This window comes from Haemorhous mexicanus, chromosome Z, assembly GCF_027477595.1.
Source record: "Haemorhous mexicanus isolate bHaeMex1 chromosome Z, bHaeMex1.pri, whole genome shotgun sequence".
In the NCBI taxonomy this organism is placed as follows: Eukaryota; Metazoa; Chordata; class Aves; order Passeriformes; family Fringillidae; genus Haemorhous; species Haemorhous mexicanus.
This window is the reverse complement of record NC_082381.1, coordinates 37,649,604-37,793,782: the sequence shown is the minus strand read 5'-3', so window position 1 is coordinate 37,793,782 and position 144,179 is coordinate 37,649,604. Positions and strand designations below refer to the sequence as shown.

Genomic DNA, 144,179 nt, shown 5'->3' with positions numbered 1-144,179 from the left:
TGTTGAAATAAAATAAAATTAAAATAATAATTGCAATAAAAAGGTCTGCTCTGGTGAGGAAGAGGTTAACTTTCAAGAAGGAAACATGGCTGCAGATACAGGGCTAACAAAATACTTTCAGTTAGCTTTTTGTATCATTAATTTCTCAACTTTTTTTTCTGCTGCAACCCTTTAGTGGGTGCAGCTGGTACCACTCACACACCATCCCGCTGATTCCTGTGATTTTGAAGCTCAGTGGATTGTAGCATTTAGATGTGCAGCAGGCCGATTTGTGGGTGTGGAGCTGGCAGCAAGCTGTGAAGTGCTACCATTTGGCAGTCATCTTGTGGAAACCCCATTACTAACAAGCATGAGTGCACATCTATTACGTTAGGAACATTCCTTAGAGCCTTTTGCTAATTTCACACCTTGATTCTTTGTAATGACCAAGGTGCCTTTCACATTTTGTAAAGTGTACACTCTGGTGGTGCCACTGCTCATTTCAGTCCTGGTAGATAGATTTGGAACAGGGCTGATACTTTCTGTTTTGACAAAATTAATTGCCACCATTAACATTGATTGACCACATCTGCTGATTTTATTTCTCAGTTTCATTCTAGATTTCCATTATCTGGTTTTCAAGACTTTATGTTTGACTGTCAATTATTATTTTTTGTTTATATTGTATTTTATTCTTCCACACAATTACTGAACTCCCACAGTTTGACAGAAGATAGAGAGAAAAGTTTCTTTTGCTGACTAGAAGAGAATGCAATAAAAATGAATTTTGCCAAAATTTCATTATTTTTCTTGTTGTCTATGATTTTTAAATTTCTTTGTACAAACAATGGGACTTTGAGGTGTCTTAGGGCTGCTTTATAACCATGCAACTGGTTTGGACCTCAGGTTCCCATAGTGATAGGAAAAGACTACACTGAAAATTGTCTTTGAGCAATTCTAATTGCATTTAGTGCTCTGGCATCGAAAACCTGCAAAACCAAATGTCTTAAAATTGACCTCAGTCTCAAAGCCCAGTGAGACTGAGGTTTTTGCCTGCTGTTTCTAGAGAAGTTCCCATTGTTACAATATCCATAAAGATATTTATTTTAATGTTTTTATTCTACATTAGGTCATGGGGAAAATATTTTAAAAGACTGGGCTATGAAGACTGCACATTACTGGTTTTTGGTTTGGGGTTTTTTAATGGAATCTGCATTTCCGCTGAAGTCAATCTGTCTAACAGATATCTGAGACAGGTATTTTTACTGCATCATCTAATAAGAATACCATGTATCGTCCAGTATGTAGTCCTAAAATTTGTACTCCTAGTGCCATTTTCTGTACTTCTGCTGCACAGCTTTTCACTGGGGGTTCAGAAAAGCCAGCAGTTCCATGTTTGCTGCGAGCACAAGGGGGTTGGTGGCTCCCCAGCCCACCCGAGCTGCGTGCAGGTGAGTGAGCAGGGGAGGCTCTGCTACCAAGGGGCTCACCAGGAGACTTGCACCAGGCTGAGTGTGGAGCTGTGATTGCAGCATGAGTCTGGACTGGAACAGAGAGCCTGCACATCTCCCCTTGTCCCTCCTCACTGCCTGCCCCACCAGGTGTGCTGAGGGGTCTGATGGTGACACGGACCAGCCCGGTCCAGCAGCCCGGGTCAGAGCGCCCTGCAAATGCAAACCTGCTGCACACGCCATGCACACACCTGCACTGAGCTGCTGGGCTACCACAGGCTGCAGCAGAAACAGACCTCAGAGAAAAGAACAAAATTGCACGTTGTCCAGAGGGTAATGGAGAAGGCTGGAGAACAGAGGGAGAAAGCAGAACAGGAAAGCAGCTGGCTGCCTTTTTTTATTTTACTTTTTTTCAAATGGTTCTATGCTTCCTCCAGCAATGTAAAAGGTGCTGAAAGGGAAGAGGGAGGCATAAATAGAAAGGTGAAAGGGATGCTTGATAAAGGAAATTCAGACCAAGGAGAGAAAACCTGGAACTGTTTCAAAGCAAACCTTCCCTAAACTATGGGGAGCAGGCCTGTGAGTCTAAGCAGGCTATGTAATTTGCTGTAGCTCATACCCTCTAATTTAGCCACTAGGTGTATTTGTACAGAAATACAGAACTGAAAGCAATTCAGAGCATGTCAGGAAGTGGAGTATGTGTTTCTTGGGACTTTGTCTGGTTGAAGTACACTTAAATACCCGTTTGGGAATATAGGTTTGGCAAACAGCGTGGCCAGAAAAAGGAAAAAAAAAATATTTTTACTTCAGAACTCCTCAGTCATTAGTGAGCTGTGCTCACTAATGCTCTGAAATGAATTACCATTTCAGAAGTTTGTTCAGAAGCTGTCACCAAAATGTAGCAGCAGTACTGTTTGAAAACCAGGAAAAAAGCCACTTTTCAACTTAAGAATAGTCAGAAGAGTATTGAAAAATACCTGGAGGGGCAAAATCTTTGTTTGTTGCAGGATTTTAATTCATTTGTCAGGCTTTTTTTTTTCTTCTATCAAGTAGTAATTCATAGATATCCTCATCAATGCTATAATTTACAGTGGGACAGCACACAGAGACGAGGGATGCTAACAGTATGATTATCCTGCACTTCCTTCTGCAATCAGGAAAGAAACCACTGCAGTGTGCATTGCAGTGAGAGCCTGACAGTGATTTTGTGGGGCTTGGCAGCGTTTTGCAGCAGCATGTTGCTGCTGCAGGTAGGGATTATTTGTATGAAGCCAGTGTCCTCAAGTGTGCCAGATCCACACAGTGACCTATGATGAATGAAGTACACAGTAAAAATCAGGTTTAAGAGACAAAAATGGAAGTAAGAAATAAGAAACCACAAATGGGAACCAACAGGAAAAGACTGCAAGATCACATCAATCAGGATAAAATGCTGTGCTTTTGGCACCAATGACCTCACTCTCTCTTGGTCCTTCAGTATTACCTCTCTCAGTGCCATTTCCTGAAAAGGTCAAACTTCTTTACCTCAGTCACTTTATTCTCACCATATTTCACCCACAGATGTTGCTGGTGCTCTCCCCATGGAAATGAGCACCTTGAGCCTTAAAATAAGGTCACCCACACTCTCCGTAACAAGTGTGAAACATCAAGCACTGTCAAAGTGCTAAATGCATTTGATTGGAGCTCACATCTGGTTTAAGGAGATTATACCTGGATCAGCTACAAGCTTTGAATTGGCTTATTACTGGGGGTACAGATTGTGCAGGAGCGCTGGAGAGGGTTTTCATGTATCTATACACACAGGCATGGGATTTTAAATTTATAATAGATGCAGGGTGTTGGTTTGTTGTGGTTGGAGCTATTCTGTATTATTTTTTAATTTTTCTGGTGCATGCTGGAGGACAATGTTAAATGCTGTAGTTTGTGAGAGTTTTTATAGAATTTAAACATAAAACACATTATCAGCATAACCATATGCCGGTTATCTGTCCAGCATATCTGATTAGACAGAAATGGATATATAATAGATAATTTTTAATATCATTCATATATTTGGTCCAAAGTTAACTGTTATCAATTTTTCTATGGTTCATAGGCTGTAGTTATTACGTAGGATAGGTAATACACTTGTCTGTAGTTAATAAATAACTGACATAGTTACAGTATCTGTTATTGACACAGGAATATTTGCAAATATTAAAGCAACTTATATAATGCCTGTAAAAGCTTTCATTTCCCTGATGCCTGGACTAAATGTAATCATGAGTCACCTAATGGCCTGGAATGGTGTCCTTTGTACACCCAAACACACAAGCTTATGAAGAGGATAGGTGAAGGAAAAAGTGGTGCGGTTTACTGAGGAATCCATTTCTGGCTGTTATGTTTACTTGTAAAAAATTCCCAACATGCTGAAAGGCAATTATCTGCCATTGGGTATGTCCTGAAAATCTGTGGCATGGCAACAAAGACCATAATTCATATTTAAGAGGATGGGGTCACGGTTGTGGTCACTTCCCTGGGCTTTTGATCAGGGTTGTGGATGGAGTGGAAATTGCTGCAATGTGATGGATGATCTTGGGCTCCCACAGCAGGGACAAACCTGGCAAACATTACTGTCAGGGGGGTTGGGGTCTGAGCATGGTCATTAAAACGTAACATTTTAAGTCCTTTCATGCCATCAGCAAGAGCCTAATAGCAAAAAAATTTTACTTTAGTGAGACAGTTAGCTTTGCTTCTGCCTCTGTGGATGTGGAGACATTAATGGCTTATGCCTTACTGAAGGCATAATCAACCAGAATGCATTCAAGCAAACAGAAGCAGCAAAATTACTCCTTTGGTTTTCATCTCCATTCTTATCTACAAGACACCAGAAGAGCTGTTTGCTGAAGATGTTCTAATGACAGGATGATACTGTCATGACAACAAGAACATATCCCAGCTTAAACATGTGTACTTGGGAAAAGAGCACTGCTGTGTTTCCCACACATGGAATACAGTGCAGGAGAAACAAATGGTCATCCCTCAGGTTGACTGCACATCAGAGGGTCTGGGTAGGTATGGCCTCCCTGCAAGGCTCTCTGGTTGTCATGTTGGTCTGAGACAGTCTCTCAAGGACTGCTGATCCCACAGTCTTATTTGCTTTCCTGACATTAAGGGATTTCATGTTCTGTTATGAATCAAGCTCCCTAAAACACCATGAGTTTTCTAAATCTAGAAAACCCAGGCCTTCTGATGGCACTGAGGTTCCATTCTTGGTACTGAGAGTGTTCAGATTTCTCTCCATGTTGGATGAATTTCTCCTTCATGTCACATTTCAGGATGACATGAAATATTCATGGAGAAGTTAGTCCAGGCCAACATGTAGCTAAGGTGTTTAACCAATCTTTCAGTATGCTTAATGTTCATCTACTCCTCTACCCAAAATTTGGAGCTCTGTTCCCATGCACTGGCTTCCCTGAAATTTGTGTCACTCAGCTGGAACCTTTTCCTTCCATGTTTCACATCTCACAGGACAGTTCATAGTCAGGATGCAGAACAGCTGCTTATTGCAATTGTTCAAGGCAAACAAGTTCCTTGTCCATGCACAATTCTTCAGTGAAACACCTGCAGCCTGAATAAGAGCATCCTGGTACTTACTTCAGCCCTCACAGTGCTCTGTTTGTTGAAGGCCATTTAAAATCATGAAGCTACAGCTAAGGCTTCCCTGAGGGTAGTTGCAAAGGCCTGCTCTCTACACATCCTGGTCTAGACTCTGCTCTTTCCAACAAGCCCACAAAGAACTTCTCACTGTTGGCACCTTCCCCATGTTTCCTGGGGTTGAAAGAGGACTTGATTTACATTGAGTTTCAAACTAAGCAGATTGACATCAAAGCAACGGAAATCAGGCCCCAGTAAGTGGTTTATAAATGCAGCCTAAGTGTTTTGAATCAAAACAGTTCTTTCAGTGAATTTGGAGGGGTACGTCTGTTGTCCTTATCATTGTTAGTTTCTGTCTTGAAAACACTGAAAGGTCACTCACATGAAATCCACTCGGGGGATCATTAGGAAAAAAGTTTCCATTCCTGAATAAAACCCTTACCGGTGGGTTTTTCCTGTTCTTTTTTTGCATGGAATTACTTGGAGAGTATAGTAATCTAAACAAGAAACGTGTGTATGGATTGTCTCAGAGAAGCCTCCTGTGGGTTGTATTGTACAAAATTAAGGAACAGAACCTCGGTTTGTGCATGCTTTTCTCATCCCAGATGGAGAAGACAAGGCTTTGCTCTGCAGTCTTTGCAAACAGCCTTGAGACTGCTTCACACCCCTGAAAAAAGAGCTTATGCAGAGGCACCCAGTGAGGACCAGATGTCTGGCTCATAAAGTACTTGACTGAAATGACAGCAATATATAAGTTAGCTGGATGTTTGTTTTAGGAAATGTGCTCTCTTTAGGTGTATATCTCTAAGCTGTCAATGACAACATTTCCTTCCAAAGCTGAAGGAACGGTGTCTTTCTGTAGTACTGGTGCATCTATTGGCTGCACCAAATAGCATAAAACAAGTACAATGTTACAAGGAAGGAGGAAGGAAAATCCAACAGCTTTTGACATAAACATTTTGTGTAATTGGTCATCTTCATGGAGTACATGTGTATAAACACAGCACAGAAGAAGATAAAAAAGGCTTCAATAAATATTTTGTATTAAAATTTGTCCAAACAATAGAATTATTTAAAATCCAGTCTTTTTCCAGATTTGACTTTTACAAATGGATCTGGGATGTCTGATCAGCTGAACTAGAAACAGCAGGGTTTTCACTCAGGAGCTGGTGCACTGAGGTGCTCAAAAGAAGCACTGTGCCTCAGAGCAATCTTGCCTTCTGTCTTCATCTGCCTGAAATGGCTGAGTAGGCACAGTGATGTCACCCTGCTGATGTGACCAGTAGGAGAAGGAAAAAAATTCCCAAAGGAAGAGCTTTGACTTTGATAAACTAAGGTAAAGAATGAAGCCCAAAAACACAGAGGTGCTTCTGTCTCTTTCTGCCATTGGAACCCTTCAGAGATGGACACTCTATCAAACAAGCCTATGTAGAAGCTCAGAACAGGAAATCATTCTGGTACAGAACGAAGTTTCCTTTGTATCTGTTCTCAAAACATTACAGATTTGGTAAATTATTCTTTCAGTTTCAGCTCATCTTTTCAAAATGTAAACTTCAAACCATCCTTTTCCCCTGAACTTGATTTAGAAGACAACCTCCAAAGAATAATAAAAAAAATCAGTCATGATTGAAACTCTTCTTTGAGCAAGGTTGCTGTTAAAATGTTACGTTTTAAGCAGCCATGAGGCAACGTCATACCCTTTTTACTGTGGCTGAGAACAGTCAGGGCGCTGTAGCTCACCGATCAAGTAGGTGAAACTGTATAAATATTCGATACATTACTCTTCACAATGAGCAGTCTGTCTAAGCAAAAGCTTGTGTTATAGTCCAGACAATACTGAGAACTTTCTAGCACTGACCTTAGAGAAGACATACTGCATAGCCCAAATCCAAACATGACCAAGCTAAGTGCAAGCAAACCAGGGGTGCTTCCCTTTCACTAGAATTTCTCCCTGACCTCTGGATGACAAGGGCATAGGAAAAGGAAGCAATTTTTCTTCTGTCCTTGGGGAAAGAACATTTGAAAGAGATTTCCTGTGACTGGTCTACATCATCTCTCTGGTGCCTGATGTGAAACCCTGGATGACCACCTTTTTTAACATCCATCATAAGCATTTATTCTTTTTTTTTTTCTCCATGAAGGGCCCTGTGTAAAATTCACAAAAGCTTTTAGTGGGTACTGCAGGTAGCTGGCTGGGATCAATCGAAATGTTTTAGCACTTTAAAGAAAAGAAATGTCTTACTGGAACAATTGTTCCAAAGTCAGTCCTTCTGATCTCCTTAAATTTTTTAACCATTTCCCATCTTTTTCTCGCCAAAGGCTCTAAAAGTCTATTAATAAAGTTCAATGTGATATCCTTCTTTAAGTGCTTTGTTGAAAGTTTGAGAAGGCCTTTTTTAAAATCTTATTATAAGTTTAAAAATATATTTAGAACCTCAGTTTTTGTCATTTTAAGTTACCACATGCATTACAGAAATAACACTTCTTATGTACTCCCAATCCTTTTGAGTTGTGGCGTGTTTAACCATGGAAAGGCCATATGCCAAAATCTTTGTTCTCAGAGCCACAGGTCCCCAGGGAGCCCTTGGCTATGACCAGCAAGCCAAAAATCAGGGCTGGACTTCTCCAGATTTTCCTCTCTGGTGATATCCACCTAAGGGCAATTTATGACTCTGCATTTCCTACAAGAAGGCCTTCCTCATGTGCAGCTTACTGCACATTAGAGCTTTCTTTTTGTTCTGCCTGGATGAACAGGCTGCCTCAGCATTCTCTATCCTCTTTTCTGTTGTGCGAGTTCCTGTACTGTAAGGAAGCAACCACCAAGAGTATCATGGTTTACCAAAGTGTTCTACATGGTAACATAAGCAAGGTTATCCTACACGGAGTGCCAGCTGCATGAAAAGAGAGGTACTGAGTGAGAGAAATGAAGGTACAAGGGTGGGAAAACAATTGATTCCTACACTAAACAATTCACCAAAAATACACTGCTGAGGTCTTTTAAATATGGGCCTCTCAGATGTCACAGTGTTACGAGATTAACCTAGTAGTCTCATAGAATTTCTCAGAGAAGCAGACGTGTCTTACATTTAGGGTGACACCAGGCTACAGCTGTTATCAGGGTAGACATTAGGATCAGCATTAGGGTTCCAAGGAGGCAAAGAAACTATGGGTAATGTTCACAGGCATCCTACATTTTTCTTTCCTTTGTGCAAACTGGGAATGGTAAGATCATAGTTTCAGAGGCTTCAGAGATGCAGCACTAATAATAAAACTAGTTGTAACTGTGGTGAGCAATCAGGATGGAAAATATGGCTGGGCTACAGGGGAAGGAAGGACCTGAAAGCAGACTGGAATATATTAACACTTTGTGCTTCACAGAGCAACGAGTTTCTGGTGCTACTTTAAGGGGTCAGGGAGATGAGGAAAAAATAGAGGTATAGTGAAATTGGGGAATTCAGGAAGGATCACAGCTGTGCTGTGCTGAGACCTGCCATCAGCCTGGGTTCGTATTTTCTGGTTCAAAAAGTTGGTGGTGTTACAGTACAATGGCCAATGTGATTTAGGCAGCTAGAACCGAGTGGTCGCCTCTGATGAAGACGTTCAGGACAAATTTCCAAAGAGACCTACAAAGAAATACTCATCAGTTACAGGGATCCTTCCACTTGTAGTGGTCTGTAAGCTATGTCTGGGGGATTATAATTAGAATTTAGACTTCATAAAACTGATTAACTGGGAAGACAGATGTGTTTAGAACAATCGCCCAGTTAGGTTTTATTTCTTTCATGTTTATAATGGAATTAGTGTCAAGAAAGGGACACTTGAAGCAAAGAAGGCATTATAAATTGCCAGATAATCTTGTTTAGAACTACTGGTAGTTACTTGGCCCCAAAATTACTTTTAATTCTGGATTTTACGTGACTTGAGACATTAGGCATCACTGATCCTGGTTTAGGTAGATAATTGGAAGAAATTTAAAATATGTCCGTAGGTATGTGGGAAGTTAGTATCACCATTATGCCCAAGATATTTTGTTCATACACAGGTTCATACACAGCTATGACATAAGGCTCATATTTAGAGTATTCCTCGTGTTGGAATTAGCAGCATTGTGGCATTTGAAGGAAGAAAGCATTGAGGAAGTGTTGAGTTCTGCTTTAATGTCACTGAACTAGAGTTTCACTTGGTAAAAATCCTCAACACAGGATGATATTGAGGTTTGGGTTTCAGAGAGATCACCAGACCAAACATAAAACTGTTGCTAAAACAAGGGCTGTGATTAAGGTTGAAGTTCAGGGTGGGAGAAAAAACATAGAAGGAAAAGTCTAAGAATAGGACAGCAGCCTAAGTTAGGGCCTTGTGTGGCTTGCTGCATATTTTTATCTCTTGGGTTTGTGGTGTGGTTGAGGCTTTGTCCTAGATTATTGGTGATAATCTGTTAGGAAAAGCAAGACAGTGAAAGACTGCAAAAAAACTGAAATCAGAAAACACAAAAGGTCAAGGTCAAGAGGTTATGGACAGTGTTTGAACTTTGGCCAATGTTTCCTTGCTGCATTCTTCTACTCTGAAGCCCAGCCCTGGGCACCCACCACCCTCCCATTAGTCCCACGGCTCTTTCCAATTCTTTCCTGATGTTAGTGGCCCAGGCAGGAAAGATCCTGGGCTCTGTTGAGGAGTACACCTAAGGCAGATTGGAAGTGGAGTATATTTAATATTTTTAATATTCCTCAAATATTTTTGGATTAAAAATAGTGAGGGGACAAGCTTTTGCACTATTCCTCAATTCTGCAGAATTATGTATTCTGTGCTTCTGACTCCAGTTTAGCAGTTTGATTTCGGATCCTAGTTGTTAACTAACCCATCATTATTTGATATGTAAAAACACTGGAAGACAAGTGCTGAAGGAGCTTTTATGTTAATTAAATGGCCTTTAGGTATAATGACATTTGGGATTTTTGTTTATCACAGTCTTAAACCACAATACCCCTAGATTTTTGTTTATTAGTTTTAAACTTTCACAATACCCCTAGATACAGCTGTAGTCTCAAGACAGCTGAGAATCTCAAGCCTAAAATATGACAAAGATAATTGTGGATATCAGTACTCAAATTGTCATTGCAGACCACTTACCATCTTTTTGTAACTACAGCCTTTGAATAAGCTGTCCAACATTCTGAAAATCAGAGTTAAATTAACATAAACAAAAGATACCATATGTAAAAAGGATTTAAAACAAATGTTGGGGAAAATATCCCCACTGTGCACCCCATTTCTCGTTATCAGAAAGGTACTTGAAAGTGAATGCTGGTTAGACATGCTATCCAAGATTTGCCAATGAATGACAAGTTTAAAATTGAGACCCATGTTGTGATCAGTCACAGATTTCCTTCTTTAACATCTTCATGCTTTATGAAAAGACTGGCCCTTATCTGGGTCTCAAAGCAAAGGAGGACAGGAAGTTTAAACTATTGCATGCACTCTTGTTGGAAACAGCCCCCAGGATATTAATATATTTTTGCATTATAATGACTTCCGAAAAACAGAACGCCATTCTACGGTTTTTGTTATTTCTTCCACAGTCTAATAATACCTAGAAAATCTAAGTTTAAAAGTTAATACATGCACCTGTTGTGCAAACAATGTTTTCCTTAGAAGGCACATGGTATACCGTACAGGTAAAATATTTGGGCATTTCTAGAAGGAAGGACGTATTTCTCAGCCTACTCAGCCTTCTCCAAGGCATGAAACCTTGGAGCTTGAAAAACTAAACAGGTACCAAATTCTATGTGTGTGCAAGATCTCAAATTCATCTGCTTTATCCTTCATAAACCAGAACTCAAATTTGTCATAGCCTGAACCCTAACTCTGACATGAAGGTTAGGCTCCATAGCACCAAAACAACTCCTAAGCTTCAGGGTGGATACATGAGAACCGGGATGGGTGAAATGTAAAATTTGAAAAAACCTTCTAAATCCTCAAGGGGGGGGAAAGCGGTCAAAATCCTCCAGCAGAAAAAAAAAAAAAAAACAACTGAAAAAGCCAAACCCATAAGATTCATGACAAGAAGATGTGCAGGAGATGAGAGGGAAGTTGTGCTCCTTGTGTTCCTTGCTCCCATTTCTGTCCAACAAAACCAGTGAGTCCTCCATGGGCCCCATGTGACAAGAAGCTTTCGTCCTCCCTTGGCGGGGGAGTCCCTGGCTGTCGGCTGCCAGCATGGGTGATGCATGCTGTGAGCAGGCATTCTCTGCATCCCCCGTAACAAAGCGCATTCCCAGCTGGATTACTCATACTCCACTGGCTCCTGTTTTTCTTCATGTGCACTCATTTGCAAGCCATTGAACAAGAGACACAAAGCTGTCGCTAAAATGGGGTCACGTGTATGTTGCCCTGTCAAGCCACTGGGTTTGCCAAAACCAGGATTTTCCAGCCATCGCAAAGGATTTTTTAAAGCTCCATCCATGACAAAATTAAAAAAAAAAAAAAAAAACACAACAACAATAACAGCAACAACAAAACTGGGGGGAAAGGGAGGTAATGAAAAAAAAAATCCCCCATTCCAGAAAGCTGTGGTGCCAAGAAGTAAAGATGAATTTAGTATCCTCTGACACTTTTTTGATATACTGACGTTCTTCACCATGACAGTTTATTTCCAACACCAGCTGATGTTTCTTACCAGGTTTAATTCTTTTCTAGTTAAGATGCATGTGTAAAGACCATTCTAATTTTTTACAGAATATTGGTTTTGTGCAGCAAAAGCATCTTCTGGGCTGAATTTGAACCAAGCCCTGGGATCAGAGAGTAGATAAACATTTACCCAAATCATATGTCAAACTGGCCACCAGCGACATTCAGACTCCAGACATACAGCACCTCTTCCTTTCCATGAACTGCACATCTTTTCTGAGCTCAGGGATCTGTCTATTTTTTGGGAAAACTGTGTCAGGTTCAATGGCTAAGAAAGGTTCAGGAATGATGAATTCCCTGAGGCAGGAGAATCTAAAAGAGAAGCGAGGGAATGAAAGCTTACAAAAAGGATGTTGTTGGAATATTTTTGTTAAAAAGCAGAATTTTTGCCCCTGATAACAGGAGATTTACCCTGATAAGTGGCAAATCCAAGCAATCTAGCTATGAGCACTGCTGGCAAAGTAGGAAAGAGCCTTACACAGGACAAAAGGGAAGAATGAGACAAGTCAGAGGTTATTCTGAGCCACACCTGGGAGATTTTACTTTGGGGTGCAGGAACACCCTCAAAAAGGGAGAAGCATTGCCATCCCTGTGCACGGATTTAGATTTCACTAGAAGTTGTAGGGAAGTCATGAATTAACCCAATAGAAAAGTTTAAAAACTTTTGCTGTCCTTTTGTGGTTGCTGTCATCCTGCACCAAGAGACTGGGAGACTAGAAGTATGGTGGGAGCATTGGCTCTGGGCAGCAGGACCAGGGCTGTTTTTCTCACCCAAGGTAAGGTAAGAGCAGTCAGTAAAAGTCCCAGCCTGCTTTGCTCTGAATGGTTATGTGCTGCCTCTGTGCAGACTATGAACAACATTACATAATTACTTTTAAGAACAGCAGTCCAGAGCCTTAGCACTGTCAGATGTGTGCCTGTTGCATTGCACTGCAGCCTTTCCCCTCTTCTGCCCATCCGCTGTGTCTGCTGCAGCACAAATGGAACAGGAATACCAGACAGAAACCAGTGAGGTTACAGGTGATCTATCCTTCCTTTCTGTGGCGTTGCACTCTCATTGCTGGGACCAGTGAGGGGGCATGCTGACAAGGTCTCCATTGGGAGCATGCTATGGAGAGACAGAACTGGCTGTTTCATATGAACCTGGGCCAGTTCTCGACCAAAGACAGAATTCATCTGAAATTTTTGAAGATGTTTTGATAATTTTGATGACAGATTCAGCTGTAGGAAAAATTCAGCTGTAGGAAAAATTAAGGTCTTGCTTGGCTCCCCAATGCATGTGAAAACCTACGTTGGCATTATCCAATAAAGAGATAAAACAGAACCATCAATTTAGTTTTGCTCCTCCCAGAGAAACATGGTCAGTGCTCCTCCCAGTGAGGTGAAGCTGCTGCTGAGCAGGCATTTCAGCCTGAGCAGAGACAAAATAGTCTGCTGTGAGTGCCATCTTAATTAGCATTAATGTTTTTGGCCTTCACTCTACCAGCGAGATACATTTGCTCTTTTATAAGGTAAGGACGTGAACTCCAACTGAGAGATCTATGTAGCAGGACACATTGTACACATCATTAGCTCTGGGGTTTGAACATAATAAGCTAGTTTCAGCTACTGCAGCTCTGACTCTGTTGCTTGTGGTAAAGTTACACTGGGATAAACTTGAGTCAGTGTTCAAAGCAGTATCTCTAATATTCTTGTATTATTTGATGGGTAGGGCTGGAGGCATAATACAAGATATTTCATTTTCTCCCGGATTATTATTTCATAGCATTCCTTTGCTAGGCAGGAGTCTAGGTGGAAAAGCCACGCAGAGCTGAGCCTACCCCCACCTCTAGCTCTCCCTGGTCTGAGAGCAGCTCTGAAGAGAAGAGGTTGGGGGTGTTGCTGAATGAAAAATTCAACATGATTCAACAATGTACGCTCACAGCCCAGAAGGCCAGGCATGTCCTGGACTGCAGCCAAAGCAGCATGGGCAGCAGGGGAGGGAGGGGATTCTGCCCCTCTTCTCTGCTCTGCTCTGGTGAGAGGCCACCCGGAACCCTGCATCCAGCTCTGGGGTCCCAGCACAGGGAGGACATGGACCCTACAAGAGAGCTGGAGATTGACTTTTGACAAGGGCACATAGTGATAGGATATTGGTAATGGCTTTAAACTGAAAGAAGGTAGGTTATTATTTGATATCAAGAATAAATTCTTACTGTGAGGAGCTCAATGCACTGGCAGAGTTTGCTCAGAAATTTGTGGATCCCCTGGAGTGTTCAAGAACAGGCTGGATAGGGCTTTGAGCAACCTGATCCAGTGTAAGGTGTCCCTGTCCATGTGGAGGCGAGTTGGAACTAGATGATTTTTAACATCCCTTCTAACCCAAACTCTTCTATAATTCCATGATTTTGAAGGGATGAGCAAGCAGCTAGGCAACACCACAGCACAGCTGCAATGCCTGTGCTATAGTCCTGATTTGTCAGACTGCTCCTCTGGCTCTGCCACAGATACACAGGATCACACGCTCTTGCTGTTGCTATTTAATTCCTGTCTCCAACACTGAGCTTTGCATAGCCTTGGCATTCACCACTGAAAATGTTTAAAAACTCCTCTGGTTGGACCATTCCACCGCCACTCTTTCTTTCAAGAGAGCATTTCCATTATTTCCAGTATCTATGACAGAGGTCATCTTCCTGTGCCATCAAATAAAAGAAAATAACTTGCTTTCTGGCAGTGGAGGAGCCTGGAAAAAACCTTCATGTATTTCTTAGAAATCTGATAACAGGGTTATCTTCTAAGCATGAAAATACATATGACCTTAAATGTCATTGTGGAATATCTTGCAGATATTAAGCACAACTGCTGACTCCAGTGTGTAAGCATTCAAATGGTTCCATATGGGGCATAACCTTTCTTGGGAGTGATTGTGCAGATTGCCTTGTAGTTTCCTGGGTTGTGGTATTGAAAGTCTGGAAATGTAACTAAAATACAGCAATAGATTTTTGGTGAAAAAACCCTTATATGAGAATAAAACAGTCTCATGAATGTAGCTAAAATACCTTAACAAAGCAGAAGACCTGTGTCTATATGTCTTACTGTCATGTATGTCTTTTCTTTGCTGTTGCTCAGAACAAAAACCTGGCTACATGCGTGTACACACATACAAACACAGTAATGTTTAACGCTATTTCATTGTGAAATAAAAGGAAGCATGCTACTCTTGTCCATGGGAAGATGGTCAAACCTGCTACCAGGAAGAGGAAGTACTTTACACGTAGAAAGTGTAAGATATACTTAGGGGTAAATCTTGTATGTCCAGGTGTACCCGAAATATGCACATTTCCAGGCAGATTTTGCTGTCACTGTGAACAGTAGTAAAAGGTCTGCTAATAGGTACAGGAACAGGATCAGACAGACAGTAATGCCTTAGTATTTTGGGGTTTACAGTGTACAGGGTCTGAAGGAAAATAGTTCTTCATTACTGCTGTGATCATGCAGGTAACAAAGGCTGGAAACTACCTCTTGTGCCATCCTTTCGTGTTCAATCTCTGGTCAGAGGCAGTCACTCCAGACAAAATGCAGCCCTTTTAGGATAAGATTGGAGGAAATGGTTTTATCTAAAGTTTTTCCTCTGGTCGCCAGAGAATTATTCTGAAAATGGTTATGAGCTTTAGGGTCTCCCAAAACTGATGCAGAGAAAAGTTGATCGTCACTTGCTTGGGTCTGATAGCATTTGTTTGACACTGCATAAATTCCTGGGCAGCTGATAAAATGCCATGGCTCAAAATAGAAATCTGGCAGTCCAATGAGATGGTCTGTTCCCCTTAAGTTGTTTTACAAGGTAGCTCATGGTAACCACTGAGAAACCCACTGAAACCAACTCGTTGAGCTGTGTACCTCTCCTAGAAGCGGTGTACATTTATGACTCTGGGCCATATTTAGATCACAATTCTCTGAGTAGGACGGTTAAAAAAACCAGAAAAACTATCTTCTGAGAGATTCAGCATGACTTTCTAAGCCAGGCTTTCTGAAACTGCAGAAGGATGATGCATGAAATATGCCTGTCCATTTCTAAGCTCATGTGTGACCTTTGATGTCCTCAGAAGGGAGAGCTGGGTATGGGTGAGTTTGCAGAGCTCAAAGACCTAAGTACAACTGGTCCATGCTCTGGGAAGGCTGTCAGGAGCCTCCCAAGGCATCTGGATCTTCCAGAGGGAAAATATCAAAGTTTTATAAAGGATTTCTCAGCTGTCCTTTGGCTGATATACGATCTTTTAGCTTATTTACCATCTGCAAAGACAGAAATCCTTCTATTTTTCCTAATTTTCTTATCTTACAAATTCTCCTGCTATTTTTTCTCCTGTGGCACTTGGCAGTTTTATGCCTGCAGGTAATTAAAATTTGTACATGTACACATCTGTTCTGAAAATGAGAAATAATACAGGAAAAATGAACATGTAAATGTAAAATAGCCGTTACATTTTTTCCATTTTTCAAATGATCTCTCTTGGAATTTTTTAACTCATCCAGTATTGAATAAGTATTCCTTTTTCCTCTTCTTGTGGAATTGAAGAGCCTCCTTCTCCAAATTCAAACAAACCATTCATAATGTACATTACATCTGAAAGATCTTCATTTTCACATGTAAGACAAAAGAAAATTAACACTCTTCCTTCTGGTTGTTCAGTACATTCCCACATATATTAAACATGTGTGGCATGTCCCACCCACCAGCTGTCTTTCACATAACTGTGTGTGTGCTTGGAGCCACTGCTGCTAAGAATGTGTTACCTCAGTGTTACTTTACTGATGGTTGACAGGGCAAGGTTTACTGGGAGGGATGGCACGACTTATTAGGCAAACACATCCACTACTGACCAAAAAACAGACCAGGTAACAGGCACACAAGCTTTCTCTATATGTCTGAAACCAAAACAACAGACTAGAAGCTAAACATGTGTGGAAATCATTGTTCCATTTTTATAATTAAAGACATCTTGTGTCTGTGACACAGGGAAATGTCAGCAAGGTTATAGAACTCTTAATGCCGGGAAGGGGACACAGAAAGAGAAGGGATTCATTTTCACCTGTAGGCAGTCATTTCTGGAGGGGAGAAGATTGTAATTTTTTTATATTTTTAATGCAGACTGGGGAAGGCTATAGAGGTGTGGCATACATTCTCCCTGAGTCAGTCCAGTGGCTTCTGTGCTCTGGAACGCATTTTTTTCAGACGGGAAGCTGGAACAACGCGAGCCGATCAGATAGTGTCTCCAGATAGATCATGTACGAAGGAAATGGGTCATTAGTCACTATTATTCAATGGTTTTTGCAGGACACTCCTTTCCCTTCTTCACTAAGGCTGCAGGTTTCCTACAGCACATTCACTTCTGCACCCTCCCGGGGTCGGCATTCCTGCAGGGTAATTGGAACCAGCTGCTTACCTACAAAAAAAGCCAAAGGAAGAGGTCATGAAAGTTGAATTTTTCTAGCCAGAGACATCCCTTTGGAGATAAGGATGGCTTTGACAGTGATATTTACTGTCTATTTGTCATTACTGCATCGTTTTCTTTTCCTGGACACCTACAAGGTCTAGTGGCCCTATTTCTATGAAGAGTGAGTGCATTTAAGCTCATTTTGGCAAACAGCAATGGCTTTTTTCCTCTCCATAAAAGCAAACCTGCACTGTCAGTGCAGTGAAATGATTATATATGCAAGCATTTTCAGGAGAGGTTTAGAAGGTGTTAACAGTGAAAGAAGACACTTCAAACTAAACAGATTCAGCTGGGGGACAAATCCCTCAACTTACTTGAAGCTTAGGAGGACTTGGCAGGAATGTGCATTTGCTTCCTCACTTTCTGAAATACAGAGACAAACAAAAGCCACAAGAAAGTTTGAAAATATTACTTGGCCTCTCCTGCAGACAACTACAAGGGCTTAATTCAGAGAAGGTGCATTTGTACATAAACCTTCCAAGAGGTTAAAAATGATACAGCCACCCGTTATTTTGTGCCTGTGTTAAGGAGATGGGAAGAAATAATTTTCATTTTTATCCAAAAACTTGAGACATGAAGCCTGCCTAGGAGGTGGAACAGGGGACCTAGCAAAGCTGATGGAGTGGCTTTGAGAGGCAGTAGGAAGGAAATTGTGGTTTCATTGCTTTGTATGGAAGCAAGTTACAATGCCACTGCAGTGTTTTCCCCCAGTGACTCCTTGAAACTTGCAGGGGGTGTCACAAAGGGGCAGGATGTTTAGAGTGAGTGAAGGTGCAGATGGTTGGACTGAAACCCCACACCTCAAAAAGCTGTGGAGAGATGCAGGATCTGGGAAAGTGGGGAAGAAATACCTGAGAGTGGATGAAATCTGAGCTGCAGCAGCAAAGCAAGAGAGCAGAGAGCTGCAGCCAACACTGTCATGCCTGTACAGAGGAGAGCACAATGAGCCTCAAGCAGCTCTCAAACACTGGGTTGGATCACTGTTGGTCAGGACCAGACTAGGAACCTGTAGACTCTCTCAGAGCTGGGAGTGGCCCTTGTCTGCCTCTGAGGCAATGAAGTTTTGGTTTAGCATCATGAAATGCATGCAGATGTCCACAGCATATATCAGGAGGTTTTCCAGAGTTGGGGTGTTGCTGGGTTCCACCCTGTCAGCCACTCTGTGAAAGTGACTAGTCTCTTCAATCGCTCCTTTTCATTTCAGCATCTTACCTTGTGTCCCAACAAGGGGACAAAACATTCCATGTTTTAATGAAGAAGCACCACTAGTGTGCAGATTTCTTTAAAATTATGTGATATTATCAGAGTCCTTAATGTTATGACATTTGTTCAGAAATCTCAGGAAACTTCTAGATAGAACTCAGCCACGTGGAATTATGATGTAACTGAATACTGCTTCAAGAATCTCTGTCCTTGGCACTTTCAGCAAATTACAATCAGCAATTACTTCAGCCTTACGACCCTTACCTAGCCAGGATTTCTGAGATTCACTGCAAACTCTGCTTTAGACAAGAAAAGAGTTCCATGGGAAAGTTAAGGAACCACCAAGCTTACATAATTGTTTTCTCATCAGAGCAATGCAAGCAATGACTTATGCTTGAAAAGAGCATGAGCTATGACTCTAACAACAGGTCTGTGTTTGATGCACTTCAGATGCTGCTTCTGAACTTCAGCAAAAGTATTCATCCATTTTTAACTTTGTGGCAGCTCAAATACAGGGTATTCTTGTATCTTCTCTGCTTTTTTCCTTAAGCATTTCTTACTTAGCCAAACTTCACATATTGGTATCAGTCTGTGAATGAATTCTGCAATGTTTTAGAACCACTCTGTTGACTTGGTGTTTTGCACAGAGAGACAACAACTGCACATGCCTTGGACCAAATAGCTCATACATATGAAAAAGGCAGAAGATTTTTCCAGTACAGAAGGGCAGAGGCCTGCAAATATTATCTGCAATCCAAGCAAAAAGTGAATCAAACCAAATACAGCAGTTTACAGATAGCCCAAGCGCCTTTTCAGTATCACTGAGTTTTGCCCATAGCTGGCCTGCAACAGAGGATGAAACCACAGGCAATGACATGGAACTGGAGTAGAGGTGTTTGCAAAGCACTTACCTGCCAGGAGTGGGTTATTGGAAACAGTGGTCGATGTGCCAAGGGATGCTGACATGGAACTTACCTGTAATTACTGAGTTAATGATATTCTCCAGAAATGGAAGAGTAGACATGAGTAATGCCCACTGAAATCACTTAGAATACCTGCCAGGCTGACTGGTGCAGGCTGTATCAACATATTTTCCAGGGTGCCTGTAGCACGTCTCTTTCTTTGAAGAAAAATATGGGGATTGTCTGTCGACCTAAATGATCTGTGCCAGAAGCATTTTGATACTGTATGTGTGTGTCAATGAGAAGGAAAGTCTTCAGCCTGGTCTCAGCTCTATGACACATCCTACCGCAGCAGATCCCTTGGGCACTTGCTGGCACTGCAGGTGTACCCCAGCACAAGGGCAGAACAAGCTTGCCAACACACTCTCCTACCTTGAGAAATACCAAGACATTTTATTTAGAGCAACCTCTAACTTAAAAGCCTGCCTGATACCACTTGAGGAAGGAAACAATGAAATAAATTGTGTAAAATATTCAAAAGGGAAAGCACTAGACAGGAACTTCAGAAGTTGTTTAAAGCATGTTGCAATTACAATGGAAGTTTTAGAAGGAAGTGGATGAAAATAACTACTCTAGCATTCTTTAGATAGTCTGCATTATTTCAGAAAAAAATACATTGAAGCTATTTCTTTTAATTAAAAATAATAAGATTCCAGGGAAAGAGAAACCAAAACCAGTAGCATCAGCAAAGAAAAAAAAAAACCAAACCCAAAAAGAAACCAGGGAGCTGGATGTAAGCCTAGCTGAAGTTAAATAAACAGCATAACCTAGGCTTTGTTTGAAATCCTGGAAGACTGAACATATGATAATGCAATGTGTGTAATAACCGTTTAAGGGTTTCATAAAATAATGGGTTTGGAATAAAAAGATAGTATAAGGGTAGAAGTGTGATCAACCCATGGAGATCACTTAGCTCTACACTTGAACTGTTAAATGCAATTAAAAATTTGCCAAATTTCAGACTGCTCTGGATAACTCAAAATATTATTGTATTCCATATGTCTCTGTGCTAGGTCACACGCCAAAAATCGTCACTGCCTCTTTAAGGCCCGTGATCTGGAGAGGGAATTGCGGCGCTCGGGAAATGCCAGGACCTTTTTTAAGGTCAGGGTTGCTCAGGCAGGAGGTCTCTTGCCTTTATCTTTCATTCTTGTCGGGAAGCTGGGATGGTGCAAGGCACAAGCCTGTTTTTCCTCCTTCTGGGCTCCCGAACAGGTTGCTTCAGGCAGATCTCCAAGCAGCAGCCCAGGAGGCTGAACTTCACAATCCTGAACAGTTTCAGGCAGATTCCACAATCCCTGTCCACGGCCCAGAGCTGGGGCTGTTCGGGGCCAGGCCACCATCCCTTGGGACAATTCCCTTTCCCCTGCAGCACACCAGCAGCTCAGAACCACTGCCACCTGAGGGAGAGACCTCAGAGACGTTGAATCTACATGTTGGATGAGTTCTTCTGTTCCTGACTTCCAGATGCCAGCGCCTCTCTGTCGTTCATCAATGACAGAGAGATTGGCAGACAACAGTCACCACCAGAGAGATTGAGGGGGCATTTCCCTGGCTTTTGACTCCAGCTTCTTTTTTAGTTTGGTTCTTATTCCTTGTTGTTTGGGGGAAGTGGGAGTTTTTGTCATCTTACTGGTAAAAAGGGGAATGGTTAAAAATAAAAGGGATGGTAACTCATTTTGGAGTGTCTTCCCATTAAATTATATTAAACCCAGACAGGCATCCAATGTACCCTAAAAGCCCAGAAAAATTTAACATATTTTCCATATTATTACTCACTTGAATCCCTGCTATGCTTTGTGGTGTTGTGTATGCCAGATGTTTAGACCATTGCTGCTGCTTCCTTGTGACTGGCAGAGAGGTCACTTCCAGATCCACAGGTGACACAGCTCCCACTTGTCCTGCTCATCACCCTCTTGGAGGCAACATTTCATAAGTGGATAACGGGGTGGTGGTTGTCATCAGGGCTGGATCATGAGCCTTATAAAGCCAACAGATGCTGCACCACCTACCTGGGTATGAGAAATGTGATTTTGGGCTGTGTCTTGTAGGTAAAACATCTGACAGTGTTTTTTTACACAGATATTGGTTAATCCAGTGCAAAGGAGAGAGGCTTTCTGCACTACATCACACAGAAGTCTTTGGTGTTCCTGGGGTTGCTTTTACTTTTCTGGCGAGCAGTGATACCATTTGTGGGATCAGACTCCCCTGTGCTCAATTTCCTACTCAAGCAAAGACATTTTTGGCACTCTGACCAAAGGAAAGTCCCAGCCTGGGAGTACATACAACCAGAGGTGGAAATGGAACAAGACCTTGGCAAATTATGTTGCCCATCATGAAAAAACTAGGAATAGAAACAGCCAACAAAACCAAAACCCCCCAAGAATTCAAGAGTTGCAACAGTCTCCGTGAAGCTGTGACTCATTACTGCAGACCAATGCTGGATGCTGAGGCTGTCAATCACATCCTTTTTCCTTGCAAAAGTCACTGCCATCAAGGCATGTCACCTGTCATGGTGTCAGCATGTCAGTCCAACACCACCACCATGGCCCCAAGTGCTAATGGTTACCCCAATATTAACCCATTACTAATTAAATTGTGCAACAGGCCAGGAGCACATACCTCACATCCCGTAACAGAGGCTCATGAGGATGGGTGCCCCTCCAGCCATTTCTGCACTGGAAGGGAATCAGTGGCCTCATGCAAAGGACCCTCTTAATGGAGCAGCTACAGTCAGGGACACTGGAAGGCAAGTAAAGCAAATGGCAGTTGATCTGTTCCTTTGGTCTCCCCAGATTGTCCCACTGTCACTCTATCCAGCCTACTGCAGAAGACATTATTCCAAAACACCACAAAATCCTGAAAAAAAGCCTCAGAACAGATAGATTAGAAGAAAACACCCTCAACAACTTTTGGTACGATGTAGTGACTACTCTTCTCTTTATTTTTCAGTTGCTAACCCTGCAGCAATTGCTCTTTTCACATTTTTAAGCTTTTTTTAACCTCTGTGAACAGTGGAAACCTTGTAAAAACGCATTTCCTGGGGCTTCATTCATGTTCATTCATTCAGTGTAGCCTCAAGCAAACAGCTGCATGAGACAGAGGACAAACAAGAGAAATACAACTCAATTTGATAGGAAAAAAACACAGGAAAAAACCCCAACAATAATGTAAAATGGTTCTTTTTCTTTTCATTTTCAATTTGAACTATGAAGGCTACAACGGCAGCAGCAATGCATAGTCTGTGAAGTTCAAGAAACAACTTCATGAGTGTAGATGGGCTCAGGGCTGTGTAGAGTACTCAAGAAAAGGTGCAAAACTTACCATTTGTGATGATGGGCAGTCAGCTCAGGATCATAGCACCACAGAGTTACTCTGGTGAAATTACATCAATATAACCAATATATTTCTTACTGTGTCAAAACAGATATAACACCTTTGTCAGACATTTAATTTTCTAAATGGATTTGGATCTAAAACAAGCCCTAAAAGAGATGTAGTCTTTGTGGGTATTCTTTTTTATTATGTGGTTTAGGAATTGCTGAATTTTCTGAAACTATTCCTTCCAACTCTGTAGAGTTTTGACCAAAAAGCTGCAGGACTGAGATGAGATTGATGTCTCCTGATTTTTCGGTGCCCCTATTAGTTTGTATTCAGTGTGAGACAGTCAGGATGTGAATCAATGAAGTGGTGTAGTTGCACATGTGAAAATAAAGGACATTTTTTGAAATGTTTAATTTGGTGGTAAATTTCTCTAAAAGCTTAGGCTTACGCAAGGACTGTCATGATTGTTTTATTACTCAATGCCAGGTTTGCTATTCCCTTTGCCCATTTCATCATAATGAGACCCACATTGCAAAAACGTCATGCAGTCTGTAGGGAATACATACAACCTGCATGTTTATTTAAGACCAGTTAGGATGAGGAGAAAGAAGAAGGCTTGATTCCTGCATGTGCAAAAGTAAAGGCATATACAAGCTGTGCTATGAGATTAAGGGAATACTTGGAATTAATTAGTTTCTGCATTGCTTTGAGAATATTATATGCTGGTCTGAGGAGAGCTGCTGATGTCATCTGCCATGAAAGCACAGCTGGAGCGCAGCGTGAAGGCAGCAAATCCCTGAGACAGAATCACACTCTTGGTATTTCAGCCATGGCCACGTGTGGTTTTCTGGCAACTGGGCTGTCTTACAGAAAGGAAGTTTGTTTGGAAGCAGAGGCACAGATCTGCCCACACAGGTAGGAGGGACTCCTGGCCAGAGGCAGGGTGGCCCTCAGAGCCAGCATGGCACAGCCATGCACTGGCTCCCACACACTCAGTCGAGCCATGGCCTTTGGGGTCTGCCTGCACCTGCACACAAAAACAATGAACATTTCTCATGTCTGGGTGACAGAGATGTCTCTGTACCCAAGCAGGACAGAGGTACCAACAAAGCATGTAGAGCAATAGAGTGAGAGCAGCAAAGAGGTGAGGAATTAGGGTCCCAGTTTAACAACAGGAAGGAAAGGTTTGGGCTCAAATTATATCACTTCAAGTCCTGCATGTTGCCTTGAACCATAGGCTAGGAATCTGAGCTCTGAATGGTGGTAAATTCCCCACTTGGCATGTAAATCCTATGCCAAGAACCCTCTGTGCTAGGATGGATCCTAAGAAAGGAGTAGAGAGAAATACCTGGTTGAAATGCAGGCTAGCTGTACTCTGAATTTCCATGGTTTAAAACCCGGAAAAGGAAAGGCAGGCAGAGCTCAGTATAAATCAGAATGAATTAGGTTGTACATTTATTCAGGGCAAAATTACAACAGTAAGTGCACAGCAGTTTTCTACAGTGCTGCCTCACATCTTGTGGATGAGCAGCATACACCTTTCCACTAGCTCCCTTTTCTTATGACACTGCTGCATCCTGAGTCACTGTCTGAGTCCCATCTTCTTAAGACTGGACTTCCTCTAACCCCAGTGCAACAAAGAAGCTTTTGCCCAGGAGTCTATTAGTAATGTAGTGGTCTTTTCAGAAGTGGAAGCAATTTCCTCCTACTTCAGCCTTTTCATCTTCTAGATCTTGGGCTAAGCATTCTCTATACTGTAATGTGAAATGCTGTTAAATTCATGATATTGCAGATATTTTTATTCATTTTGATAGAGTTGTGCTTTCTCTTCCTCCATTCCTTCATAAAAGGAGAAAGAGAAAGCTCGCATGTCATCTCTACTGACAGCTCAGTAAAGGCAATGTCATCTTTCAGTTGAAATTTGGCTGCACTGTGAGTCATTCTGCTCTTTTTTTCCTCTTTCTTTTCCTGCACAGCTGGAAATTAATTCCTCTTCAGTCCTTTTTGGGAGGAGGTGAAGAGTAGAGAGAGAAAAAAAACCAAAACTGGCAAGGACAGTGCTTGTTCTAGATAAGTGAAATAAGCTGAAGTTTAACAAGGCAGTGTCTCCTCTTCAGGGTTAAGCTGCCAGTTGTGTCAATGCTGGACCCGTGGAGCAGCCGCTGAATTGTGGGATGCATAAACTAGAAATGTTCAGCAGTTTGGTGAGAAAGGGGCTGGCTGCTGACCAAAGGTTTGGGCACAGGGCTGTGAAATGCGCACACGCCCTCATTGGCCTTAAAATGGGGGACAGAGAGAAACACCCCGGTGTTTCACACAAACTGTGGCTGACCCCTCGTTCGCACTCACTAGAGGTGGTGAAGCCTGGGTGTAGTAATGCGGACACCTCCCTCCCTCCCTCCCTCCCTGGGAACAGGGTATAAATTACAGCTCGTAAAAGGCATTTGACACAACTGCAAACGATGAGAACACACACTTGAAGTGGGGCTGAGATGCACAAGGCTCCTCCTGAAGCACAGCTTGACGCTGCAAAGGAGCCCCGAGCGTGACTCAGAGCCGGCTCCTCCCCGTCACCAGCACTCGGGCTGCGGGGCGGCTCGACAGGCGGCGACCGGCTGAGTCACCAGCTCCCCTGCTTTCATGGAGCTCCGAGGGGAAGAAACTAAACCAGACCACGAATCCAGTGAGGTTTTATTGGGGTTTTGCTTTTGGAAAGTATGCTGTGGGTTTCTGTTGGGCCTGAAGTTTTTCCACAAGCCATCTCAGCAGCTTCCCTGGCTACTTCTTCAGCCTACTCATTCACATATACTAGCTTGAATGTGTATTCTGCTACCAGCTCAGAAAACATAAAGCTTCCAATTAAGATTTTACACGTACCAGCAGCAGAAGCAAAACCAGAAAAACAGAAGTACTGGCTTAATTACCCTGAAGCTGTTTAGAGTAACGTTAAGTGACACCAGTTGTGAAGATTCCCAAAGGTTAACCACACACCTCCTAATTGCTTTGAAATTCTCCACTGTTCTTGCAAGAGAATTCACATCTGCAAGGGCTGGTAGAAAGAAGTCTGAGGAGCCTCAAAGAATGAAAAGCAGGCTAACAAAATGGGGAAAACCTGTAGCATGTTCAAGGCAGGACATGGTTATTCATAGGAAATCCTTAAGGTTCCATAAATCCCAAAAAATACTCACTCGAATCTTCAAATGAAGACCTCTGCTATTTTCTTCTGTTTGGCAGCATACCACATGCTTATTAGGACCCATCCTCCTATACGTAAATACTCATAATGTTCATTAGAAGTTAATAGGAAAATGCGTTACAGCTCTTTGTTCTTTCAGCATCTCCTTACACTGGGAACATTTCCTTGCAGTGAGTACTTGCTCTTGAATGCCACGGTCTTGCTCTGTGTATGGTGCTTCCTTGGGCTGATGGGTAGAAATGGCACAAAAAGAAAAGAAAAATAGCAGAATATAAGCAAGACTCAAACACAGAGGCTTGGTTTTGCCCCATCTGCTCTATCTGGGCTATTCCACACAGTGAAAGGAGAACTAGAAAGTTTAGAAGTAATAGATTGTCCATTCTTCTTATTTACAAGGGTTCTATATTGATTTAATAGTTTTGATATAAATGCCCTCCAAGCAACACTGGCCCAGCATTCCACCTAGACGAAACATACAGAAAAGAGGGATAAAGAACCAGAAGTTACAGCTAATAGTCTTTAGATTCACTGCAATGCAAAACCCTTTAATGGTCAAAGAGAAGGGGTTGTCAGTGAAATCTTGAAAACGACTGAGATTCTCACTTGAGTTGACTATACTATGAGAACATATTGCACCATACAGTGCTTTCTCATCCTTTGACACAAGTTTTTTCTCTTTGTAATAGCTCCAATCATTCTGATTTAACTTTACAGTGTCATTCATAATTTCATCTATATTCTCATTGTTACTTTTTCCTGAACATGTGTACTTGCTTTTTTTCCCAGAGCTCTCCAACAAGCCACTGTCTTTCATTCTCAAGCAGAACAACATACCAACAAGCCAATGCAGCTATAAAACGAGTCATATCTTAGAAGAAATCTGGCTATCACTGGTAAGCCTGTGATAGCTGTCCCCTGAATGCCAGTCTATCAGGAAAGGATAGGTATTTGTGACCCATGTGACCCATGTGTGACTGCCACATCACTTATTTAGGGCCCAAAGAAGAAAATTGGCACTGCAGTACTGAATGTAAAAATTACACAATGTGATGTTTTGGGTTTTTTTATTCTTCACCCATGATCTTAAAATCCTCACTGTATTTGCAAAAGTGTTTTGGACCTATGATTCCACAGCTATTTTAGTTCCTGTATCATCAGTTTACAGGTGAAACTATTCAGCTGTCACAAAAGGATAAAATAAGTGGCATCATCCGTGTGTGTGTGCAAGGAGATATTTTTCTGTCACCAATGACATTTCCAGTTTTCTGTCACTGTGTGCCTCTGGATTCACTCCCAGTAGAGGGCAGAAATCAACATGAGGTTCACCTGGCACAAATTTGATATCCTCAGGTTTGGCCAGAGATACTCAACAGAGGTGCTCAGCCCAAGAGCTTGGTGTCACACATGGTGCTAAACTCAGTATTCGCTGCAGTAGCAGTGCTCTATGGAAAGTTCTTCATCCAAACATCACCAGCTTTTGAGCATATTGCAGTTTGAACTTGATTCCTGTCATCCAGGTCTCTCTCAACTCTGGAGTTCCTTGTTTCCAGAGAAGTGAAAAGCCTTTTTTTTTTTTTTTAAGCACTTTTTGCAGGTAATGTATTTTTTACTTCTTAGAGATAATGCCGTTATATGGTCTGCATAGCATACTGTTCAATGCCTCCTTTCAGGAGGATGGTACTTGTAGCATCTAGATCCTAACAAGTCAGAAAACAAAGAGGGAGTTGCATTTCAGAAAATAGTGTCTGTGCAAAGCAAGTGCTACAGGGCCCAAGCCTTTTTCATGCAAACTACAATTCCAGAAAGCAAAGTTAAAATACATAAGTGAGAAACTACAGTTTGGGAATGACCTGTGTTTCGAAGCCATTCTTTTTCCTCTCCTTTTCCCATGAGACCCATTCCCCATATGTCTTGCTTTCATCTCCTGCCTACTGGTGGTGACCCTGTCACCCTTGCACCAGAAAAATAAAAGAGCCCCACAGAAGGTGTTATTTCTACCTCTGAGGACTACTGATGATCTCAGAGAGGCCCAAGCTCCTCACAAGGCAGCAAATTCTTTCACCCTGTTCCCTGAAAAATATTTCTTCTATAATCTCATTTAAAAATAAGTACAAAAGGTAGGTAACACATAACTCGTATCCCCTCAAAAAAACCTCAGTCTGTAAGTAAATTATATTTCTAAAAATTATCATCATTTTCTAAATGTTTGGTTTTTATCCTTAATTTTGCATATAATCTGGAGTCACTCTGACTCTTGGTCTTACCTTCTCTGTGATCTCAGTCTTGCAGGCTTCATTTCACAAGAGCACTCTCTTGTTTAGGCTTGGCAAAATATGAGATGAAAGATGAACCTATGCATTTGCTTTGCAACACTAATTTGGTGAAATTCTTAACTGCATCTCTTTACCTGTGGTAATGGTGGCTGATAAAGAAAACCAATAGCTGAATACCTTCAGCAGCTGAGGTAAAAAAAGGTCTTCAAACAGGAAGGAAAAGAAAAAAAAAAAACCTAAAACATGTTTAAAATTAGAAGAGAAATGAACATTTTTTCTGTTCTAGAACATAAACTGGGTTCCTCAGTTAAAATGAGGAATAAAACACCCTTCAATAAAAATTCTTACTTCTTTATATTTTACAATAGTTTTTCTCATTTGCATGCAGCTAGTCACTGTGTATCAGATCAGCAGTCAAAATCCTCATCTGTAAAGAGAGAATTGTGGTTCCACAAGACATTTTGGAAGGAAAACTGGGAGAGAGGTTCTTCTTCAGTTCTGTTTCTACAGCTAAAATCTTATTTCTGACAAGCTTGATTGACAGTGGTGTTCAAGCTGAGAACTGCCTTTTCTGAAATACTTTGCAGATGTGTTTCTGGGGGCAGCTGTAGTTTGGAAGGAGAGGCAGGGAAGTCACTGCTTGCTCACACCATACACCCTCCACCCTTATCGGGCTTATAGATCTCGGTGACTGCATCCTCCAGTTTTACCATAAAAACCATAGTCAGAGGTGAGTGTGGAAGAACACTTTGCCCACATTGGCTCAGCTGGTTTAGCCTACCTGTCTGCACAGCTGAGAGCAAAGGTCCAAGGCTGCAGCTGAAATCCGCTGCCCTGATATTAAAGGCCACAGAAGCCTCACTGGCAGAGAAACTGACACGTAGTGTGAGCTGAGCTGTTGATGTCTCAGACACACAAGACTTCCTTTTGTGGTGCAAAACCTCATGCTGCAGTGCAGCCCTGTGTGTGGCAAGTGCAGTGTGGCCATGTAATAACCATAAACAATTGCTTGGTCATACATCATTTTGCAAATGAAAGCCATTTTTGTTCTCCAGTGGCAGCAAGCTAATGAGATGGCAGGTGATTTACCAGACGATGCTATCACATTTGGAAACTTGAAATGTCTTATAGAGTCTGAGAAAATTTACCAATTTCATGGAAGGGTGCTGAAGGACAGAGTTTTATGACATTGTGTGTCTCTATCTCTTCCTTCCTTCCTTCCTTCCGCCACTTCCTTCCTTCCGCCACTTCCGCCACTTCTGCCACTTCCTTCCGCCACTTCCTTCCTTCCTTCCACCACTTCCTTCCTTCCTTCCGCCACTTCCTTCCTTCGACTGTTAATATATGAAGTTTTACGTGCTTAATATTCCGCGCATAGTTAAACTGGTCTGTCCAAACCCACACGAGTTCTGCTGCCTGCCCCTCTTGCTTCTCTGTCCCTTCTGATGTATTTCACCCTTTAGGCTTTCTTCTGAATGCCGGACTGGATCCATGGCAGCCTCCACTTGAGCAGGACTGCCTGCCAGGCTCTGGGAGCCTTCCATCAGAGGTTATTTGCCAGGGAGCAGCCTTTGTTCCATGGTGTAGGAGCAAGAGAGCGCCTACCTCCTCAGGCAATTAGCATGGCAGTAATGACAGTTGTAAGGGTGAGCTTTTTACAGGGCTACAGTGATTTTTAGTAGGGACAGGCCTGATGACAGCAACCTCAAGATGTCTGAAATACCACAGGGATCCTCTAATGGGATACAGGAATGCCTTTATCCTCATTGACTGGCTACAACTGGAAAGACATATGATTTTAATTTTAGCTAGCTCTGCACCATTTCAGAGAGATATTTACAAGACTATAAACAGACAGAACAGCTCTGCAGAGCAGCTCATTGAAGTACCCCAGATCATCACCCCCTGCCCCCAATGCCACAGTGTAGGACCTACAGTAACACCTGATGGAATAGACAAAAACAACCACAGAAGGGTTTCATGCTTAATGCATGAGATTTCATGATTTAATTTTTTCCTGTCTGAGTAAATTTGTGCCTCTCCACTGGACAGCCAGTGGAAGATAAATGCTGAACTAGGCATCCACAAGGGCTTTTTTAAATAAAAACGTGTAGGCTGCCTTCCCCTCTAATAATTTTGTTGGATCCTATAATGGATATTTTGGTTGTCTTTTTGTTTGTTTATTTGTTTAATTATATATATCTTTTTAGCAGGTGTTCTTTTAGGCTGGTATGGAATTGGAACACCATGATTATACTGAAGAAGATAGCTGAGGTAATATTCATGTTTCATGTGACAAAGAAATCATAGGCTGTCTTGAGGAAGGTGGCCCTACTAGTGCAAACCTGAAGGTTTCTGAGTACAGTAATGACAGAAGAGAAGCAGAAAGTAAGTCAGTAGCATTAAGAGGATCCAATTTGGAACAAATTAGTCCTGTTGCATTAACAGAACAACTACAGAAGAGTGTCTTGGAGGTGTCTAGAAAACCTCCCAGGGATAGTTTGTCATTGGTGTACCTCCCAATGTCCAGAGCAGAAAGGATGCCTTATGCTTTGTGAATTAGTCCTGTTAGCCAGAATGAAGGCACTGAAGGGAAAGCATCTAAGTCCCATGCGACATTTTTCAGACTTTTTTTAATTTTATTTTTTTAACTGGCTGTGTTTTGTCTATGTAGCTGAAATCTACAAAACCAATAAATACCATTTTTAAATAACATGTTGAAAGCACTGATCAGCTCCCTCACTGTAGGACTTTCCAGTGTTTCAGTCATGGCTGATACATCTCACAGTGTAAATATGATACGGCTTTCTTGACAGGAACTAAACACTCTTAAAAAAAAAAACAACAACAACAACAACAAAACCCAGTTCTTTTTTTTTTTTTTTTTAAATCTGACACTGGTGAAACCCAGAGCTTCAGGGAGAAGACAAAGCTCAGTCTGAAAGCTCACACTGGAGCTGAACACTAGGGAACTTTGCCTCTGGCTGCTATCTTGCTGTTTGGAAAGACATTTAATTGTCCTTAAATTTTATTATGAAAAATATCTTGAAACTGTGAGGGCAGAAAAAGAACACAGCAGGAGGACATGTGGTTCATACATCCTCTCAGTAGTCAGGCGTTCTGCAAAAAAATGCAAGCAAACAAGGGACAAGAGGATTTTATTGGTCTTGAATTGCAAAGATGTCCTTTCATATCCCCCAAATCAGACTTGCCAGCGCACTGTTCTGTCTTTCCTTATCCTTCTTTTACTCCTTGTCCCTGGAAAGTAGAGTAAAAGAACTATTTATCAACCCTTTGATGCTTTTTCAGCAAAATGCCACCCCACCCCCAAGCTTGGCCACTGCAGTAAAACCTGACATGATGCTGTTGGTCACTGCTTTCTGTTGTGTGAGGAGGTCCTGAGTCTCCATGTGGTACCTAGAGAGGATGACACGAAGTTTGTTCAGGGGCAAGGCACTCACCTACTTTGCGGACTTGTCTGGCAGGGCTCTTTCCATCCAACATTCCCACTCTTGCCAGTGCAAGAGGGGGAGTTGTGCTGCTCCAGTGCATGCGGGGTTGTGAGTTGAGTGACATTAGAGGCATAAAAGCACCCAGGCCCTGCAGTGAGAGAGGTCACAGTGCTTCAGACAGGTCAGCTAAGTTTAAACTCCTAAGGGAAATCTTACCTTGTAGAGACTGAGAGGGATAAATAATTAATGACTGCAACTAACCTAGATACAGGCAGTGTCTTGTGTCATATCTGTCTGTCCAAGCAGGGAACAATCCTTGTATATGTTTATACTTGAACTTGATACAAAGCAGCAGCATTCTCTTTGGCATGTGATGTCATGTCATAACTCAGAGCTGTAACCCAGTGGGAGGATCCCTGTGGGAAGTTTGGTAATGCTTTTGTTTTGTTTGAACGTGGAGGTTGTGAATGTGCTGCCTTGTGCACACTGGTATGTGTGTGTGTGCACTCAGAAGCACACTTGTGTTCTCAGGAATGCTGTGACTTGTCCAGCAGAGCTGGGGAGTCCCAGACCACTCCCAGTAACCCCATTCAGCAGGCAACAAGTAAGTGCCCAAGTGATACCAGAGAATTTGCTTCCTGGAAGTACCGAGTTACTTTCACTTCACAATTAGTCAAATTTACCTTCCTGAAGTCCTGCTGGAAAAGTCAACAGAATGTCAGGGGTTTGTTAGCTTGTCTTCTTCCAAAGGATTATTTGGCAAAGCACAGCACCAAGCAGGTAGCTGTCTCCCTGAGCCCATCAGTATGGAATATCAAACAGGAAAAGATAACTGAGGTTGACTCAACACAGTGTTCTATTTGTCATGTTGGTAATGCTTCAGTGAAGACAATGTTCTTTCTCAGCTGTTAAATTGCTTTATTATCTGAACACCAACCACTGCTAAAAACCCAAAGACAAAGTCACTTTTGTCTTTCACCACTCAAAACTGTCAACTTTAGCCATAGCATTCCCATACAAAGGACACCCTGAAATGAAGGTACAATCATCAAGATATCCAGAGAATATCTTTGCAGTACTCAGGTGGTGGTTCCCCGGGTCCTGCAGGGTCCTGCAGTATTTAATGGTGGATTGCCAGAGGAAAACACTGGGTAAGGAACAAAATTATGAGGAAAAGTTGCTTTTGGATGACCCTTTCTCAGAGCCTAATCACAAAGCTACAGGGCCCTCAGAGTCCCTTCTGATGGCCATCCCTGATAGTCATTCAAAGGAATTTAATTGTCCAAGACAGGAAGGACACAGATCTAGAAGACAGAGAACAATTACTTGCACTGGCAAAAATCTCCATTGCAACTATTGAAAAGTAAGTCAGGAGTCAACACAGCAGTGCAGAGTCTCATAAGAGTGTAGGAAAATAAACTCACCAGCTAGTAAGGTGCTGAAGCAGTGGGAGCACGAAGAAGAGACCAGGAACAGCCATCACCCATGAGAACAATGCCACCAAAATATGGCAGGTCTGGGTCAAAGCAAGGAGCCAGCAGTAAATCCCAGTGTAGTTTTGGACATAGTAATTCCTGAAGACATTAAGAAGGAAAACCTGCCTTAGGTATGTATTATCTACACAAGAGCATTGTTTATGCATAAACAATATATTTACAGCTTAGTGAAGTAGAACCTCCACAGTGAGAATTGGACTTCAGTTAGATAAGAGACCTCAGATGTACTGAGCACTGTACCACGAGGTTTCTTAGGGAGAAAATGGGAATTATTTTTCCACAGGGTATATAGATAAGATAGCACCCAGTAGGCTTGGTGACAGACAAACAAGAAGAGCTGCCCAACTACTCAACTGACCACAGAACAAAACTGTATTGGTGAGGATTAGCACAAACCAAAAATTGGGATAAACACAGAAAGATTCTTCTTAGGGAAAAAAAAAAAGGAGGAACTGATTAAACACAGTCGCTTATGACAACACAAATCAATAATAATAATCATTAGACAATGAAAAACCTCCTCTCATCTGGAAAAAATGTTCTTCTGACCTTAGGTTCACTGCATGCAGAACTTCTCACCAGCAGGTACGCTGAGACCCCTGCTTCCCTTCAGAAAAAGAAAAAGATGCAATGGTAAATAGATAGTCATCCTTCTTCATATTTTGAAGTTTCTAGGAATTTAATTACTAAGTTTCAATTCCTTTTGTATATAAAATTATATTTCCAGGCTATTTTTTCATTAAATATTAGTATTCAATAACTGTAGTCATTCTGTTCTGTTCTCCAATTATCTTTTCCAGTAAAGATGTTTCAAAGTCAATTCTTTAGAAATTAATCATAGAGTATTTCTGGGACAACCAAAATTAGGTTTATCAGTGAAATAACAAAAGTGTCACTGCTTAAATTATGGCTGGAATTAAGATTAATTTGCAAGTTGTGAAGGTCAGGGCTGTAAAGCAGAATTAAGTGTGCCACTGCAAAGCAGATCCACATTAAGTTTACGAGAGCAGACATTAGATTTTGCAATGAAAAATTAAAGATTTTGTATCTCTGTCTCTAGAGCAAGCATAAATTTAGGAAGAGAGTTCAGGAAGAAGCGCTCAGCATGGCAGTCAATAGACTTCACAGAACAAGATCTTAGGTCTTACAATAACAAAATTAGGAACTAGAATAAGAACTCCATTTAAAGGTCTACCATTAAGTTTATAGAAGAAGAGAACATGCCAAATAAATGCAGTACAAAGCTGCATCACCTTAAGAGAGGAACTGCAGAAAATGAAGCAAAAACTAATATTTAAAACGAAAAGGAAAAGAAAAGGAAAAGAAAAGGAAAAGAAAAGGAAAAGAAAAGGAAAAGAAAAGGAAAAGAAAAGGAAAAGAAAAGGAAAAGAAAAGGAAAAGAAAAGGAAAAGAAAAGGAAAAGAAAAGGAAAAGAAAAGGAAAAGAAAAGGAAAAGAAAAGGAAAAGAAAAGGAAAAGAAAAGGAAAAGAAAAGGAAAAGAAAAGGAAAAGAAAAGGGAAGGCAAGGGCAGAAGAAAAGAAAAGAAAAGAAAAGAAAAGAAAAGAAAAGAAAAGAAAAGAAAAGAAAAGAAAAGAAAAGAAAAGAAAAGAAAAGAAAAGAAAAGAAAAGAAAAGAAAAGAAAAGAAAAGAAAAGAAAAGAAAAGAAAAGAAAAGAAAAGAAAAAGAGCTTACAAGCAGACAGAGAGCTTTTTAAAAATAGGGAGCTAGAAGCCAAAGTAAACTCTGTACCACTGCTCCAAAAGAAAACAAAGCAAAATAAACCCTTCATCGTTCACAGTCTGTAAGAGTTAAAAAGCTTTCAAAAGGAAAACATGGCATTTAAAAAATGGAAATGTTACTCAAATTAAAACAACAGAAAAGTTTTGAAAAGGAATTGGAGCAAACTGACAAATGACAAGTCTGTCAGTTGGCTCTGTAGTGCATAGGGACATGCTCTGGAACATTCCTGAAAAAAACAGATATGTTCCCAAGCCTATCCTCAAAAAATTTAGGACAGTAGATTTCTTCTCTAGAGTCTCTGAGAAACTTCTCAGTCTTCTGTTCATCAATCAGGCAAGACTTAAGACAAAGGTTATATTCAGTGAAGCTGAAGTAAGGGGATATTCATTCATGTATTCATTGTATTCAGCCCTGTCCTAACACTCTCTATCCTTGTAAAAGCCCCTCTCTCTGTATTTTACAGCCCCCTTTAAGTACTGGAAGATGCTATAAGGTCTTCCTGGAGCCTGCTCATCTCCAGGCTGGACATCACTGACCCTCTGAGCCTCTCCTCATAGAGGAGGTCCTCCATCTCCCTACTAACCTTGGTGACCTCCACTGAACTCACTCCAACAGGTCCATGTCCTTCCTGTGCTGGGACCCCAGAGCAGGATGCAGGGTTCCAGATGGGCTCTCACCAGAGCAGAGCAGAGCAGAGCAGAGCAGAGCAGAGCAGAGCAGAGCAGATCAGAGGGGCAGAACCCCCTCCCTCCCCTGCTGCCCACGCTGCTTTGGACACAGCCCAGGACACGTTTGGCTTTCTGGGCTGTGAGTGCTCATGGCTGGGTCATGTCCAGACTCTCATCCGCAAGAATCTTCAAATGCTTCTTCACAGGGCTGCTCTCAATGAATTCTTGTCCCAGTCCGCACTCATGTCTGCGATTACCCTGAAGACAATCCTTCAAGTAGAAGAGGTAGAAACTTCAATCTACAGGATACCACTTCAATTCATGTAATACTTAAGCCGTAGCTTAAGATGTATTTTTTAATTTACTGGAGTAAAGAACAATGGCAGCAATAAGGAGCAAGTACTAAATCCATGACACTAGATTTCTGCTTCCAAAAGACAGAAATACAAATTTCATTAGGTATCACTGTCTTATGTCTGAGTCTATGCCTACTATCTATATCTTCAGGTACATTAAAGAACAATGAGAATTACAATGGTAAAGAGAATTACAATGGTAAAGAGAATTACAATGGGAAGCCAGAACCGTAGGTTAAAAGTTTGGGCTAAGATATCTAAGTGATCTATAAAGAAAACTATGCCAAACGCCTTTTGTTGACTAGTCCTCAAAACAAATTCAGAGTAAATTATTTTTTAGTATCGTATGTTTAAATTTGCATTTCCATTTGAGTTGTATAAAACAGAGAAGTTCTAAGAAAGCCACAAAAGTTACACTGTGGCAGCTTCCAAGACAGTGAATTTATATCTGAGAATGAGCTGTTCACCATGAGAAATCCAGGAAAGTAAAAACTCACAAAGCGACAAAACTCTCTTTTTAAAACATATCTGGGACACATGGATTATTCCCATGGATTACTGTGGAGCACCAAATGCACACACTATGTACTCCCCATAAAGAACTCCCTACACCACCTCTCTAGATCTTAAAGCAGTCAGATGGATGGCAATGTCTGCCTCAATAAGGAGACAAAACTCACCCTCGGTGAAGTATATCCTCAGTAGCAGAAAAAGCTACACAGCTTCATAGTAAAAAAAATGGCAAAATTTCCCAAAGGGCTGGATCTAGTGTTTGCTTCATGTTTCCTGAAGCTGTCTTCCGACTCCAAAGCAAACATGATTAAGATGGCTATGATGTGTCTGCATGCAATTGCAGAGCAAACTGCTCTTAGTTTGTTCTCTGCCAATCTGTGACTTCAAAAGGTTACCTTACATTTACGTTTAGCTAAGACATGGAAGCTCTGTTGCACCAGGATTTACATACTCACAATAACGCTGCAAGCAATTATGTTCTTTGCCATGTGACACAGCAGGTTAAAAGCACAGGTTTTTCTTATTCCTGAAGGCCATTTTTTTCTCTCATAGCAAAAGAAAAAAATTTAACTCTTTATTAACTGAAGCTGATCCTTTTTATATAACTAATGCCTTTACTAAGCAAAATACAATTTTTTTGTTAGTGTTTTTCATTCCCCTCTTAACATGGGAAATGTAGATTGGATCTTCAGGGTAATTTTTTTTCTGATACTGAGGGAAAACTTCCACCTAGGGACTAGAATGGAAGGGCTGTATATCCACTTTTATGCAGAACCACCTTTACAGTTTGCCACTAGTATCCACTTGAGTCCTGACAACTCCAAAAGGGGTTTGTTGCTGTAGAAGCTATTTCTGTTGAAAAGGTTTGTGCCATACACAAAGGGAAGACAATTTGGATGGAACATGTTTTTATTTTCGAAAAACTACCATCCTTTTTTTTTTTCCTTTTTTTTTTTTTTTTTTTTTTTCACAAAAGCATCCCATGTGACTGGAACTCTGGCTGTGAGCTTTTAGGGCTAAATGGGAAGCATAGATGAAGTCTAGAATATATTAGTCATGAAGCTGCTCAATTGTGGATTGTGAGTATTGGTGAGGTTGTTATTTCCATACTATCAGTTTTCTCAGCACTCTTTCTCTAAAGCATTTCTCAGATATAGGCTGTAATTCTAAGGTACCTCAGACTGGGCAATACTAAATTAGTATTGGATGAAGAGGACACAGGGAGCTAGGGGGATATGAACTTCTAAAAGGAAGAAGAAACTGAATTTACTCAGAAACGTCCCATGCTGAAATTCTGGAATTATCCTACAGTTTTCTTTATCTTTTGAGTAACTTCAAGATGGGGATATGAAAATAGAGAAGGGAATTGTTTTCATTAGACAGGAGCAATTTGTGCTTCCAGAGGGGATATTAAGATAGAGAAGGGAATTGTTTCCATTAGACAAGAGCAATTTGTGCTCCCAGACAAATCAGTCTTATAGAAAAGCCCAATAAGGAAGGATTTGTTTTGTCCTAGCCCAATTGCACAGACTAAGAGATTCTGTTAGGCATCTGGATATTTAACTGCTTTTCCAAACACAACTCAAATGTATTGAGGCTGCAGATTACTCCAGACCATATACAAATCTCTGCTAAAGTCAGATGGAAACTTGCTGCATTCACATGTTTGTAATTGCTCCATGTCCTCATGGAATGATGAAGCAGCAGGACATTAAATGGCATGAAAAGTATTTGTGGAACTGTGATTTGTTACACTTGTTACCTCTGACCTGCTCATAATTCATGCTGAAGGCACAGAGCTCACTCCTACCCATGACCCTTTTCTTGTGGTGAGTCTTTGTCCTGTGTTGCATTTGGATGCATGACTTATTTTCCCAGTACATCAAAAATATTGTTGACCAGATGCAAAATATTGGAATATCACAGTTCCTGAACAGCATCACATCCTTTACTGAGGAATCTCTAATCTGGAGATTATCCCATCCTTTCCTTGCTTGGAATGTGACTTTGCTCTGGAACATGAAAGAGTGTCATCTCCATTCCTTCCTGCTGTGTTCCTGGTCTCAATTTAAACTCATGTCAGGATGTTTTAGTGTCAAAATCATTATTTTTCATTCTATTTCATTCTGTCCAGTGCTCGTGAGCCACCCAGGGTAACTGAGAAGGAGCTACCTTCAATTATTTTTTCTACTTTGTTGCACAATAGATGCTATGAGGAACATGCTGTTATTCTTAGGGGTGTTGCTGTGCAGAGCTAAAAGTTGGACCTGATGATCCTTGTGGGTCCCTTCCGACTCATACTGGAATATACTCCAACACATTCTGTGATGTTGTGATTTTGTTGCTTTGTTCATTAAATCAATCAAATTAATACCAAAGTGGCTGTATCATTGAGAGAAACAATACCCAGAGAAACAGACTTCTAACTTTGCACACAAAAGAGTTTGGGCTTCTTTTCATCCTATTGGTTCTGAGAATACTGAGAAAATTTTGGCTGATGCACATGCTCTTAAGATACTAACCATCTTAGCTGATGAAAGAAAAAAAAAAAAAAAGATGGTTTCTTTGCTGGAGGAAAATTACTTAAGTCACAAATGACATACTACATTTCACTGAGTGAAAAATTTCTTTGTGCTAACAACTGGCAGCCACTTCCTAACCTTCCCAGTTTTTGATCAACTAAAGAAAGTATTGCTAAGGCACATGAGCAGTTTTCATATTGTCCTAGTGTCTTGGAATCCTCTTTCAATTCATTGGTGGCACAAAGTTTCCTTGCAAATCTGTTGAGCAAAAGTTGCTGAGGTCATGCCAGTACATCAGAAACAGTTCTGCATGCATGCAATAGGCAGAGCTTGGCTCTTTGGGCTGAAGATCAGGGCAGAAAGGAAGGAATGGCTTGTTTCTTCATGGGATGAGTCAGAGACATAAAATTACTCTGTGTACACATTAAGCTCAGTGCAGGGTCATGAGTGGCAAAGAGGGGGCTCTTGTGGTGTTGTTTGAATGAAGAACAAGCAGAAGGCTTCTTTATATGACTCCTGTCTTCAAACCATAAGGAGATTTTCCTGTAAGAATCTGGGTTCTGGACGATACAAGCAGAGGCTGAAAACTTCAGACAATTTTCTGTTCTAAACAAGAGTTTCCTTCCGCTACTGACTGATTAAATACAATGACAAATACAGCAACCCAGCTGTTTGGAGTTCTAAGGATTGGAAGGATTTAATTAATTTTGGGATAGTCAGTTATACAAGTGCAACGTATAAGTGATAATTAGTTGGTGAAGCAGTGAAGCAAAGCAGGAGGAGTTGCCTTTCTTTCTCCCTCTGCTGACAAGCATCCATGAAATGAAAAGATTCAAGGCTGAGGAAACATCCATTACAGAATGTGCTCACCTTTCCTTACAGTACCGTGTTTGTGCCATTAAAGCCAATTGGTGGTTTGGCAGTGTTTAAGTGTTGGAAATACAAATGCTTGCAATGGCTGCTTCGCCTGCTGCTTCAGCACAAGCAGAGCTTTCAGTTCTAGGTGTGACCCCATTTTTCCCTCAGGGTCTGCTGTCTGTATTACAAACTGACAGAGGAAAAATATCCATCAAGCAGAACCACCTCCCACAGAAGTCCACATGTTCACCACATGTTTTCCTGCCTCACCCTTTGAAGACTCTGCTGGGAGCATCTTTAAATGTTTCCTGTCCATATCGAAGGAGGCAGTGAATTCTCACTTCCTTGAGTCAAACCCTGCAAACTCTGCAAGAATTCCAACCTGCGGACTGACTTAGACCTCCAGCGGAAAGGCTGAGATAAGGCTTTCTCCAAAACTGGGGACCTCCTTAAAAATACCAGTGTGTTAATAAGGAGTTAGCTGACCTGGTGCACTGAAGTGATCACAAAATAAATATGAGAAGCTGACCATCACATCCTATACACGTTCACCTGTTCTGTGAATTTACAAAAAAACTGCTCAGAAATGCCACATTGCAAAATGGATGTGATGGATGCAAAAGAGCTGCATCCATGGCAAGAGTGCCCTGTAGCCTAGCTGGCTGAAAGTCAGTGGAGGAGAGCCTTAAGAATTTATAGTAGCTCACCTGTCGGTGACTTGTGGCAAAGAAATCAGGAAGGGCGTTTATGACAGTGTCCTCCAGGAGAATAGGCACACTTCCATTGATTCTGGCAGAGGAATGCAGACAACACAGCCAACTGCAATTTAAGTCTTACTTGGATCTGATACTATTTTATAACCAGAAAATTAGTCTGTCATGTGAATGGGGAGGGGTTAAAGGACTCCCCACAGTGATAGCAACTTGATGTGTGCTGCTGCCACAAGATAAATATATTCAGCCTACTATCAGGTGCATAGATAAGAGGACCTTAAGAAGGAGCTTGCATGTGTTTATTCTGATGGTTGTCTGCCCTTTAGCTTCTCCCAGAGGCCTTTAAAGCATTCAGGATCTTAGCTCTGGACATGCATAACCCAGGCAACCTGAGGATGCATGAGGACCCCTTCAAGAAACTACTAGATGCTGAGCACATGAAAAAAGGCATGATCACAGGTCACAGCCATGGCATAACATCTGCCTTTCATCACTTGGCCAGAAACACTGGAAATTTTAGGGTGGTTAGTTTTGCATGTATCCTACCAAAGAAACATCTGTGTGGAGTGTATGCCCTCTAGGCAGCCATGCAAACACAGGCTGCTGAGACCAGCTGAATGAATGAGTTCAACAAGGCCAAGTGCCAAGTCCTGGTCTTGGGTCGCAACAACCCCCTACAGTGGTACAGGCTGGGGACAGAGAGGCTGGAAGGTGGCTCAGCAGGGAAGGACCGGGGGCTGCTGGTCAGCATCCAGCTGAACATGAGCCATGAGTGTGTGCCCAGGTGGCCAAGAAGGACAATGGCATCCTGGCCTGTACCAGCAATTGTGTGGCCAGCAGGACCACAGGGCAGTGACTGTCCCTCTGTAATTGACACTAATGAGATCACACCTGAAGTCCTGTCACCAGTTTTGGGCCCCTCACTGCTGGAAAAACACTGAGGTGCTGGAGTGTGTCCAGAGAAGAGCAATGGAGATGGGAAAGGGTCTGGAGCACAGGTCTGATGAGAAGCAGCTGAGGGAGCTGGGGCTGTTTAACTTGGAGAAAAAGATGCTTGAAGGAGACATTATCACCCTGTACAGCCACCTGCATAGAGCATGTCACCAGGTGAGGGTTGGTCTCTTCTCCCAGGTAACAAGTGACAGTGCAAGAGGAAATGGCTTCAAGTTGCACCACCTTTAGAATGCATGCTAGGAAAAATTTCTTCACTGAAAGAGTTACAGGGCATCAGAACAGGTTACGCAGGAAAATGGTGAAGTCACCATCCCTGGAAATGTTTAAAAAATTTGTGATGATGGTGCTTGAGGACATGGTTTAGTAGTGAACATGATGGTGGTTCTATCTTTACAGCTGGATGACTTTAGAGGTCTTTTCCCACCTTAATGATTCTATGATCTAGCCCTTCTTTTATGGCCACTCCTCAGAAGGTGGGCACTGTGATACAACGTGGCAATGAGATGCACCTAGGGACATCTGTGCTGTCAAAGGTGTAGAGGCAGTTTCCATACTTACACAGGATTAGTATTGTCACGGCACACTGACACTGTACATCCATGAAAAATCCTAATATCAATGAAAAGGAAAAGCAGCCACCTTTTTAAGGGGTGTTTATGCTAAATCACTGTTTACTCTTTCTCAGCAGCACTTGACTTTTCTCTTCCTTATTGTTAAGAATAACAGCAGGCAAGCTTCTCTAGGACCAACAGAGCCAATAACAAAGATTTCTTCAAGCTATTTTGGAAGCTTTGAAAGCCAGTGATTTGTTTTGGATGTATCTCAAGTGGGCTAAGCGGATGTATCTAGTCTGTACAGGGCTAAGCCTATATCCAAACTGTTCACAAAACTTCCCATCCATTGCTCCTTTTACTTCATGGAGTGCTGCTTTTGTAGAAAACTTTTCAGATTAGATACAGTTCACAACTTGTTTCCAGACATCATGGTTCTTGCAATCCCTGTTTGGAGCATTTTGACAATAATTTTTTGTTTTCACTATGCTGGAGGGATCTCTTTTTTTCCTCAGGTATCGTTGCTGAGCTCTGCCATAGTTTCTTTTAAGTTGTGGATGTCAAATATCCTTAGCATTAGTGCTATAACTTTTTTGACTGCTGCTCTGTTGTTTTTCATCTTCTCAATGCAGCTTGTATTGCTGACATTTCTATTAGAGTGATATTAATGATATCTTGGCTAAGTTCCCACATTTCACTGGAAATTGTATTAAGGTGGAACTAACTCTGTTTGGAAGTCCCATGTCTTTTATTTTATTTTTTTAATGTGTTGTTCTACCCAAACATCTGAGGATGTTTTAAACCTTTGCTTTCAATTCACCCATTTCTTCTTTTGCAGATTGTCACCTGGGAGAAGGCTCTGTGTTTACCCACTTCACTGTAGTTTCTGCTTCAATCATTAGTTCTTCACTTACTTCTTTTGCTTTGCATTTGCCTGCTCTGTATGCTTCTCAGGCACCTCAGTCCCCCACCTGGAGTTTTCCAGTGAGCTTTGCAAGAGTTTTCATTGCGTTTTTTTTCTTTCCTGAAATGTTCTCCACATCTCTCTGTTTCTCCAGTTCTTGCTCACTAGATCGACAATCAGTTGTTCCACATACAGCTTGATGTCTGCTGTGTCTGGATAATGTTAATTACTCTTCCAGTGTGCCTCTTCTCCTTTCTCTCAATCCATCCCTCAGTAAAGAAGGAGCTTCTTGCAGCACTGTCTTTCTTTTCCAGAATATGTTCTGCCTTATATTACTGCATCTACTCTGCATTTCCCATTATCTGATTTTTCTTTACAGAAGCTTAGCTGCAGTGTTAGCTCAGCTCTCTCTACTATGCAACACTCCTTAAAATAAAATAATGTATTTCTGAGAACTGACTGTTCCTCTTCCTGTGACTGTAGGAACAAAAGTGCAACATGATGATCTTCGTCATAGAAATTATAATGCCTTCTGGCTGAAGGACAGGAGTTCTGTTTCTGCTTTGTGGGTCCTCCTGCCAATGTTATTTGTGCTGAGTAGTGTCTTGCTCAGCTGATTCTGTTCTTGAAATCAAAAGAGGAACCTCAGAATGAGGAAGAGCAAAGGGATCGGTACTAGTGTTTTATATTTATTACTAAAGCTTTTGCTTGAAGTGCTGGACAATCTTCACAAACCTTAAAAAAAAAAAAAAGACCAAAAACACTACCCCAGAACCAGAGCATTAGGAAACTGTTCCATTAGGAACTCAGCAGGAAGGTGAAAAGTTTAAACAAGTGAAAAACAGGGTAATGGACAGCCGTTGGAGATTGTGGTGTAGATGCATTTGTACAAAAATATTAATGAAGTATGTTGTCAAAGACATAATACCTCTAATTCAGCCATATGTAAACAGGCACAGTTTCAGATGAGTAAACCAAACTTCACCCACTTAAACTCTGACTTCTTCTTCGTGTGTGTCTGTACACAGAATCTTCATTTAGGAAAGGAGAGGTTTTATTGGTGCATGTTTTGATACATATCAATCATAAAAATCTCTGAGTTTATTTTTAAAGCATATTTTTATTTTCTGTAATCAGAGCTGGGCAAATTTTGGACAAGTCTATTTCCTTATTTCTGGCACTTGGGAGCTCCCCAGGTTTTCATTGCTAGCTCTGACAGCAATGACATGGACATATTTGAGCAAATCACTACATCCCTCATTCCTTAATGAACAATGCAGCTCTTCTCTGTCTCCTGCTCTCTGCTTATTTAGAGTGAAACTTTAGAAAGTATGTATATCTGTTCATATCTGGCACAATGCAGTCCTGATCCCCTTGGGTGGAGCCTCAGAGGCAGGAGAGGTGCTGCTGCAGTAGAAAGAGTTTCCAGATGCACCAGCAAAGGACCAAGATGCAGCGAAGGGTAAGCAAGCAGGCGAGCAAGAAACACAAGTGCTTTAGTAGCCATGACTCACGGGAGCTTTCATGCAACCTCTTGCTCACTAACAGCACAAGGCAAGGGCCACACAGTCCAAGATTAATCAAAAGAGCAGAGATGTGTAATTCTTGGGAGGTTTGGGTTTGGGTTTTTGTTTTTTTCAACGTAGACTGAAGCCTTTTAACACTGCTATGCTTTGGTCTTGTTTATATGTTTATAGCTGTGGCTCTCCCAATCCTGATGAAAAATGATCCCTTCTACCGAGGTCAGTACTGGTTGCTTTTGTCAGAGCACGCCTCTCAAAGACACAAGAAGGTGGTATTGTCTGTAAACAACACTGGAGGACTTTTATTACTAGAGATATTCAGTATGACAGAGGTGTTTATTAGACCTAGCTTAGAAATCTCTGTCATAGTAAACTGACAGGCAATTTGAAGTAGACACAGATAAAGGAGGTCAGCATACTTTGAAGGGAAGAGACCCAAATGAGAAGGAAAAATGTGGGTCCTTTGGCATGTACATTTCTCCTTCAAGCAGTTAGCCTTTGAAAGGCAGCCTACCTTTTCTCACTGAAATGTTCAGATACACAAAACATGTATTGATCAAATCTTAACATGAAATCTAAAATCAGTCATGCCTAGAGGACAAAACAAATCTTTTACTGCTGGCAGGAGAGATTTATGGCATCACCAATGACTCCAGTTTTAACAAAAATGAAAGAGAAATATGCTTGCTTTTAAAACATTCATCTTAGGTGAGGTCTTCAGGTATGGTCTAAACTTTTTTTTTAAAAAAAAGCACAAGTCATTTGTTTTGCCCCCACATTCCTGTAGCATGTAGATGACTGGCGAGGACCACAATTCTTGGACTAAATGGAAATTTTGACTGTTCTCCAGATAATGTTTTTTGCAAAAGGAAGCAATGAAACCCATGGGATGATATTGAAGACAACAGGCATTTTGTAATTTTTTATTACCATTATTATTATTATGCCATATATTTGGTTTTGTCAACTTCTGTTTTCTTGCTTTTTAATAAATTTTTGCTTTAGAATCTCAGAACATTACACAGCCTTCCAACATTTCTGCTCTATACCCAGTCTTTTCACTCCATGTGATTCAACAAAAGGCATCTCCTTAACACAGTTTTCCTTAATGGCAGCAGCGCACTGGCAGTGGTGGAGTTAGAAGAGGGTTTGATAGCCAGGTTTGTATCTTTGGTGTTGTCCCCAGCACCAAGCTATCCATATGTCAAGTGCTTCATGGACCAGAGGAGGAGGAATGTTCAGAGTCAGCCTGCTTTCAGATTTGCTGGACAGTGGAAGTGGAACTTTATGGGTCACAGCTGTGCTTATTTGATGGCTTCCTGGTTTTTTTATAGTTCTGCCACCTGTGAGCCACCAAGTCTGCCATTGCACAGTGGTGGGTGGAGCATCTAGAGAGTGGCTCCAAGATGTGACATGATCATTTTAAAATCATACACAGGATTTGTTTTGCTCTTGGAGATTGGCTGTCTTTTTTCAAGGTAACTCCTATTTTTCTCCCATGTTCTGTGTTCCTGCACCACACGTCCTGTGTCGTGCATTGCTGAGAGTCAGGCCTGACATTTCCACTGCCAGCTGGCAGAGCAAGGCCAGTCTGGTGGCTGTCATGTCATCAAGGAGCTCCAGCTCATGTCCTAATAGTCATTATGGCAGTTTGCACAGAGCTGGAAGTGGGCAGCACAGACTGAGACCAGGACAATGTCTGTGTCAGTAAGAGAGCGTAGAAAGACGTGATAAGTAGTATAGATACTCCATGCCAATGTACCTTTTATGTTATTTAAAACTTCAAGCCATGAGTCACATGCTTCCAACAGCTAAAGGTGTATAGAGTGGCTGTGCACGAACTGCATTTTTGTTGTTTGCATTAAACTATAGTACTTGTGGGTTTCACTTAAACTGATGTTTCACTCTTCTGGAGACTGTCAAAGCCTGGTTTCTGCCTCAAGGAGTTCACAAATCCCCAGTGTTACTTTGACCAAGTTTTGCATTGATGCATTTAAATGGAACATTTGAAATGAGAATATATATTTTTGGACTGGCGTTACTAATTTCAGAGTTTTCGAGCTTTCCCCTCTTCATCCCATATTCTGAGGGATTCTCTTCGTGAAACCTCCGAGCCTGGCATGCTCCAGTAATCCTGGGGGCTGTTCAGGACTGCAGCACGTGCCCAGCTCACAGATGGGTCCTAGAGCTGCACATGCCACCCTTCTCCCCTCTTCTCCTCCCTCCAGTCTCACCTCCACGACTGCATGTGGATGAGAGTTTCCAAGGATGGTGACTTTTTAGGGAACAGATACTTTTTTTACAGGCAGCCATTCACTATCTGCCTGAAGATAATCCTCCTCCAGATAAAATCCATATGTGGGTAGAAGAGAAGCAGATTCACTGTTCTTGGTAGACTCTTGGAGGCAGAGTGGAAAGTAGAATGGGATGGTACAGACCCAGAGAGGTATGTTCTCATTGTGCCAAGGATGCTGAAAGGAGCTTTTCCTGCTCTGCACAGGCAGCATACCTACTATGAGACATAACTTATTTCTTGTACTCAGAGTATTTTGAACTTCCAGCAATGTAAAGCCAATAAATTTTGGCGTAACAAAGCCCAAGCTCCTGACTCAGTAGGGAGCAGAACAGGGAAGTCCTGCTGCCTTTTATTCTCAGGCTTCATCCCAGGGAGCACGGGTATTTGTTCTGCTGAAAGGGCAGCGTGAGGAGGTTTGCAATTTGAGGAGCAGCACTGCACAGTCCTCGCTTGAATGACTGACCAAAAGAGCATCTGGAAACCAGCAGTCCTGAGTCACAAGGAGCACATAGCTCCAGGCTTCCTGTGAATGTGCTAAAATACAAGGCTGTATTCCTATTTTGAATATGAGGGATATTGTTCTGTCACACTCCTTTCAGGTACTAGTGGGAGTCGCAGGCCAAGCTACCTAGGCATGCTGACAGTGGTGTGGACACTTTCATATAAAAGCCCCTTAAATTACATTGGCCCTTTACTGACACTGAGAACTTGATTTTGACCCCAAACATTAACTCATCATTGCCTGTATGACCTCTGTACTTCGTGGTAGTTACTGATTTCTGGAGTTCACACAAGTTATGCATGTGGCTATGTGAATGACTTCATGGTCTTCCTATTAGTTACTACCTCTCAAAAAAAAAGTAAACTTTCACTTACTGCAGTAGGTAAGAGCTTCACTGAATCATACTAGGCACAAAGAATGGGTACCAATTTTCAAAAAAGAAAAAGACAATAATAGGGTCCAGAACAGTTTTTCTGAAAATATATTCTTTAATGTGACAAATGTAATAGCTATCCTTGCAAAGTTCAGGAAGGTGTAATAAACCATGGTACTCAAAAGGCTTACTTAGCACATTGTACAGATTGTTATATAAAATTTAGAGAATGTACACAATGCCAGTCCTCATAAATATTTTTAAATCATTTTGCATCAGGATTTTTCCAGTCTCTCACACAATACGTAACTTCTCTTATTCAGTTCTTACAGGATCACATAAGCTCACCTTATCTGAGTTGCAGGAAGGTTTACTACCATGCAACAGTGTTCACCTTTGTCTGGGAAGAGCCCAGAGAAGTAGATTTCACTTGACTCATCCAGCTGCTCATAGTCCTCAAACACTTCTTAAAGAAAAAAAAGATAGATTCTTTGCAGTCACATATACGGAATCCTTCTTTTTTGTCATTGCAATTTTCAAAGACATGTATTTTTTACTATGTGTCAGAAAGTAAGATGCATTTCTGGGATGGTGGATCAGTGACTCAAAATGGTACCTGGGGGATTTTTTCTGAAAAGAAGAAATATTTCTGCTTTTTTCCTGCTTATTTCTTTTTCAGGCTATGAATCTTGTCCAATAGATCCAGGCATCTGGAAAGGGGCACAGTGATAGTGCTGTTTCCAGTGATTCAAGCCTTACTCCACCTGAGTCAGGAATAATTTCTTTGACCAAGAGATTGGGTCAAATCCATGGCTTAAGCAGTTCTTCCCAGCTAGAACAAGTTCAACAGACAACAGAGACAACAGTCTGAACAGGGCAGATTTGTGAAGTCTCGATGTTACATAGCTTAAGAAAGAGGCCACAAGTGTGTGCAGCTCACCAGTAAGGCTCCCAGTATAGAGAGACAAACAAGCTTGCACCCTGACCCATTTCTTCCCGTTCAACCTCAACATTTTGCAACTTTTTTTTTGAGAGTTTTTGCTGAGAAGGGAAAACTCCAAATTTCAATATATCTGTGTAACTGCTAAAGACCAAATTTCTGGTTGAGCAATTTAATAATGTGGGGTTTTAATCCACTTCCCTGTAGGGCAAATGCTTCTGCAGTTCCCATTAGCCCTCACAGGGCACGTGCACCTACCTAAAAGAAAGAAAATGTCTTTGTTTTCAGACCTCACGCTCAGCTTATGATCTGGAGACTGAATTTTGGCCCAGGATCTTCTGTAGACAGGTTCTAGTTTGAAGAGATCAGTCTCAGGTGGTATATTGAAGATTTTCTATTGCATTTGATTGTTGCATCCAATTAGCAATCATTCAAATGGTGCATGTTCTTCATTAATTATAAAATTTTTAAAAAATATTTTTTAAAATCATCTTCATAAAAATTACCATTATTCTGCTGATGTTAAGTTCAAATATTCAATTAGAAATTTGTCTCCTGACTACTATGGGAAAAAAAATTAATGTTCATTTTAATCCCCCTAACTTTCTTTCACTGTTAACTTTCTGGTTGTTAATTCAATCCCAAAACTAGTGAATACCTACTCTGTTGAATAGTAGCAGTGGGTAAAACCATACAGCATGGCCTGTTTCTAATTATCCTCTCATGTTTCCTCCTAATGAACAAAAAATCTCCATTTGGTACGTTGCCTGTTAACCTCTGTAGAGGTCAGTGCCTCATTCCTGTAATGCAGCACACCTTTTTCCCTTCCATTTTGACACAGTTATTACTTTCTGGAAGGCAGGATGTTTCTTGTTCAGACTGATGCACAATCAAGCTGGCCCTTTTCACTCAATATATTACCTACTTCTGTACTTGAAGGCTCAGGGAAAAGTAATTAAGTCTGACCACGAGTGTAATAGCTGCCACAGAGGTTGCCTTGGCTACTCAGCTTTTGTGTGCAAAATTGATGACTAATAAAACATGTTTTCCATAAAAATATAGACATGCTCTTGTCTTGAAGATCTTAAGCCATGGTAGAGCAAGGACTTGAATTCAAATATTGCTAATCTTGAACAACCTGATAGCCATCACTACCATCAACAAAACTATAGGTATCAGCAACTTATATTCTTCTGCCTACCAAAGAGCTTTTTTCTGTCACGGTGTAAAAACCCCAGTTCTGTGACAGGAAATTTGGACCAGTATTCTCTATTGCCATTTAACAAGCTGCTAGTTATCAACTGTGTACCGAGAAATAAAACAAATAAACAAACACATAGAGAAACATCTCAGCTTTGTGCCTGACGTCTCTCCTCCTCCCTTTTTACTCCCTTTGTTGCACTCAGTCCCTTCTGACATGTGGATGATGACACAGGGGACTTGGTGGTTGTCCCTTTACTTTTGCTTTTCTTGTTCCTGATTTCACTGTGCCAGTACAGGGTCCTGCATAGCCTGCATGCCCTCCTGAGCCTCCTAACTGCCCCTCTTGGGTGACTCTTTGTTCTGCGCTGCTTGAGAGGCTCCTGAAGGGAAAAATTAAAAAACAAAATCTGATGGGGCCCCTGGTTTGTTTTATGGCACAGAGCTGGAGCTAATTTTTGTTCTTCCCAGTGCTGAGGTCACCATCAGGGCAAGTATGTCTCCAAAGAGCTACTATAGAAATTACCATGCACTTTGAATACCGTTTTCCTACTGAAAGAAAAGAGAGCTGGGCACCTAGAAATCTTGGAAAATCATAGTCCAAGCCAGCCAAAATCTGTCAGCTGGTCAAAATAGATATGCCACCAAGAAAGGTATGCTCATCTTTTGAAAATATGGGGTTAGACTTCCGTCAGGTTTAAAGAGGTTTTAGTTGATGAGGTCAGGGACTCTGTCCCCCCACTTTGCTGGCATTAAATAAATGGCTTTCTACTTGTTTTCCATTGAAGCCCTTACTCTGCTTGCCCAGTGAAAGAAACACAAAGGAAATACAAGAACAATTGCAAACAAGCGCTGCAAATACTACGTGTGGGATTGTAAACACAAGCAGCGATTCAGCCCTAAATGGCAAAGGGAGTAGCAGGCAACCAGGCCTTCAATTATTAACTAACGAGGCTGGACTGACCCCAAGGTTTTTCTCTGTGCTGGTGAGGCAGAGCAGGGCATTTCACCGAGTGCACGGCACCAGCGTGATTGGGAAAGCAGTGCGGTGGCAGCCAGCCACCAGAGCAATCCTAAGGGTGCAGCAGCTGGATTACACAGGCTTTGCTCCTGGGGAGCTGAGAAAAACCTTCAGATATCTTGATCATCCTAGCTTACTCTCTCTAGGTGGGGAACTGAACTCAAACTTACACATCTCTTTCCATCTGGAGTGCCCCAGAGTGTCCTCTCCCCCTATTCCAGAAAGACACAGAGGGGTGTCCTGCAGCTTCCTTGTGTGCCCAACACCTACAGGATGGGTGTTGGATAATCCTTACAGTGTCTGTGGAACAAGTAATAAGGTGGTGTGAATACCATTTTTATAGCTGGAGGTCGTTTCCTGTCCTTTAGTGTCCCTGAGACATGATGCTGAAGTTCAGGAGAAGCAAACCTCAGAGAGCATCCCAGGAAAAACCTGGGACGTTGTTCTTAGAGAAATGGAGTGCCTTCACAAATGGGCTTCCAGCTCTGTTATCTGCTATCCATGTCTCCTGCCTTCACTCTAGGAAGGGTTGACATGAGAATTTCCCCCTGCCACCTGACCTCTGCTTCTTTCTTGGTGTGGCCCTGCCCCAAAAAGCAGTATCAGAGATAACTAATCTCTACCAACATCATCAGGGGTTTGGAGGAGCTAGGTGGAAAAGGAGGCAGAGAAGCCTCAGGGAAGAACTTGTCTTCAAGGGTCTTCATTGTTTTTTGGTTTTTATTTATTTTACTCTAATTTTAGTTTTCTTAATAAGTGCAACCTCAAATGGATTGAAATGGAAGTAAAATAAGAAGTAAGAGACCTGGGGTCACTTCTGACACTAGGGATTGTTGTCTTTCCAGCCTCCCAAAGACAGGTGTTTAGCAAAAGCCCTGCTCTGATAGAAATCCTTTACTCACTGCTATATTCTAATATTCTAGATTTTATTTTTTTTCTTTTCCCTTTTAGGTCTGTCAGACATGAGGATCAGTGATGAGCCACGAAGGATAGAAATAAGTTTGTCACCTAACTACACCAGGTATTTTTGTGATAAAAAGCATCTGCAGAGCCACAGTGAAGATGGAGCCAGTGTTGGAGTAGAGTATTGAAGCAGAGGAGCTGTGTAAACAAGAAAAATTAAACTGCCTGTGGTAACATACACATGAAGTGGGTCCTTAGACTGTTCATTAATTAAGCTTGGAGACCGGAAAGACTATTGCAATAGGAATTATGTTTAATAAAGGAGGCATCTGCTCAGGAGGAAAAGTGTATCTTCTAATGCCTGACATTGTTCCTGTATTTGCACATATCTGGAAGGAATTTCTCCCTACATACCTACAGCTATGATTTTCTTTTGTCCTACATATCCATCACAGGATAATCCCGTTGACTATAATGGAGTGTCACCTGGAATGCATTTTCCTGTGCCTCGGAAGAAAGAATATATTGTGCATGGATCCTGCATACATTATTTAAATTGAAGAACTAAGAAAACAGCATGAAATGTATTCATCAGCTTGACTGACAGAGGTGCTGCACACCTGCAGGTCAGTGGAAAGTGGGGACAGAGGCATCTCCTCTATTGCATTCTGAGGAATTCTGAGGTTATTGAAGGTTTTTAATGGTGGTGCGATCAAATCATTATAAGCAAAAAGCTACAAAATCAAATTCAGAACAATGAATGCATCAGCTCATTAATGGAACAGTTCCAGCCATCTGGTATTCATATGTTCTACACTGGGGCTGCTATTGTGCAGACATAAATGACCCAATCTTACCTTCCAGCAAGAGCTTTCATTAACTAAATATATCCAAATTCTTTATTGTTCAGCTAGTATTACAGGTCCTGTCCTGTGTTTTGGAAAGGCTGGGTTTTGGGAGATTTTATTCAGTTTTGGTCAGTTAAATCTTCAGTCCCACACTATTTCCCCTTTGGGTTTGTGTGTGTGTGTTACCCATCCCATTGTGGACATGGGACCTCTTGGAAAACTTTAAGTGACTTCTGCTGCTGAAGCTCTAGAAAAGAGAGGAGGGGGCAATTATTATTTCAGTAAAAATAAAAACATTAAGACACTAGTAAGAAATACTGTCTCTTGAAGGAAAAATTATAATGTAGCGCTGAATTTTTCACTTGGCATTATTTCCTTTTTCAAATGATAGCTCCAGCAGCTTTTTTATGCCCACAGAATCTCAGGATGGGTAAGATTGGGAAGGAATACAGCGGGTCATGTGGTGCAACCTCTCTGCTGAAGGAGGGTCATCCAAGAGCCCATAGCACGGGATTGTGTCCAGACACTTCTTGAATGTCTCCAGTGAGGGAAAGTCCAAAACCTTTCCAAGCAGCTTGCTCCAGTTCTCAGTCACCTTACACAGTAAAGAAATTCTTCTTCATGTTCAGGTGGAAATTCCTGAGCATCAGTTTCTCTACATTGCCTCTTGTCCTACTGCTTGGCACCACGGGCACCACCAAGATGAGCCTGGCTCCCTCCTCTTGGCACTGTCCCTTCACATATTTATAGATGTTGAAGAGATCCCCTCTCAGTTGTCAGTTCTTGAGGCTGAACAGGCCCAGCTCCCTCATCACTTCCTTCTAAGAGAGATGTTCCAGCCCCTTTGCTGTCCTCTGCTGGACTCATTCCCGGAGCTCCATGTAAGACCTGGCATTTAACCAGACCAAACTGATGTACAAAGTTATATACAGTACAAAGGCATGGCACTCAATTTATTGGTGTAAAAATATCATCCAGTTCAAAATGAAAGGGCACAGACAGGATAAATTATGGATTTTAGATGCTGTCTATTGATGAGGGATCGCTGTTGGAGCAGGATTTTACATTCATTGGACCTTGTAGCTATAGCCAAAGGGGCAGGTGCTGGAGCAGTGGACCCAACAGCTGCCGCTGCACTTGCTGGAGGTAAGTCTGCATTTTCCCCTCATTAGAAGGGGGATTTCAGTCATTTTGTGGCAGACCAGAGCCTTGTGCTTGATGAAAAGACAAATCAGAACATTCACTATCTAGTCATCCCTTAACACTCTACAAACAAAGGTTTTTTTCAACAGCCTGGGAAACAGAAGAGGCTGAATGAGCAGCAGTTTGGGCAGCATAAACGCAGAGCTGCCCTGAAACAGCAGTGGTGACCCAGCCCCAGGCTCCAACACAGGTGCTCCATAGGGCTGAAGGGCACGTGGGAGTGTTCAATGCTGCAGCCATCCCACAGGAGATGCCTGCCCAGCCTCCTGCCCAGCTTCCCTCCATGGAGCCTGCTGCCATCCCTGAGCCTGGCTTACCACAAAACTGTAGCTCTTCCTCACTGTCTCGCCTCCCTCAGCACAGTGAAACCACAACCAATAGCTTCCTGCCTTCCCATCCAGGAGGCTCCTGGCAACCTTCTGCCCCCATGCATGCCCCAGACAAACCCCACATGCTTCACAGAGCCATCAGCTCTCTTTGATGCATCTCGCGGCACGTGATCAGTAAGACTCTTAACAGGAACACAGAGGTTTATGGTTCTCTAGGAGTTGTTACTGGATCAGTCACTAACACACTCAACTCCGTTGCACCTCTGGCCGTAACTGCCTGAAGCATCTTGCAAACCCTAGTCCAGTCATCTCAAAGCAACATGGATGTTGCAAGTGCCAGGACAAACCCAAACCCTCTTTTATGAAGAGCCCTAAGCCCTGGTCACTCGGACAGACACTGCTCTTATCTCTGGTGCAGGCATCGTCTAAACAGCCTGATCTGACCTAGATTTTGCCATAGAGGCTATGACAATCAGCCACCTCCTCTGATTTTGTGGATAGATTCCTAATTCTCAACATGCTCAGGCACCTATGGGCAGCCATTCTTCCTTCAATCCTGGCCTTGCAATCCTCCTGTTAGGGGCTGGGCATGGGCAGAAAGCCATGAAGAGCCAAAGTTTGGCTTCCAGGAGCACTATGGTCACATTCACTTTTCAGCAATCTGCTACTCTTCATAAGGATTAGGATATCCTCAGGTCCAGACAGCAGGAGGCTGAATTGGGGAGAGACAGAGTTTCCATGGAAAAAGCTGCTCTTTTGCCTTGAGAACTTAGAGGTTTTAGAGGAGTTTGTGGCTCACAGTCATGCACTGCAGTTGCATCATAGCAGGAGCTCTGAGGAGACTGAACCAAGGCAGAAGCACTGCCACAGAAGAAAGATGACATAGCTTTATGGATAGGGGTGCTTTCTTTCTGCAAGATTTCTGATGTGTCTGAAGTTTCTCTGGAAAACAGCATGTTTTCTGACTGTAGGTAATGTCATTTGCTCAGTTTTCTAACTGTAGGTAATGTTATTTCCTTCGCATCCTGTCCTGAACAGAGATCCCCAGCATGTGAGCATTGGGCTTCAGAGAGTATGTTCATAACAAATGAGCAAAAAGTCAAACTCCAGAGAGTGCTTTATTCTCTGTGAATTGTTGGAACTGTTCTTTGTAATGTGCACATGTGCTTTAGCAATCTGGGACTCCCACAAATGGTAGGACTCTAAGAAACAAAAGCTGATCAATAAAAAGTGAACATTCTGTTCAAGGTCCCTAATTATTCCTATCTCAGATAAAGTTGAAGCATGCCATTTTTTTCCACAGGAATTAGTAGTGATCTCATCAAATGTTTCTTTCAAAGCACTGAAAATTACACTGAAAACTTCAGCACATTTCCAATCCAAAATGGAATTATCCACTGCTATCCACACCAGAGTATGCTGCATAGAGAAGTGACAGAGTGAAGAGACATCTCAAGTGTAAATTCCCAGAATTTTTTTTAAATTAAAAACACCAGAGGTACTTTCCAGGCCCAGACCGAAGAGGAATTAGATGTTTAACTTTTCTGGGTTTGTATGACTAATCTTGCAGCCACTCAATTGAAACTTTATGAATGCTGAGAATGAAATATAAGTATATCAATGTCTGCACATGTTAAGCATACTTATGATTTGAATCAATTTACTAAATTGAGCACATGGAACTTACATGGCTTGTTCTGGAAACAGAAGTTTTTCCAGACTGAAGGATGTGAAAACTACTTCCCTATCTAATGCAATTCAGTACATCTGTGTGTGATTACATAAACATGTCTCAGACCACAGAGCACCACAGCCAAGTCTCATAGCAGTTACACTCATTAAACATCAGACCACGTGATCTTCCCTGAGCCTTCAACATTTGCCTGTTTGTAAGATTTACTGAATATTCCCTATATTTTCTATTTAGAGCAAGAGTGGCTGACTGAGAATTAATGACATTATCCTTGAATAAATGACAAGTCAGTGTTTCAGGGCTGAGCAAGCATGCCTGAAGTCACTAACAGGAAACAAAAGAACTGGAAAAATATTGCTGCTTTAACTACGTCAGTTCACTGAAACTGACTCAAAAAGAGTTTTCTTTAAAATGTTTGTCATCATTTTGCCTTCATATAATTCCACCTCATGCTCAGTTTCCCATGAGCTCAGGATGCTGTTTTCTGCTATTTTCTTTCAGGGGTCAGTAGCTAGGGTTGCTGCAGAAGACATCCTAACCAGCACTTTTTGAATAATCATAGGGATGCTAAGCAGCGGTGATTTCCAATTTGCAGATGTAGCAGCTCTTAGCAGCAAGCACTGTGCTACTGAAAAAGACTCCTGCAGGCCTAAAGTTGTAGGTCTCACCCACAGAGATGTAAATCTTGTCAGATAACCCTTTGCTTGAAGCTTTGATAGCTTTCAAGTTAATCTTGGCTCTTATAGTGGTATCTGGGCAACTGGCTGAGGACAGGACAGATTTTGTAGACATGTGCAAGCAGTTTGTGTCCCAAAAAGATAGGCAAAATCTGGCTTATAATGAAGCTACAGCAGATATACTGCCACAAGACTGGAATAATCAATTCTATATTCCGAAGCCCTGCTCTCTAGTCAGTGACTCGTGTATGTCATCCCTTTTCTGCCATCAGGAGAGGACACATGCAGTTTAAGCACATTTTTTCAAGACTGCAATTTTCCAGCCCAGATGTGGCCTGTGCATAGGTGAGAAAACTACTAAGACCTGTCACCATAATTGGTGCATAGAGGCTAAACCATCTATTTGAGCTTGTAACAGAACATGCTTTTTGATCACCTCTTGCAAACAACTGGCAGCTTGCTTTGAACAGGTAGAAGATGAAATCTAGCGTTTTCCAAAGTTGATAGCCTGCTGAGTACTTAAGAAAACTTTTCAGCATGTTCAAATCTAGTCTCAGAGCAAAATTACAATGCTGAGTACAAAAACAAGGTCTGTGTGGTGACAACTTCCTAAAGAGAAAGCATCTCACCAGCCATGACAGCAAGAGTCTTGCTCTCACTGATGCCAAAACCCTTGTTAATAACCATACCTGTGGAACACCAGATATTGCCAGTAGCTATAACAGACAGTGCCATCACCGTGTTGATACCACGCAAGCAAACATCACTGTCAAGAATTATCTCTGCTGCTTTCTGGTTCCTTAAGAAATACGAATGCTTCACGTGGTCTCGGTGCTTCACGATAGGCTTTTGTACTGCTGGAGGCACTGAGAGCTTGCATAGATGTAGGTAACCTCCCTAGAAATCTCACTACAGGGGTTAGAAATGCTTAGCCAATCCAACTACTGAACTCTGAGTGTTGTGCTACATACGTCTTTCCACTTGATGCACGTACATGCAAAAGTGCCCTCTAGATGCTCCAGCAATCCAATGAAATCTGTTTCACACTAAAAACTTATGGAGGGCGGGGGGCGGGGAGGGGGGGAGGAGGAAGAAGAAGAAATTTGAACCTGGTTTTGCATAATAAAATTGTTCTTCTAATCTGGAAAACTCTTTGTTGTGCAACCCTGCTGTCCCTTTCCAAGGATGAGTGCTTGGTGAACCTGTAAATTGACTATTCCTGGAACTGGGACTCCCAAACACCTCTTGCCGACATCGGCAGGAGATTTCGAAAGTTTCACAGGACGAGCTATGGCTTTTTCAGAAACACCTGCATACCACCGCCGCGCAGCCCGAACCCCAGCTCCCGTGCCGGAGGCAGCTTCCGCGGCCGGCCAGGCTCTGTTACGGAGTGAGCGCCCAGGCTGGGCACGCCTGGGGTCCGCGGGCGGGGCGGGCACACCTGAGCACCGCCCGGCGGAGGCGCGCAGGCGGAGCGAGGGCGGAGGGAGCCTAGCTCGTCCCGTCCCCTTCCCTCCCCTCCCCTCCCCTCCCCGTCCCGTCCCGTTCCGTTCCGTGCCCTCCCCTCCCGTCCCCGTCCCATCCCCTCCCCTCCCCGTCCCGTCCCCTCCCCTCCCCGTCCCGTCCCGTCTCTCCCAGTCAGCTCTGTCCCGTCCCGTCCCTCGCCGCTCCACTCCGCTCTGCTCTGTCCCGTCCCTCCCCGTCCCTCTCCGCTCTGCTCTGTCCCATCCCTCCCCGTCCCACCCCTCATCCCTCCCTCCTTCCCTCCCTCCCTCCTTCTCTCCCCTCCTCCCTCCCTCCCTCTGTGCGCGCCGGCGGCGCCGCGCTCCCTCCAGCCGCGCCCGCGCAGCCCCCGCAGGTAAGCGCAGCGCAGCGCGGCGGGCCCGGGGGCGGAGCGGGGCGGGGGGTCCCACCATTCTCGCCCGAGAAAAGGTGCCCACTTCCCATTCCCTCATTCCCCGAGGGCTCCGTGCCCACGGCGCTCTTCGCCTCCTCTCTTTGGCTGTTTCTCTCGTGTTTCCGAACCTGGTCTATGTCCCGCGGCGCGCAGTGGTGTGCCGGGCGGCGCGGCTTGTCGGGGTCCTCTCCGGCGAAGGGCTCCTTCGGGATGGGCTCGACTGAGTTCGAGGCGTCGGGTCAGGCTGCTATTCCTGCTGGACTAACGTCTCTGGGGCTGGCCTGGAATAATTGATGGGCACTTGTTTGATTAAGGAACACTAACAGGACTTACTTAGGGTCTATCCTCATAATTTTCTTTCTTCGTTTTGGTTTTTTTTTTCCCTTTCGTCACCCCTTCCACCCCGAAATCTCTTTGGATTTATTTGTACCAAATTAAGGCAGTGGAAAAAGTCCTAGATAAAAAATGGTTGCCACCTCTCTCTCCTGACTTCTTCAGTCCTTCGGACGAAGAGGCTGCTCAAGTCCTATGGGAGCAGTGTCGGTGTATCCATGATGTTTATAAAGGTAAAGGACAGGGAGAAGATGAATGACAAGCACAAGAGTGTGATTTATTAGAGAAAGACCGGGAGCGGGCCGGGGGGGGGCGGGGGGAGCAGGAGGGAAGATAGAGGACAAAAGCCGTTAGCAAACTGAAGAACTGAAGTGAAAAGATAGAGGTGGAACCAGAGGGACCAAGTTTCTTCTTCTCACTTCTTTTCCTGTGTTCTTTTAAAATAGCTCCACAGCGGGAATGCTACCAAAAAACTGCTTCCAATGGAACTATGTGCAAAGTTTTCACTATCGCGAAAATGTTGGAATGTCTAGATTTCATTTTCTTGGGGATATCTCTGTGAAACAATCTCACACCTTCACAGATTTCAGTTGTCTGTGAATGTTAGAAGCTGCCTAAATCCCCCCTTTCTTCTTTTTTCCCCCCATCCTTATTTGCACCAGGTTTGGGTTGGTTTTCCATGTGTCTTTTTCTTAATTGTTGTTGTTTGCTTGTTTGGATGATTCTTTGTTTGGTTGGGGTTTTTTTGAAGTTTCAAGGCAAAATAACTTGGAGGAGACCCGGTAGGCTACTTGTGTTCTCAAAGTGTGGGGGAATTGGGGTAGCTGCAAACTTTTTTCTGCTAAGAACTGCTGCTGCTCTTATCTTTTCAAAGAAAGTTTTCGCATGCTAGTTCAGGTTTGCCGTGTTGTACCATTTGGTCTAAAATGAATCACTTTCAGGTCTGGGAGTCATGTTTCAATTTGGCGGCCAGGGGTGTGTGCCGTGCAGCCTGTTACTCTTGTGCGAGGATGGGCTATACTGCAGTACTAAAATAATATTTCTGGCAATTTCAGCAGTGGACTGAAGCAATACTCTGTGTGCACAGGCGTAAGTGAAGCTCTGCCCTGCAGCTTGCTATTACTGGCTATAGGCGTGCCGCGTGTTTTTCCTTAACTGATATGGGCTCGGACTTACAAAGCAACTTGATAGGCCTGTGTTTCACTGTTGTTTTTATTAAATATTAACCACACAAAATTAAATGCTGTTTTGCTCCAGAGTAGGTTGACACTGTCTCATCCTGTGCAGTTCTTCATGAATGGTGGTTGTTTTCCTTTTTCTATGGCAAATAACCAAGGAAAGCCTACTTAGGAATACTGGGAAGCACAGCTGCATGATCAGTGTGGTGCTGTCTCTATCACTCCCTCTTACAGATTGCAGTAGTTAGACCCTTGGCTGCTATAAACCTTGTTCTGAGAATTTAGCAGTAGCAGTGCTGGTTGAAGACAGGAAAACATTGGCTGGTGTCTGCTTTCTCTTCCTTTGCTCTTCAAAACAAATATTGAGGGTCAAAAGGTTAAACAGCTTTTGAGACGGAACACATGGAAAATGCAAAATTAAAGTAACCTACACTGCATACCCAGCTTTAATATGTGAACTCCACGTGTGAGTAACAGACAATCTTATCACTGTGGGCAAAAATACTTCATGGTCATGTGGTTTTCATCAGTAGCTCTGGAAGATTGTAACTAAAATATGATTCCTTCTCTGCTTAAAAATGAGGGGGAAAAAAAAGTTGTCTTTCACTTGGTCTTATAGTGTCACACAGTTAAACTGTTTGGGGAATCCAGGAGACTTTGTTGAAGAGAGTGTTCTGCTCTGCTTTGTACTTACGTGGGATTCACTTTGATATCACTGTGATGAGCCCTAAATAACACGTTAATGAATAGTTTGCTGTTTCTCAGTGGCCAATCCTTATTGAGCTTGCTCTGTCTTATGTTCAGAGGTTTAAATTAAAAGGCAAGTAATTCTTCTGAGCACTTTATTCCTTTGGGAGACCACCACCATCTTCCCTTTGAATACCCAGCAGTTTGAGCACTCTCAGAGGTGAGCTGCCTTCTCCAGATGTCAGAAGAGCTGGCTTTGAGCACCTCTAGGTGGTGACCTGCCAGCACTTACTGAGCACTGTTGCTGTGTATCTGACTTTTTTTATCATATGGATGCAGAAACAATTGAATGCAGCTCTTTTGCCATCAGGGCTGAGTGGGGAACTCTTCACAGGCTGTCACTTGTGGTCTTGGTAATGCTCAAGTATACATGGAAGAATTTGAGAGTGGTAACAGCTACTGTGTGGCAGTTGTCCTTTTCACTGTTGTTTCCCTCACAAAATTAGAATTTGCTAAGTATAATTTCCTCCCTTTCAGAAAAAAAAATGCATGTAATTTAAGGGACACTTAATTTCAGCTTAAATCTGTCTAAATGGGATATTTGAAGAGCTCCTGCTATACATAATGCCAGGGGAAAGATGCATACAACTGTTTAACTGAAAGAAGAATAGAGAAATCAATATCTGATCCCTCCAGCATCTTTAGTTACTGCGTTATATGTTGTGTTACTGGGTTTATATACTGTGTTATATGTTTAGTTACTGGGCTTATATGTTGTGCTTTGTCTTTCACAATGGGCTGTATTATTTTTTCTATCAGTTTAGTAGGTGAAAAGAAAACCAACTTTTGAGAAAATAAAGTGTGTCTTTTTCCATCTTCCCCTGTCCTTTTCTTTAAGATTGCTTTCAGTTTAGGTATGATCCTCATTTATTGCCTTAGGAGTTTTGATGATTTAAAGGGAGAATGCTGCTCTCCAGAAATGCTTGATCAAGAGGGACTTGAGGCAGTAATGGCTTCAGCTGGCAGGGATTATGTAGCATCTGATGTGTTTTTGACTTTTCCAGGTGTCACGGGGTGATACTGTAGAGATGTGGCATTCCTCACAAGTGCTGCATTAGGGCTGAACTTACACACTTCATGTTTTGCCCCATGTGTTTTTCTTCACAGCTAAAGCAGAAGCTTAAGGCTTCATCCATGGCCCATAAATGTCAATGGCAAAATCTGTACTGGCACTGAATTACTTTGGTTCAGGTGCAAGGCTCATGGCTTGCTTTGACAGAAATACAAAATTATTCCCAGGGCAGAAGAAAGTTCTGTCAATGAAATGAGAGCTGCTGTTTACTTACATGTCAGGGAACTTGAATTTTGGTTTTCTCCATTTATATTTCAAGCTTAGTTTCTTTAACATGTAGAAGCATTGCCTGTGCATTCTTGCACTTTCATTGATGTACTGATATATAGGCCAGTGAAGGTCTGAATGTCTGGGGTACCTTGGTTCAATTTTTGTTGAAAGTAGGGGAGAATTCTGAGAAGTGCCTGTCTTTGTGCACCCAGACCTCTCCTTCTCACCTCCACTGGTGCTTCTTGACTGCCTGACAGGCTTTCTATATCCCAAACTGATTAACAGCACACCTGGCTTACAAAATCTTGGCAATTGCTTGGGTGAAGGTTGCACTCTAGAGTCAATTTTCATTTTTAAATGGCTGGTGTCTCTAATTGTTGAAATACTGTTTCTGTTTGTGCAACACTGAGCACCAGAAAAGAGCCTATGTGGGGGTGCTGGTTTGGGTAGTTTATGTGTGTCCCCATCTCACGTGGCAATTCCATGGCCTTTCTCTTATAAGCGCTTAACAAACAACTTTGAGGTGGTTAAGGCGTTGTATTTCTCCACAGAGGAACAATAGCCTAGCTTGGAGTAGTGCAAAGTGTCCAGAATTTCCTGATAGGCACAGCCTGGAATAGTTTATGGACCATGTTTTTTTCAGTCCGTCCTGATTTCTTCCTGGATCTGGGTCCTTCTTGACCCAGGTACTGTAGGCAGTTAGGTTAGTGCACATAGAGAGCACTGGTGCCTTTACCCCAGAAGTAAAAAAGTATTTCTTCTTAAAAAGAAAGTGAATCTTCTCCCTTTGCTTCTGGCAGGCAAAAACAGCCACAGACTTGCGGGGCTGCTGTGGTTCAAGGAGTCTGGGTAGGGCATGCCTTCCCCTGCCAGCAGCACAGCCAGAGAGGGGGAACCACATCCCTCCTCCTCAAGCCACTCCCAGGATAAATAGCCTGGACAGGGTTCTGGCCTGGGGTGTGTGCAGAGTGTTTTGCTTTCCAAGTGCCTTGAAGATTTGTGCTGGTGGACTGTTTGATGGATAATGGCTTGGCTGCTGGGGAAACAGGAGCAAAGGGTTGTGCCTTACTGTTCCTACTCATGCATTGCAGTGTGGTTCTGCTGCTGAAATGATGGTAGGCAGTGTGTATCAGTGGCACAAGAAATGCCTTCACTTGCAAGGTGGAGAAGCTGGGTCTCTCTTATAAAGAAATGTATTTTGGGAGTACAGATACTGTATTGCAGAGAACTATATGTAGACTTTTGTGCCAACTGAATTACCTTTATTTTAGACTTATTTAACTTGAGAGGCATTGGAACGGCTTTTTTCTCTTTTTTCTTTTTTTTTGCTTCCATGTGATATACTCTAGATAAAATTCAGAGATCTTCCTATTTCCTCTTATTTTCTTTTTAAAAATACAAAGGTGATAAATATGAGAGACCAATATTATCTTTCTGGTTTTGCTTCTAACTGTGACTGAGAGGCAAACGCCTCCTGAAATGGATTTTTGAAACTCCTAAAAAAAAAATGTCTGAGTTTGATAGTCATGTATGATAATTCTCAGTTCAGTGTTGGCCTCATGTTGCCATATTACAGACCATTCTGGCTTTTCTGTAGGAATTTACATGCCACAGTGACCTTTGGAGTAGGATGGATTTCATAGGCACTTAATGCAGTATATCCATTTCTTTGCCAGCTAGAAAATGTATTGCATATTGCAGTGCTTGCAGGAGCAAGCCTGAAAGCATTGGATTGACATCAAAGGCAAGATCTTTCTGTACAGAATGCTGGAGATTGTGAGAGGGGTAAAAATCTGGCAAAGGAAATGCACACTGTTTTTCATTGCAAGCCCCTTTCCCTCCCTCCTCCCCATCTTTTTAGGGTGTGTATGGCAGATATGAAATGGTGCTGGTACATCACTTATGGGAGCAGAAGTTTTCCTTAGAAGTATTTTTGCCATTTGAGGATGATTGTTTTCACCCTTGTAAAATGTAGCTAAAGTACAATCCATTTTTTAGTATCCATTTTTTATTAAGAAGAAGTTAGCTACAGCAATAAATGTTGGATGAGTATTGAATGTTTACAGCATAGAGAAATTTGTATCTTCTTTGATTAAGTGTGTGATTATTTAATAGCAGTGAGCTGAACTTGAGCTCTAGCAAAGACGGGAATCCAGTCAGAGAAGAGAGATGCTGTACAGGTCATACATGTTTTTAAGGTGGTAATACTTCAGGTGGGTGTTTGCGGGGAAAGGAGAAATCTTGAGAGTTTATCAGTCTGTCATAGCTACATAGCTTTCGAGTGTGGCAAGTGTTATTTTGTCTGCTGTGAAGGGGTTTTGATAAAGGAACTGTATCTGCTGGATTTCATTAAATGTTTAGTCTTTGATAGTGCAGTCTGCTTTTGACCTGTTGTGATTGTCAGATCTGCCAAACAATGTCCTGGAGCCTTGAGCTGCTGCTGGTGACAGAGCGAGTGAGCTGGGATGGCATTGCACAGCTGCAGTGTGTGAAGGACAGCGTGCCTCGCCCAGCCAGGATGTGGGTGTCAGGGTGGCTGTCTCGCCTCACACGGCCGGGGTATTTGTGCACAAGAAAACTCGAGTTTGTTAGCTGCTCAATTCTGAATCAGCTTTGCTGGTGTCAAGTGAGGTGGAAGGGCTGAAGGAGGCATGGAAGGCTCTGGGGGGTGCCACCAGTGCAGCAGTGTCTGTCCCTTCAGCTCACAGCACAGAAGCCCAGTGGGTGGTGAGCACCCCTGCCTTCCTGCTGATCGAGGAGAAGCAAATTGTCGGTGGCACCAGCTGCTGCCAGCTGGATGGCTGGCGGCAGGAGACCTCGGGGGAGGACTGCAGGTTGGTACCTCGAGCCAATGGCAGTGTCAGGAAAAGGTCACCTTGCCCCTAGATGTTGCCTTGCACTGGGAGGGACTGTGGTGGTCCTTATTGTGGTCAGGTTTTTTTTGTTTGTTTGTTTGTATGCCTTTGTTAAGTGCTCACTGACTCTCTTGGTGGGATCTGTTTTCTTGTGGTTACTGTGTTTTTGTACAATCTCTTACTGCAACAGTGGTGTCACGTCTTGAGTCCTGGAGCTTTCAAGGTTTCATGGTTGTGTCATGAACCATTTTCACAGTTACTTGTAACCGAATATGAAGTAGCAAAGGGTGGCAGTGTGTATGTGTGCCTGATGTTCTATCCGGACTCTTCCAAGCTCTTTCCTTGATACTCCAGCTAATATAAGTCAATTCTGTGCTTTTGTGCATAATTGAGTGGTTGTTTCAATGCCTGTTGTGATAGGAGTGATTTCAGTGATTGTCTGTAGGGACTGGATCAGCATTCCACAAGGTAAGTACAGTCCTCTTATGAGTTGCAGTGGAAGGGGTTCCATGTGGTAGTGAAGCTGTAACGTGAGATGTAAGGGGGAAATTTGGCTACCTTGCCTAAGGCTGTGCTTATAGGAGTAAACTTCATAGCACGTTTCTGTAGTTGCATGCTAACTTTGAATATGTAAAACTAATTATTGAAGTAAAAAGCATTTGGGAAATTGGTAGGGGAATGTTAGACACAGAAACATAAATTCAGACTGATAATGATAAGCTTGTCAATCCCAAAGGAAAGTAAAGTGCAGCAAGGTCTGTAATACTGCTGTGTTGCATGTCAGTGGCTATTGCACTTGGAAGGTGCCTTTGCAAATGTGTACACAGCCCTGCTAAAGTGTTTTGTGTTGTACTGGCAAATTATTAGTACAGGAGAATTACCTGAACATTTCCTGCATCCGTCTGAGAATGTCTCCAGGAATTTCTGTCTTGTCAGGATGAACCAGCCAGCTAGTAAGAGCATGATGTCCTGTGTGCCACAGTGACACTGGAATGTACTAGGAGTGGTGTTTGAGCATATGTTAGCCATCCACATAAGCATTAGATTTGGTTGAGGAGCAAAGCCTGGGCTTTCAGTGAAGAATTCATTGGGATTTTCAGTGTCTCCCTGTTTGTTGTTACATTCCTGCAGACACGAGTCCAGTGCATCAATAGGTCATTGCCCCTTCATTCCTCTTGCCAAGGAAGTAGAATTCCCAAATTGTTTTCCTGAGATACTGCAGTGGGACAAACAACTTCAGGGAAATAGATGTGTGGATAGGTACCCAGCATTCAAGGAGTATCATCTTGAATGTGACTTGTACTTGAAATGTCTATGTTATAAATGTCTATTGAGTTTGTTGATCTTTCTGTCTTTCCTTTTCCTGTCTATCCCTCCCAAAAATGTGTCATATGTGGAGAGGAATTCTGTGGAAATGAGCCAGGTGTCTTTGAGCTGCCCTGGGCATGGTTTCTGCACAGGGTTTTGAGAGCTGCCCCAATGTAGCTAGCAATGTAGCTATCAGGATTGTTTTGCTCCTCCTAAATATTTTGATGGAACCACTAAAAACTTTATCTTAGAGCAATGTATTTCCCTGTACAGAAGCCTTGCAGACTAAAGAAGACTTTTCTGAATGAGTGTTTGCTCCCCTAGTCTTCTATCTTCTTGTTTACAGTGGTTACAGTGTCCTACTTCAAAAGCCCATGCTAGCAGGACTGGAAATTGACTGAGACTTCAGGGTATTACTATAATCAGAACAGTCCTGGTATTAATGAATGGACTAAAAATGGGTCTTCAGAATTATTCAATTTTGCAAACAGTTGATAGGAATAGCATAGGTTAACACCTGCTTCTCCAAGAAGTACAGTGTGTTTCTGCTTCCTGCCTTGGATTGCCTAAGTTTGACATGCAAAAGCATCCTAGGAGGTTCAGCCTAGAGGAAAAAAAATCAGCGGGAGATGTGCAAGCTGATGACAATCTGATGACAGGAGGGAATTACATGATTTTAGAAAACATAAATGCCTTAAAAATAATATGCCTGAGCAAAGGCTTGTGCCATGATCCTGCATTTTTCCATCCCCAACATCTCTTCCACAAAGTTTCTTGCCATCAGTTGCACAGATTTTTGTGACCAAGTTCTGTTTGAGAGGCTTGTTTACAGCTTTTTCAGTTCTTCTTTCTAAATTGTTCTTAATATGCTATGAATATTAGGAGGGAATCTATGTGGGGATCTTTGTTGCAATCTTTGTCTGAAAACAGTTACTTTTTCCCTCAGAAGAGTGGCAGAAAAGTGCAGGAACGGCTTAGGCAAAGAAGCCACACCTTCGCGTGAGAAATGGGGGGGTGGGGGGGAAATACTGACTTTTCTTGGAGCTCCCAAGGTGAGGTGACATTTCTCAGTTGGTAGGAAACCCAAATGTGTGCTCACCATGCATCTGCCTCCTGCAATTGCACCAGAAGTCATTCTGTGCTCTGTGTACTCCTCTGACTGTTCCACTTGCAGTTTGATTAACTTTCCTCCCAAGACCCTGCAAGTGTCATCTATCTCCTGCTTGTCTAAGCTGTGTCTCCACTAGAGGGGGGTGCCAGTATTGCTGTAGTGGGAAATTTTGAGGATTTGGTAAGTTATGGTGCTTTACTCTTCCTTCTTGCCTGGCAGTGTTGCCCCTTGGGTTAAGAGGAGTGTTCTTGGAAGAAGGCTGCTGCAAGGCTGAAGGCAGCAGCTGACCAAGTAGTCGGTTTTGGGTTACTCCAAAACACCGTCTGTTCTGCCAGCTCACCATAGTGCATCTCTGTGTAGAATTATAGAAGGAATTGGGTTGGAAGGGACCATAAGGATCAGCTAGGTCCCAAGCCCCTGCCACAGATAGGAGCACTTTCCACTAGACCAGGTTGCTCAAAGCACTGTGCAGCATAATCTTGAACAGTTCCAGGGATTGAGGTATCCACAGCTTCTCTGGGCAACCTGTTCCCATGTCTCATTACTCTCACACTAAATAATTTATTCATAATATTAATTGATATATACCCTCTTTCTGGATCGATTACCCCCTGTCCCATCACTACAGACCCTTGTCCCTTTCCAGCTTTTTTTATTTAAAAAAAAGTACCTCTTTAGGTACTGGAAGGTGCTATAAGGCACCTTCCTAGAACACTGACTTCTTCAGGCTGGACTCTCTCAGCATGTCATCATAAGAGAGCTGCTTCAGCCTTCTGATCATTTCTGTGGCACTCTGCACTCGCTCTTCTGTTCAGAGATCCAGAGCGGGATGCAGCACTCCAGGTGGGATCCCCTGAGAGGGGAGTATGAGGCTGGCTGACCTGAGAGAGGCCACTCAGCAGCGGGAGGCTGAAAATCAGACCCAGCATGCCTAAGTGGGCTGTGTCAGGGATGAGAGTAGCTGTGCATGGGCCTCAGGCTTTGGTGTCATGGACACAGCTGGTGTGTGCAATTGTGGGATGCCTGAAAAGTTTGGTTTGTGGGTGGATTTCAGTACATTCTCCTTTTGTGGCCTGGTTCCCTTGAACTTCTTAGTTTATTTGTGCGGTCACAAAAAAAGTCTTAGTGGTTCCCAAGTAATGCTTTATGGCTTATGCTTTTGTTACAAAACTGTCTGAAGGAGGCTTTGAAGTGTGTAGTGCCTAAAGTTTGTACCCATGCTAATGTGCACCAAGTTCCAACAGAAGAGCTGGAGGCAAACTGCTAGTTAGCTCTTATTTTCTTTTTTCTTCAAGAATAATCCATTGATATTCAGTTGTGCTTTTGTCAAATAGGGTTGGGTTTTTTTGCCTTTCTTACTCTTTAAAAGAGCTGGGAACGAAGTTTACGTAAAAAGTGGTGAGACAGTCTAGACAGTGCTTGGACACTAACCTTTCTGTCATCATGTGTGTTAGGAGACAGAGTTTTTTGGTTTTGTTCTGTTTTTACATCATTCTGCCTCCTGGCTTTCTGTTTTCACTTGAATTTGTGGCATCTCCCAAACATTCTGATTGAATATTTGTTGTTTCTGTTGGGCAGTGTATATATTGAGGACCTAGTCAGAAAAGCTGAATAATCACTGAAGTATGGTGTGAATTTACTACAGCCCACTTAACTCATGTGACTTCTTGCATGCACTAAGAGCCTGTCTGCTAAACACAACTCAGAGCTAATCCCAGTCAATTCTTAAAGTGAATTAGTCAAGCTGTGAGCTAATCCTCTGTATTTACCTGCTTGTTCAGATAGCCAGCAGCATAAGTCGCTTTAAACTTCACTTGATAATTGAAAAGGGAAGGGTCAGAGGGAAAGGTGATGAAGCCTTGGTGTTTTCTTCATATCTCTCCCTTCAGGGCATCTTTCAGTTGTGCTTTACCTATATAAATCTTGAATTGATAGAATGATCAGCATAAGCTACCCAAGGCCAAAACCCTGTGCTCTGCTGCAGTTCTCTACTAAGCATCCCTGACAGAGCCTGCTGCTGCTCCCAGGGTATTTTGCAAAGTGTGTTACTTCTTGATCATCCATAAAAACTGTTCCACAAAAAGTCCAACCAGTTGAGCTGGCACACTGCAGACAGCAGGGACCATGATGCAGGCTGTGAGGACTAGGAAGCCCTGTTGACCTCTGCCAAGAAACTAGTAACCAGCCCCAATTTTACTGAGGGATTCACAAATTCTGGGTGTATTGTTCTGAGCACACCAGATACCTGCATGATGGACAAGAAGTAATTCCCTTTCATTTGTCAACATCAGGATTTTTGTTGTCTTGAGCTACTGGGTTTGCACCCCCTCCATTTTGACAAGATCAAAGCTAAGATCTTATTTCTGGGTCATTGCTGTTCATCAAGATAAGTTTGTTTGTGGCCTTGGGAAAGAGCAGTGACATGAGAATAGGGAATTTAAATCCTGTCATTAAGATAATTCTTTCTTATTGTTAATTCTAAGTTCTTTCAAACTTCATTCAGGTTAACTTTGCAAAATACAGCACTGCAGAAAGTGTCTGGAGAACAGTCAGTTGAACCAATGCAGATGTTGCATAAATATTTCTGAAGGAGCATGACTGTTATTTCTGGTTTGAGGGGTTGATAAATAGTTCCTGTGTCTGCACTGGTGGTGGCCTGAACCGTGTTAAGCTATTGCCTTAAGTCTTTAATGTATTGTTGTGAGTGGGGGGAATAGTTGGCAAATTTCTATTTCAGATAAACTAAATTAAACTCCTGTTTGTGTATCATTGGTCATGGCATATGTAGATCTATATTGAGGTGGTGCCTTTGTCATTTGGGATTTGGCGTGCTTAATTGTGAACTTCCTTGGCTTCAGCATTTCCATATTATTGTGTTTTGTGGTGGTTTATTCTGCCTGAAGATTGAACATCTGTTTTGTGGATGTGGGGTAAAAAGGAAGTATTCTTTTTAAGGCTGGCCCCCCTCAAAGCTGCTTAGAGAATTGTGACATTTTGTTATCATCCAGATGGTTTTTTTATCTAGCAAAAGGATATTGCCTGAATGTTTAGATACAAACTTGTTTCAGAAGAGTGCCAGCCTACTGCTATTTAGTTTAAAACAAAAGGTAGAGTTTACAAATGGAGCCTCTGTTTCTGATCCGTGGAAGTGTTGAATTTGTTATTTCTTATTGGAAACAAATATTAAAATTCTTTTTGTAAGTTGCTTAGGAGATTAAGTTCTTGTGCTTCTTCTGCTGAGGAGTGATAATTTGGAAAAAAGCATCTTGGTTTCTGATATTGCTAGTATCATATAATGGCTTGGAAGGGACCCTAAAGATCATCTAGTTCCATGCCCCCTGCCATGGACAGGGGTACTTTCCCTAGACCAGATTGCTCAAAGCCCCATCCATCCTGACCTTAAATACTTCCAGGGATGGGGCATCCACAGCTTCTATGTGCAACCTGTGCCAGTGTCTTACCAACCTCACAGTAAAGAATTTCTTTCTAATATATAATCTAAATCTACTCTCTTTCAGTTTGAATCCATTCCCCCTTTTCCTGTCTCTACATGCTCTTGTAAAAAGTCCCTCTATCTTTCTTGGTGCCTCCCTTCAGGTCCTGGTAGGCTGCAATTAGGTCACCCTGCAGCCTTCTCTTTTTTCATCTGAACAATCCCAATTGCCTCAGCTTTTCTTCCTATAGGAGAGGTGCTCCATGCCTCTCAGCATCTCCTCTGGACACAATCTATCTGGTCCCTGTCCTTCCTGTGCTGGGACCCCAAAGCTGGATGCAGGGTTCCAGGTGGAGCAGAATCTCCTCCCCCCCTGCTGCCCACGCTGCTTTGGATGCAGCCCAGGACACGTTTGGCTGTCTGGGCTGTGAATGCTCATGGCTGGGTCATGTCCAGCCTCTCACCCACCTGCAGACCCCAGTCCTGCTCACAGGCTGCTCTTGATCCATTTATCCCCCAGCTTGTGTTGTTACTGGGAGTGTCCTGACCAACATGCAGCATCTTGAACATGGTCTTTTTAAACCTCATGAGATTCCCTTGGCCCCACTTCTCAAACTTTCCCAGGTCCCTCTGGATGGTATCTATCTGCAAATTTGCTGAAGGTGCACTCTATCCCTGTGGCTATGTCATTAATAAAGTTGATACAAAAGCCTTTGTCTACTGTTATCTTCTTTAATTATATTGATTAATAAACAAAATAATAATGAGCATGTATTTGGAGCTAAATTCTGTCCACTACCCTTACAATTCCAGTGTTCAGAATAATTTTAATGAGCAACTCCTTTCTTTGTCACTCTTTTTCTCTCTATCTTTTTATTTTTTTATTTTTTAATAACGAAACAGAAGAGGACAAAAGCAGACACCATTCTTTCTTTTAAACACACATGTGCTCACAGTGCTGGCAACAGTTAATAATGTATCTTAAATTACGAGTTATCAATGGTTACTCTGAACTTTTCTGCCTCTTCATTAACTAGTTCAAATTTCATGTCTGTCAGTAGCAATAAACAATTTCAAAAGAGTTTCAGAAACTGCTTTGAAATTACTTCTTTTAGTAGTATTTGGTACTATAGATGTCAGTATGATGAAAGTGTATATTTTAAAAATGCAGTCATGTGACAGCAGCTTCATTGTGGTAGTGCTATGAGAGACCATCCATATTGTAGTGACTTGTTTTGGTAAGCCTAAGCAGGCTGGCATTATTCTCTTGGGAGTTGGTGTCTAGCTGTATTTTCCCTCTTTATTTTCTTGTGATTCTGGAAGTTTAAAATAGTGAGATAATGATGAAATCATGATGACTGCATGAATTATTACTCTGGAATCTTCCTAGGTCTTTAAGTCACTTCTACTTGAAATGCAAAAATTAAAAATTCACTTTCAGGAATATCTTCCTGTTCCGGTATTTACCAATTAAAAAACATTGTGGAACTGCTGCTTCTTCATTTCTTGGAGATGGTGCTGTGGCTAGCAGAGATGTTTTAAAGCAATTTTTGTGTGTCTGTGTGTTTGGTGTGATTATTTTTACACTGACCTGTTCATTGTGCTGCAGAAGCTCCTAGTACTTCCCAAGCGATATGCTTCTACCAGCCAGCATCCCTTGCATTAAGGCAGATGCTCACTCTTTTCCCCCAGGGAGTGGGAAGAGGTTCTCCAGCCTTAATGAGTGGCAAAGGAACAATCATCTCCAAGCAATTCCTAACAAGCAAACACTTATGGAAGTCATTAGGAGAAGCTAGATGATGACTGAAATAATTCTAGAGGTGCTGGATACTAATGGGATGGCAGACTGATGTGTTGGCTTTAAAGGGCAAACTGCAGGAAAATGAGAAAACTGAGGAAGCAGTGCAGAACTTTTTTTGAGTTTTCAGACAAAGTTCCGCTTTTCAGAGAAGTATGAGGCTTCAAGAGAAGACGAGGTATCATTCTGGGTTTAAAAAACAGCAAAAAAATGCTCCCCAAGTGATGGGTGTGGAATGGATACAATATGGAAATAATCAGGAAAGGAGGTTTAGCAAGTGAGAGAATTGCAGAGGATGGTGCAAACTGACCTAGGTCAGGGAAGTACAGAAAGAATTCTGGAAAAGAACAACTGCATAAAATAAGTGAAAGTTTTGTCTGACTGCAAATGAGATTAAGTGCCTCAATCTGCAGCAGAGAAAAAGGTATCCTGTGTTTAGCAAGGAAAAGGAGTATGTTTCAGTTTTTGACAACACAGTCATGAGAGTTGCAGCAAAAAAAAAAAAGTTGAGATGTTAATAGAAAATAAGGAGTGTGTCTCTTTTCCTTTATTTTGATAAATTTCTCTTCATCAGTATACAGAAAAACTTGGTAGGTTAGCCTGCTGCTGATGTGAGTCCAGTTTGTATCGTGACTGGCATGACTGAGGGTGAATGTGTTCATGACTTCACATGTTACAATGCCAAATCCTATGGGTTTGTCCTTTCAAAGTATGCTTTCTGTCACTTAATAGAATGTGACATTTTCTTTTCCCTCCAAAAACCCCAAAATAACAAAATACACAACACTAAGACAAAAACAATTCCCGAAAGAATTAAAATCCTGTAATTTGGGGAATAATCTACTCACTTAAGATCATCTGGAGGTCCTTTCTGGAGCTGAACCTCAGAGCACATAAAGGAAAAAGGTAGACATGTGTAGTTTAATTACAGACTCTTGAGCTGACTGCCCTTTGGTGGAACCCCTGTCATGATTGTGGTCAGTCTGCTTCTGTTATCCTCAGAAGGGATATGAGGCAAATTAGAGTGGCATATGGAAAAGATTACCCTGCAAGGTAAAGGCTTAAGGATATTGTTCTATCTACTGGTTTGGTTATTTTCATTGAAAATCTGTGGAGAGAGGTTTCTGTCCTTTCATACATTCAGATTGCTCTTCTGCTTTTACTTGGGGGTGTGGGCAGGCTCTCTAACCTTGCCCTGGTGGGGTCACTGTGAAGGTATCTTTGCTGAACCATGTTCTCTGTGACAGCAGATGATTTTTCTGAGGGAGTGTGAGTGCATGATGATTCTCTTTTATTGTTGTAAATTAATTCAGTGCGTGATAAATTATTAAGGTGACGGATCATCTCCCTAATCTTACAGTGGGGAAAGAGGACAGTTTCCCACCACACTCCCTCTGCAGAGTTCATGAAACTATTTAGCTTGGTTAAGGAGGCTCCACCTGGGGCATCTTTGCTGAACTTGCAGGCTCTATTCTGTCATGGGAAGCCTTAGCAGCAACCTTGTAGTACTTGTATTATTGAGGCCAGAACAATGATCTTCCCCAGATTAGCCACAGAGCTTCTATTCAAAAAGGTTTGAGTGACGTAATTATTTTTTTCTTGTTTGAAGCACAGACTGCGCTGTGAATGCAAATGGATTAGATTAGAGATCCTCTGTGGAACCTTGTGTTATGGAAGAGTCCTACTGAATCTAAGGGCAGCTTTTAAAATTTGTATGGAAATACATTTCTAGCCTCTAATCACTACTGAATTCTTAATCTTTTTTCTTTATGTGAGAAAAGCTAAGAGCTGTATTTTGAAAGTAAAGACTGAGGTAATGGAAATCTCTTTTAGCCCCAGGAAGTTGCAAATATCCCTGCAGCAGCTTTTAAAAGTCTAAAAGTCTTTGAGGTGTACAGGTGTGATTTGGTGGAAGGCAGAAGGAAAGATAGGAAACATGAGTTTCTTTTTTCTTCTTTTTTTCTGGTTAGTAATGCACTTTGGGACTTCTGCATTTTAGTTTGATATTTAAGTGAGCTCTCGTGTTTGTTTTAGTTTGGTTTTTTTGTCGGATACTTTTCAGGCACCTGGGCGTCTTGAAGTTAAATTTTCCAAGGTGTTGTCTTGATTTGCTTAAATAAAAACTGAGTGCTCTGGCCAGCTGATGCTGTTTCAGTGAGCAATCTGAAAGATAGACAGCTAAACATGCTGCTGTCCTGCTTTTAATGCTGTTCATGGCTAAAGAGGTGGTTGCACTTTATATTAAGTGTAATGTATGCTTTGGCTGACAAATTGCAATCAAAGCAGGCATCATACCAACACAAAAGTAGATGTATTACTTACATGGAATAGTGAGTAATACATTAACAGTATTACAAAACAGTAATAAAATCCCTGACTCTTTGTTGTATCACAGAATCACTTCCAAGACAATTGTTTGGGACACTCGTTCTGAAGGGACAGCAGTGGTGTAGGCATTACCTGTTTTGACATGTTCAGTGATTAGATTTGATCTGTAATTGGGAGAGATTTTTGTCCTGTTTTTCTGATTGTCAAAGTCCTGAGTGCTCAGATTGCCGTAAACAAAGAAAAAGAATCCTACAAAACCACACACTCATACACCAAAAAAAAAACAAACAAACAAACAAACAAAAAAAAAAACCCCAGAAAAACATGAAAAAAACCAGAACAAACCAAACAAAATAAAACAATAAAACCCCACCCACCACTTTTTTTTTCTTTTCTTTTTTTTTTTTTTTTTAATGGCAGTGAAACATTTAAAACACTACATTATTCTTGTGGCAGGTCTCCTTCCCTCTCCTTCCCTCCCTTTTAAGCCTTGATGATATTTTGTTTAGCCAGTTTCTGTGTTGTATATTTATTGTGTCAGTTGGAAAATGATGATTTTTAATAATTGCTCTGGGTATGTTTGTGCTCAAAAAGTGTAATGCTTCATCAACAGCAGGAGTTCTGTGAGCAGAAGTGGCCTGGATAGAAATTGGTGCTGTTGGATTCATGTTCTCAGACTGTGAGAGAAAATTCTGACCTGTTAAACAATATCTGCAAGGAATTTACATTTAATGTCAAAGTGAATTAACTATTGACAACTGCAAAGAAATTACTAGGTCCCTAGGGGATTCCTCCACAGAGGCAGGGATTTAATGGGAAAATATTTCTAGATATAAATTGATTTTCAGTTGTAGTTTGGGTAAATATATGCACCATGATTTGGAGATGAGGTATTATTTATATAATCGTCTTTTATTCTGTCTAGTTATTGGCTGTCTTTGGTGCATATGTAAGATCTTTTGCCCCTATACAGTGTTCTAGTCCAACAGCAGCATGAAAAATTCACCTTGTTTCCTGTGAGTATCCCAGTTGCTTCTGCAGAAGTGAACGAATAAGCTCAGTTTTGTTGTAACTTCAGTAAATATCAATATCTTTGATATTTAGTCTTAAACTTAAAAATCTGGACAATTGCTTAGGGCTTATTGTAACTTTTGTTTGTTTTGTAATTTTATGTAACTAATACCAAAAGTATCTCACTTTTGATACTGGGAAATGTCAGATATGCTTTACTATGGGTTTTGGTTTTGCTTTTATTTCAGTGTTTGCAAGGTAGAGGTTTCCTATTTTTGTGTCTGAACCTTTCCATATGTTAGCAAATTCCAAATTTTTCTAGACAGCAAGTTAGACTCAAGAAATGTCTGGCTTTACTGGCAGGGACTGTTTCCAGGGGGATCTATGGCGCAGCCAGCACAGGAAACACGGTGAGCTTGTCCCTTGTTTTTGGCACTCCCCTTCCAGACTTCCACGACCCCTCTGCAATACTTCACAAATCCATTTTCACAGTGAATTTATTCATTCTTATGAAAAGCTTCCAAATGGGTGAGAAGCTATAGATCTGTAGTTTTTTCAGGCCAGTCTGGCCAGTGATTAGAAACAGCAGATAGAAAAGCTTTGGGGATGGACATATTTGTAGAACTGGTCTTCACTGGGACAATAGAGGTATTGAATGTGCTGTAAGAACAGGTATAACTTGTGCATTTTGTTGGTTGTTGTACCAGTTTGATAGAAAACCACTGAGAGATTCCAAGTCAGAACTACAATTTAATAAGAAAATTGAAATAAAATCAGAAAACACTGGCTTAAACTGATAGAGTCAGAGTAAAACCTGACACCCTGTTGGTCAGGGTGCTGATAGCAGTCCACATGGCGGATGTGGTTCTGTTGAAGTGGTGATGCTGTAGTAAAGTCTGGTCTTGCTTCATTGGTGGTTTTGGAGCTCTTGAACTCTGGGAATCCGGTGGTAGATGCTCTGGTGTTCCAAACCTCAGATTATGTCCAGGTAGGAATGTTTGGTTCCTCCCCCTGGAGCAGAGCATCTCACAAAGGGATGATGTAATTTTATGAATCATGCAGTGAGACCTTGATGTTCCAACAGAAGAAGATATCCCTCACAGAGGGCTATCAGGGATGAGTCATGGAAGAGACAAAGAGCCCTGCCCCACCTGGTTTTAACAGCTTATGAAAATGGTGATAGAATACATACTTTTGGTTATATCTTACATTGTAACCTAAGACAGTGGTTGGTCTGAAGGTGTGCTGATTGTTGCAGTCACCACTATTGAACATGTGTAATCAATGCCATATACTAGATCTATTTCAGTACTTATTGCCATGGTAATAGATAGTGGATGTGATGACACTCTTTATCCTGCCTTCTGGAGAGGGGTGTTGGGTAATAGAGCCAGGCTGATGGCAGCCAATGTGCAGAATTTGCTCTGTAAAATATGTGTATTCAAACACACCCTATCAGCAAAGTTTGACGGGGACTGTTAATTTTGTGCTAGCTTCCAAACTGTTAGTGCATCTGCTGAGGCAAGAGAAACCATAGTCTCTTTGCTCAGACATCAGAAATTTGATGGGGAGATGGTAGGCAGTCTTAATGGAAAGAAATTGCTCATTGTTGTTCAGAAGAACTTTAGGGCAAGTGTACAACAATGGGCTCCACCATCTGTCTGGAAATCTCCTCTTTTATTTCTTTTCTGCTTCTTTTGCCCCATACTGAATCACAGCTATTACCTTCTTGCAGCTCTTTTAAGTACAGAACAGAGTGCAGGGGGTTATCCTCAGCTGCATATACAATGCCCCATGGAAGAGAAAGAGGGCAGAATTAGGAGGAAATTGTAAAGATCTTAAACACTTCTACTGAGGAATACACTAAATGCAGGTAGCTCAGCTTGCAACCTGCACGCACTGCATTAAACAACTTGCAACCTGCACACACTGCACACACCTGCTACCTGCATTAAATATATTCCTCAAAACAAATTAGTTTGGCTTGTCCTTATGCTTTGGTGGTATCATGGTTTTTGGTGAAGTAAGCTGAAGGGATCTGCCCAGGAAACACATTTTTCAGAAGTAAAATGACAAGACGGACGTTGTCATTTTCAGTTTCCAGTGGATGAAATCAGCTATGCTGATTAAATAGCAGCTATGTCCCTGTTGCAGTTTGTTTGGGGGAGTCCCCGGGGCGCCCCCTAAGCTGTATGTTCGCTGGTAGCCGCAGGCAGGCAAGGAGACTCCACACAGCTTCTGAGGGTGCTTATGAGATGAGCGTTTATTGGGGGTGCCACCCCCGGGAGCAGCATGGTTTCTGAGAGAGAAGGAGGGATGGGGAGGAGGGGGGAAAAGGGCCAAGAGCGTGTCTCATCTCCCTCCCACAGTTTAACAGGGAGATTCAAAGTGGGAGCAGAATAAGACTTGGGCCAATGAGATTACAGATACATCATACTGCAGGGGAGGATCACAGGCTTGGAATAAACCGTACATTTTCGAAGGGTGAGACAGAGCGTACCATTGAACTAAAATGTAACACCACATGTCCTCACTAGCCAGCAAGAAGGAAACACAGACTTTCTTAGCCATTGTGATTTTTTTGATGGTCCATATTCCAGAGTAGAGTCAGATTGTAAGCCCTCTCTATTAGGTGATGTGGAAAAATTTTTGGACAAATGAAACAGTAGATTGTTCACGCAGTAGCCCTCGGGCCAGTCAGGATGAGACAGGCTGGAAAAAGCATGTTCTACACTGCAGCCAGGGAGAATGGACCTCCCTGGAATCTCTCGCAACAAGTACCTGGAGAGACTCAAGGACAACCTGTGGGGTGTAAATCAGCGATACAAAGGATCCAAGGCATCCTACACCCTGGTTGAAAAAGCATATCTGGCAGCTTATGAAGGAGATCAGTCTGCTTCAGAAGTGATTGGCACCAAAGTATAGCTCCTCCTGGCACCCTGGCTGCCCAGTGCTGGTCTGGATATTCAAAGGGAAAGTCCCTTCCACACTTCATGGCACTGATGCCACGTGGAATAAGTGGGTTGCGCTTGATCACACAGCAAGATCCAACAGGAAATCCAATCACTGGAAGTGATCATGGACTGGTACAAAAGCAAAAATTTCAGGTTATCATCAGAAGTGGAGGAGGAGGTAATGGTGATGTGCTGAGGAGACCTTACCAGATTATCAGCTACCCGGAAATGGGAAACTATGTTCTGTCTTTACTGACAGTTTGTGCCATATCTTACGGATATGTCAAAAATGAAAGCTGCTCTATGGAGTCCTGTATGGCAAGTTGCAAAGCTGTTGATGGAAAAGTTGGATCAAGTCAGGGTGCAGAGCTTAAAGCCATCCACCTGGCTTTGGATATCACTGAATGAGAGAAGTGGCCAGCGCTCTGTCTCTGCACTGACTCATGGATGGTGACAAATGCTCTGTGGGGATGGCTGGAACGATGGAAAAAAGACATTTGGCAGCACAGAGGAAAACGCATCTGGGCTTCTGAATTGTGGCAAGACATCTCTGCCTGGGTAACGGAGTTGCTGTAAAAGTGTGTGCTGTAGATGCACATGCACCCAAGAGTCAGGCTTGTGAAGAACATTGCAACAGCAGACAGATGGATGAACTGCCAAGGCTGAGGTGTCTCAGGTGGATCTGGAATGGCAACAAGAATTACTTCTGGCTCAGTGCACCAGTAATGCTTCTGATCATCAGAGAAAAGATGCAACACACAGTTGGACTTGTAATCTAGGGATGGATCTAACCATGGCAGTACCTTCCAAGTTATCCATGACTGTGAGACGTGTGCTGCAATCAAGCAAGCCAAGCGAGTGAAGCCCCTGTGGTATGGTGGGCGGTGGTCCAAGTACAGGTATGGGGAGGCCTGGCAGATTGACTACATCACACTGCCCCAGACACGCCAAGGCAAGCGCCATGTGCTCACAATGGTGGAAGCCACTGCCTGGGCCTTGGAAAGCAAATCCTTTGGAATTATGGTACTCCCCAGAGAACCAAGACTGGCAACTGGAGTCATTTCAAAAATAGACACCTGGCACAGAGAGGAGAGAGCATGGGAGTGAGTGGGTTAATCATAGTCCCTCCCCATCGTGCACCAGTCTCTGGGGAGAGAGATGAATGAAAATTGAGCAGTGCAATGGACTGCCAAAAACCACGTTGGGTATTGGGACCTTCAAACATTGGCATCTACATTTAGAGAAGGTCACCTTGTGAGTTAACACTAGAGACTCTTGTATTAGAGGCTCCACTATTTGAGCTGGCCCTGCCCAATCCAAACCTCCACGTACTGTGGAAGGGGATAAAGTCGCTGTGGTACATATGAGAAATGTGTAAGGGAAGATGATTTGTATTAGTGCTGCCTCAAGAAAAGGTAAACCCATCCATGGGTTTGTTTTTGTTCAAGGACTGAGTGCACTTGGTGGATAATGCAGAGGGATGGGGACACGTGATGTGTACCTCAGTTTTTGGGTGAGAAGAGTCTGTAATGTTGGTTGCTGAATGATGTTATGAACGAACAAGGCCAGATTTCAAAAAAGGATGAAAAAGGCTCTCGTTTATTTTAAAAAAATAAACCAGAAAGAACGGAGGGTCCAGGATAGGCTTGGACCCCCTCACAACAGCTCAAAATGACAACGTGTACAGAACACGCTGGGTTCTCTCCCTCACGAGCAGCTCTCTCTACTCGCGGACCAGAAAAGAACCCCACCCAACTGAAAACCCCTCCCTTTATAACACACCTTGGCCCAGGATTGGTGCAATTTGGATCCTTGCCCTGATTGGTGGAATTTTGGGGCCCCAATTGGCCCTTAATGGGGTTCATTCTGGGCCAATCATTTCCTCAGGACATCAAATGATTGGTTGGTGTCTTTGTCCAATCACCCTTCGCCCTGGTTTGCCCGTTTGCCCCCACCAAATCCTGGACCATCCACATCAAACCCATCCACAACAAACACCCTCTTTTCCCAAAACTAACAGAACCAAGTCCTTAACAAATGACACTGCCACTATATGCCATAACTACCAAGGTCAATGGGTATGGATGCTCCAGATACACCAGTTGTGAGCTCCTCGTAGAGCCCAGAGTCATGGACTAAATGAACACAATAAACATCTTGGAGGGACGGCCACTGACTGTGGAATTGATACCTGTGTTTGTGTGTATCTGTATATGAATGTGTGTAAAGTTGGAAGTAGTAGGATTGGGGCATGATGTAGAATAAGGGGTGGATAGTGCTTGTTTTTTGGCCAGGACAGAGTTAATTTTCTCACAGTAGCCATGAGAGGTCAGAGCCTCCAGCCCTGTGGGCATGCCTAGGTGGTTGTTCCATGCCCCAAAGGTCACCACAGGGAGCTGGAAGCAAGGGCATCTTGCTACCAAGAAACAGGAGAGGCTTGCAGTCAGGAGGAAAGACATGGGCACAGAGGGCCTGTGCATCATCTTAGGGGCAGCATGGCACCAGGTTGGTCTTTGAGCACTTCTGCATTTAAGTCATCTTCTTTAGGTATACTTATGTTATTAATATTGTTGCTGTTACTGTTTGTATTCTTATCTCATTGCTGTTTCCAGTACATTGGTCTTATCTCAACTTGAGACAGCAGAAAAACACCTGTTGTGCTACCTATCACTTCATCAAGTAGTAAAATGAAATTCTAGGCAGGACAAGTCATTGCTGCTGCTCTTCCCTGGATGGCATTTGTTTCTCTTTGTGACTGGTAAGGCTGCCATGGTGGGGTGATGTATTTATTTGTGAGCTGAATGAATTAATTGCAAGCAGGATTGTTTAGTGGAGGCTGTCAGAGGCAAGTGATGCCAAATGAGTACTTTCAGATGGCAAAAATTCAGATGTGACATCTGGAAGTGTGACATTTGTGTGAGATTTTTTTCTTACTTTCTCACCTTTTTTACATGGTGTTCAAATGTTTTATTTTCTCTGATGAGTTTACAGGACCTATCCATCTGGAATCAATTAGTACTTTACACTATGAGCTGAACAGACTTCAAATTTTTTTTCTTAGCTTTTCACTTTTTTGTCTTTATGATGCTCCATAGTAAAAAATGTTTGTTTTCTCTCCTTTTTTGTTTGACAGACAGGATTCTAAGCATACCTTTGGTTTTGGTTCAGACATTGCTCTCTAAAGTCAGCTTTAACTGTAATTTTTTTCCCCACCTTCATTATCCAAAAGTGGCAGTATTTCAGAATTAAGAGAAAAGATTTTAAAAGAAACTAACAATGACTGTTTGTAAAGTAGGTGCACTGAAATTGCTGCTTTTAAGCATGCCATGAGAAGAACAGAAAACATTTCTTCTGAGATCATATTTAAGTTACAGTTGCAACAGCTCAGAAGACATTGATGAAATATGTTGGTTGAGGATTTCAGGCTGTTGATACAGCTTTATTGAAAATCATTGTCAAGTTGCAGAAGCTTCCCTAAGTCAGAATTCCAAGCTGATGCTATCTGTTTCCCTCATCTGTCCATAGAAAAATTAGTGCATTTCAGAAAATAAGTTCAACTCTCATTTTTTGAATAAAACAGGAAGCCTGAAGGTTGTGTTTGTTCTTTTACTTTGTGAAGACTATCTTGGAGAGATGCTGCAGCTCCATTTCTGCCCTCTCCATGAGTATAGGAGAAGAAATTTGGAGCAGGGAGTGGAAAGAATGAAAGGTTACTAGCCAGAACTGAGTAGGAAAGAATAGGGGTCACTGGAAAGCTATATAAAGATGGAAAAAGTGATCCTAGAGTGTGGAAGATGAGACAGCTACATGTGACGTAAGGCATGTGGGGATGTGTTGAAATGTGAAGCAGGCATTTCAAGATGATGCTTTTTAAGAAAGAGGAATAATTTCCATGGTGGCGTGCAAAGGCTGAGTTTAAATTAACAGGACCAAAAACAAAGACATAACTGAATCAGAAAAGCATGTGGAGCATAACTTTCCTACAGCACTTATCTTTTCTTTCTTGGCTTGGTAAGTGTTGCCTTTGAAAAAATGAACTTATGGCCAGGAAAGTTACTGGCATTGTCTGTGTAACTATAGCATGTCCTCAGTTTGAAAAATACCACAGAAGTTTGGAGTAATTTTTGGTATGTTTATTGGATGCTGATTACACTTTGCGTGAGTAGATTTCTGCCATGACTTGCAGAATAGGAAGTGGCAGATGAAGACAGCAATATGTGTCTCTCCAAAATCCTTTCTGTGGTGACTAATTTGTGGGTTGTGTTGTGTATGTCTGGTCTCACTAAGGGGAAAAAGCCAGCAGTTGTCTTAGTCTAGAATTTTTAATGAAATTATTATCTTGGATATTTTCAGGGGTTTCCCCTTCCACCTCTTTGTTAGTTTATTTTCTTTGCACACAAGAGTAGAAGAAGAAAAGAAGATATATATGAAAGCTAGACTGACCTTGATAAACATGATAGCTATGGAGATAACTTCATTCTGTTGAATCAGCTGAGCAGATATTACAGTTTGGTATATTCATGTACTGCAAATCTGTGACTACCCGGAAAAAAAGGCTGTCATATTTTTAAGTCACAATGTGTAAGCTCTTTTTCTTTACAAAGAAGAAAAGTTCACATGATCACTGAACTGAGGGGGTAAATGTATCCTGAATTCCAGTGATTAATTCTATGAGTACTCTTTTGTGGGGATTTTATTTTTCCTTTTGTTGTGGGGGGAAAAAAAATCAACACAGTACCAATGTTCTGTAGGTAACCATATTTCCTTGCAAAAGAAAAGCAGTCTGTGTGTTGGCCTTCTTGCTGATTTCAGTTTGTGTGAGTCTAGTTTGTGTTGTCAAGGGAATTTTTTTCCTGTTCTGGGTCAAATTCCAGTAAGCCTTTTGAGACTTCTCCTGCAAATATATTGTTAGTGGTCATGTCAGCAAGTGGGGCTGTACAAACTCAGACTGGTTTTGCAGCAGCCCAGGATCTTGGGTGTTGACTGCCTACCCAGTTCTCTTGTTATTCTCAACAGGTTTTTTTTTTTCTTTCCTGTTAGGAGTAAATATCAGTATGACTAGAGTCTGAAGAAGGGCTCTGTGTTCCTACCAAAAGCTTGCTGGTGCAGAGGAACAGTGCAAGGGGAGCAGCAGGGGCATTTTGAGCTACCATGGATATCCCCACCGATTTGGTGCCATCGTCCATGATGTCCCACCCTGAGGTGATTGAGGTGAGTACACCACAATGGAACTCTAGCAGGTGAACTGATTAAATCTCTTTTTTGTTTTCTTGTTGAATCCTAGCTTTGTCTCCTCTCTCATTTTGAGTAATCAGGGGAGTTTTCTGGAAATATTGTATTAAGACACTCATCACTTACTAAGAGTATTGTTATGCTTTGAGACATGACATTGCTATGTTATATTACTATTTGTAGCTTTTTTGTCTGAGCCGACATCATGTGCCATGGGATATGGCTTTGGGCAGTTTGGGTCAGCTGGCCTGGTTGTGTCCCCTCCCAGGATCTTGTCCAGCCCCAGCCCCCTTGATGGAGGGAGGAATGTTGGAGAGACAGCACTGATGCTGTGCCAGTGCTGCTCAGCAATAGCCAGAACACCGGTGTGTTATCAGCACCTTTCCAACTATTGATGCAGAGTGCAGCAGCACTGTGGGAGCTGTTAAGGGGAAATGAGCTCCTGCTCAGCCAGACCCATTATAATCTCCACCCCTTATTCCATACCATTTACGTCACACTCAGATCCCACATAATTAATGTATCTTCTGACTGTTCCTTTGTATTTATTTCTCATTACTAGAACCCCTCCTTACCCACACACACAACTTAAACTGCATCGTTAAACCATCTCTCTACCAAACATACATTTTCATTAACTACTGTCCCCTCCTCTTTGACATTTAAACATTATTTTTTCCTGTTTCATGGGCTTCCTTCATCCCTCCAGATCTCCAGTCCATTGGGATGAGTGCTCAGGACGGGACCCAATGGTATACTTAATCATTGAGCACCAACACCAGCCTGGCTTGGGCTGTCATCGCATTCTCCTTGCTCCTCACAAAATTCATTCTTCATCAGTTCATGTCACTCCTGCTACTTTACTTTCTGCAACATACAACTTACACCACAGAATGTTTTTTCCACCAGGATTAAATCTCCTTGAGGCACACACCCCATCCTTCCACATTACCCACCAAGTACACCTAGGTCCTTGGGCAAAGACAATCCCACAAATGAGTTTGTCTGAGTGGGAGGAGAAACCTACACTGACTTCCCCAGCCACTTCCCTCTGTATTGCAGGGACCGTATCTCCTCCCACAGTGTGAAGGGATTTTGTTTGGGTAGGACGAGGGCAGTCAGCAAATCCCCTGGTATTTACCAGCCAAATGGCTTCTGCTAAATTTGCATCCCAGTGCTTTCATGCCCTATTCCCTAATGCTCTTGATATGGTCTTCAGCAGTCCATTATACCTCCGAATCTTCCCAGAGGCTCTTGGGCGATAAGGGGTGAGACATAATCCATTCAGTGCTGTGTTTCTTTGCCCGAGACTTTCTGAGGTTGCTTTGAAAATGAGTCCCATTGTCTGATTCGATTCCCTCTGGTGTACCATGTCACTACAAAATGTGTCTCTCAAGGCCTGAGATGGTGTTCCAAGGAGGGGCAATGCCTACAGGGCATGCCTACAGCCAGCTGTTGCCTCTGCCATGGTGAGTATGTAGCTCTTGTTTGGTGAGTTTGTGGCAGTGGTCCAATGCAGTCAATTTGCCAGCCCTCACCACTTTGGAAACCCTGCCACCACCCACTATTCCAAGGAGATTTCACTCATGTAGTTTGCTCGATCGCGGCATGTTTCGTGTTTGTGAGCATCTAAGGATTGTTGTCCAGGACAAATGCCTTCTCAAAAGGAGAATAAGAGCAGCTGTAGTGTGAGAATGAGCAGAAGAAAAGCTATCACTTGTAAGGGACTTGATGATCAGCACGGTCACTTTCTGTTGTGTTGTATAAATGCACATATCCTTGGCCTACAGAGAGTTTTCACTGAATAAATTCTGCCTGGACTTAGATCACTAGGCCAAAGACTAGAAATAAGTAGGTGATTCTGGTCATTGATTAGTAATACTGAGGTCTCCACACTTTTGACTTGGGAGCCAAAAACAAATGACAACAAGAAGCAGAGGAAAGACTGGTGTCTCAGTGTAGTAGATTATGCTAGAAAAAACACTATTTTCTCATCCTCTTGTTGCAAAAGTAGGCTCAAAATTGGTATCTGTACAGGAAGACTTAAATGATTACTTGAATTCCCACGGATTTGAGTAAATCATTGTGGATATGACAGTTTATAAAAGTCTTCAATCATATTTAAACATCTTCAAGCATCTCCAGACAATCTCCTGGGAGCCATCTGTGTGTTTCTGAGAGTAAGGAAGACCTTTTTAACACACAAGGACATAGTGAGATACGTATGTAAAGAGACAATTACTAGATTAAATATTGAAGTAAAGCACTTTTCATGCTTGTGCTGCATGGGCAGCTTTTGCCTTTCATGTTTGGAATGAATTTTTGGATACAGTTTAGAAAACAACATCGACTAATTTTTTTTTTTTTTTTCCCAGAGGACATTATTTTGCTTTTTGAAATTGAGGAGGTGCCATGGTGTGCTGCAGAAGTAATTTAGAGACTAGTGTTTTAAGGAATGATTTTTTTAAAACTTGGAAATAACCTTGCATGCCTTTTGCATGAGCTAGACAGCATCTTAGTTGCAAAAGAAGAGTTTTGCTACTTTTTTTTTTTTTTTTTTTTTAATCCTTATCTTTAAACTTTCCTTTGGCATTGCCAGCATAGTTGGCTTCCTTCACATTTGGTCAGTTTAGAGTCAGAAGTAAATACTACTATAGGTATTTTGCATACCTATATATGTATATGCATACATGTTTACATATTGCAGTAATAAATACTCTGCTGCTTATCATCAGTCCTTTAACTTCACCAGGCAAACAAGCTTATTTCCCCTGGGAGATAATCTCAGAGACCTCAGCAGGACCTTTTTTTTAAACCAGAGCTCTTTCTGATAGGTTTTTGCTTGAACTTCAGTCTTACAGCTGCTCATTGTGGCGCCACAATAAGAGAAGTTCCTGTTAATTTAGTGGCAAATGGCATTTTCCCAAGATTTGTCCTCTGAGTCAGGTAACAAAAGACTCACATTTTGAAAAAGTTTTTGAAAGTCTCTTCTGGGTACCAGATGTGAAATTGCTAATACTGCCTTAAATGTTATTATGTCTATTGTGTCAACATAGGGCCTGCTTCTGGTGCTGCTCTACAACCCTCTATTGAAGCAATGCATTTGCCACAGTCATGTTTCTTCATACCCTCCCACCACACTAAGTTATTCAAATCTCCCCTCTTCTCTTCCACCCCCAGAATTTTGTAACCAGACACAAGAAGTGGTGGGTAAGAGCAGAGGCATCCTGCTGATGTGTAAAGGTGAAGGACAAGTAAAGCTCCAAGGTAGTTTACCTCTCCACAGCTGTGATCTGAAACAGAAAATAGTTAGGGGACAGCATTCACAAAATGTCAAAGAAGTCAATAAAACAAAAAGTTTCCCAAATATGCTTTGAGCTTTTTGCCACAGGATTTCATTGTAAGGCAAAAAAGATCTCAAATGAATCACAATAAATCACAATCTAGTGACTTCTGATTAGATAAGCTGTTCTGCTCTAAAAGAGAGAGAAATATAATGTAACAGAAATTTATGATTTTTAATTTGGAGATATTTTTATGCATTTTTTTACTTCATATCTCCAATATGGAAAAGTAAAATGATCTCTTGGAAACCTGACTAGTCTGATAATGCATTAAACAAAGTTAAATAATTCTGTAAGAAGCATTTAGCATCCCAGAGAGCTTTGCTGTTTGCAAAAAAAAAAGAAATATCACAAGTGGTGACCCATACTGATGAAAGTATTCTCTGAAGTAATTAGTATTTTTTCTCTTTGTGAATGGCATGAGATGAATTCTGCAATAAAAGCTTTGAAGAAGTAATGATTTGAGCTCCAGTTACTTAATGAACCAGGGACTTCCAACAGTGCCTCAGAAATGCTTAAAACAAGAAAACAACAAAATTTCATCATTCTCTCTTTGCTTTTGCCAGCAGTGGATCCTACCAGCCAAATAGTAGAAGCAAATGAGTACATTTAAATAACTGCCTTGCAGCTGTTCCAAAGAGAAATCCAGAGCAGTTTCCATTAGAATGGCCCTTCATGGCCAGAGCCAAAACCCACTTCTCCCACTCTGTGCCATTGAATACATCTCTATTTTCTCCTCATTTTGTTTGAATTGGGGTGGAAGAGATTTAAGCTATCGCTGCCACAGAACGCTTATCCTTCTCATAATATGCTTGAGAACAGTCTGCAGTGAGCTTCCCCCAACGAAGCACAACAAAATTTGCACTTTAGATTTGGTGCCCAAGTTTCTGCAGTCAACAAGTGTGTGGATGTTTTTGTCCCCCTCGAGCTGAATCAACAAATTAGCCTTGTTACCAAAACAGACCTCTTGTGGTGGTAAATACAGCAAACAGGAGAACAAAAGGAAGTGGTGAGGCTGGAAAAAACAATTTGTGATTAAAAGTATATCCACCCCGTTACAGACATCATAGGGAAAACCAAAATACCAGTACATCTTTTTTTAAAAATTATTTTACTAGGTGAGATTACTGGAGGTTCAAAATGCATCTTCATTTTGTTTAAAGTAGACCAATACTGCCTTAAAGGCAAATGCTCAGTAAAGTGTGAACAAGTTAGAGACCCCATTGTTTCTAAAGCTCTGAGACAAAGATTTTTCTATATTCTGTTTCTGTATTTCACAAATATCTCAATATATCAAAGCAAAAAGAAACCCAAATTGTCTAACATATATTTAATGGAATAAATGTACTTGTTGTACTTTACTTTATTGTAAACACAGAATAGTGTTCTTATTTCTGTCTGTAAATCTCTATTTCCAGTCCCAAGATGAAATTTCCTTTGCATTTTGTTTGTAGGCTGAACTCTCTCAAGGGCTCACTTTGCTGGTGTGCTTGGTGAGGAGCAATGGGAGGTGTGCCCTGGAGGTGGATGCAGCCCCAGTGTAGCCCACAGCATTTTTTCAGCATAAAATTGCTATCTTTGAGCTGCTGTAGCCAATCATTATCTCCCAGCTTGGTTTACTAACTGGGTTTAAAGGATGCATGTTGTAAATAATGAAATTATTTATGTATGAAAACTCATTTGGGATGTTATAGGTGCAGATTTTTTTCCCCCTCCAACTGCTTCCACTCCGGCTTTTGCAGAGCACAGATAGGACTCAGTGTGCACCTGTCTCCAGAAAACCCATCCCAAGGTGGGGGTCTTTGATCAAGGTCTGTCCTGCACTGCACCCATCCTCACAGCAGAATTCAGAGTCACACAGCTGTTTGCAGCTGGGGGTGAACTGGGCAAGAAGGTGGAGCAGCCCAATCAGCATCATGGCAAAGACATTTTCTGAAGGCATAAGAGGTGGAATATTTCAGTCACTAAATGAGATGATGGAATATAATTGTCTTCCTGTGTCTCCCACAAAGCCAGAAAGTGTTGAGCCTGTGCCCATGTTTGGCTAGTTTTTGTGAAGTTCAGCTTGTCATGAAAGCTAACCCAAAAGAAAAGAAGTTTTAAGAGCTTTGCAGAAGTTCTTTCTGTACTTTGGAACACTCGGTCTTAAGTACCCAATTTGGGCTCAATATGCTCTACCTGCACCACAGCCAATTACTTTTTTTTTTTTTTTTTTTTTTTTGCAAATGTCTCCACATTACAGTGGGGATCTCCCTTTGAGCTGGGAAGACAGATAAGGGGGGGCAGAGAAAAAATAAATTCTTAGTAATCAACATATATAGGCTGTTCTAGGAGTGTGAGTGTGTGATGATGTAGAGCTATGCCCTGATTCAAACTATCTTCATTTCTTCCTCTACTGGAAGGAAAACTTCTCTATGAACATTTATGTAGTATTTTTGAGGGACACAGCTCATCTGAAAATGCTGGATCTGTAGAAAAGGAGCAGCAATACAACAGTGTGTGAATTGCTGGCTAAGTTGTGGATGGATGAGGCCACTCTCTTTTCTTTTTCAATTCTTTTAATTAATTATAGCTTTTAATTTCTCCTTTTACTTGCAGAGTTTTGGAAGGTCAGCAACCTCACTGTTTTTTTAGCCAGTCTGTGGAGGTCATGATCATAGTTAGTCAATGGGATCTGTGACACTTGTGAATTATACCTTCCAAGAGTAAAACTGCCTGTTTTCTCACTGTTGCTGGGGGCTGGGTCTCTTTAATACACTGAGGGCTTAGAATGTTGAGCTGCATTTTCAGGTATAGACTGTAGGACACAGAGAAATTCTCAGTTCAGTTTCTAGTAGTTGGGACATTTGTCAGCTCTGAGGCTCTGTAGTAATAGTCTGCTACAAAAGCACCCTAAAAATTATTGGATGTACTAGCTGTTGCCACATGATCCTTAAGTAACTTTATGCTTTAGGATGTTTTGATAGCATTAAAGGGATCCTCTCTAGAGATTAAGAGATTAATTTCCTCCTGTCTTGTCACCTTTGTGAAGGCCAAAATGAGTCTAGTGAAACGAAGTACCCTGCTGTGACAGAACCACCCCATCTTATTATACAGATTTATCTGTAAGTCTGTTGAATGGTTACTTTGGGAGATGCAATTCTGTGTTGGTGATATGGTTTCCTACTTCCATTGTGCAGATGAGAAATATGTCTGTGCATAAGGCTAGAATGAATCAGGACCCTTGTCTTGTGACTTCATGATTTTTTTTTTTTTACTTCTACTTTTATCTTTGAAGGAAACACATCTTTTCTGCTTTATTTTAAAGCTTTTCTTTCATGTTCTGCAGTTTGAAAAGTAGTCTGTGTTTTTCATTAGATAATGGACAACTGGTTTTGCAAATTGGATTTTTTTTCCCCTCATCTGTTACAACTTTACTTTTGAAAACCCCATGTTTAGCAGTTGTGGGTTGACAAACTATTTACATATTGATTCAATTATGCCTATACTTACTTGTTTATCCTTATTTTAAAGATATTCTTAATTTATACCCTTCTTTGAGGATTTTGAAATTGGTAGTTCCCTGAAGTTTTTCGCTTGACCCCCTCTAGTATATTGGTAAACACTAGTTATTTACGTAAGCTGAAAGCAGTGGTACTGATATCCATTCACTGCTGCTCTAAAAGTAAAATTAAAAGAGAGTTATTATGGTTTGTAGTCTTAGTTTACCACAACAATATTAGAAAAATTAATTGCTTTTCATCTCCTCTGTGTCCTGGGTAAGAAATCAGTGGCATGTGGAGGTTAATTCAGCAAAAGACAAAAAAGAGAGGAGCAGAGTGTGTTTGGAGAATTTAGGGTTAAGACATTTTTAAGAGATTTCCTGGAAATTTATTCTTTTTTTGTGGCTTACAAGTTTGAAAAGTTCTGTAAAAGTCAGACCTTAGTATTCAAAGAACGTTCGCTCTGCTTCTCTCTTGACAAGAAATAGGTGCACCCATGGGTGCTGGGGGTGGGGAGACAGTAACCTGCCTTGTTTTGTTTTGTGGATCAAGGAACTCTCCAAACTCTGAGATTGCAGAGGGGTTTGTAAAATGATCATCTTCCCCTCAGGCACCTCGTGCTAATTAATGCTTTGTTTAGGCAGGATCAGTCAATGGTATTTGAAAACTTTTTGATGTTTATTTTGCACCCCAAGCATCTCTCCTTACACAGTCCTTACCAGGTGAGCAGCCCTCACCGGGTGAGCTGTCACTCACCACGGAGCTGGCAGGATGCAGAGATCCCCTCTGACCTTCTGCTCCAGGCAGACTATGTGTTCTCCCCTGCTGTCTCTGCCCCAGGAGGGGCAGGTAGTAATGGGCTGCTCTCCCAAAGAGATCCAGTGGTCAGGCTATTGTGGATCCAAATCCTCATCCTGTTCTTCAGGGTGTGATGCAGAGGTGGCACAGAAGCAAGATGAATCAGGCACAAAACATGGGAAAGCTTACGTGGGCTCTTCTTCCCAGTGTTCCCACTGGCACCCCTGTGGTATGATCCCATATAACGAGAGAAGACAACCTATAAAATAGTGCCTGAAAAGGCCAGTGCCAAGGTGAATTGAATAACTAATTGAAGAAGAGTGACTTTTATTTATTAAGTCCTGTTGCCAAATCTCCTCATTTGTGTGCTGTGGTTATAACTATGTCTCATGATATTAAGAGATTGAATTCCATGTACTTGTGATTTTCTTCTTCTTTGATTTGGGACAAATGTGTTTTGGGTCATCTTCATATGGCAGGAGGAGACTTTGCTTTTAGCCTGCTTTTACTTTATTTTTCTTTATCTGTCTTGTTGGTTTATAACTCAATGTTTATTTCTTCCACACAGATTCGTCCTAGAGGTTTAGTTAACATGGGCAATTTGCAGCTCAGTTTGTTTTAAACTCCTGTTGAGATATACTGAATGGATGAGGTAAATCTCCGGGCACCACACATCTGGCTTACACAGGCAGTGAAACACACTGAGTGAAACTTCAGGAAATTAAAATATAAACTTCCCTGCCCCTTTTCCTGCAGGGGCAGGAGAGGGGATGGGGTCTGCCTGCTTGCATATGCCTTTGTGGTATGTTAACACTTTGAGTACTGAAAGATACAGTGCATTTCTCTCCTGCTTGAGCCTTTCCAGTCAGTATCACAGCTAAATGTGATGCCTTGGGATTTTTATGTTTGTGACATGGGAGGTCAAAACCTTCCTTTCAGATATACAGTGGCAACTGAGAAAGCTGATCATCTGGAAGTCCCCTGCTGGAATTTTTGTCAGCAAACTGTCTCATCTTCTTTTTCTTCTTTGCCTTGGGTTGGGGGTGGGGGATGAGTGTGCAGGGCTTGAAAAAATTACTTTTACAGGAGATCCCAGGTTTTAGATTAGAATGCCTCAAAAAAACGTTCTCCAAAATCCCTTACATGAACACAGCATTTTGTTTTCCTGTCTTCAAAATGAGAGAAGCAGCAAGTGAGCCTCATGCTAACTTCTCTGAGATTGCTCAAGTGCTGTCAGAGTTTTAAATTGAAGAAGTCTGGCTCTGCAGCATTTTACATACCCTTATGTGTGTATGTACATTCCACCTTGGCTTGGCATTTCGTTATTAAGTCATATTTTTTGTCATTCTTTGTTTCAGATTTCAAACTAAAAGGTAGGAGAGAACATTGCACAGTCAGGGAATAAATCACATCTTAAGCCCATGTGCAAAACAAAGCTACAAAGAAAAAAAGTAGGAAAATGAAAGTAAAAGCATAATACCGGCCACATTTTAAATTTCTGAATTAAAAATACATGTTTTTCCAGGTGTAGTAGGCCTCTTTCCATAGGAGCAACACTGGAGCAGGAATTATTACATGTGGGCAGCAGACATCGGAAAGAAAAAACCAGAGTGACAAATACACAGGCAAAGAGAATTTATTCAAGATCACAAGTATCCACTAGATCCTGCATCCAGATATTGCTACAGAGACTAAAAATCCTGTGCATTACATAATTAATGCAGATGTTGGCAAGCTTTTATAAGGGCCACTAATTCATTCATATGACTTCCTCTCTCCCTCAAGGGTTCTCATACTTGACCTGTTATTACTACAAGGTCTTTAACAAAAGAATTAAAGCCAGATGTCTTGTAGCTTTTGTTAAACGTCCCTTATAATAATTTTTTTTTATATGCAACAGATCCTACATGAGAACTTTCAAAATTTCTTAAATAATTAAGGCTAAAAGGCTTCAAACCCAAGAGTTGATGTATCCTAGAGGAGCAATAAAAGTATTATACTCACTGTGCTGAGAAATACTATTTACTCTAACTTTTTATTATCCTGGGACTGCAAACATTTCTGCTCAATGTTTAGGCTGGAGGTAAAATCCTTCTTAAAAGACCTTTTTCTTTAACATAAATTTAAATGTCATGTAGTCCATTTGAGATATAGGTGCTTTATTGGAATTGGCTTAATTGCCTCGACAAATGTAGAAATGAAAAGAAACAGAAACAGTTTTGGGTAATTCTAAGGAGATCTTTATCAGATACTATTTTCACTTGAGTCAAGTTACAAATTCTGTTTCCCAATTCTGTATGTTTTTGTTTTCAACAAGAAGGTTAGGTTAGCTGTAGCACTTCCTGCAGAGTAACTGGAGCTGTCCAAAACCTATGGTTAACTTTGTATGTTTTAGTGGGAAGAAATTACCGTCTTTTAGTGTTGTTGTTCTGTTCCTTGATTTGGCTTCTTACCTGCATTGCTAAAACTGGTCCTGTTTTTGTAAAAATTCAAGTTTAGTCCATGGAGTCCCAGAGCAATAAAAGTAGAGAGGCAAAGGCAGATCTTACATAGAAAATTACTTTTTTAACATGTGTCTCTTGGGTTGGTTTTTTTGTTTTTATTTTTAATTATAATTTTTATGTCTTTGTTCTTTACCCATGCTAAACAAGAAACCAGGATATTTTTCAGAGGGGTTTCTTTTCTTAAGGTTTGCCTTTTGGGAATTGCACCTTGGGTTAATTGAATGGAACTGAAAAAGGAAACTGATTAGTCATTTTCTTATAAGCCAACAATTCTATCCAAAACGTCCACATCCTAGTGGATTATGGGCTGGTTTGTTGCCCCCCTAGGTGTTCTCAGCAGAGTACTCTGCAAAAAAAATTAATCATGTGTTCTCTGACATAGCCACAACAATAGTTAATGCAGGTAATACGAGTGGATGCTTTTAACACTAGGTAAGCCAAATATTACTTTTCTTATTTCTTGGGTCACTCCTATTTCAAATTGGAATAAGTCAGTTCTGGTGAGTTATATTTAAAAACATTGTGTATTTCCAGCCATTTCTAGAAACATGGCTGGTGCTCATAGAAATGCTATGTCATGCTTCCTTTATTGTTCAGAAAAGCACTTTTTATGGACATATGCCTTGTAATTCACAGTCTCAGAACATACTGACAATCTTTATTTAGGGTGTTCTTCTCACATTTTAAGACAGGACAAGAAGGAATACGCATGATGGAAAATGGAATGATTTAAAACCTGCTTGGAAATGTAATGCACATTTCCTCCTCTTTGAAGAACTGTTCTTCTGCTACAGTTAAACAACAGTTCTGTGCACTGATAACATGAATAAGATGTCTAGCAGAGTTAATTTTTCTTAATTATGAATTGCATGACTTTAACTGAATCTCTCAGCAGAACTTCTTGGCCAGAAGCTCTTTTTCTATGCAATTTACAACTACATCAGAAATCATGCTGGCTCCCAGAGCAGATGGAACCATTTCTGGTTGTTTCTAATCTGGTTGCTGTTACTAGACTCCTCAGACCAATTGTTTGTGAGTTGTGGAATGCCATTTGGTCTGAAACAATTAATTTGTTCTGAAGCGTGTTCCTTTCCTGTCCCCCTCCCCGCTCTTTGTGTATGTCTTAGCCATGAAGGCAATCATATGTTTTCAGTTCTGACGTCATTCTGGGGTTTTTTCTCTCTCTTTTTTTTTTTTTTTCTCTCTTTCAGTCCACAGCCATGAGTGAACCACAGTGCTACTACAATGAAACCATTGCCTTCTTTTATAACCGAAGTGGAAAATATCTAGCCACTGAATGGAACACTGTCAGCAAGCTTGTAATGGGACTGGGGATTACCGTCTGCATCTTCATAATGCTGGCCAACCTCTTGGTTATGGTGGCTATTTATGTCAATCGCCGATTCCACTTCCCTATTTATTACCTAATGGCCAACTTAGCTGCTGCGGACTTTTTTGCAGGGCTGGCCTACTTTTACTTAATGTTCAACACAGGACCCAACACTAGAAGACTGACTGTAAGCACCTGGCTTCTCCGTCAGGGTCTCATTGATACCAGTCTGACAGCCTCTGTAGCCAATTTGTTGGCCATTGCTATTGAGCGGCACATTACGGTTTTCCGAATGCAGCTGCACACTCGGATGAGCAACCGCCGAGTGGTCGTTGTCATCGTTGTTATCTGGACTATGGCCATTGTCATGGGTGCCATACCGAGCGTCGGATGGAACTGTATTTGTGATATCACCCACTGCTCCAACATGGCACCGCTCTATAGTGACTCCTACCTGGTCTTCTGGGCTATTTTCAACCTGGTCACTTTTGTGGTCATGGTGGTCCTATATGCTCACATCTTTGGGTACGTTCGCCAAAGGACTATGAGAATGTCCAGACACAGTTCTGGACCCCGCAGGAATCGGGACACCATGATGAGCCTCCTGAAGACTGTGGTCATTGTGCTTGGTAAGTGCTTACTTTGCCCACCCTGTTCTCCCTGCTCTTTTTCTTATCAGGTGATTTCAGTCATGTGTGCTCAGCTCCTGGGGCTCAGCAGAATTTGGAAGACACTGGAAGAAGTGCCAACAATAAGAATGCCCAGAGTTCAGTACTGTGACCACTGGGATTATCAAGCTTATTTATGGAAGTTGATGTGACATGATCACTCAGCCCTGTAACACAAAACCAGTGAAAATCCAGATGTAGTGTGGTGGCTTTTTGCAGCAATGCCTGTTTAAAATCTTTTGTAGCAACCTATTAAATAATGTTTGTCCTTTTGCCTTTGAAGATACCAAATGGCTTCAAACTTAAAATAGTACAGGGAAGGCTTGGTATTCCACTGAAGTATCTGTTGTCTCCTTTTTGCCACCCGAAAGGTGTTGTGTGTATTCATGTGAAATTCCAGTATATGGAGAACAGTCAGGAGCTACAGGCTATTCACAAAAAGATTGTGCGTTAAGCAGGACTGCATGTACCCAGTCCTATAGTTCTTGGCGCATTTGTTAATACAGGAAAGTAGCACGTGAGATGCTGTTGTGCTTCAGCACACTGCTCGGGAGGTGCGTAGGCTTCAGTGTTTGGCATGAGGGAAATACCACAACACATTTTGGATTCAGGAGGTTATCGTAATTTCGTGTATAGTTTTACTTGGGTTTTGTCTGGGGCTCCCAGTTTCCTTATGCAGAAGTGCAGCCTAAAGGCTGAGTACCGTTCCCTGTTGATCATCTTTGCTGTTTGTTCTGTTCTTTGTTCCTGCAGATGATAGTGAGCTGAAGGCAGCAAGGATGGTGCAGGTTGTCTCCTTGTCCCAATATGTGTTCTCACCTATTAGGTCTCCCAGTACAGTACATGGGTCTCCAGGTATCCCAGTACCCTGTTGCATCAGATGGTTGCCCTAACAGTTCATACAGGCAATTGTTATGCAGTCCACAAAGCCCAAAACTTAGCCCCATTTCTCTCCTTGCCATTATGGTTCCCATAGGTTTATGCTGTGACTTGAGCTTTCTATCACAAACGTGGCAGAACGGTGGCAGAGATTTGGTGTGAGTCACTGTGTCAACTCACTTTTTCGTTTAAGAATTTACTTCTTCTTGTACTCTGACCTAGTGATTTGCTTTTTAACCAGAATACAAATTGTGCAGTTAACTAACCTGTTAAACCATTGATAAGATGTATTCCTCCACATCCTGCTCTTCTCTTCAGGGAAGGAACTTGTATGAGTTTTCCAAGGGAGACTGTAGTGGTTGGTTAAACCTCTCCTGACCTTCTGCTGGTTCAAAAATCTGTCCTTTCCCATATCCATGATTCTCATGGTAGAAGGCAAGATGAGGTTAAGAATACCAAGAAAATTTGGGTTTTGCAGTCCTCTATTAGGAAGTTCTCTGTTTTCCTTCCTGAGGACATTATTGTTCATACAGTATTTCCTATGAGGTGAAAGACTGGCTCAGACTTTAAAAAAAAAAAAAAACACACAAAAGGTCCCAAAAACAGCTACTAAAAAAAGTGGATGGAAAATAGTAGGCACTTCTACCAATGCAATGTGGAGTTGTAGCAATAAAGGGTCCCAAAAACAGCTACTAAAAAAAGTGGATGGAAAATAGTAGGCACTTCTACCAATTCAATGTGGAGTTGTAGCAATAAAGGGTCACTGAATAAATAGCAAATGTCAGCTAATCCCAAGCATGTATGGTACTAGAGGTATGTGTATGCAGCAGGAAGGATCCTTCTCCTGTGAGAATAGGTCAGAGGGAAGATTCACAGCCCACTCACAGTGGCCACAACAGTAGTGGTGTACAAAGAATGTAAAGTGACTCCTTTTCTTCCCTAATAAGTATGTTTTTTTCAGGTATTGTTCTAGAAAGAGTGAAACAATTCCAGGGGTTAAGGGGCACTAGCTAAACTGACAGTAAATTCAGTTTAGCTGCAGATGTAGTTCAGTATTACCTCTGATTCCTCATAATGGTGAGACTTTTCAGGACATGTGCAAGTGGCACATGTTGAAGCTTTCTTCAAAATTTAATCAGGATCTTATTTCTTGTTACTGTTGCACTTCATTCAGTCTTTTGCACATGCTGTACTTAAGTATCTCTTCTAATCTGCATAAAATACTATATACAGAAAAAAAAGTTATTGTTTTATTAAATCTGTTCAAAGGAAACAGAAGTGCTTGTAGGTTGTGATAGTCGTTATCATTTTTGCAGCTCCCACCTTGGTATTATTTTGCAAAGGGTTTGGGTTTTGGTTCAGTTTGGTTTTTCCCTAAGCAATGTGATTTCTAGAGGAAAGCTGGAGGAGGTGAGTCATAGCCCTGTAGTGTAAAGAAACAGCAGCGCTTTCACCTCCTTACCACCTGGGAGGCACAGTTGCAAGATAAAGATGGTTGGGAAACAGCTATGGGTTTGCTGTGTAGATTCTTTTAATTTAAGAAATAAATAAATAAAGACTAGACTGAAGTCAAGAATTAGGCTTTGGGGTAACCACAGAGGCTTTGGGGGAGTTAAATATTTGTGCATCAGTTACCAGACTGCCACGTACACCATGAGAAATTTTCATTAGTTGCCATCAGCTGGGGAGTATCATCCCATGTTGCTGAATTTGCACTTCAGGGGAGAATTGTTTTGTGGTTCTAAAGAAGAGAAGCTAAGCATCACTTCAAAGGACTTCTGGGCAACAGATATCTCAAATATCAGCAGGTATCTCTCAAGCAAACAGTGTGGTCAGCATGTTGATCAGGCAGGTGTGGTGGTGCTCTATCACTGTTTGCAGTCTACTTGTAAGTCTGGCTTAAAGTTTTCTTAGGCAGAAGATTTAATTTCAAGGGTTATACTTCCTGAGTGCCTTCTAGAAAAGGTAGTGCTTCAAGTTTATCTACTGGAGCTTTGGGAAGGGTAGAAAAGGTGAGTGTGTTAGTCTGCATGGAGCAATTTGCTGAACATTTATCTCGTGTTATCTGGCTTTTCCTACATCACTGAGCCTCAAAAACATGGAGGAAAAGAACCCCTGCCTTTCTTAATGGTGCAGATTAGGGTAATAATACATTGCTCAATATATTGAGCAATGAGGTTTGAGGCAGAAACCAACATTCTGCAGGAAGTGAAGCTGGGAAGGAGAGTAGTTTATTCTGAAGATGCCTCTCCCTCCTCTCCTTCCCCACAGTTGAGATGGGAAGGAAGCTGGTTTGTGTCAGCCTGCTTTACACAGGAGAAGACAATTCATTTTGGAGGAGAGGGAGGGTGCCCTGGGATTGAAAGGAAAACAGAACTGGGGCTCTGGGTAAACCTGTGAGCATTGGCAGAGGCAGGCAAACCATTCCTCATTTTAGAATCTATTAAAATGCTGCTCAGCCGTAAGTAACCCCATTGTGAATTGGGCAGCAGTGAACTGTTCATTTGACTTTTAAACTTCCATAAACGGGTGTCCTGGAGTTGTCCTGCTGGCTGTACTCCCAGGTAAAGCCATGCTGCTGCTGCTGCTGCTGCAAGCAGAAGAGCATCTTTTCCCCTGTCTGCCTTCTCACTGTGTTTGGGAGGCAGGAGGGGGAGGGAATAACACAAGAGCTTCTTGTTTGTTAGCTGCCTAACACGGCCTGCCCTCCTCATGCCTTGCTGCCTTGCTCCAAGAGGAGAAGAGCTGCCCCAAAGGGGTGCAGTCCTCCAGGCAGTGATGCTGTCAGCATGTGCAGGGAGGGTGCCAGCTGCCTCTGACAAGAGAGTGATTGTATGGGGAGGGCTATGGCTGCTTGACGCACTGACTGGAGCGGTCGGGATCTGGCACACTGCGTCATCCCACAGAGCGGGTGGGATGCTGAGTCCTAGGAACAAGTCAAAAGCAGAGAACAGATTTTTTTTTTTTTTTTCATGCCCTCTTGTTTTTTTTCTTGAGTAAAATAGTTTAAACAGAAGGAAGTGATTTCATAGCTGAGCCCTTTTTTCTTTTAACAAGGCTGCTTTTGAAATCTTTCAAAAGTAACAGGGAACATAAAGCTCTTTCTCTAAACCATGCCTTTCCTTTGCATTGGAACTAAGAACTGATCTGTGTACTGCACATAGCCATAAAATCATGTCTGGTTTGGCTTGCAGCTCAGTGACACTTTGCCTTTCACCACCACCATGTGTTCCCTTTAAATGAGCAATCAGGGAACAGGCAGAAACTGAGCAGATACATCAGCTGAAACTTGGCATCCTCTCTTCTGTTCTCCACTTTTTCTCATGTTACACTTAAAGACAAAGCTAAACTGTTTTTCTGCTCGGGATCATAGTTAGACTCTGAAAGCATTTGTCTGGGCCAGCTGTAGGTTTGGCCCAAAAATGGATGACAATATCTAACTATTGTTTTAAGAAGTAGTGAAAACATCATATTAAGGATTTCAGACCCCAGGCCTGGATAAACTAGCTCTGGTCTGGATTTCCTTGGCCTGGGATCAGCCATGAAAGGCTAGCATCTTTCAGGTATTTTCCGGTGCATACCTGCATTTCTAGAGAAGTACTGGCTTAGAATGTTGCCATTGAAAAGTTAGCCTTTATTTCTCCTGCCTAAATGCTGATTAAATACCCATCCTAATTTGTCACCTCTCATTTTTACAGTGTGGATAACTCTGCCATAAACCTCCATATGCATCTTTGAGAGTTCCTCTCTATTTAGAATTTAGACTGTGGGGTTGTGATACTGAGAGATTATAACTGAATTTCAAATAAGCACGATACCAACAATCCTTATTTGTATTTTGCTAATTCTGATGATTAGCCTTCTATGTTGGGTGAGTTCTCAATGTTGTTTGGCCAAAATTAGGCATGCCTGTTGAGCCAAGAACCACAGCTAGCCCCGAGGATGTAGGGAGACCAAACAATGAATTCAGAATTGTTTACCCTTTATGTTCCTGGGAAGTGAAAAGACACTTAGGACTTTCCTGCCTGTAGAATCATCCACTTTGTTTGCAGGAATGTGGTTTACTCTGTAATATTGGGACACTAATGTGGGCACAGATAAAAAAGGTGAAGGCTCTTTTTGTATAAACTCTGAGTTTGTATAAATTTTGATTTAAAGGAGACTCACAGTGTTTGAAGACAGTCCTTTACTTGTTATAATGAAGAAATAAATGTAAGAAAAACATCTGGAAGTTCAGTATAAACATCTGGAAGTGTAGAACTGCTCAGCAACAGCTTTTTTTCTGCCCTCTCTGCAGCAGTTATAAATTGCATGAGACTTATTTTTGAACTTTTGTAGATTTTCTTTCACATCTAGGTACCAAGTGGGATTGGAAAACAGAAAAAATCTGTTAATGCACATGAGTGTTTACCTATGCTGTAGCTACACCATTGAAGCAAATAAAATACATTATTGGTAACTTTAACTTTTCTGAATGTTGTTTTGACATGCAGTCTGCACTCCCTTTTTCTTCTCATGCAGTAAAAGCACTTGATTATCAGTAGAATGTAAAAAGAGTATGAAATAATGCTACAGCCTGACTGACAGCACTTGGTGTCTTGACAGAGGCATGTCTTTATTTCCCTATCCCTCGTGCAGCGTCAAGTAATAACTGGAATGGTTCATCTTTGTTGGCCCTTAGGCTTCAACAGCATGAAACACATTTTATCAGTTACCAAGGCTGTGGTCCAGGACTGAGATGAGGATGATCATGTCTAGACAGAGCTTGGTTATGGTATCTCTCAAACTTTGACAGACCTTCCCTGCCTGTGGAACATTATTCCTCTAGGCCAAAGGAAGCATCAGCCCTCTCAGCACAGTGCAGCTTGTAAGATGCTCTTTTGGAGAAGCCACGGTTTAACTCTGAGCCCAGTGACTGTAAGACAACTACACCTATTTACCTCCTCCTTGAGGAGTCCTGCTGCTGTTGGGAGAGATGAGCTTTGCAGCAGCATTTTCCTGAGATGAATGAAATTGAGGATGTTGTCTTAGCTTGGAGATGTCCTTTCACCAGGTAGCAGTGGCCTCATGGGGAGAAAAGCAGCATCCAGTCAGGTGTTTTTCCTTGTAATTATTACATTTTCCATAGAGAATTGAGCTGGGTAGTGACATCATGCTGGAGTTCAACTGAGAGCAGCATTTTTCACAGCTTCTTGTCTGGAAGTAGTGCAATGTGAAGCCATAAATACTGTGTTACCCTGTGATCTGCACAGGGGGCCAGTTCAGAGTCACCAACCCTGCCTGACCCCCGCACCACAGAAATGTCACTTGTGTATTGATTTAATCCTGACAGAAAAACAGGGCAATAAACTGTGTAGTTGGTGCAGGCAACACAAGTCTGAGCATCAATGGCTTTCTGTTCTAGCACGCAGGTTGCAGTTATGTGCAGTCCCAGTGGTTTTAGATCAGTGTATTTTAAATGTGCATAAACTGTGAATTTAACCCTACAGTCAAGGAAACTGGGGAATTGTTGCCGATGACTGTAGCCTAAATGGAAAGCTCATAAGTTCAAAGGATAAAATCTTGTTTCATAGTATGGAGGGCAAAGGTTTGTAACAAATGCTTTCAGAAATGCAGTGTGACAGCAGCACTTTCAAGCTGTGTCATCAAATATTTCCTTGAAAAAGTGAAATCTTGATTAAAATTATTATTTATACCACACCTTATCTATCTTACTGGAATTTGGATTACTTGGATTTCTCCCTCTTCTCCCTCTTCTCCCTCAGCCTTAGGAGTAGTTCTCCTAAGGAGTAGTTTTGCTGCTCAAAAGCCTCCTTGAGGGAAAATACATGCAGTTTAGGGAGTCGGTGGTTTCCAGGCCTTGCCATTTCCACTTATTGTGAATTATGTATTATCTTTTTGATTTTGTTGTTGCATTTTTTATTTCCCCTGTGCTTCTTAATGACATTTTAATATTGACTTAAGTAACAGTGTACTTACAGCTTGCCAGTAGATGAAGGGGAATAAAAGTCTTTGTGTTTTTGCAAATATTTGTTAGAAGGTTTAATTGTGAAATCATTCTGATTTAATAACAAGTGCTTTAACTTTCAGTCAGTGATTTGTAACCAGTGTACTAATATTTTTATGTGTGTAAATGTAAATATCTGTATTTTATTTTCTTGATAAATACAGCTTGATCACTATATTAGTCAGGTCTAGCACTGTTTTCTAACAGGAAGACAAATTTTCACAAAGAACTGTTGAAAAATCAGTTAGGTTTTCTTTTTCCATAGTGGAGGCCTGAAAACTTGCCAAGGATCTATGTACAATATGTATGTAATTATGCAGTGATTGTAGTGTGTTTTAAATTAAACACCCTTTGTAGGATTTTTCTTGATGGCTTGATATATTTCATGCTGCTGGTAGAACCAGGACTATGTGTGCTCTGTCTCAAAATCTCAGTCACTGATCATTTTTATTGTCATTTATAGTCCAGCAAATTAATTCTGATGGATCTTCTTGGATTTTTTCTAGTTGTCCCAAACCAAATCTCTTCCTGTTACTGGTTGCCGGTGAGAATGCTGAAAGGAAAAATAATAAGGAAACATAGGATTTGGAAATCAGAGTGTGGTCAGGTTGTTTGTGCGATAAACTTCATCAGTAGCTTTCTTTTCCAAAACAAGCGCTTGCAAGGTTCCCTTGATGAAGCAGAAGGTTCTGATGCCTTGTATCCAGGCAACTCTCCCTGAACCCAGAGCATGGCTGGATGTGTAGAAAGTCTCATTGTAAATGTTTTGCTTAATTTCTTCACTAGCTCTCTCAGTTAATGTTATTGCATCCACAGTTAAAGCTGATAGGTCCCTGGTAACTGTCTTTTCTCTAAAGTATTCCAGGTATCCCTACAGCATTCAATGCTTCGCCCTGGGGAATCTATTTAGAAGTTTTTTTCCTTCTTTCCCCTTTCAGTTATGAATCAGAATTATTTATTTTTATTCAAAATCCTTTGAAAATGCACTTTGAGGACCTTCCATCATTTCCCAAGACAGGAATGTGGTTTTATTTTATTTTATTCTTGAGAGGGAAAAATGTCTCTAGTAAATACATTCCTTTAAGTATGATGAAAATGAGGCCTTGTTTAATAAAAGTCTTTCCCCTGACTTCAGTATAATTTATTACCTTTTCAGGGAAAAAATAAATTTAAAGGGCAAATGAAAGATCTCTTCATTTTTCCAGGAATGGCCAGAAAGGGGTAAACCTTAAGTAGTTCTTACACTTCACATTTTGATTAAAAAAAGGATAAACAAAAAACTTTCTTCTTGCTTGCATAGGTTTTGAGCTTTTCCAAGAAGCTTCTAAAAATTAATTGCAATGCAAGAGTAGGTATATTTCTTAACAGGCCCTGAGAATTGATTTTTATTTTCCTTTAATTTAATAATAGGATTTGGAAACACACCTTGACCTTGAATAGTAGAATCCAAGATTTTCACTTGGATCTAGGTAAAATAACAAAATGCTGACTGAGGAGTGATACTCACTTACTGAAAATCCACACCAAATCAAAATTCATTGGTAGCCTATGTTGCTCTGAGATCAGACTCCACATAGCAGTGCTATATCCATAAGTAAGTAAGCATCAACCTCCTTCTCTGAAACAAAGCAGATGGGCATGTTTTGTGGGGCATTTGCTCTAAAAGAGAGGCCTTGGTAAACTTTGCTGAATACCCAGAGCAGAAGTTGTTGCCAAGAAGAAATTTTGAAAATCAGCATGTACACGAAGGCTTACAGTGAAATGCCAGCACATGACCAAGTCCTGCTGATCTCTCAAAATTTCAGAATTTTGAATTTTTTGGAAAAGAAGATAGGAACATGTCCTTTCTTTAGAAGAGGCAACAATACTACTTTTAAAAAATGACTGCTCACAACTTAACAATTTTGTCCTCTAGAAAGCACATGGTTGCATGGAGAATTTGCTTCTAAAAGTTTTGCTTATTTTGTTCATGGACCTTCCAGATTATATTTCTTGCCCCCTCAGCTAAAACTGATGCATCTTTGGCAACTCCTAAAGGAAGCATTTACAGTCTGAAGGTATGGGGTAAGGTCCATGTCCACCCACTGGCTTCTGTTTTCACCTTTGTGATAGTATTTGTCTTTCCCGTGTTTCAGCAAACCACCCAAGTGCTAAGTCAAATTTAGAGCTATACCTCAGCTTCAGAAATTTTGTGAACAAAAATGCCAGCTGTTAACTAGTCTCATTGTAAAACTACATTCAATGAGGCACTGAACTCTTGTTTGTTTCCACCAGTGGAAATAAAGCACTGACAACAACAGGCTTTAGTGCAACAGAAGCAGTGGTCCTCCTTCTGCATTGCTTCATTGCACATGAGCAGTATGATTAAGTGTTCTGGGCTTGTTTTTTCTGGGATAATCCATTAAAACAGAAGAAAAACAAATTTCTATATCAAATTATTTTTCCCTTTATAGTTTCACTTAAACTATGGCTCTTATCACCAAAACACAGAGTTATTGCTGATGGCAAAACTTGTTGAGACATTTGAGGTACAGCAGCCAGTCAGTGCAGTGGGAAATGGTCAGCAGTGATTGATAGCTTTCAGACAGCGGCCATGGTTCCATCCTTCTAGCCTCAGCATAAAAAGAATGTTTATCAAAAAGGCTTAGTTTATGCTTTTTTTTTTTTTAATAAAGGTATTTAGAATCTGAATGTGGAAGGAAGATATGATTCTGAGTTCTTCTGGTTGCAGCAGAACAGCTTCCTGTTTTCATGTTTCATAATCATGGGGATACTGTCACTGAGCTCATTGGTGGACTACTTTTACTTTCTCTTTTTTTTTTCAGAGATATTTTTAGGGGTTTTTTCTTCCTTTTTTTTATTTTCCCCCGCTGGTCCACCATAAGTTTCCCTCAAACACTTATATTTTATACCCTTCTTTAAAGCTGGAGCAGCAATCGCAGCAGAAGATCCCCATCCTTTCTGTAGTTCTTGTTTGGGAAAACTTTGTGTCACACTTCTACTTTCCTCACCATAAGATAATGTCTCTGAAGTTCATTCTCCTGTATCCATGTGGAGAAATGCTGATATTACATCCAAGTGTGCTGCTTGGTCCGCTGCTGGACACATATCCTCTCCCATCAATGCCTAGAGACCAGCAAGGGCTCAGAGCTTGTATGGAAGGTCATGAGACTTTGTGAATCTGAGGTATTTCATTTGCATGCTCTGGTGTTGTCCATCAGTCTACAGGAGCAAAGGGAATTGCTCTAAGTCCTTGACTTCAAACCCACTAGCAAACAGGAGGAATTTGAACAGGGATGAGTGCTTTGAAGTTTGTGGATAGGGTGATGTAAAGTTTTGCAACTGTGAAAGTGAGAACTTGGTCTGTAAAGCTGCCCCAGACATATCTGCCGTGGGGATGGCCATCTTCTGCTGTTAGGAGAGTAGCCTCTTGTGTGTTGCAGAGCTTGAAGTAATTAATTCCGTGATGTTGGCATTAAAAGCCTGTGAGGTTACTATACAGAAAAAAAGGTTGAGACATGTTTGAGAGGAGTGAGAGAATAATTCTGTTGCATTTTTTTGTGTTTGCATAAGAGCTATCTGCCTGGGTCTTTTTGTTTTAATAAAGTACTTGGTATCTGATTACAAGTTTGTTAATATAACCATAGATATGTGAGAACAGTTAAGATTTTTGAAATATCTTCCTTCATTAAAGTTAAGATTTTTGGAATATCTTCCTTCATCTTCCCTGAAGAAAAGGGAGGGGATTTAGCTGTTAAAAGGAGGAAAGGCTGCCAAGCTCTCCTGGATTCTGTACCTTTCTTGTTCTTCTAAAAGCAGTTTTAAGGGAACTGTTTCACATCTTCTGGTATTGATATAAACTTAGAAAGAACTTGGTCTGACATATGGCATTGATAATTCTCATCTTCCCTTCTTTTAAGTTGCTTTAAGGTGCTCATTTTTTACTTTTCTAGAAAAGTACAAGGAGTAATTTATAGCTGATTTTTCTAAGCAAAAGCTCAGTATATAGAGAGTAAAAAAATATTGTGTAAAACTGTTGTTGTTTTGTAGAATGGTTGCTACTTTTTCCATAGACTAAAATTGAAAATGGATAGATGCCATGTTGGGGGACATAGCTCTAAGGGTGCTGGGTGCCCAGGGATCATTGCTGGCAGCCTGCTTGCTGTCTGATACCTTGTGGTGAGTAGGAAGGCCTTGTGAACACACCTGTCTTCTGGTTGCATTTTGTATTTACCCTCCTTCAGCAAGGAGAGTGTAATATCAGAGTATGTTGTAGCTTAACTTCTTTCTTGTTGTCACACACACACACACACACACACACACACACACACACACACAGAGAAAGAAAAGCTGAAGTGAATGCATATTGGTTAATAGACTGTAATGTCCCTATAAACCATGGGGGCTGAAAATAGTCCTTCATTGAGGGTGAGCTGCCTCTGAACCTTGCCTGTTTAGCCATAGTTCTGCACAAAATGAGTTGTGTGGGTTTCTGTCTTTCCAGCAGAAAAGCTTGGCTTGGTTCACTCTATGGGGAGGAGGGATCAATTTAAGAAAGCAAACAAAGTACTTAGCTTGAAATAAGTAATACAACATTCTTTAGGAGAACTTTCAGCCAATTGACCCATCAAATACCTGAGTGCTGTACTCACCATGTGCAGCCCTGTTACAAAGCAGAAGGTGTTCAGGTACACTGGCCTGGCCCCAGCAAGGAGAGCGAGAGCTGTGGGTAAAGCCATATGCACTCCAGAAATACTAGCTTTTAAGCACATTCCAGAGAACACAGAACTGATTGATGCTGTTTCCCATGAGATTTTCCTTTTATTTAATTTTTTTTATTATTCTTCACCCTCCTGCCTCTCCTTTTCCTCTGTTGCCATCTCTCCCCTCTCTTTATTGCTCAGCGTTGCCTTGCCCCTGTTTGGCTGGCAGGCAGGAGCAACACCTCTGGCAGCCAGCTTAACTGCCAGGGTAACTGATGGGAGCCTGAGCTGTCCAAGGATGTTCTGGGGCCTTCACAGTAGAAACCACCCTGTCCTGGAGCACTGGTGCCCCATCTCACATGGCTCTGAGCTGGACTGGGCTGCCAGACTGCGGGCTTGTGGCGTGACATAGAAAAGCACTTCCAGGCCCATTTCCAGAAAACAAATTGTAGCCACCTTCCTGCAAACTACTATCATAGGCATAAATATCCCATATACAGAGATTTACTCTTAGAAGAAAGAACAAACGTTTTTTTCCTGAATTATTGGAACCAGGTTGTGAAATGGCAGGCCCATCTGTTCCATTTTTACCCTGCCAGTTCACCACTGAGGCCTCTGATTGATTTATCTCTCTGATTGTAAGAGAGAAGCACCTCAGTGGGAGGAGTATTGAGTCCTTTGCCTGCTGGGTAGGCAGCCATTTGCTTCCCAGCTTCCCTGGCTGTGCTGATCCAAGAAAGGGGGGCACCAGCATGCAAAAGAGCCTGCTCTCTTTGGCCACTGGCCAGGCACAGGTCAATTTACTATTGCTGCTGAGATTTTGGGGGTTTGGGTTTTTTCCTTGGCTGTCTCCCTCTGCATTCACGGGAGCTCAGAGAAACCAACCAGTGCTGAGACACATCCTCTCGTTAAAGGTGCAGAGGATACATGACTTTCCCTGGCTATAACCTCTCCTCAGTGCTCTGGGAAACTCAACATCAAAAAGACACTTTTTTTTTTTTTTTGGTTATATTTTATTTCATTTTTGTAGTTGTCTTGTACTTCCAGTTCCTAAGTCCAGGACTTCATTGATCATTAGTAATTCACAAAGTAGATTGCCCAGAAATAATGGCCAGTTAAGGTTTGATTCATAAGGAAGTTGCATCTGTTTTAGTATTTACCACTGGGAGGGATGTACACCCAGAGATGCAGCAATTTTCTAGGATGCAGTGCCTACAACAGTGCCTCAAATTCCAAAATCTCTTGCATTTAAAATGAGCTGAGAGAGCTGGCTGAAGCACAAGTTCTGCATTTGTCTGTATAAACACGCGGATTTCTCCACATGTACTGTTGAAATCTTAGCAGGGACACGAACCAGATTTCAAACTTGGCCTTGGCCTTGAAAGCAGTGATGAACACCTTAAAACCTTAACCAAAGAGCATTCATAAGCTTTGTAATTTATGCCTTCACTTTAAAACAATTCACCTTTCTCCCCAAAGTTTGCAAAGTGGTCTCTTGCATCCAGAGGCTACCAAGAATTATCCTTGACTCCTACAGTAGAGAGAATCTTGCAAAGTCTCTCTTATGGGATGTCTTCATGGCATATTCCATGTTGCATGCAGATTTTCCCCAAAATAACCAAGAAAATATTACACTTGCCTTTATTAAAGAACCTTGACATCCTTTTCATCTGAAATTTAAGTTCACTGCCTCTTTTTGCTGCAGTTGCTTTCAAACAGAAGAGATAAATGTGTAACAGATGCAGCAGTTTCACTGAGCCTTTCCTCAGATGTATGTAAGAAAGCAGAAAGCACCGCAAGTAAAAATGCCGTCCCAAGCAGAAAGCTTCTGCTGTAAAGAGTTAAGTTGGATTTTTTTTAATAGGTTAGTACAGTGCACAGGCTCTAGTACCCTGATGGAATTGCCTAAATATCTGCATGTATGCAGTTTTGAAGGCAGCATTTTGCAGCAGTGTGTTATGGTAGGGCTTCTGTGTGTGCTGACATCTGTGATAGTAAGAGATGTTTGTTGCCACATCTTGAAACAATATCCTCCACTTCTGTGACACAGACTGACCGCATTCAAAAAAACGAGAGAAGTCCACATACTTGGAAGATGGGTAGTGTGTTTTTTTGTTGTTTAAACACCTCTATTTCTCACGCCTCAGAAAAATGAAACACAAAGTTATTGGAAACACCAGGCACGTTGCCAGCTTTATAAAGACCTGTGAAAAGAGTTATTAGGCTAGCACTATGTTTGGAAACTTGATGAGAAGTATCAGTAGGAGAAATATCTGGAAATATTTAGTGATTCAGTAGCTTCATTCATGTACGAATTGGTCTTTAATTTAGAGGGAGGACTTGTATTAGAGTATTTTCACCCTTTTTGATTAAAAGTTGTGTAGGCATATTGCAGTTTGTGCCCTTGGTATGAGGGTTTTCCAGGAGACCCCTTCATGCTGTGATCACAGTTGCCCTCTTCATGGCAGTGTCTTCTGGCTCCAGGGCTTGCTTTGAGTTCAGAGCACTCAAGAGCTGATAAAGACACCTCTGTGGTGCTGTCACATTAAGAGTAAGGCAAACCTTTCTGACACGTGAAGAGTGAAGAAACTTAATGGGGAAATCAACACCCTTGTGTCCCATCTGGACCTCAGATGTCCAAGGGGCTGGTGGTGGCTGGGCTTAGATTCCAGGTCATAGACAATTCCACACTAAGTAACAGAAATACAGAGGCAATGCAGCACTCTAAATCCAGCAGTGCACACCTATTACAGACTCACAGGTGGAGCAATACCGTGCAGTGCACTGTAAGCCTAGTCATGCCCAGTGATCCCTCACAGCCAGAGCAAAGGGTCTGATGGCATTCAATAGCACTCACCACCAGGTACAAAACAGGGTCATTTCATGAGCGACAGGAATGCGGGTTCTTCTCGGATTGCTCACAATCAATGCACTCCCTGTGAAAGCATGCTTGAATACTTAAAATACAAATAATACAGGTGACAAAAAATGCATTAAGTTGCGAGATGAGTATATGTGCTAGAAGTGTGATGACAACATAAGCTAGCTTTCTGAATTTCCCTTTAGTATAATATTCATATAGCTGAGTCTGATCCAACAAGTGTTCCTGTGGGTGAGTACATGTGTACAGCCCATTGACCATGCCTGAATACATTGAGAAAAGACATCTAGGGATAAAGATGGAGAGGTGGCAAATGGCTCTCTTCTGCCATAAAATAGCTCTTGGGTTTATCTCTTTCCACCTGGCTGACACGTCTCAACACATTTCTCTGGAAAAGATTGAGTTTTTGTTGTGTCCATAAACTTTTACATGTGTCTCTTGCAGTGATATGCAATGCTCTTGCTGGCATTGCTGCCTCTGCCTCTCCCTTTCCCCGTGCTGTTGGACAGTGCTCATATGGTGACCCCTGTATGTGCTCATCTCACTGCTTCTCTCAAAGCCTCCTGACAATGTCTACTGCAATCAGCAAACTAACTCATTTCTTTACTTATTTGTGAGTGTGCTCTTGCCTGTGCACTGCACCATCTACTGTGGACATGTGAATTTTCCACTGAAAAAAGCTTACATTGCAGCAGCATTCAAGCTCAGACTTCACAGCTGGCAGCAGTGTTTTACAGCCATGGCTGAACCTTGGGAGATCTCTGCCTTCAGCCCTCTCCCATCAGCCCTGAACTCCTGCACAAACTAACCCTTATGGATATGGAAATTAGCCTGTCATGCAGGATAAGGAAGAGATGAAGAACATCCAGGCTGTGGATCAGTTACAGGTGCCTTTTTTGTGTTTTTTTTTTTGTTTGTTTGTTTCTTTTATAAATGAAACATACAGACATATTTGCAGTAACATGCTGCCATAATTGCACAAACATGGAACACATCAAAGCCAGCAAACTTCCAAAAGGTGGATTTCAACAGGTGCAGTTTTAATCTGTAGGGAGCTCACCTGGCTCACAGAGAAAATATGAGATCCAGTACCATCTGAGACAGTAACACTGTTTATAACTTAGTGGAACAAAACTCTCCTGTGTGGGGAGGGTAAGAGGGGTCCAGCAGTACTGCTTCTCCCCATTCTCATTCATTCCCTTCCCCAGGCACACACACCTCGGGTTTTACAAAACCCCATGGTTCAGGTCCTGCTGCAAGCTTCTCCAGCCATGGGTCAGGAGGCAGGAGAGGAAAGTTCACCCAAAAGCCGTGTCAATAAGGGGGAAGGGTGGCTGCATTGTGACCAGGTTGATATCCTGTGGAGTGGAGCACGGGACTCACCAACCCAGGAGATTCATGTGGCATCCCAACTCCGCAGACTTTGCAGAGTGCTCAGCCAGCTTCACACATGAGCTCCACAAAAAGTGGATTAAAGTCGCAGCGATGAAAACTGTCCTGCACAAACCATGTTACTTGCCCTGCACTTGTAGCTTAGCCACTGAATGCTGCATTCTTAAAGGAATTCAAGGTGGTGAAACTTGAATGAGCCTTCTCTAATAAATGCAATTAGAGACAAGAGGACACACAACAAAAAATATAATTAGTGAGTGCTTGTTTTCAGAAAAATATGTACTGGAAATACTGTGAAAGCAACAAGTTTGCAGTAGGTCAGTGTGCTCATAGCTACATATTCTCATAGATAATTAATGAGCACAATGACAATATCAGGGTTTGGATAGCATACAACAGCAAGAACAAAAATGACAGTAAAATGCTTATGGTGTCACTGGATGCCTAAGGAAACTGAATGCTCATTATTCTGAAGGGCAAATAAGTGGGCTCATCCCTTGTTGCTTGTTTCTCCTGGAAAACACCAGGGACAAAGAAATCTCTGCTCCTTTTCTCCCCTCGGAGCTTGCAGAACAGTTAGAGCCCAGCAGATAGAAAGCTTGCAGTGCTGGTTGGTTTAGCTCCTTTAAGGCACAGCTGTAATCAATCTCCAGGCTATAAAGTTTATAAGAAGGAGCTGGAAGCATGGGCTTTTCCTGCAGCACTGAAATGGCCCCTCTGCCTTGCATTTCTCTCACATTTAGCTAACCTGACTTTGGTGTGGCTGCCGCTCTGAGCTCTGTAGAAAAAAGAGAAGCCAGCAAGTAACACCAGGAACTTCAAATGAAGTCCAGCAAAAGCTGATCTGAGTTTGCCTCAGGGCTTTTTATTTATGCATCTTCCCTACACACTGCTGCTGGTTTGGAGTTTACCTCAGTGTTGCTTGAATATTCCATTGTTAAAACATTTTAAAAGAAAATAAAGTCATCTCTGAGGGGTTCCCTTCAGTGCATTGCTGAGTAGTTAGGAGAGTTTTAATCTTTTCTGAAAAAGGAAAAAAGCTTTGTATTTCGTTTAGAACAGCAGAGGTACTTCTTAGAAGCAATTAATTTGCTGAGTAGGAGGATTTTGCAAGTGATTTTCTTACAATATATTAATTGCTTGTTTATCTCTTTTTTTTAAACCCAAAAATTCCTCAGTGGAGGGCCTTTTTGCCTGGAAGGTCTCATTTTATCTCATGCAGTTTCCTGTTTACTTTAGGCGCAAGCCTACAAATATCTGCTAAAACAAAATAAAAAACCACAATCCTGGAGAAGTCTTTCAGATTCATATGTCAGCATGTCTGTCCCAAAGTAATCTGACTTGAGCTGTGGGCAAAGATAAACTAAAATATCGATATGAACTAAAACTAAGAATGATCGGGGGGGGGAGGGGTGGGTATTGGAGGAGGAGTACTCAGTGGAAGTGCTTTGATTAGTTAGAATTGCAATAAAACATATTTCCTGTGTCCCTAGGTTCTACCTTCTGGGAATGTGCTGATAGTATTGAGCAGTGCTGGTGGGCAGAGCCTTTCTGCTTGGTGTGGTGCTTTTTTTTTTTTTTTTTGACATGGAGCAATACAAAAGCTGGGAGCAGGGATTTGAGGAGGTGTCTTTTTTTTCATCCTCTCAAAATCCTTTTGATCCTGTTTCACCCCTTCTGCTACTCTGTCAGTTTACTGCCTCCTCAGCCCCTTCGGTGGGCTGCAGACATGTGCAGCTGCTGAATGTAATGCAAGTGGAAATGGTCTTTGTGGTTTGGTAGCAGTCTTGGTCCTTTGCTTCCTCTTCCATCAGACAACAACTGATGTGCGCTAGTTCAGTTTTCTATTTCACAATCCTGCATCCACTGTATTGTTTACAGCAGGACACAATACAGTAGATAGCCTATGCGCACTAAGACCTTCTTTTGTGGACTGATAACTTTGCCAAAACTTCTTGTGGGCTTCCACAGAATGTGGAGGAGCCCTTTGTTTTCCTTTCAGAGGCTAGCTTTCAATGCAGCTGTAGCGATTGCAGTTGTTTGTTTTTGCAGTTGCTTGTGGGAATTGCAGTATCTTTGATGGCTGACTCCCTGCTTGTATGCTGTCCCTCCCTTGGAGCTGACATCCCAGCCCTGCACCTAGAGCCTGTTTACACGGAGGGGTCAGGGCAGCGTGCTCCACAGACGTGCCTGGAGATGGCAGAGGATCAGCCAGAGGGGATTAGACAGCTATAAGGGCCATCAGATGAGACAGAACATATTAGGCTTGCTTTCTGGATGCTTCATCACTGTCTGCACGAAGTCTCAGGCATTCCAAGTGTGAAGCAAATGCTTTCACAAGTATTTTCTGTCTCTGGCAGCCGTGGTGTGATCGGCATTGTATGTCATAATCTGCCACATCTGATGGAATGTTATCAGTGGTTATTTTTAAAAGTAGTGTTCTACCCTGCTGTACATAATGGAGATCTGTTTTTTTACCAGATCAGCTTGGTCTGCATCTTAAAGAGTTGTTTAAACTGTCTTTTCTGTTTTGAAAAATTCTAGATTGCTTAATTTTTGTCTGTCGAAGATTTTATTTTGGATGGCATATAAATCCCTCATCGCTTGAGGACTAAGTCCATGGCAAACAGAGAGTGCTAAAAGGGAAGAGTTTTCAAGATCTTGCCCTGCAGGAGCAGCGTGCTCACTGGCAGATCCATGGAGAGCAGCCCCTGTGTGAGCACAGCCATGAGATCTGCCCTGGCAGCAGCATCTCTTCTCTGTGACTCTGTGAGAAACAAGTTAGCATTGCCCTTGGGCTGAAGACAGGTGACAGAAGAGAACGATTACTGTTGTCTTTGACAGCCTCATTAGGGAGGCCAGGAGCTCAGTGGGAACTCCTGCTCGTGCCCAGCAGCAGAAAACCCAGGAGGAAGCCAAGCAGCAAGCAAGGCATGCTGCAGAGAAGCCCCAGTGTTAACACCTCTGCTTTCTTTGCGTGGTAGATAGGGGCTGGATCTGAATTACCTTTGTCTGGCACTTCTCATGAACACCCCTGAAAGACATGAAGGTGGCTGGAAGTCAGCCCATTTTCGGCGCAGACAGTTATTTCAGTTTTCTGTTGCTATTCAATTGCTCTTTCATGAGAGGGTGGGAGTAAGGGAACTGAAAGTTAAGAGACTTAGCACCTTTTTTTTTAAACTTCATCATTGTTGTCTCCTGTTATATATAGCCAAAACCTACAGACTTTTATAGGGACGCTGGAGCAAACTGTCTGCCAGAGGTCAAAGGAGTCACATCCTCAGAAATACACAGACTGAGTAACCTTCAAAAAAGCATGACAGTGTGCTTTTTTGTGGTTTCAGAGGCTATTTATGGGGCAGTCTTTAAACTAAGCATCCAAGGATGTGGTGGTAGCACAGTCCAAGCACTACTCTTGGGTGCTTTTAGGTGCCATACTTTTCTTAGCAGAGGTTAAATTTAGAGCAGGATAGCAGACTGCCAAAGGTAGAAGACTGTTCCTGTAAGCCAATGGAAACACAAGGATCTGTTCTGTAAGCTGAATCAAACTTTCTTCTCCAACAAATGTTTGCAGTGATTTTGGGAAGCTTAGTTGTAGGGAGAAGTCATAGGGAGAAAACACATAATTTTTAGTGACTAATGCTCTAAGTGGATGGGACTGGGATGCCCTCATTTGTAGTCATGAGGGTGTAGCTACATACCCAGGGTTTCAGGCCAGTGTGTACTGCTGAGAGATGGAGCTAGTTGAAGATACACCTTTTTCCCCCCAGATAATGCATGGCAATGTGATTCTTGATGGTATGTCTTGAAAAAGAGGCTAGATTTTATTAGAGCTCTCCTCCATGTTTGTCGGAAAATTTCAAATCAATCTAGATTCTGATATGGTAAATTATTTTAAAAAAAGAAATTACAGAGAAGCTGCCCTAGGAATCCATCAGCCGCAGTGAAACATTTCCAGTCCTGTTCACTGAATTTCTCATGTGAATTATGGAAAATACTGTTGTTACCTGACTGAAATTAAATGCAGCAAGACAGCAAGCATGCTAATGGGGAATCCAGAGAAATCTGTGAGAGCCAAAAGGTAGCTGCCTTCCTTTTAAACAATGTCTCATCTTCACAGTGTGGAAATGCAGAACAAAACCTGTGTTTTCTGCCCTAGATACCAGCCTCATCTAGATTATTTTTTACAGGTACATGCAGAATTAAGTGCCAAAACCTAGAATTTACCCTTTTGATAATCTGTAAGTATATACTTACCACAGCCAAAACACGGGTGGTTCTTTACTCAGTGCTTCTCTTCTGAAGTGCAATGCCACATCTGTCTGCTCCCCTCTGTTTTAGCAGTGCCATTTGTAGGTGCCTCCCTGATGGTCTGATAGCCTGAATAATGTCTGAATTACCTTAACACTGCTTGGGTGGTGAGGTGTGCAGTCAGCTCAGGTAATAGTGCCATTCATGTGCAGTCTGCCCAAGGCTGCTTTTGCTTTAAGGCAGTAGTTTGATTTGTTACATTCAGGTGAGGACTAGAAAGTCTTTTCTAACTTGTCCAAAGGCAGGCAGGTTTTTCCAAGCAGATTTATCCTAGTGTGGCATTCCCTTATCCTTAGGGGCTTACCCTGTTGCCCACTTCACTTTGGAGCTTGTGCTCTTCATTTTCTCAGAGAGGCACAGCTGTCAGCATGGATTCTGCTTCTTAAAATCACTTTGTGTGACTGATCTTAATGAAGTTCCCTCAGAGGATGTCTACCACAGCTTAACCAGTTAGCTATAATCAGATAAATATTAGTATGGCTATGTAAATTAAAAGCACACCGTTTTCTTGCAGTTGAGGTAGAGCAGGTAACACTTGGTAACACTTTCTCCTACTCACAGTCTGGTATTAGCATGTTAAATAAAACAAGTTTTATTCCTATTAAGAGAACCGACAGAGGCTAATATTTTTCTTCTAATATTATTAGTTTAATTTTATGTAAGAATAAAGGCAGTCCTTTACATATTAAATTGCGTCCACCCAGCCTTCATTTGGAATCTTGTGTTGCAACTGGAGCTTATCCAAGCACAATACTAGTAACACTTTATGTCCTTAACAACAAAGGAAAACACAATTAAACAATCTCACATAGTAAAGTTGTTTCATATCTGCTAAACATGCTGTATTGTTTGGGTAGCATTCTGACTATGCAACAGAGTGCCACAGAAGTTATATGGATTTCTGCAGAAAAAGTGGGCAGAACAGGGCTTTTTCATCATGGCCATGAATTATTTTTCTGTGATTGGAAACTGCAGCTGCTAAAAAAGCAGCGAAACACCCAAGTCCCGAGCACACTAATTGTACCTTGCAGAAGCAGGCAGAGTCCAGTCTGCAAGCCCTGCTTGGAGAGTGCCAGCTGTCCTGCCCTTGCCTCACACTATCTCTTGCAGCGAGCCTTCATTTCTGCAGAAGTGTTTTCATATTTCAGGAGACCTGGTGACCTCCAGCTGCCCCACATATGGGACCTGAAAGCCTCTCCCAAACCCTTCAGACAGGGTCCTCTTGCTGTTCAGGGGGAGGTCTGTCCCCCACCAGAAGTCCAAAGTCATTCCTATGAGCAGTCAGGGCCCCTAAAGAGAATCCTGAGTTTGCACTAGGGGGTGTAAACAGGTTTCCAGGTGTGAGCTAAAGGTTGATTATTGCACCCATTAGAGCAGATTCAGAGAAGGGACAAGATGATCAGAGTGCTGGAGCAGAGGCTGAGAGCATTGGTCTTGTTCAGCCTGAAAAAGAAAAGGCTTTGGGAAGAACTTATAGCAGCTCTCAGTGCCAGAAAGGGGCCTTCAAGAACACTGAAGAGGGACTTTTTACAAGGGCATGGAGTGATAGAACAAGTGGGAATGGCTTTAAATGGAAAAGGAGTAGATTAAGAGTAGAAATTAGGAGGAAATTCTTTACTGTGAGGGTGATGAGGCACTGGAAAGGTTGCCTAGAGAAGCTGTGGCTGTCCAATCACTGGAAGTGTTCATGGACAGGGCTCTGAGCAACCTGATTAAATGGGTGGCATCCCTTGTAGTGGCTGGGGGTTAGAACTAGACATTTAAGGTCCCTTCCAACCCAAGTCTTTCTGGGATTCTATGGTTCTTGCTTCTAGTTTTCCCCAGCCATCTCTTGCCTGCTTTTCTTTGTCCTGCGACACAGGAAGACCAGTACCAGGAGCCTCTTATCAGCTGGGCTTACATGTTCATTTTCCAGCCAAGCTACCGGCACTGATTTGGGACTCTAGGAGTATTTGTTTTCGAGTTAGAGCATAAAGACTTGTCTAGAGCACCAGAAAATTGAAAGACACACCAAAATTTCCTCTGTGTGTCAGGATTTTTGGCTACAGAGAAACTCCACAAGGACTACTGTTTGTCTTTACACAGAGATAAATAATTAGATTGCTTTGGCAACAGCCAAGCTTTTATTCAGACATGAGCTTCACATATCTTTATGAATTTAGAAATCAGTCAAAATGCTGACCACTGGCATTTAATGACTTCCTGGTTTTGTCTAAAATGCTTTCTATAGATAAAAGCCTTAATTTTTCCTTTTGAAGAGGGTCAGTGCACCATCTTTCTCCTGCAGTTACTAGATCAGGAGCAAATTCCATTTTTCTTGTTTTGAGGGATTCAAATGGATACATATAAATTGCAACAGGATTAAGCTTTTGCTTTTATTTTTGGAATGGGTTTTGCACATTCCTCTTTGCAAGTTGTTCTTTAAAACTATTACAAGTATATTCTAAAAGAGGACTATTCAAACACCTTTGGTTTGCAGATGTCAATTGAGAAACTCTCCTGGTCTCCTCCATTTGCATTTGCCCTGGAGTTCTCCTTCAGAGATGTCAGCTGTGGAGTATTTGAAGGAGGCTGGATCAGCTGGCCAAAAACCAGTACACCCATTTGCAAGAATGCAAGCATCAGGCAGGGAGTTACAGCGAGTGTTAACCTGGGCTAGAGTTTGGCAAGTACCCATGAAATAAGAAGATCACTTCTGGTGGCTTGCTACTACCTGGTTCCATTTTCTCTTCAGTTAGTTTTATTTTGTTATTGGTCCTCCCCCGTCTTTTCTGTCTTTTTGCTGTTTCGCACTGTCAAAGCTTTAGATGCTACAGGGATACCAAAGTGCTTGGAGACTGTGTGGTATTGGAAACACCCACATCTGGTGCCAGGTTCCATGGAAGGACCACCTGGTGGTGTCCAGGTGGGAAGCCATGCAACAGACAGGATCTCCAGAAGGATAGCCAGGAGTCCGAGTGTCAGCGTACCCTGCCTCCAGCACATGCCAGGAAGCACTCGGGGCAGTGAGCACAAGGTGCTGCAGAGAGCGAGCTCACAAAGATTCCCACTTGGGAACTGCCACTTGGGAGTGTGGCTGAGGGGAAACCTGCTTTTCATCACCTCTGGTCTGGATTTGCAAAGTGAAGCAGGAAGAGAAGATGGAAGGTGTTGGCTCACGCTGAGATAAGGGAAGGTACAATCCCTGTAGCCCTTCTGACCACAGGCATTTTGTGTCTGCCTATCTCCATGCTGCTCAGAAATGGTGGTCATGCAGCTAGGGATGCCACTGGGATTGTTGGCTAATGGTTGTGTCAGCTCCCTGTGTAACACCGTAAAAGGTCAACTATTTCTTCAGTTAACCCTTTGTGTAGCAGGTATGTATAGGTGCCAGAGCCTGTCTGGTTTAAGAGAAAGGCTTTGACCTAAAGATTTCACCAAGATATGTATGTGTTTTTCAATAGGGGCAATGTGGTGGTGTGAGTACTGGAAGAGAGCAGGTAGAGCAGAGGCCAGCCTGTAGCAAAGGAGTCTAGGTGCCATTGGTTGTCAAGATGGTGTGTCCCCCTAGAAAGAGTTTTTTACTTTTTATTTTCTGATATGAAAGAAGGTGATGAGGATTGGACGGATGAAAAGACGCATGTGAAATGCTAAATATTGACGCCCAGAAAGAGGTGATGCTAACATACACAGGACTTCACTCTCTGAGGTCAAGGCTTGCTGCTCCTCCCAGCCCAGCCAGAGCACAGGCAGAGCTCCAAGGCTGCTTTCATGTTCAGTCATTAACATGTTTTAAACCAGAAAAATGTGTGAAGATGGAAGCAGATGGATTCCTCTGAGAAGGTATGGTTTGTTGACAAAGATAGCCATGCCTTAAACACCAAAAAATTCTGTGCACCTTCAAGGGTGAAGACAGATGTTTGAAGCAGGCACATTTTGAATTCCTGCTGAGAAGAGGAAACACATTTTTGAGCAAGAGGTGATTTCTGTACTCCTACACAATCCAGCCATTATTTTGTACAAAGTGTGGCCAAACTTGCTAGCTGAAATTCCCAGAACAATATATTCAGCAAGGGGTTGGGTTGTGTGCATTCACATAGCTGTGGAAAAAGTAGGAAGTCAGGGATCTGATACAATACTAGCATAACCAATTTATTCTAAAATCTCTTTACAAACCATGGGTACAGTAGACTGAAAACTCTCCTAAACCTGACAGTTGCAGAATTCATGCATAGTAAAGATATTTGATAAAGCTGAGCACAGGGTTTTTTTCTATAACAGGCACATTTAGAGCTGCTCAGCTCGCGATAGACTAGAACACGGATCCCTAGGGATGAGGCATATATGCCTTTCGTATGTCTTACGAAAGACAAGATAGTGGCTTGTATCACTCAGATCCTTTCATATGTTCTCTAGTTGTGTATTTTCTCTTACGTGCTCACATCCTCTTGCTTCAAATCATCTTAGAGAATTATATATAAGATAGCATTGCATGAATATTAATGTAGGTTTTATATATGTTTGCATTGTTTCTCATTTCCTGTTTTACACTGCTATCCCATCTTTCTTTCTGGAGATATTTCCTCTTTCCTTCACACACAGCCTCACCAGATGAATGTTTGGCTTGAAACACAAAGGCATCCATAGTGTTGAAGTCTCCAGAGGCACATCAGAGAAGGCAGCATTTTACAATTAATCAAAAACTGCAGGAGTGTGCTATGAATCTCTTACTCTTTCGGAATTTGTACAGCTTTCTTAAATAAAGACACCTTGAATAAATGAAGCTGTTCTGATAGCCCCTTTTTCAGCATGGCCATTCTTCCCTGTACCCTGTAGGCAGCTCTCCCCCACCTGTGGTATTTTTCAAGGACTTTCCTTCACTGTCATCTTCCTCAAGTCTTTTGGAGTCTGTGGATGGAGAGGCAAGCCTTTGATATATGAAGTTCTTCAGAATTTGTCAAGTTTAGCAGACAATTATTTAAAGCTAATTATCTGATCCAAATGTGGTAGTCACATTTTATTTCTTCACATAAAAATTCCATGGGTCAAAGCAAACATTACCCCTATGTTAATTATTTCCAGCAGAAAATGCAAAAAAACAACAACAGTGTTTTCATCCACCAAGAACTATTAGCATATATTGTAATAGTGTTGTGTCCAAATTGGGAAAAATTAGGTCAGACTAGAATTAGAAGAATCACTCCTACACTCTGTATGTTTACAGGGTGATAAATGCTCTTCATGATCTTTGGCTTCTATAATCATTCATTCATTTTAGATTTCATGCTGTCATGTTTGTGTCAGGGGAAAACAATGCATAGCTGTAAACAGGCACTCTTGCTTGCAGTATTTATCTCTGTTCATGCTATGCACAAGACAATGCTCAGTGTGATAAGGAGGACTATTGATGCAGTTTACAGATGGCTCGGACATGAAGAAGTGCAGTTGTGTTGCAGCTGATGAGCTTGCACCTCGGCTAGCATAGCAAGTGGCTTTACCTGATGAGGGTGAGATTATATCAGAATGTGGAAAATGCTAGGCACTTCTGCAGCCCTTTTTGGCTGTGGTTTTGTTAATTAAAACAAATCATTCTCCCAGAGCATTGCATTTAGCCTGCACCAAGTGCAGAAGGACTCTTCTCACTGTTGGTAGCTGTGATAACAGTGATAGCAGTGATGTTCAGTGTCCTTTCCTCTCTCAGTCACCATTGTCCCAGAGGGAGGGGGGGTGCAGCTGCCTGTCACAAGTCACTCTGAGGGCATGAGGGGATTTGGAGAGGACATCAGATGGGCAAGAGTAGGAGGGCAACAGCAGCAGATTATAAATGTTCCTGCAGTTCAGATTGAATGGATCTTTTCTGTCTTTGATATTCTAGTTCCTTATCCTATTCCTGCAATCTTTAAAAAAATGCAAATACAGGAGAGATTTTTTTTTTTTCCTTCTCTCACTCCCTAAAAGAGGCCCTTTCAATATTTTTCCTCTCCACACAGACTGAGGAATTTGCAGTGTGAGTGTGAGCCCATGCCAGATATCAGGGTTAACACACAAGATGAATAGAAGAGAGCACATGAAAGGAACACAGTGTGTTTAAGGCAGAGAAGAAGGGTGTTTCAGAATAGGTGTGCATTGACAAGAGCTACATCCCTCTGGAGCCTCTGAAGGACAGCAGTGTTTGCCTTGGCAGAAGCAGAAGTGCTTCTTTTATTTTGCGCTTTTGAGTTAGAGGGAAACAAATGTTCACAGAATAAACACAGACATGGGCTCTCCAAGGCAAAAGACAAAAAAAAAAAAAAAAAAAAAGAGAGTGCTGCTTAGGAAACACTTTGCCTGCTAACACACAAGAAGTTTCATGAGTAGCCATCCAGTCTGGTATCCTAGTAATGAGTGACTAGCTCATCAGTGTTTATTCTTGTGTAGCTTATTTCTTTTCTGCTGCTGGTTTTTGGAGTTGTTTTCTCTTTTGTTCTTGCACTCACTGATTTTTGTGTGATTTATCATGGCTGGTTTCATATGCCTGCTGCCTACAATAGTTTTTAGTCTCTTGCAATCAAACCTTGCTGTGAGGCCTTGTCTCGTTTACCCAAGGGTTTCCAACATCCAGCTGCCATGGAAACATAATCTGCACTGATGTACCAGACAAGGGTTCAAGACAGATGAGATGTAGTCAAATCACAGACATTGGAAAGCCTCCAGTGAACTTCTGTCACAGCTCTGCAAGACAGACAATGCAAAAGGAGTTGGAGTTTCATTTCTTATTGGGATGAGAGGTATCACACCTCAGCAGAAAATTAGATTAGGTCATAAATGCTTTTTTTGTATCTCATTCCTGCTGTAAAACATGCTTCTCAGTCTGTAGGGACCCTTCAATCTTTTAAGATGTGCTATTTCTCTGGTTCCCTCAAGCTTTCCTGTCTAATGGCTAGCCATTCACCCCTGATGGGCATTCAGCCTGATTGGCATTTCTTCTTCACCCAGCCCTCTGTGGCCTGACCCACAGGACAGACCTTGGCCGTGCTCCATGGGAATGTTCCTTCTGCTGCAACTGAAGAGCTCATTTAGCTTCTTGCACTGCCATCACCTTTGAAGGACTGCCAGGGCTGGAGGTAATATCCCAAGGTGCTCTCTGTCCAGGGAACAGTGCTCTTCAGCCAGCCAAAGACATAAAGTCTGCACTTTTTTTCAAGTTGGGCTCTCCTGGTGTCGTGTTATGGCTGTGGCATATCCACAAAGGTTCAAGTCACTGAATACAACAGATCTGCTTTGTATGTCATCGTAATTTAGGTTTGACAAAATTTGCAAAATGTTAAGATGCACCTGGAAATTACTAACACTGTACTTTAGACTACTCTGAGTTCTGATTCTGAGCAGGAAAACATCAATATTCTGATGTATGCTTAAGGCTTTCCAGTATATGGCAGCAGGAAGCTTTTGGATGTCTCTGCTTTATTAAAGGTGGTATTTTTAGATCTTCATTCTTGGTGAAGTCAATTCACAACAGATTTCTGGGAGGGGAAGAATTTAATCTCACTTCCAGCTTACTTCAACAAATATCCTAAGTAAGAGGAAAAAAAAATTCTACCCTTGATTTCCTTGCAGAAAAAGATCATGTTTAACAGATGAAGTTTCCTAAATCTGAAGTATTAAGAGCCTGACATTTATGTTTTCCTCTGTACCTAATTCAAACACATCCTTACCGTGAGTGATGCTTCTCAGTAATTTCCAGTGTACCAACAGTTAAATAAAAAGTGAGCAAAGCTGAGGCATTTTTGTGTCACCTTTTACAAGCACTTAATAAGCTGCCAGAGCCATTAGCATGGGGGGATGTTTTGCTAGGAGCAGAAGGGTGACAACTTGCACAATGGTGACTTCCTTCCAGAGCTGGGTGGGAAGGCAACTTTTGTTTTTATCATTTTTCAGTGTAGCCTGAGCTGCACATAGTAATTAGTTGGTTGCTCAAGCACAGCCCACTTTTTCTTGAGTGCAGCAAATTAAGCCTCAGAAAGGAGGTTACCAGACCTGTCTGAGATACTGAGGAGCCCAGAGATGCTCAGGAACTCCATCTGAGGCAAGTGTTCAGTGCAGTGGGCTGCATGTGGATTTTTCGGGATGACTTTTGGGCTTTCTTAGGAGCAAATTCCTATCTGCCTCACCACAGAGCTTTTTGTTGCTGTTTCTAACATATCAAAAATTATGCCAACAGAACGTTCTGTTTTTCCTTAGCAACAGAATTAAAAAAAAATAATAATAATTGGAAAATTGGAAGCCTTCAATTGCAACTTTGAACAATGCTATGAGAGCTTTCCTGCTAGCTCCATTGTTCCCACGTTGGACTTTTCTGTTACAGGCCTGGTGAGGATGCTGTCATTGTCTTTTGTCCTTCACTGTAGATCCCATGACTTGCAGTGTTCCCATCTCTGATGTTGTTCTCCCAAGGCAGCCTATAGAGAAAAAAATACATGCTTAAGCTAGAACAAAGTGCAGTGCTGCCTCACTAGCTAGGAGGCTGAAAACAACATGCACAATTTCAACAGTGAGCGGTTGAATTTGAATTAATGACTTTGTTTCTGCAAAAAGCAGGTCAGCAGAGCTTTTCTGTGCAGGGGGCAGATTCTATCAGCATGGACAATACTGAAAATAAAGAGATGCAGTTTTCTACTATTATGGCAACAGATACAAGGAAGGGACAAAAGCCTGTAGTCCTTTGCATGGGTTTCAAGTACTCTTTTCTAGGACTGCTGGAATCCAAAAGAGCTGCAAAAAGACAAAAGCTATTAAGCAGGTTTATGTGTTTGATGCCACCTCATCGTGGAAGAGTTTTATCCCCATGCTGTCAAATTGCTGCCAGGGACCCTTAGAAAGTCATTTGGCGAAAGAGCTCAATGCTTTGACCTGGCAGCTGGCAATTCATCCCTCAGCTTTTTTCCATTGGCGAGCTTTGTTGGTCAGCAAAGCGACAGCCATTGAGTGGCACCATTAGTTGCAAGCAGACTCAGTTTAGGGATGCTTTTTGGTGTGTAAAAAGCCTCTGTGTGTGGTTTCCTGGTTAGTAACCCGTGTCTGTCACCTGGCAAATACTGCAGGCTTGCAGACCCCTTTGAAAAATCTTCTTCCATTTGATCTAGGTGGGTTTGCTGTCCAAACTGCACAGTTTACAGTTGTCACTGCCAAAGATGGAAATTGCTGGCACCTTTTTGGCAGGCATGGCAAAGTCTGCCTGGTGTGGGAATTGACTTAGGTGCTAGTACTGCGAGAGACCATCACTGTAATAAAAACGGGAGCAGTATATAAACAAGTAAATACCACAGTGACTGGAGAACCAGTTTGAAAACTGCGCTCTCAGCGTAGTGCTGGGAAGTCCTTATTGCTGCTGCCTGTGCTAATCCTGCTCAGTGTTGATAAGACTTTGGTTTCCACCTCAGTAAAGCAGCCTGGAAAATCTCAGGAGCCCTCTCTTTGTTCTGACATGATTGGTGTGTAAGGGTTTCCCTAGCAGAGCTTATATTTAAAGCCTCCCTAACCTCCTGTAACTCCTGCAAGGAGCTACAATCTTCCTTTAATTCAGTACTCCCAATAAAGTACAAAGCATTTGATTTAATTTCTTCATTGAGCTCTGAATTTTGTTCTGGGCTTTGTTTTCCTCAGAGCTTTGGAAAACAGAGAAAGGAGGGTGGAAGCATTTTAATCGGTGTAAGACTCTGTGGCTTTGACACTATTGAAGCCTGTTGAGCCTCTGAATTTTGATTGAATAGAGCCTTAAGAAAAGAAGTAGATCCATTGAAGGACGGCATTTCAGTGCAAGAAGGATGTGTGTTTAGGACTTTCCATTACATAATGGGGCTGAAATGGGTTAACAAGACCCAGGCTTTCTTTTTCTTGAGAATTGCTGCCTGCACCACTCTTCTTCTATTACTGATGCTTCAGTCACAGCACTCACAGAAAGGTTTTCTTTGTTGTTACTAGTTTGAGAAGTAAATTGCAGTATTGTTTCTTCTGATCAAGAGATTGATTAGTCAGAGGTCTCTAGCTGAAGGGAAAAAATGTTCCTCATTATCAACTTTAAATGTAAATGTATTTGCCAAGCAGAGTTTCAGATGGTGGGGGGCTGGGGCTGGGGCTTGGGGGTGTGTGTCTTGCTCTTTTGATGTGCTGCCCATAACCATTTACAGATCTTTGAAATGCATCCCTCTCATTGGGTCAGTGAAAAGAGAGTGTGGGAACAATGCCCCTGAAAGAGAAAATTAACCATTGCTTCTTCTATCTGGATGGTTCTTGAGGTGTTTTGACATATTAGTATGTAGTAGTATAGTATTAGTATGTAGGTGTATTAGTATATTTGTAGATTTTGTGTTTTGTCCATTCTTTCTCTTTCTAGGTGCTTTTATAATCTGCTGGACCCCAGGATTAGTCTTGCTGCTCCTCGACGTTTGCTGTCCCCAGTGCAACGTCCTGGCCTATGAAAAGTTCTTCCTGCTCCTGGCAGAGTTCAACTCGGCCATGAACCCCATCATCTACTCCTACCGGGACAAGGAGATGAGCGCGACGTTCAAGCAGATCCTGTGCTGCCAGCGCAGCGAGAGCACCAACGGCCCCACCGAAGGCTCGGATCGCTCGGCCTCCTCCCTGAACCACACCATCCTGGCTGGAGTCCACAGCAATGACCACTCCGTGGTGTGACACCACAGCCAGCCCGTGGCCGACAAAGAGCAGCAGGCGATGCTGCGGGCGGGGCAGGTGCGTGGCCCCGGGGAAGGTAACCCACTCACGTTTTCTCAAACACTAATGGACTACAAGTGCATCTTTTCCAGGGGGCCTGACGTACCTGCGCAGACTGCCCTGTCCACAGGATTGGCCATGCTGCAAAGCCTTTGATTTCTGCTTTGAAAAAGTAGAAAGTAGTCGCTTTGCAGAAGAGGCCATCAATAACCCACGAAAAGCCTTGCTGAGACTTTGTTGGACTTTGCTGCATCTTGGTGCCAGTCTGAATCAACTCTGATTAATTAAGCTTATACCTGCTTCACTGCATTTACATGTAGCCACTTAGTATTTTTAAAAAGGGAGTAAAGGGGATAAAAATATGCCTATCATTTAATAGACATGTAATATGTATCACCATCAGCATGCTTGTGATGAACATTTTCTGTGCAGGGAGTAAAACTGTGCTCTAGTCTTTGTATCCTTAGTCACACTGTCATAACTACAGTAAAAAGAAAAGTATTTTTTTCTAACACAGGCAACAGGAAGATGAGGGAAACTGACTCTTCTTACCTTCATTACTGGTGTTAGAGAATGCATGTTCTGTGTGTATGCAGATTGTTTTAATTATGAAAAAAAAAATCTCATTGTAAAGTCTGCCGGAAAGTAGAAAAACATAGACTGTATTCCAGTGTTTGTTTAGATTATGAAATAAACAGTACTTTAGTCACAATGTATATAAGGTTCTTCTTTGAAGTACAGTGTGAAATTTGTAATATGTGAGGGGTACCAAGTTTTTTATGGATAAGTTCTTAAAGTAGGACACATCCCTAAGGCTCTTAAAGGGCCACAGTCAGGTTGGTAGATTGCAAAAATTATATTTATGGCATATTCTTGGATTGCTTTTCTTGTTCATGGCAAAAAGCATACTCATTTTAATTGGCAAAAAAGAAAAGGTGTGTTTTTGTGGAACCTTTCTTGTAATTGAAAACAAAACACCTTCTGCATTTTTGCACTGAGAAGTATGTGTAGGGTACCCTTCAAATGACGCCTCCTTCATTTCAAAAGCAGTGGGCTACTAAGAACCAAAGCACTGTTTTATTTTGTGAAGTCGACACTTTACAAGATAGTCATCCATTGCAAATGACTGGACCATGTTACAGATAATAGCCACACATGTACACCATTATAAACACCTAAGCTAACAGGTGCTTTTTTTCATAGGAGACTGTTTTGAAGAGAAATGTCACTCATGTGAATATCAGTTACCAAGAATCACTGATAGTAAACAAAACTCATCAAGAGGGGTATATGTGAGCAAAGGTGGGATCTTGCTGGTAAAAAACTTGGGACCTCTTTCCAGGAAACTCTGTGTTATCCTAACAATGTAAAATATATCAGCAGTAAATTCCTGGCGCTGTTCTCGCCATTGTAATTTGTCTCTATAACAAAAAGAAAAAAACAAACAAGGCAAAAAAGAGGGGGGGGGGTGATGGAAACCAAGGGGAAAAAAACACACTCACAAAAAAATAACCCCACAAAACAAAACAAAAAACCCCAGAGATATATATACTCTTCATTGTACCATACTGGATTGTAACTTAAGGGATGATATTCTCCCATTTGGGCAGGGAAAAAATGGAGGGTAGAGATTCAGCTCAGCAAAATCCAGTGTTTTCAGCATCTCTTGCTTTGAGAAGATGCTTGGATTTTATGCTTCCAAGCAAAAAATTGCTTGGAACAGGCAGTTCCTTGCTGAGAGAGGGAAGAGAAACAAGTGAACAAATCCTGCCTCCACTGAATGAAGTGAGAGTTATGACACTGCTTTCAGTAAAACTGAAATCCACCTGAACTGTCAGGCTAGTTTTGTGTGGACTCTGTGGAAGGTGGAGTAGGTAGAGAGAATAAACATTACATTGTCTTCCAGCTGACCAAGGTTTTGAATATATCCACTGGCTTTGAACAAAACTGGTCATTTTTCTGACTGTATTTGATAGCAAGTGAATGTACAGGTTGATTTGGTTTTATTTGTAGAACTGAACTGAGAAACAGAAGAACAGGCTGTATGAACTTTTTCATGTAAAAGCATCTGCTTGCTAATCCACTCACATTTTTTCCTTAGTGCCTGCTTGATGCTTGAACTAGTGCAGGTAAGCAGAAGAAAGGAGAGGGTAAGACTGCCTCCAAAAACAGAGGATATCTGAGTGAAAAATAATTTCTTTTTCTCAAGAGTGCAGTGAGTTCCTTTCTTCCTTGGATCCAGCAATAGCACTTTTTCCTGTCCCTAACATCACCACAAAAGTAGAAAATGATAGACACTTTAGTCTAGGGTTTGGGGGTTTTCGAGCTGGGGGTTGCCCTTTCCGAGTGTTCTTTTCACTGCTATTTGCATGCTTTTGTTGAATCTCGTCTGGATAGGGTGGGAGGATGATGTTACAAAATAGCAGCAAATCATTCACCCTAGTTTAACCTGCTGGAAGTCTGGTGGGTTTTGAGAAGCCACGGGTGAACGACTTGAAAACAGGAGTGGTGTGTTTGTTTGAACATGGGTGGGTGCAAAGGCCTCTTGAGAAGACAGATGCCCAAGGAGGTTTTCTGTCATCACTGTGATTGTGACAGAGGGCAGCTGCTGTCCAGGTACATAGTTCAATCCAAGGAGGCACTCAACAATTCAAGAAGGTGAACCTTTTGAACTCAGCAGCAGTAAAATTTCAGTTGTCAGGTATATTAATCCAGGAGCATGTCTGACAACAGGTGGCTTTTCTTCTGAAAGGTGAAGTGCAATGTTTCAGATCAAATGCAGCAGGAGGAACATTGCTTGTACAATTCTGCTAAAGGAACTCACTGAGCATATGGCTGCTGTATAACAATTTGATTAGTGCTTTGTGTTGTTGACATGTTGTTCCTATATCCTTAAGAAATCTGATCTGTGAATTGAGTAGTTCTTTGCAAGCTAATGAAATTAAAGCTCCAGTGAGCAAAGAGAATAAAAACCAGAGCCTGGAATAGAAGGATTCATTTGCTGTGTTCCTTAGAATGGTTCCCAGCCATTTGTTGTCATCTCAGAATTTTTATAAGTTTTGCTCTTCTATTAAGATTTTCCAGCCTCATTGTGCAGTTGTAGAACTCACTTCTGCTATGTGAAAACATGGTGCAAAGTACTTAGGGAAAAAGATTGCCTCACTTATTTTTACTTATCTCAAATTCTTCAAAAGGTTTTAGAAGACTTCTTAAAATACCAACGATCCTCCCACAGTCATTAAAATTCTTTTGTTGCTGATTGCTTCTGGTCCAAGTAAATCCTCTTGAAGTTCAGATGTAATGGTGTTCATGTCAGCAATTGTAGTGGTGGGAAGTTGTGTATTAAATGGAATATCATTTGCAGATCAAGGAAAATGTGTTTTTCTACTTTATGTCTTTTCAGTGGCAGTATAAATCTGAAAACTAATTAAAAATATGGCCTTTGAATTTTAATTCCCTGTTGCTGTGATATATACAGAAGCTAGGTAACCCACTGGTCAGAAAAAGCCCAACTTTTATAATAAAATATTGAAAATATATTCTATGTGTGTTTGACATATTGACTTTTTTGTCTGCACCTTTCTTTTGTTTTGAGTTTTCTGGGTTCCCTTGGCAGCTTCAGGCTGGCTTCTGACTGAGATACTAAAAGCTGGGCAGGTAGAAGAGAGGGCAGACCGAAAAAAGGCTTTTTCACTGATTCCTTAAATTAACCATAGCTCCCTGTCCATAGTGCACCAGTAATGGAGTTTTTTTAGATAGTTGCCACATTGGTTTATTTTAACTCTGCCTTTGCCAAATAGTCACAGCTGTAGCAACATTTAAACAATCAGGCAACAAAGGCTTGGAGTAGGCCACTTGGTGAAAAGGAAAGGGCAGGCCTGCTATCTTCATGTAGCAAACTAAGCCTGGGTAACTTGGATGTGAAAGAGTAAAGAACATGTCTTATGTCCAGTGTTTTAGTTCTCCTTTGTCTGCAAAGTAACTTCTGAATATCAAAATAAATTTGTCCCAGTATAGGATTGCACTGAAATTAAGCTTTTCACTCCATGGACTGTCTTTTGGTCTGTACTGGTGTGGTGGGCAGGGGTTTGACCATGGCCAGCCTGGGTCCCAGGAGCAGTGTGTCTCTGCTTCTGAAGCAGGTTTTGTAGCTTTTTCTGACCTTTGTGTTGCTCCAGAAGTGTACTACCAGATACTCTACTTAACTACTGTAAAGCTATCTAGGTTTCCTGTCTGTGACACTGCTGCAGACAGATCTGGCTGCAGTGGGTACCCACAGACAAAAAACATGCAGATTTTTCTGTGAAAGAAATAAAAGTCCACCATGCAAATTGCTTTTCCTAGGTGGGATTAGAAAGAACACCACCAATGGAGAGGCTTTGATGCAAACACCCCTGGTCTGTCTTTCAGTGAATCAAGGTGATGCAAAGCAGAGTGGGCAAAGGCGTTTCTCTAGGGCATTGTCCCCACACTGTGCAGAGGCGTGACCCCATCCCTGGTGTCCCTGTCATTGTTCTGGCTCTCTTCTGACTTCGAGACTGGATGTAGTTGGTAGAGGTCAGTCTTAGCAAAGTGGCTAATTTTTTCCACTCACTGCAGAGGTAAATGCAGGCTTTTCCTTTTTCTGGTCCTGTTAAGGGCTTTCCTGTTATTGCAAGCATACCTGTTGGGTCCTTTCAAACCAGTTCTTGCTGTGAGACATCAGTCTGTGCTGTACACTGACGTCTGTCAGGAGGGGATTTGCAACTGCAATCTCATTTGTTCAGACAAATTGCTTGACTTTTCCATTTGATTGGAAAGGCCACTTCCAATAGAGAGAGCTTTACTGACATCCACACCTGTCCAGCCACAGCTCCTTAAGAAAATGTGTCCTTATCTTTCCTTCCATATTTCTCTTAGAGTATTTTCTAAGAAGCTATTGACCCAGCCCCTCTTTTCTAAATCTATCAAGAAGACAAAAAAGAGGTTGATATTTAAAGAAAACAAACAAAACAGCCAAACCAAACCAAAACAATTACAACAAAAACCTCACAAAACAAACTAAAAAAGCCACAAGAAAAACACAGAGCACAAGGATATTAAACTATGCTGCTGTCTTCTGCGGTACATGGAAATCCAGCACACTGATAACTGCCAGCATTTTAACAAGAGCCTCCATGAAATGTTCCCTTTTTGCCTGTGATAAAATTCTGATAACCAGAAGTGTATGTGGGAGACTCAGGAATCTGTTAGTTTTTCCTGTTTAAATAAAGCTGTGTTTGTAATTCAAAAGTATTGAGAGAGCCAATGAGCTTTGGCAAACAATTTTGTTACTAAGTGCACTTACTGTAAATGTTTAGAGGTTGTATCTAGTACAATAAAGTATTTGGCATGTGTAATATGGAGTGTGAAAGAAATACCCTTTTTCGGGAGAGCTGGTATTTTTGAATGTGGAGGGGAATTAATCAAAAAATGTATCAAGGCACAGGCTTGTCTCTTCCAGGACATAGCATAGGGCTAAAACACAGGGGCAGCAAAGAGGCAGGTTATTTCCAGTAAATCGCTTAATCCACTCTGTGATTCTTATTGCCCACCTTCCTTTCTTTGAAGTCCACATTTGCACCATTTAACCTCAGACCCCATCTCGTTGCTATAGAAAAAACATTTCCTGCACAGAGAAGACAAACTTATTGCTTCTTTTCCCTCTTTCTTTTTCTTCCTTCCTTCCTCCCTCTGCTTTCTTCCTTTTCCTTTTGCTCTTCACCTTCCTTTCCTTCTTTTGTGCATTGACATGTTTCTGCTACAGTGTGTCCCCAGTTTGGATTTAACCACAGAAAGTTAACTAAACCAAATCTGGTTGGCTTATGTATAGAAAGAGATGTGTACACACATAGATCTGCATAGTCGTAGGAAGAGGGCAGAAGTGAAATAAAATTATTCTTTCAGTGCTGTTTGATTATAGGTCTTTATGACTGTATTTTTCTGCTAAATCCTATTTCACATTTTGAAGAAAAGAAGACTTATGTAAAGGGTTCATTAGCCCCCTGCCTTTTGTTAGAGAAGCCAATCACTTACACACTGATGGAAGCAAAGTGTCTTCAGCAAAGTGACAGAAAAAGAAGTTGGTGTTCCTAATCATTCTAAGCATTATTAAGTACAAAAATAAAAATGAGAAGAGTTCAAGTTTTTTAATCTCTCCAGATCCTGGTGATTCATGACTAATGCCTTGGTGCTGGGCTTTCCATGGCATGGCGTGTGTAATGTAAAGCAGCCCCACAGAGCTTGATTGCTGGACATAATGAGCAGAAAGCCAAAACATACAATTGCAATATAAATCACGTCTCATGAAAATGCACTGCAATACCTCTGGGATTTTCTTCCTGAGCCCTGGATCACCATTTGCTGGGAAAGCCAGAGTGTTTATATGGCTATCTGTTAACATTAAATACACAACACGTGCAGTGCTGCAGCTCACAGCCTCAGCGCGCAGTAGGAGACACGCAGAGCTGGAGCTCTGAGAGCAGAGAGCCAGCATATTTGAGATCTCAGTGCCCAGAGCCTGCAGTGCATTTCCCTGCCTCGCCTGGGCCAACACTCCCGTCCTGCTTTGTGCCTTTCTGTGCCCCTTCAGAATAGGTGTGTCTGGGTTGGCACCGCTGCCTCTCATGAGCTGGACCCAGCAGGAGCAAACGCAAGTCAGCCTCTTTCATGTTAATCAAAGCCTTTCTCCCCTCAGCTGCTTAGACTTCTCATGGTTACAGATCTGCTACTCCCTCCTCTAATCTTTGCATGCCCAACCTCTTGCTGAACATTCTCATCCACCCCTCAGAGTCCTTCCAGTTCCTTATTTGTGCTGCCTTTCTCTGTGCCTCCAGCCTAAACCATGTCTGTGGCAAGCTTCGAGGTGTCAGCCAGGTGTTTTCCACCACAGATGCAGCTCCTTTGTAATGCCCTGGAGGACAAGGTGGAAATGGAGTTAAAGTCAGTAGGCAGCCTGTCACAAGAGGTGCTCCCTAGGGCCCAGTTTTGGAGCCAGTTTAGTTTAATATCTTTATCTATGATGTCTGAAGGCTATCACTATCCCTGGAGATATTTAAAAGATGTGTAGATGTGGCACTTAAGAGCATGAATTGCTGCTGGGCCTGACAGTGATAGGTTAATGGTTATAGTCAATGGTCTTAAAGATCTTTTATAACCAAAACCATTCTATGATTCAATGGGAAATAAATAAATACAATATATAGAGAAAAAGGAAGTGAAAAATTGTGAGAGGGAAAAGACAATGAAGAAGATACTCCCCTACTTTCTGTGCAGAATTTGGTTTATAACCCTTTCAAAGGCTTTCTGGCAAGTTCAGGAAAGAATTCTTGGATGTTGCTTTTGTTCAAAGGGAAAGAATAATGCCCCTTCCATGGCATTACTTTTTTTGTTTCTGATGAAAAACCTTGTTGTTTTAGGTGTATCTAATTTATGAAGAGATCAAAAGGCCAACTGAAAAAAGTAGAAGCCTTCCCATTTACCACCCACACTGAGCACAAAATTAAACTGTTTTTATGTAAATGGTGTTTTCCACTCAAAAGATTGAAGGACGCTTCAAGGATCACTGATTTAAGTTGGGGTTCCTCTATTTCTCTGTTTTTCCAGAGTTCATGATATCTGGATATTTTGCTGCTTGTTCTGCCACCGATTTTTAAGTTTGTACATTCTTCTTGTCCTCAAGTGTCTCTTTGCAATCCTGCTTTTCAAAATATGTAAACACTCCTTAGTTCAAGGGAGTTACTCAAAAATGTGCCTGATTTGAGCTAGTCCAGCTGCTACTGCCTTCCAGACCCCTCTCCTGTCTGATCACAGTGAGATCTGATTTTGAGCCACAAATATATGCTAACAAGTGACAATTATTTTGTTTAGAAATTCTTGTGTCAGGGAAAATGTCAGCATCATATATATGTCTCTACATCTAATGCAATGTTCTTCAGGCAAGCTGGCTGCCCATATGGTGTTTCTTAAAGAGACTCATCAGGAAAACAAACTTTCCTGAGCTGGACTGGGTTAAGGGTTTGAAAAAGGTGACCAACCTTTCTTTCATTTTTGAAACATCATTCCTACATCTTTGCACGAACATGCTTAGAGGTGAGCTGTTGTTTAGTCTCCAGATCATCTGTCCTTTTTCCTGCTGTTCAGATATATGCACACTTGTGCTCCTGAAAGAGCCTGCATATTTTCTATAAAGTGGAAAACCTGATTTTCAGTCCACATGCTTCAAAGCACAAGGCATTCACATCTGATCTACTAGAGCGAGAGTGCACAGGAGAGTGGGAACTGTGAGACCTTGACTGTCAGACCTCTTTGCTTGACAGCTGGTCACATGCTGTGTTTTGATGTCTCCTTTGGTCTGAGAGCACCAGACGTGTGTAATGACTTATTCTAAGGGCACACATAAAACACAATCGTGACACAGGCAATGATTTTGTTTAGCCAAAATCCACGAAAACTTGCAGGACTGGAAAACTTTCAGGAAAAACTTGAAGTGTGTATTTTTTTTATTTCTATTTTTTACTTCTGTGCAGAAAACTGGTAAACTGTGGGCAGCATTACTTTTTTTTTTTTTTTTTTTTTTTTTTGTAGGCAAGAACATACCTAAGTAAGGTTCTATGAATCTAAGTAAGAGTTCCAAAATCTTGGGAAAGCACAAAGAACAAGACTAAAGGGAGAAACTACTTTTTTCCTTTTTTAATAGCACCCCATGGATGACAACTTTGTTTTTTCAAACAAACTATGTCTAACCTAGCGGCTGTAGGAAGATTACTGTGCTTGAAAACTGCTGCCAGCTTCTGACCCTGACCTGTCGGCTGTGAGCTCAGGGAAGGGGGGCAGTCAGGGAGGTTTTGTTCACCCTCCTGCCATGGCTGCGTGGTCTAGAGGGCAGCAGGGACCAAAGGGGCTGTGGAGGGGGGGTCACTTGTCTCTCTGAGGTGTGAAGTCAGCCCAGGTGGGCAGCTGTGCCAGAGCAGCCCAGCCAGGAGAGGCACGGGGCCATGTTGCAAGAGAGACATATCAAAAAATGTTTGGAAGGGGTGATATGAAATGGAGATAAGCTGGACTACTCTGGTCTGCCTCTAGCACTTTACAAAGAGGTGGAATCTCTGTGGAGATAGAACAGAGCACCACTAAATTGAGATTGAAGGACTATTTGGTTATAATGAACCGATAAAATGGATTGTAAGGATTCAAGACCTGGCCCAGAGAGCAAGGATATGAATTTTGCCTGGGAGGAGACTTGAGAAGGAGGAGGTATCAGAGTGCTCCACAGTGAACTCAGGATGGGATCCTCTACACTGTCCTTGAATTGTGCTTTGGCTGTAACTCAGCCAAAAAGAACAGGTGAAATGATGATGTGGCACGTGTCCGACCACCAGTGATCTCTGTGACCCGCCTGGAGATGGGCTGGCAACACCACCCTGAGGGATCTGCAGGGTGTGTGGGAAAACTCTCTGGGTCTGGGAGCTCAACAATGGTGTGGTCACAGTCAACAAGGAAGGGATGGGTACAACTGAAGTGCCAAAACCGAAGATATTTATTAAATAAATAAAAGGAGACAAATGAGGGCGCAAAACAAAACACAAAGAGGCTGCTTCAGAAGACCCCGAAGTGGGGCTGACACACACACATCTATATATATATATCTCATAGAATGGCCTAGAAGCCCTCTGGCCAGTCATGGGCTGTTGATCTGCATGACCATCCCCACCCAATTGGTCCCAGGGTCCTTTCTGAGTCCTTTCCTCCTCACCATGAGCTGCTTGGATGTCATCAGTTGTGGCTTCTTATTTCTTGAGGCCCACTGTTGCTTGTCTATGGTGTGGCTGTCTGGCCAATATCTGGCCTGTCCCCTCCAGGCCAAGCTCCAACAAAATAACACATCTGGCTTTGAAAATATGAGAGGCTTCTTCCAGGGGTGTGTTAAAAATGGCAGCCTGCTGGCCCCTCTGCCTCTCCAGTGCATACTGAGCAGAGGAACCACTGTGGCTTTCATTGCCTGGCCCAAAGGCTGCACTGCAGCTGCAGAATCCATCCCACAGCAGGCACTGCCGGCAGGATGCGTGTATCCTGCACATAGAGGCATGGTGTAGGAATTTTTTCTTTCTGTCTAGCATTTGAAGAGCATTTTAAAAGTTTCTTGCAGCACAGTAACAGCCAAGGTAGACATTTTATTAACTAATTATTAATTAGTTAATTATTATTATTTAATTATTGATTAGTAAGCACCAGAGAGTGGTGAAAGAAAGAAACATTTAAGTCATCTCTGCAAAAGTCAAGTTCTTGCTTTTTCTTCTCATGTTCTAATGAAGAGTGGTATAAAAGGAAGTCTTTATACCATTGTATTTTCCTTAATGTCTGTTTTCTGTTCTTTTACTTGCAAGGCTAGCATTTTCAAAAAACATTTGCGTAGCTGAAGAAGCATCAAGTTTTATTAGAGCAATTTGACTTTTAAAAATTCAAACACAGTTTTCTTCATAAGTGCCTTAAATATGAACAAAGGTGGCTGCATTCATTTTACTGAGTTTGAGAGAAGAGACACAACTCAGCTTGTGTCAAGGTATCCATGTTAGTCTCCTACTGCTTGTGCCAGTCCAGGTTAATCTGGTTCAGGAACTAAAAGAAACTGCACTAGTAAAAGGCACCTTTGTTCCAGTGTCTTGTATTTCTCTCTGAAGGTATAAGCATTGAAGGAAAAACATCACATCCAGTCCAACGTGTGCCAGTGAAATTTTTCTAGTGCAAGCCGTGGACTCCTAAGTAGCTCAGACACTTTTGAAAATATTGCTTTTCATCCAAATAAAGTAAAAGAGCAGCCAATATTCAGAGTAAGTGGCTTTACTAGTAAAGTTGCGTAAAGCAACCTCCCACATGCTTCACCTTCAGTGAGTAACCCCATAACTGAAACGCCTGGAGATGGTCCAAATAAAACAGTGTGTTTTCCATTAAGAGTGAAAAAAAAAATTACACAGCGTATAAATTTGCAATGAAGCCATGTTGTTTGCTATGAACTAGCAGTGACATACATATGATTTTAGTAAGAAACCCCATCATTTCATTAGCTAACACTGTCTGCAAGTCAAGCATAGAGTGAAAAACAAAGCAGATCCAGTCATTCATCAAAGAATTGTCCATCAATAAAGCTCCCGAGCCTTTGCAATCCCACCACCAGTCTGGGTGGGCTTCTGCCTCCTCCCCCTCCTCCTTCTTCCCTAATCATGTCCAGCCCGTTTGTGGCTGGGTTTGCCCCCACAGCCAGCAGTGGAGCACCGCGCTGAGGAGGGCTGTGGACTAGCCCCAGTGCTTGCCCCTCGCCTGGGGCTCAGTGCCGAAGCACAAGGCTGCCACATGGTACGATGCAGCAGTCCAGACACTGTGCCACCCCGTGCCTTCCCTTCCGGTCTGCTGCCAATCCAGAGACCCAGGACAAAGTCAACAAATGCAAGCAATAATCAAAAGAAAGAGGAAATACAGCCAGATGAATAAAATATTGTGCCAAGAATCTGAACACAGAAATTACGTTTGGCTCTGCCACATGTTAGACACAACTAGGCAATTAGCCCTCAGTATTTAAGTTTTCCATTTCAGTAAGGGGTATTGGTTTATGCCCTCTGCTCCCTTTCCACCATGAGTTCTACGGTACGGGAAATACCTCTTTGTAGTGTGTTTTTGCAGAACCCAGAGCAATAAATGAATGTGTTCATGGGAAAACATTTCCAACAGCAGATGAGGCCATTTCTACATCAGGACTCGAGTCACTCTGTTAAACAGCTCTGTCACCCCGCTGACTCACCCCTTCAACTCGGGCGTGAGCTGGTTGGTAATCTTTTTACCTCATTCTTGGAGGAGAGTTTGGACAAGAAAGAGAGAATTACATAAGAATTCAGTTGGACACCAAGAAGTAGTAATGAAGGAAGAAAGCAAAATATGTTCACAGATTATAAACTAAAAGGAAAATTATAGAATAAAATAAAACTAATGGATCAAACGTAAAGGTGAAAAAAACTTTGTGATTAAGCTTTGCTGAATCACAGACAGGAAACTAATGGGCTGCTAAGCTTGATTTTCTGCAGGCCTGGAAATGAGGAAGCCGTCAAAGGACTTGCTGAAAAGTAAGATGCTGAAATAGAGTCCATCAGGAAATGGCTGTGTTTCCTGAAAACCTGGAAGGGTTGAGTTAGTCAGCAGGTTTATCATTTAAACAAACCCCTTACAGCTGCTGAGGAGGGTTATGGAAAATCAATGGGACCATGTAGGCCTGTGGAGTGGTGTTGAAGGGGAACCTGTGGTGCTTTGGAGGAGAGAAATAAAGGAATGGGCTTTGCCTGAAAAACAGGGAGCAGAGACATTCAGCTCCAAAATATGACTAAAGCACAGAGCAGCATCTGTTAGAGCAGATGTAGTTAACAAGAGATCCATTATGGAGGATCTTGGCTGGAGCCTACAGCGCCAAACTCACTAGCGAGTGAGATGGCTGCTGGATGGGAGCGTGAATCCACAACACTCTGTGAAAAAACATTACCTGAATTTTCCCTGGTTTTCTCCCTTGGGGTTATGGTCCTTTCAGGCATGGTGATTCCTCCGGGGCAACCAAGAATTTTCATTCATAAATCCTAAGATGAGATGGGATAAAAAAGGGCTCTGGTGACCAAGACAAACTGACCCTCTGTGTGCCAGCTGCAAGCTCACTGGGACTGATTTCCACCACACTCTTTGCAGGATGGATGGAGGCCAAGCCATCCAGCTGCCAGCCCCAGTTTCCTGTTGTTTCTAGTTCAGCTGGACTTATTTCTTTCCTCCCCTTTGTGATGGCTGGAAACATGTTCCTTGCTTTCCACACCAGAGCCAAGGCTATGGCCAAAGCTAGGTTTTGCTGAAACAATTCAACCTGACAGCTGAATTTTGTTGTAAAAATTAAGTTCAGAAGGAAGGTAGCACAGTTGCTCAAAATAAGCCGTAGGACAGAGTGTTAATGTCTCTCTGTAGGGACAGACCAAAAGGCAGAAAGGATTTTCCCCTACAAGTCCAAACATAACTGAATGTGAATGAGGCATCCAAGACAGACAAGTTTGGCGCTATTGGAAGGGATTTCCTTATAGCATAGCTGAAAGTATGAAATTCTAATGGTCTCATGGCGCGTGAAAGCCTTCCCATTTAAGTTGTTTTGCAAAATCATTGAGTTCAGAGGTCTGCTGTCTCCTCCCAGGACACTAAAGGTGATGCAATGAAAGTATTGCTGACTTCAGGGACTTTTGGGTGGGAATATGCCTGCCGTGGAAGGAAGCAGGAGTTTCACCAATGGCTCCAGGGGCTGAAGCTAGCGCAGGCCTTCCCATATTGCCCAGCATCAAGTATCTGTATGGGATGTTCAAGATACTCAGGATGTCAGCACCCACTCAGCCCTTGGACATCTCCCTGGAAGCAGAAGATAAGCACCGCACCAGGGGTTTACCTGGAATGCACAACACCAGCTATTCAGGTCTACTTTATAAGCATATTTGTCCGTTAGGTAAAGCAAGTGCCCTTCAGGCAGGCCAGTGGCCCTTTTCAGGAAGAAAAATAGTATTCCTTTTTTATTAATTCTCCCTCAAATTTGCTGCAATGTTCAGTGCACCGGTGGGAACTACTTCTGCAATAAGATCATTAACTTGTTTGCACAGTTTTGCAGATAGCATACTCTGGAAAAATCAATTGTCATAAGTTTAAATTCCTACTAAAATAGATCTTTTAAGTTGTTTACAGAATCTCATGAAATGAAATACAGGAAATGGTGTTACTATCTCCCAAAAAGTCATAGTCTTGTCTCATTTCTCTGGAAATGCCAGATGATCCTATTGTAATCAGAAGATCAAATCCAGATGCATGTTTCTAAGACCAAAATCAAAACCTGAGCACTGCCTCTACCCTTTTTTAAGTAGGAGTTATACCTGTATTTGACATAATCTCTGAAAACATGTGAAAATAAAAACAAAGGCCAAAGTCCATACCAATATTCAGGACAAGGGCAAGGTTTCCCTGTACCAAGGACTGGTATAGAGACTCTGAGCTGTCTCTGTGACAGCAAGTGATCAGGCTGTGGAAGGCACAAGCATGGCTGTGGGTCACAGCTAGTTGGGTGAGTGTTGGCCTGAGTCCTGGATTTCCTACTGTCCTAATCATTATCCTCATAATATCTTTGGGTTTTTTTAAAAGTGAAGATGAAGTTTGTAATTTGAAATTATACCAATGCAATGGCTGAGGTTTCCAAAGAAAACCTTTCCACATTATTTTAGATGGAATTAGTGCTAACCTTGTCACAAGCAGTGAGAATCTAAACCAACAGTGCAAACGAGTTTCAGAGAAACATTTTCACCCTACCTCACAATCTCCCACAAAAGTGCCACTACAAATCGTGGGCCATTCATAGCAGACATATTTTGGAGAATTTTCAGTCAGGAGTGATTGTGAAAAAACTGTAGCTCTGAAAACAGATAGTGATCAACATCCATGCCAGTTCCCTGGTACATTATCCTTTTGGGGAAGGAAGAATGCCTTTGGAGACCCAGTAACACGGTGGCACCCTTGGCAAGAGACAGAGGCACTGCCAATATTATCAAAGGTAGGTTTTAGAGTAAGTGGAACAACCTGCTTTTCCTGTAGATGTTTTTATATATTGTAGATATGTAAACCTTGTGTTCATAGAACCTAATTATAGAAATGTATTTGCTTTTCAGTTTTTCAAAAGTGTCTACCCACTGTTCTTCTAGAAATCTAAAAAACACCTGAGAATAATAATATTTACCATTTAGTCTGATATTCACTGTTTTTATCTGCTTCATAGTCAGATAGCCACCTACAATAAATTTTGCACTGGTATACAGTGATTTTCTGTAAGGTATTTATTTTTCAGCAAATAAGTCGGCATGCAAAAATAAACTGAAAAGAAGGATGACCAGAAATACAGGTGCAGTGTTTGGCATAGAAGTTCCTTCTTCTCCTCAGTTGGACCATGTGGTGAGCTGTTCCCAGAAGGCATTTCCAAAGTTTGTACTTCTGCTGAGGGGCGACTCACTCCCTAGTGCGAAAATCCTCATGGTGTTGAGATGTTTGTTATAAACAGAGGTCATGGGGTGGTGTGGAGGGAGGAAACCTTAGGGAATGTATAGGAGACTGGCTGAAGGATATTTTTGTTGTATGCTTTATTGGCCAAAAGGATAATCTTAATCAGCTGAAGAATGCTCACCGTTTCAGGCATAAGGGTGGGTCATCTTTAGAAAATACCTAGAATATCTGGCCTCCAAGAATTATTTTTGGGAGTTAGAAGGCTGGGTCCAGTACCTCACCAGCCCTTGCAAATCCCAGAACGTGCCTCTCCCATCTCCAGCTACAGCAGAAGGGCTGGGGGGCCAGAGCTGCTCTGTAATGACTAGCCTTCAGCAAACTCTGAAGTATAAGATAGCAAACTCTGACAGAGTAAACAGAAATAATGCAGTTGAATGAGGACGAGCTGCTGGAGGTCTTTCCTGAAATGATCCATCATACATTAGCACAGACATGTCAGGATTGCTGACTTCATTTCCTATTATTTTGTGAATGAGCACTTGTAGTTGTTGTGGTAAGGAGAGAACTTAGCTGAATGATGACTCTAGGAAAGGGATGCCACAACAACATTCACAGTATGGAGAGGTGTTAACAGCAGGAAGGGAGAAATTTTTTGAAAAAGGAAGCGTGGGACCCATAAAGAGGAAATGGAAACTAAAAGCACAGCCTGCCTAAATGGAGGGTTTTCTCTCTAATCCAGGCAGTGGTGTCACTACAAAGTAGTTTGAGAACAATTGCTTTGGATGTTCCACTACAGTGCACACTGTTTTCACCCAGGAAAATTATTCTTTCATGTAGTTGTTTAAAACAACTTCCTTGTGATTTCAGAGGTATCTTTTCCCATAGGATTTAGCACTACCCTGCTTCTGAAATTGGTGCTACAACGCCACTATAGGTGAGGAAAACAGCAAAACCAGTACAAAGAATTTGTTTGTTTAGAGTATCATTCATCAACTACTATGGGATGGAAATAGCTTTTAACTCTTATGCTGACACAACCCAAACACCCAGAAATGCTTGTGAATCCAGCTGAAATCTGAGCTCTCAGCAGACCTGAGAGGGGGAAAAGCAGGCAGGCATCTGTCCTGAGGCACCTGAGAGGAGAAAAGAAACGTTGATGCAGCAATCAGAAAATGTCACCATCTCCCAGCAAGAAGTCCTTGCATGCCAGAGGGCCTCAAAGCACTTTAGAGAACGTCTGTATTGAGGCTACCCCCCAGGATTACTGTGAGCCTTGGGAGAAACAGATCAGACTTTGTGTGTTGGTACAGGAGGATCTCTTCATCCACAGCTGTCATCTTTCTGAAGTGAAATGGGAATATGGAAATCCATTGACATTGCATACCTTAGCTCTGCATACAGAACAGGCAGATTAATCATCTAGTCTCTCCTCTAAATTATCTTAAAGTGAATCAAAACATTTGCTCCTGAAGAAACTGTACAAAGCACCATAGTCATGTGAGATGTGCTGTAAAAAACCATCCCCGTACTTGGGGCTGCTCATATTGACAAGTCTCTTCCTGCAGCTGGGAAATACATATTTCAGGAATGTGATGGCAAAGGGATTAATGGAAATTCTTGTGGGATGGATTCTTGCAAGAAAGGGTGTTATTAAGTGATCTTTCTCCTATAAAAATCTGGAGGTGGTCTGGAAAAATCTGACTGCCTGTAATAACTCCAGGCTGCTTAAATTTACTTTGACCACTGCAGAAGCAAACTGTCTTCCTTAAAAACAAAGGCAAATTCCTCATTTTCCACCAGCTGAGATGTTGATTTCTTCAGCTCTGTTGCCTCATTCCAGGGCTCTTCCCTCTTCACCTCTCCATCTCTTCTTTTTTTTTTTTGACCATGCTCTTCATCTTCCAAGTGCTTCCTGATTCAGTGATGCTCTGACAGTCAGTTCTACTCCCTGTTGATTACTTGCTTTGACCACAGATCCTTCAGGTTACTTTCCATTAGAAAATTTCTTCTGTTTCTGGGTCATACCCTCTGCAAGAGCAGAACATGAAGATGAACTCAACCTTTCTATCTTTCAGAATATTCATTTAAGGTACACATCTCTCTGGCTTGAGCTCAACTCTTAGACTCGTGGAAAAACCTTTCATCTGTAGCTCTGGCTGTCCCAAGCACAATTCTTCAGGAATATTCAGTCTCAGGGTTTCTTTGTGTCCAAGTGGTGTAAGAAGAGCAAAAGTATTTACACAATCTAGA

The 144,179-nt window shown here is 41.9% G+C and overlaps 1 protein-coding gene across 2 annotated transcripts; it reads left to right on the top strand.

The window, feature by feature from the left end:
• The first annotated feature begins 58,021 nt into the window (after positions 1-58,021).
• LPAR1 (lysophosphatidic acid receptor 1) lies at positions 58,022-127,584 on the top strand. 2 transcript variants are annotated; one of them, XM_059873827.1, is made up of 4 exons: positions 58,022-58,272; positions 83,690-83,860; positions 95,221-95,968; positions 126,532-127,584. In XM_059873827.1, the coding sequence occupies exons 2-4, from the start codon at positions 83,801-83,803 to the stop codon at positions 126,831-126,833; spliced, it is 1,110 nt and encodes a 369-aa protein (XP_059729810.1). In that variant the 5' UTR covers positions 58,022-58,272; positions 83,690-83,800; the 3' UTR covers positions 126,834-127,584. The 2 variants fall into 2 exon arrangements, with proteins under 2 accessions (XP_059729810.1, XP_059729812.1); XM_059873829.1 differs by lacking the exon at positions 58,022-58,272 and adding an exon at positions 58,604-58,877.
• Positions 127,585-144,179: the final 16,595 nt, after the last annotated feature.

What these genes read in the sequence shown, in the direction of transcription:
- LPAR1 (XM_059873827.1), top strand. Translation starts at nt 83,801, where the DNA reads ATGGATATCCCCACCGATTTGGTGCCATCGTCCATGATGTCCCACCCT. An exon ending in CCCACCCTGAGGTGATTGAG is followed by an intron (nt 83,861 to 95,220) that starts GTGAGTACACCA and finishes TCTCTCTTTCAG; the next exon opens with TCCACAGCCATGAGTGAACC. An exon ending in GACTGTGGTCATTGTGCTTG is followed by an intron (nt 95,969 to 126,531) that starts GTAAGTGCTTAC and finishes TTCTCTTTCTAG; the next exon opens with GTGCTTTTATAATCTGCTGG.